The 144,179-nt window shown below is 36.4% G+C and overlaps 1 pseudogene; it reads right to left on the bottom strand.

The window, feature by feature from the left end:
- Nucleotides 1-996: 996 nt before the first annotated feature.
- LOC100973451 (CREB-regulated transcription coactivator 1-like) lies at nucleotides 997-76,933 on the bottom strand (annotated as a pseudogene).
- Nucleotides 76,934-144,179: the final 67,246 nt, after the last annotated feature.

The following is a 144,179-nucleotide window of genomic DNA, read 5'->3' on the forward strand; positions in this document are numbered from 1 at the left end:
TAAGAGAAATGGATATTAGAACCACAGCGAGATACCATCTTAACCAGAATGACTATTACTAAAAAGTGAAGAAACAACAGATGCTGGCAAGGATGTGGAGAAAAGGGAAAGCTTATACACTGTTGATGGGAATGTAACTGAGTACCACCTGTTTGGAAAACAGTATGGAGATTTCTCAAAGAAGTAAAAATGGAACTAATCTTTGATCCAGCAACCCCACTATTGGAATCTACCCAAAGGGAAATAAATCATCATGTAAAAAAGACACTTGCACTCATTAGTTCATAGCAGCACTATGTACAATAGAAAAATTATAGAATCAACTTGTGTCCATTCATGAATAATTGAAAAAAATTTCGTAAAGTCTTTGCAAATATATGCCTCTGTGAAAGAATTCAGCTACAAATATAGGCCCTGCACAAAGCCTCAGCCCTGTGAAAACACCCAGAAAAGGAAGCAACTGATTGTACTCAAATTGCAATACAGTTAAAAGAACATTAGTTCACACAGATGAGAAAGAACCAGTGCAAGAACTCTGGAAACTCAAAAAGCCAGAGTGTCTTTTATCCTCCAAATGACCACGCTAGTTATCCAGTAAGGATCTTAAGCAGGTTGAAATGACAGACATAGAATTCAGAATATTGATAAGGACAAAGATCATTGAGATTCAGGAGAAAGTCAAAATTTAATCCAAGGAATCTAGAATTACAGTAAAATAATACAGGACCTGAAAGACAAAATTGCCATTGTAAGCAAGAGGCAAACTGATCTGATAGAGCTGAAAAATACCCTATAATAATTTTATAATATAATCACAAGTATTAACAGTAGAATAGGCCAGGCGCAGTGGGTCACGCCTGTAATCCCAGCACTTTGGGAGGCCGAGGCGGGTGGATCACGAGGTCAACGGATCGAGACCATCCTGGCGAACATAGTGAAACCTAGTCTCTACTAAAAGTACAAAAATTAGCTGGGCATGGTGGTGCGTGCCTGTAATCCCAGCTACTCGGGAGGCTGAGGCAGGAGAATTGCTTGAACCCAGGAGGCGCAGGTTGCAGTGAGCTGAGATTGCGCCACTGCACTCCAGCTTGGCAACAGAGTGAGACTCCATCTCAGAAACAAAGCAAAACAAAAACATAGTAGAATATATCAAGTTGAGGAAAGAATCTCAGAGCTCAAAGACTAGTTCTCTAGGCTAACTCAGCAGATGAAAATAAAGGAAGAAAAAGAATGAACAAAAATTTTGAGAAATATAGACTTGTGTAAAGAGACCAAATCTACAACTCTACAACATTAGCATCCTTGAAAGAGAGGGAGAAAAAAGAAGCAACTTGGAAAATATATTTGAGGATATTATCTATGAAAATTTCCCTCAACCTCACTAGCAAGGCCAACTTTAAATTAAAAAATGCAGAGAACTCCTGCGAAATACTATACAAGATGACCATTCCCAAGGCACACGATGATTAGATTTCCAAGATAGACATGAAAGAAAAAAAAATTGAAGCCAGTTAGAGAGAAGGGGCAGGTCACCTACAAAGGGAAACTCATCAAGCTAATAGTGGAACTTTCAGCACAAGCCCTACAAGCCAGAAGATATAGGGGGTGTATATTCAGCATATATATATGTATAATTTTGCCTTCAAAATTGTGTTTATTTCACTTTGCGTCTGCTCCGCGCTCTGCCGCCTCCTCCCTGGGGCGGCTTGGGACTCAATCTCTACCTGACCACGGGCTGGGGGTGGCAGATAGGTTGGGGGACCGGGAACCGAGGAAGGCAGTAAGAGCTGGACAAACAGTCGGAAAATGCTTTGTGGCGGACCATGCGCGCCCCTTCCCTGAGCCTGCTCGCCAGGCTTGGAGCTGATACTTCCCGCATCTTAAAGCGGACGGCTTAGGGCCCGGCGGGGCTGCTAGCTAGGGAGTCGGTGCAGGGAGGGTCTGCGGGGGCGGGGGCCTCAAAGCCTCCGATCCCAGCTCAGCCCGGGCCGGCGGGTGGGTGGACGCCCGGCTCGCGGCCTAGCGACTGGGCTTCGCGGGAGGTGGACAACCGGGAGCGGGCTGGGGGCTCTTGGCGGCATCGCAAGCTCAGAATCACAAGCCCGGCTATTGGCGAGGGACGGAGCGTGGCTGTCCCCGGGCTGGGGAGGCGCCGTCGGGATGGCTGAGCGGCAGGGTGCCGGCATGCCCGCTCACAGGCGGTCCATTCGGAAGGTGTTCTTGGTGGCTGGGTCCGCCAGAACCACATCGGGGTCATTGAGCATGTGCCGTCCGTCCAGGGTCAGTCCGTCCAGGGTCAGGGGGTCGATCTTGAGTTCATCCAGGGGAAACTGGCTGTCGGAGTCGAAGCCAGAGAGCTGGTCAGTTCTTTAAAGAGGCTGGGGGGCCGGGGGAGACTGTCCTGTCACTATGAGGATGATGTTGGGGATGCCACTGTGGCTGGTGTAGCCCAGCTGCTGCGAGTTCAGCAGGCTCCCGTGGCTGTGGGTGAGGCCTATCATGACCGCCTGCGAGTAGTTGAGCGTGGAGCCCCTGTTGTATAGGGAGCTGATGGCGTTCTCCATCATGTTGAACTGCTCCAGCTGGTGGGACGGAGCATTGGCCTGCCTGAACGCCATCTGCTGCTCATAGTACGCGTCCCCAAACACGCTGCCCAGAGTGGAAGTGTGTTGCGGGGAGCTCCCTGGGGAGAAGCCTTCATTGGAGACTGGCGAGGTGGGAGACTGGTTGGCCGAGGAGCCGGGGCTAGTGCCGCTACTGCTGCAGAGGCGGCGCCGAGGCGATGTCGATCCCCATCGACTGTTGGCCGGGATTCTCCGTGGGGATTGGAAGAGAGAGGACGGTACCGTGACCGCGAGCGGGGGCGGCTGTGGCCCACGATTCAGGTTGGTGCTGGGCAACAGGGGCTGCCGGGGGGCAGGCGGATGGGCGCCTGTAGGGGCGGTGGGGTTGGCGGCGGCTGAGACCCAGGCTAAGGGGGCGGCGGAGGCTGGGGCTGCGGCAGCGGCTGCTGGGAGTCCGTCTGGGTGAAGAAGGCGTAGGGTAGCTGCTGCTCCAGAGACAGGGCATTCAAGGCCACGGCCTGAGTGACGTATGACAGCGGGGACAGAGTGGGCGATGACTGCTGATGCCCCGTCTCTGTGCTCAGGTACAGGGGGCTGACGCCGGCTGGACGGTGCAGCGGAGGGGAGCCGAGTGTGCTCATCCCCCGGCCGGCGCCGCTGATGCCCAGGTGCATCAGGTTGGCCGAGACGTTGTCGGTGCTGCTGGAGCTACTGAGTGCGGGGAAGGTGGGCTCCTCGGAGTCGAGCGGGGAAGGGAAGTGGATGCTGCTCAGGCGCTGCAGGGAGCCCCCAGTATTGTGAGTGGCGGAGATCAGGGCTGTAGTGTTTTCCTGGTCGGCGGACGGGAAGATGTTGATTCGTTGATTCCGCGCAGGCCTTGGTCCTGGATCCAGTCTTCTTGGTTTCCCCACGCTTGATTGGAAAGGTTTTTGTCTGCCTCTGATATGGTCTCTTCCATTCCTGGGACTGTTAACAGTAAGACTTTTTTCTGGTGCACGTCCTGGAACCCACTAGTAAAGGATTCTGGCTGCATGGGTGTCATTGTGCTCTGGTGCAGGGCGAGTCAGAATTGGTCCTTCTCCAGCTGGTGTCCGTGGGTGGCAAGAGGTACACGGTGCCATATGGGCAGCTGTTGGCCTGCTGTCCGTGTTTGTCCTTTGACAGGTGCAGGCAGTGCTGGCAGCCTAGTCGGCCGCGTTCCCGGTACACCCTGTTCACCAGCCCATGGTGCCTGGTAGTCAGGCTGGTGTCCAGGCCCAAGGATTGGAAGGGGGTCTGGAAGGGCAGGTCCACGGTGCCACTCCCGATCTGGTTCACGTTGAGCAGGGACCCGGCATAGTACTGGCCCCGCTTGGGCCCAGTTGCAGGTACTGGTATTTCTGGAGGTGGAGCCGTGGGGCCGCATCAGGCTTAGACCTTTCATGGCCTCCTCGAAGGCCGCTGTCTCCTCCGCGTGTTTCTCATTGTGCAGTGTGACCTTCTCGCTGAATATAGATGATGAAAAGAAAAGAAAAATGCCAGCGTTGCTATTCTATTTTCAGAAAAAAATACACTTTAGCCCAAAGATTTTAAAAAGACAAAAAGGGCATTACATAATGGTAAAGGGATCCATTTAACAAGAAGACCTAACTATCTTAAATATGTATGCACCCAACACAGCAGCATCCAGATTTGTAGAGCAAGTTTTTAGAGATCTCCGAAGAGACTTAGATAACCATACAATAATAGTGGGAGATTTCAACACTCCACTGACAGTACTATACATATTATTGAGGCAGAAAACTGACAGATAAACAGGACTTGAACTTGACGCTTGACTAAAAGGGCCTGACAGATATCTACTGAACTCTCTACCACAAAACAGCAGAGTATACATTTGTCTCATCTGCACATAATATATACTCTAAAATTGACCAGACAATCAGACCTAAAACCATCCTCAGCAAATTGGAAAAAAACACGATTATACCAAACACACTGTCAGATCACAGCACAATAAAAATAGAAATCTATTCTAAGAAAACACTCAAAACTATACGATCACATGGAAATTAAACAACATGCTCCTGAATTTTTTTGGAATAAAAATCACTGTTTATTGAGTAAACAGTGAAATTAAGGCAGAAATTAAAATTTTTTTTAAATGAATGAAGATGAAGATACAACATAGAAGAATCTCTGGGACACAGTTAAAGCAGTGTTAAGAAAGTTTCTAGCATTAAATACCACATTAAAAATGAAAAAATATCTCAAATTAATCGTGTAAAATCACACTTAGAAGAACTAGAAAACAAAGAGAAAACGAACCCCAAAGATAGAGGAAGAAATAACCAAAATCAGAGCTGAACTGAAGAAAATTGAAATGCGAAAAACCATACAAAAGACCAAAGTATAGAGGAGTTGGTTATTTGAAAGAATAAGTAAGATTGGTAGACTGCTAGGTAGACTAATAAAGCAAAAAAGAGAGAAGATCCAAATGAACACAATCAGAAATGACTAAGGGACATGCAAAAACTCAGAGGCTACCACAAACACCACTATGCACTCAAACTAGAAAAACTACAAGAAGTAAATAAATTCCTGGAAACATAACAACCTTCAAGATTGAACCAGGAAGAAATTGAATCCCTGAACAGACAAATAATGAGTTCCAAGGTTAAATCAGTAATAAAATGCCTACCAAGCAGAAAAATCCAAGGAGCAGATGGATTCATGACCAAATCCTACCAGAGTTATAAAGAATATCTGCTGCCATTCCTACTGAAAGTATTTGACAACATTGAGGAGGAGGGACTCCTCCCTAACTCATTCTATGAGGCCAGCATTATCGTGATACCAAAAGCTGAAAGAGACACAATAAAAAAGGAAAACTTAAAGCCAATATCCATGCTGACCATTGATAGGAAAATCCTCAACAAAATACTAGCAAACCAAATCCAGCAGCATTTAAAAAAGCTAAAACACCACAATCAAGTTGACTTTAATCCTGAGATGCAAGATTGGTTCAACATATGCTAATCAATAAGTGTGAATCACCACATAAACTGAACTAGAACCAAAAACCACATGTTCATCTTAGTAGATGCAGAAAAACCTTCTGACCAAATTCAACATTCTGTTATGTTAAAAACCCTCGACAAACTAGGCGTTGAGGTAACATAACTCAAAATAATGAGAGACATCTATGACAGACCCACAGCCAACATCATACTGAAAGGGTGAAAGCTGGAAGCACTCCTCTTGAGAATAAGAACAAGACAAGGATGCCCTTTTTCAACACTTCATTCAACATAGTTTTGGAAGTCCTCACCAGAGAAATCAGACAAGAGAAAGAGAGAAAAGGCATTCAAATAGAAAGAGAGGAAGTCAAGCTATTTCTCCTCAAGACAATATGATTCTTACCTGGAAAACCCTAGTCTCTCCCCAAAGGTTCCTAGGTATGATAAACATGTCGAAACATGTCGGGCACAGTTTCAGATTACAAAATCAATGTACAAAACCAGTAGCATTTCTATACACCAATAATGTCCAAGTTGAATGCTAACTCAAGAATATAATCCCAGTCACAATAGCCATAGAATAAGTGAAATAACTAGGAATACAGATAACCAAGGAGGTGAACTATCTCTACTATGAGAATTACAAAACACTGCTCAAAGAAATCAGAGAGAATACAGAAAAATGAAAAAACACTCCATGTTCATGGATAGGAATAATCAATATTATTAGAATGATCATACTATCCAAAGCCATTTGCAGATTTAATGCTATTCCTATCAAGCTACTAATGACATTCTTTACCACATTAGAAAAAAGTATTTTAAAATTCATAAGGAACCAAAAAAATAGCCAAGGCAATCTCAAGCAAAAAGAACAAAGCTGGAGGCATCACATTACCGTACTTCAAACTATACTACAAGTCTACAGTAACCAAAACAGCATGGTATTGGTACAAAAACAGTCACATAGACCAATGGAACAAAGTAGAGATCCCAGAAATAAAGCTGCACACCTACAGCCATCTAATTTTTGACAAAGTTGATGAAAACAAGCAGTAGAAAAAGGACTCCTTAGTCAATAAATGGTGCTGAGATGATTGGCTGGCCAAATGTAGAATAATGAAGCTGGACCCCTTCCTTACACCACACAAACCAACTCAAGATGAATTAAAAACTTAAACAAAAACTAAAAACTATAAAACCCTGGAAGACAACCTAGGTGATACCATTCTTGACATAGGAACAGGTGAAGATTTTATGATGAAGATGCCAAAAGCAATTGCAATGGAAGCAAAAATTGATGAATGGGATCTAATTAGACTAAAGAGTTTCTGCACAGCAGACTAGTAACAAAGTAAACAGGCATCCTACAAAATCAGAAAATGTTTGCACTATACAACTGTGAAAGGTCTAATATCTAGCATCTGTAAGGAACTTAAACAGATTTACAAGAAAAAAAAACCTAATTAAAAAGTGAGCAAAGGACATGAACAGACACTTTTCAAAAGAAGACAAATATGTGGCGTATAAAAAAAGCTCAATATCACTGATTATTAGAGAAATGTAAATTAAAACCACAATGAGATACCATCTTGCACCAGTCAGAATGGCTATTATTAAAAACTAAAAAAAAAAAAAACAGATGTTGGTAAGGTTGTGGAGAAAAGGGAAGATTTATATACTGTTGTTGGGATTATAAATCAGTTCAACCATTGTAGAAAGCAGTGCAGCAATTTCTCAAAGAACTAAAAGCAGAACTACCATTCAACCCAGGAATCTCATTATTGGGGATATACCCAAAGGAATATAAATCATTCTATCATAAAGACACATACACATGTATGTTCATTGCAGCACTATTCACAGTAGCAAGGACATGAAATCAACCTAAATGCCCATGAATGATAAGCTGAATAAACAAAACGTGGTACCTGTAAACCATGAAATACTATGCAGCCATAAAAAATAATAAGATCATGTTGTTTGCAGCAACATGGATGAAGCTGGAGGCCACTATCCTAAGTAACACAGGAACAGAAAACCAAATACTGTATGTTCTCACTTATAAGTGGAAGCTAAACATTGAGAACACATGGACACAAAAAAGGGAGCAACAGACACTGAGGCCTATTTGTGGATAGAGTGTGAAGGTTTGGAGGAGGGAAAGGATCATACACCTACCTATCAGGTACTGTGGTTATTACCCAGGTGATGAAATAATCTGTATGCCAAAGCCCCATGACACACAATATATCTATATAACAAACCTGCACATGTATGTACCCCTGAACCAAAAAGTTAAATAATATTTGGTATATATACATCATGGCATACTACTCAGACATGAAAAAGCCTGAATTCATGTCTTTTGCAGCAACATGGATGGAACTAGAGGCTATTATTCTTAGTGAAATGACTCAGGAACAGAAAGTTTAAAACTACATGTTCTCATTTTATAAATGGGAGCTAAACGATGGGTACACATAGACACGGAGTGAAATAAAAGACACTGGAGATTCCAACTCATAAGAAGAAGGGAGTGAGGAGAGGGATGAAATACTATCTTTTAGGTACAATGTACACAATTTATGTGATAGGTACACTAAAAGCCCAGATTACAACCACTATGCAATGTGTCTAAGTAACATCAGTGCACCGGTACCCCTAAATTCATAAAAATAAACAATTTTTTTTATAAAAAAACAGCTCTTCCTAATTTTAATGAAACTTTTTACATGCTCAGGACATAGTGGAATCGATCTTGGTTGTACGAATCACTTACTGGTACCTCATTTATTAGTAGATTCACTTGATTCACTAGATAAAACTTGGAAGAACACATTTATAATTTGATTTTTCTCTCCATATGTTAAAATCGATCTTTTTTGGCAAGCTATATCCAGGCATAATTGGTATGGATCAACTAAGCTTGATCCTTAATACAGTAGAAAGGAGGAAGTGTCACATTATTTTGTATGTCTGTCAAGGTACATTATTTACAGCAAATGTTGTAAATATTTGCTTTCATTGAAACACACACACAGTTACTCTAAGGACAATAACTGTCTCTTCATATTTATATATACTTTACTAATAAATATATATTTTCCCAATTTTATGGTCATGCAGACAAAGCTTCTGGCCAGACATTTTTTTATACTATGAAAATTTAGTTCTGCATGCTAAAAACGAGTATAATTTATCACTCAATGTAATAAAGTAGCTTCTCCTCTGTCCCCTCTCCCTGGCTTCTGAAAAACTTCAAAGTCTGCAGGCTAAGAGGCCATTTCAAGAATTAGGTAAAAATTTATAAGATATTCACTATTTCTCTGAATAACGTTTTGTCACTATTATGTCCATAAACTAAAGCATCTGATTTTATAATAGTGTTTGAAAATCTTATAAAATATCAAGAATAACAGGGATGGCTTTTTAAACTGCTGACACGTTGAGAACTGAGCATTTTGCTAATCGTTATACATAATGACCTTTGCAGTAGGTGCTACTGCGATAGGAGCTGAGTTAGAACTTTCATTTCTCAGTAAGAAATGAAATCAAAGTAGCAGTATGACTCCAGAGCTCAAACTCTGAATCTTTATGATACAATAATTTTAGCTAAGATTTATAGCGCTATTATTATTTGCTGGTTCTATTCTAAGTGGCTTACATGTATTTACACCTTCAATCCTTACAATGACTTTATGAAGGCTCTAGGTAGTATTATCATAACTATTTTATAGATGAGGAAACTAAAGTAAATGAAGTTTAAGCAAGTTGCTCAAAGTCATCATTTAGTAAATTGTGGTTTCAGAATTTAAATCCAGGCAATCTGTCTCTAGAGCCCCCTCAATTAACTAAGCTATATTGCCTAGACTCTTCTAAATTATCTGCAGCTTAATTTAACTAGTTTTATGTTCCAGCAAGAATGTATGTTGTTGATTGACTATCTTCCTGAATATTCTTAAAGACCAGCAGGGCTGGGTTTCATCAAACCCACCTACTGGAATGCAAAAGTATGAGAGAACAAAACTGAGGTAATTCAAGGAATCTTATGTCTTCAAAACTTCAGAGCAATGAGCAGTTCATGGGGGCCATTGACATTGGTCCCATGAAACTCCACCAGTGAAATGATTTCGTTGAACCTCAGTTAGCACTTGAAGGCCTCTTTCTCAGTTCTGGGCCAAGTTGATTATCAGGAGCAATTATTGCCTAACATTAGGTGAAAACTTTTTGACATGTTGGCTTAGCCGTGGGAATAACACTAGTATTGTCATATGTTGACATTTTTGTGATCATAAGCATGGCCTGCATAGATTCTCTTAACCAACAAATCTTCCAAATACATATTGAATCTCTCTTTCTGTGCTCTGACATACAACATTAAAAAAATACATATATCTCTCCCTTGGTGTACTCAACTCTTTCTTCAAGTGTCCCCTCTAGGGAGCTGTCTAACTCTTAGGGCTTGCCCTTTACTACTTCCTAATTGTTCAGCAGTTTTATTTGTGTGATTTCACTATGTTCTTTTTCTAAGGACTCATATGCACTCTCATATTCCTGAAGGCTAGTACAAATCTTAAAAGATAAAACATACATAAAACACAAGATAGTTGGGCTGGGTGCAGTGGCTCATGCCTATAATCCCAGCACTTTGGGTGGCTGAGGCGGGCGGATCATGAGGTCAGGAGATCGAGACCATCCTGGCTAACATGGTGAAACCCCGTCTTTACTAAAAATACAAAAAATTAGCCAAGCATGGTGGCGGGTGCCTGTAGTCCCAGCTACTTGGGAGGCTGAGGCAGGAGAATGGTGTGAACCTGGGAGGTGGAGCTTGCAGTGATCCAAGATTGCACCACTGCACTCCAGCCTGGGTGACAGAGACTCTGTCTCAAAAAAAAAAAAAAAAAAAAAAAAAAAAAAAAAAAAAAAAAAAAAAAGATAGTTGATCAAGAAACTTGCCTTTCCTGAATGTTTTTTAATCAGATCTTCTGTTTTCATTTTATTTTTCAAACAAATGATTTTATTTCCTACGTATCTTGGAGGGTAGCAATTCCCTTTACTATTAAAGGCATTTTTGAAGCATTTCTGCATAATTCATACTAAATGTAGTGCACAGAAGCTGGCATTATTGGGGTATGCATATTAATTATTTATATGCAAATTAAGGATCATGGGACCCAGCACCGTTGGAATATATAACTCTTGCTGCTGTTTCTAAAGTAGTACTTTATTGTATCCTGTGTTACTCTTTTGTTACATCACATTTTCCCATTCACCCAAACAAATGTCGGATAATATTAAGATCTTCACTTTTGCATTAGCTAGAAACAATTATGAATGTGAGAAGATGGAAGTTGTTAATATAAAACGATTACACTTTATGGCTCGTCTTTTTCAGTCCCCAGAAGTGGAAATACATGCCTTTTGGCTGCTTTTTCTTCCTGAGCCATATATTTTAAAGATTTCACCTTGAAGTCTATTTTTCTCATACTTGAGCATTTTCTGTTTATACCCATTGATTTTCCCCTGGAGCAGTATTTAAAGAAATGTAATTTCAAACTAAAGATGAAATAAGTTTCACTTGATTCTGAACTCCAGCGCAACAACCCTCATTGCCACAGTGTGACTCTTTCACTGATGAAGATAAAGGGAATTAAGATAAAGGCAGAGGGGTAATCATTAACTAAAAGCAGTGATCTCAAGATATATTATATTCTAACTATCAAAAGAATTATCTAAAATAGATTTAGAGGTGAAGCTCTGCTTGAACTTTGGAATTGACACAATGTCTCATTCTTAACGGGTCACCCATGACCACTAATCCCCGAGACAGTGGGGATGTTATCAGGAGGTACTTTAGCCCAGTAGCTCCTGGAATGCTTACATGACTATTATCAAATTGAAGTCAAGAGTGATAAGAAAGAAAAAAAATGATAAAAATAATAGTTGTGAATTTTCTGTTTCAAGATATGTCCTTATAAAAATGCTACCAATCATCCTAGGCTAATAGCTGGGTTTGTAATTTACCTCTGACTGAACCTATATGGAATTGCAAATTGAAGAAAGTTGATCTTTGGCAGAAATATTGCTGTCATTCTAGTTAATGTAGGGTTTTTCCCTCCTGTAGATGCATTTTCCAACTCCCAAGCCCCCAGCCACTTTTGTTTTCTTTCATCATCATTCTCCCATCAAAACTTGCACTCCAAAAAGACTTACCCTTAGACATTTCCAGTAAAAGTCAGATTGAAATGTACTTCATCTCCCAGACCATCTTCACTGAAACAAAAGGTAATACCTTAAAACTGGGAAAACATCTGAGTTTCTAGAATTTCAAGAAGCAGCAAGCATATGAGAGACATATGCTATAGTCAGCACCTACCTGGCTTCTTCCCATGGGCTAGATAATCACCCATTTATAAGGCAATGTATGTTAAGGAAAAAGAATTACTCTTCTTAATAAGATATGAAGATTGATTAAGACATGTATCTCTGGATTCCTAATAGCCTAAATTTGATAAAATTTTACATTAAATATATACCATTTAATTTGGAAATTAAAAATATTAGGTTAAAAAAGGGCAAAAAGAAAGTAAATTTTTTAAAAAATAGAATTTAAGCACAAGAGATTATCCCATCTTGTCTCTTAACTAGTACTTCATCTAACACTGGAAGTGTGTTCTCACCTGAGATGCCATCTCCTTTTTTCATTTAGAATTAGTACCTAGTACTTTATCACTTGAGAGTTATGTTCCTTTAACCTTCCTTAAACTTACCTTGTTGAGCACATCCTGTAGAAAGAACCTCATCACAACTTCAGGAAGCAACTTGAGCATATGGCCCCTTAACAAAGACAGCAGCAACAACAACAAAACGAGTTGAAAAAAGCAATTGAAAACCAGAGATAAACTGAACACTATCTAGAAGACTTTCCCTCTCATTCCTGCTCTTGATTGTCCCATCAATATTGTCTTTTTGGGATTAAGAATCTATAATCTGGAATTTCTGGGCTGATTCTGGTTTCCAGTTACCATCCCCCCATCATAGCCATTATTTAGGAGCTTTGATGTAAATTTTCTAATTTCAATGTCATACTTGCCTGATTAGAAGCTCCCTGTCTCCTTTTTTATGATGCCTCTGTTTTCAAGCTATTCATATTTATATTCTTAGCAGATTCATATTTCTCCACAACTCTCCAGAATTGGCCTACTGTTGCTTAAGTCAGACAAATCTCCCTATAAAGTCCCAGAGTTTTTCTAGGTTTTCAAATATTTTGTTTTCACTTACATTTTCCATTTTTTCTTCTATTTCCTTTAGATTCTTACCCATTCTGCAAAAAGGATTATACCCATATAATTTTCACTGTTTATCTGGGCCGTCACAGAACCCACAATCTAACTATTTTATTTTATTTTATTTTATTTATTTATTTTTGAGACAGAGTCTCGCTCTGTCGCCCAGGCTGGAGTGCAGTGGGGCAATCTCTGCTCACTGCAAGCTCCGCCTCCCGGATTCACGCCACTCTCCTGCCTCAGCCTCCCGAGTAGCTGGGACTACAGGCTCCAGCCACCATGCCCAGCTAATTTTTTGTATTTTTAGTAGAGACAGGGTTTCACCGTGTTAGCCAGGATGGTCTCGATCTCCTGACCTCGTGATCCACCCGCCTCGGCTTCCCAAAGTGCTGGGATTACAGGCCTGACACCACGCCTGGACCTCACTCTTTATTTTATACTGCCTTGAATTGTAAATTGTTTCATGTGTTTAAGTCTTATTTCCCGAATTACGCTGTCAGTTAAAGCCAGTTTTAAAACTACTCTAATTATGTGGTTTTCTCAACTCCAAAGAGTGCAATGCACAAGTTAGGTTACTTTTATTTATTAGTAAAAGCTTAATTACTTAGGAATATATTTAACCAAGGAGGTGAAAGATCTCTACAAGGAGAACTACACAACACTCCTGAAAGAAATCATAGATGAAACAAATAAATGGAAATACATTCCATGCTCATGGATTGGAAGAACCAATATTGTGAAAATGACCATACTGCCAAAAACAATCTATATATTCAGTGCAATTCCCATCAAAATACCAACATTGTTTTTTAACAGAATTAGAAAAAAAAAAAATCTTAAAATTCATATGGAACCAAAAAAGAGCATGAATAGCCCAAGGAATTCTAAGCAAAAAGAACAAATCTGGAGGTATCACATTACCTGACTTCAAATTATACTACAAGACTATAGTTACCAAAAGAGCATGGCACTGGTATAAAAGTAGTCACATAGACCAGTGCAACAGAATAAAGAACCCAGAAATAAAGCCACATATGTATAACCAACTGATCTTCAACAAAGCATACAAAACGCATATTGGAAATGGACACCGTATTTAATGGTGCTGGGAAAACTGGCAAGCCACATGTAGAAGGATGAAACAGAATCCCTACCTCTCACAGTATACTAAGACCCCCAAAGCAAATGCAACAAAAACAGAAATAAATAAATGGGACCTAATTAAGCTAAAATGCTCTGCACAGCAAAAGAAATAATCAGCAGAGTAAACAGACCATCCACAGAGTGGGAGAAAATATTTGCAAACTATGCATCTGACAAAGGACTAGTGTCCAGAATATACAAGGGATTCAAACAAATCAGCAAGAAAAAAATCCCTTTAAAAAGTGGAGAAAGGACATGAATAGACAGTTCTTAAAAGTTGATAAACAAATGGCAAACATGAAAAAATGCTCAATATCAGTAATCAACAGGGAAGTGCAAATTAAAACCACAATGAAATAATATCTTATTCCTACAAGAATGGTCATTATTAAGTCAAAAGATGATAGATGTTGGCATGGATGTGGGGAAAAGGTAATGGTTATACACTGCTTGTGGGAATGTAAATTAATGTAAATTAGTACAGCCTCTATGGTAAACAGTATGGCTATTCCTTAAAAAGCTAAAAGAAGATCTATCATTTGATCCATCAGTCCCACTACTGGGTATCTACCCAAAGAAAAATATGTCATTAAGTGAAAAAGACATTCACACACATATGTTTATAGTAGTACAAGTCACAGTGAGAAGATGTCGAACCAGCTTAAGTGCCCATTGACTAATGAGTGAATAATAATAATGTGATATATATATATATATATACACACACAGACACACATACACACACACACACACACACACACACACACACACACTGTGGAATACTACTCAGCCATTAAAAGGAATAAAATAATGTCTTTTGCAGCAATTTGGATGGAGCTGGAGGCCATTGTTCTAAGTGAAGTAACACAGGAATGGAAAACCTAAAACCACGTATTCTCACTTACAAGTGGGAGCTAAGCTATGAGTATGCAAAGGCATACAGGTGATATGATGGACCTTAGAGACTCAGAAGGGGGAGGGTAGGAGAAGGGCTATGAATAAAAAAACTACACGTTAGGTACGATGTATACTACCTGGGTAATTGGTGCACTAAAATCTAATAATTCACCACTATATAATTCATCCATACAACAAAAACCACTTGTACCCCAAAAACCATTGAAAAAATATTTAAATGCACACAGAGACAGAGAAAGAGAGAGAGAGTGTAATGGATATGTGATTCTCAGTTCTAATACTGGATAACAGTGTTTAAACTTTTAGCTCCTAGAAGTAAAAAGAAATAAAAATGAAGGAGCAGAAGAAATATAACATCTTCTCATAAAGTGTTAGAGTTCAATTTGTTTTAATTCAACAAATATGCATTTAAATAACTGTACTATAGATGTTATGCTATTCAGACTATGTGGAGGTGACTGAGATGAATAAGTCTTAACTTTTAAGTAGAATAAAATCTGTGGGAAAAGGGAGCTTAAGTTGAGGCAGAATGATATTGATTTTATAACAAGCAAAATTGGAGATGATACAAATACAGGAGAAAGAGAAAATAATTCAAGATGGGCAGATGAGTGACTTTCACCAAGTGTGAGATATGATTTTGCTTTGAAGTGTGAACAGAATAATAATGCATGTGAAGAAATACTCTTCCAAAGGGAAAAAGACCTTCAGATGAAGGTGAAAGAAATAAAATAAGTAAAAATTAAGAGATGGAAAGTGGTTTGGGTTTAGTAAGTTTGGCAAAGTGACTGAAGAATGACACCAATGGGTGGGAGACAAAAGCTAAGGAATAGAAGGGAATGTGGTAATTTCTACTTAACTTGGAAGGTTGAATATGTGTCTTTACCTATATTGTTTCTCAAAACCCACTACACTGAAACTAGATAAATTAAAAAAGTCTAAACTCACAAAAACAAAATAAATGGAGGAAGAGAGAGCAATTGAGAACTTTTGAAAAATGCAGAATAGATGGATAAATAAAATCAGAATTGGCAGAGTGCAAGTCTTTGGGAAAAAGAAACAAGCTAACTAATGCTATAGAGAGAATTGGAGGAACTAAGTACCTTGATGAGAGCAACTTAACACTAGAGTACTGGATTAAATTTTATAAGAAGCAGTAAGACGCCCCAGATACCCTCACAAAGCCCTCTCTTTCCTGAGGTGGAGGGGACCCTGGGGATTTTACCTCCTGGAGCTATCCAAGAAAGGATGCTCCACATTCACGAATGCCAGACAATAGAGGGAACAAGCGCACAGTTAAGAAGGGGATTGTCTAAAGAGCCCAATTAAACTGTGGCTAACCTAATTTGAACATTTGTCCTCTCTAAATCTCCTGTTTGAAAGCAGGGCTGCAAAACTGAAGGTGGGGCCTGATGAAAGGTATTTGGGTCTTGGGGCTAGATCCCTCATTCACGGCTTGATGCCATTTTGGTGGTAATGAGCCTTTTCACTCTATTAGTTTCTGTAAGATCTGATTGTTAAAAAGAGTCTGGCACTACCCTCTGCCCTCTCTTGTTTCTCTTTCACCATATTATCTGCACACACTGGCTCCCTTTCCGCCATGCATAGAAGCTTCTTGAAGCCCTCAAAAGAGGCAGATGCTGCCTCTATGCTTCCTGTACAGCTTGCAGAACCCTAAGCCAAATACACTCCTTTTATTTATAAATTACCAAGTCTCAGGTACTTCTTTATAGCAATGCAAATGGCCTAACACAGTGACCTTACCCAATTTAGCTCCCAGATTACTGGCATTCTGCCACTCAGCATCTGGAAGAGAAGTAAAAGATTCCTCTTTGAGTTAACTTACCATAAAAGAACAATGATATCTAGAGATTCTCCAATGAAATAGTAGTTTATTTGCCCAGTGATTCTCAGTGAAATTATCTGCAAGGAAAGCTTCCAGTAATTTCCTCAGTACCTTAATTTCTTAAGAATAAATTAAAAGGCAAAGAGAACTTGAGATTTTGAGGGAAGTCTCCAGCATAAAAGTCAGATACCAGTAAACAAATTGGTAAAACAAAGAAATAATTGCTTCAGAAGCAATATAGAAAGCAGAATAAAACATCAAAGTAAGTTATTCCTATACATACACATTTGTATATAGATTGTTATATTTAAAAGAATTAAGAAATAGGGTAATTATTTGGTCTCCTCTAGCCATAATTGTCTGAACTACAACAACAGCAATGCTCAAATAATATCTTTGTTAGCTTATCAAGTAAATGAGAGGTAAATTACTTCTCTTTCATTTTGGTTAAATTAGGCCTGCTATGTACTTTCTTGTGTAACTAGACATCAAGCAGTTGTTAAGGGTCTCATTTAATTCTGCTAAGAGCTTCCTTCTAAAGCAAAACTCTAGCATACTTGTAAACAATATCCTGAGTCCTTTGAAGCAGCTTCTCTTGTTTTCTTTTTCTTGTTAAGAAAAAGAAGTCCTCTGTGTTTTTGACAGTGCCGTCTTTACTCAGATCGCTTTATTTTATTTTATTTTTTATTATTATTTATTTTTGAGACGGAGTCTAGCTCTGTTGCCCAGGCTGGAGTGCAGTGGCACCATCTCAGCTTACTGCAAGGTCCACCTCCCGGGTTCACACCATTCTCCTGCTTCAGCCTCCCGAGTAGCTGGGACTACAGGCGCCTGCCACCACGCCTGGCTAATTTTTTGTATTTTTAGTAGAGACGGGTTTCACAGCGTTTGCCAGGATGGTCTGGATCTCCTGACCTCGTGATCTGCGAGCCTCAGCCTCCCAAAGTGCTGGGATTACAGGCTTGAGCCACTGTGCCCGGCCTACCTCAGACCTCTTTAACTTCGCTTTCTCAATTTTCTGTTTAATAATTCTTCACAACCTGATTTTTGATGGAATATTTTAGAACAAATAACAGTTTAAATACTGTTAAGTTGTATATGTGTTCACAATGTCACAAAGCTTGCCTGTTAGAAACTTCATGAGTGACATACATAGTACAGATCTCATTGTCTGATCCTTTCCCCAGGTTTCTGGATAAGTTAGAAACAAGCCTGAATTAACCAATGATTCTCAGTGATTCTGCCGATTTTAAATATATAAGCCTCAGCTATTATAATTTTATAACTAAATTTTATCACATCTAGCTCATTGATAGTGAATTCATCTTAATAGGCACTTGGTTGAATTATCTTTAATCAAACTGTATTTATTTTGGTGATTTCATTTAATCAAAGAGTAAAAGAATAATTTAATGTTTAGATTAAATTCTTCCATGATAAATGGTTAAGCTGTTCAAATACGAAGTTGCTGGCCAACTGTCATGGCTGCTGGGTGTTCATAGAAGTATATATCATCTGTCTGAAGAGTCTGGGCTTTGTGTTCTGCTATGTTTTATAGCACTCAATCACCATGGGGCTTAGTAATCAGAATTTGGTGTTTATGGCCAAAACTTGAACAGCTACCTCATCAGAAGGAATGAAAGTACTTCACCTTGAATCTAACATACAGTCATTAATTACAAAGCAGATGTATTTTTAAAAACAATGAAAGAAGTAAGGAAAATAATTTTTATTATATTTAAAGCCTGAAGTTATTGTCTAATTCTCATCACAGTATCAGTTTTTACACGATTTCTCTTCTGAAGTTTTGGATTTTATGGTCATTTAAAATTAACAGTTTAAAATTACATCCAAAATATCCAAAGCATGAGTTGCTCTACAATAATTTGTGTTGTCTGTAGTTTCCATTTTGCTATCTTGCCTTTCCCTTGACATTTTGTAGATTTTGCATTATTTTTAACTTTTTTTCCAGGAAGCAACACTAAAGAAAAACACTGCTGGTGTCAAAATTCCAGCTGAGTTTTATTCACTTTGATTTACCCCATAACTAGACTCAGTGTCTACAAGCAATGTGAACTAGCGAGTTGAACAGTTAGCTACTGAATATTGTTCCTGAAGCTACTTTTCTCCCAGTTGTTTCTTAGTGTTATGATTATCAGAACAATTACTTCTTCTTTTATAGCGTATATGTAGCAATATCTCAATCCCTGTGGCACAAATATTTAATACAATGATCTTGGGGTGGTAGAATTTTATTGCTGAAAAAGTATAGCTTCTGATCATGTTCCTAAAATAAAGGCATATGTTATCTATATAACATCTTGCGTGAAAGCTACAACAGAGGAAGCTTACATTTTATAACAGGACTTCTCAGGTTTTCTTTTGGAATATGTTTTTAGTAGATGAGAAAAAAAATTTTGAATTTGTGTTGTGATTACCATGTAGAAACAGGATAGACTCTCCGCATCCAAAGTTTGGGTCAGATTTCAATACTGGTCATGCCATACATGCACCAAGAAGATATGAAAAGGTTTAGTACTCAGAAAATGAACGTTTTTCAGAGAATAGAGTGGCTCTTAATGGACACAGAATGGCTTGAAAGAGCAGATAAAGGAGACTGGCTTGGGGTTTTTATGATGGTAAAGGTAGGTGGACTGGGGCAAGGTTTGTCTTAGCAGGATTTATGTGGTTTAAATTTCTTACCAGTGCCAACAGAAGGAGCACTGGGCTTTCTTATCAATTCGCCCAAGTTTAAGGCAATAAGGGAAGAGGGATGGTTATAGCTTAAAAGCTTCAGCCGTCAAATTGGAGGCAGACTATTTTAATTCGCTTATATCATTCTGTTCTTTATGAATATTTGGTCTTAACTTACTGATTATACTTGGCAAAGTTTCTAGAACTCTTATTAGCTGTTGACTAGAAGTGACTTGTTTGTAAGGTAGGGTGTTAACATGGCTTAGGGACTAGAAATAAATGCTGTGCAAGTTGTTATCTATAATGATGCTTATTTGCCTGTTTTAATTTATTTTCTTTTTATACTTTAGGGTGTTTCTTTATTACCTATGTTGATATAGAGCAGTGTTTTCCAGACTTTAGGCATGACTAAAAATCACCTGGAAACCTTGTTAAAACAGAGAATACTACATCCCATTCCCAGAATTTTTGATTTAGTAGGTCTGAGGTAGGTCCCCAGAATTTGCATTTTAAACAAGCTCCTTTGATGATGCTGATATTGCTGGTCCAGGGACTATATATTGGGAATGTCTAATTTACAGTTTTTGAATTTTAATAATTTTTCTCAGTATATTGTCTCTTTGAGGGTGCTCAGCTACTTGGATATTATTGAATAATGAGTTTTGGTGTTTATATTAAAAGACAAAAATATTTTAATGAGAGTTCCAGCTACAGAGTTATTTTATTATTTTCTAGTATAGATGTAGCCTACACGAGTATAGACTACTAATTATTGCTATTTTATTTTAATTTATTGCCACTAAAATAATTACAGCTTGATAAATTTGTGACATTGGGTAAATATTCATAAAAATGTATGTGACCTGTGACATTTTCTCTGGAGGGCATGGAGAAGACTGAGTAGGTAAGTTGAACTAGTAGCTCTTAACATATAGTGGCACTGGGTAAGTTCCATTTTAATTGTAATTATTGTCTTCCTTCTTACCACTTTTGAATTTGGTCTTTAATTTTAGTACTAAAATATTGGATACAGTGAGGCAATGTGATAGAATAGAAAGAGCATATCACTAAGTAAAGATAGATTTTAGACAAATTTTGCCACTAATTGAAGTGTGATTGTGGGCAAATTATACATGCTATCTGAATCAGTTGGCAAACATTCCTGAAGAGGCCAGAGAGTAAACAAATATTTTAGGCTTTGTGGATTATATGGTCTTTATTGAAACTACTTAACATTACCACTGTAGAACAAAAGTCCTAGAAAATGTGCAAATAAGTAGACAAGGCTGTGTTTAAAAAAGTGTTATTTGTAAAAACATAGGCGGCTAGATTCAGCCCATGGGCTATAGTTTTACAAACTCTGATTTAAGTATAGGTTTTTTCACTTGTGAAAGGAATAAATTGAACTAAATAGCGCTTAGTTCCTCTCTAGAAGCAAAAATCTTGTGATTCTGTGACTTGATGAAACTTGCTCATTGCTTATTTCATTTTATTTTAAAATTTTTAAAAATTTTATTAAATTTTGCAAGTATATATTAGGTGTATATATTATGGGCTAAATGAGATGTTTTGATACAGTCATGCAATGTGTAACCGTCACGTCATGGAAAATCAGATATCCATTCCCTCAAACAGTTATTGTTTTACAAATAATGGAATTGTACTCTTTTAGTTATTTTAAGACATACAATTAAATTGTGATTGACTGTAGTCACCCTGTTGTGCTATAAATTAGTAGGTCTTTTTATTCTATTTTTTTGGAATACATGAACAATCCCCACCTCTTCCCCACTCCCTCACTACCCTTCCTAGCCTCTGGGAACTATCCTACTCCCTATGTTTATGAGTGCAATTGTTTTGATTTCTAGATCCCACAAATAAGGGAGAACGTGTGATTTTTGTCTTTCTGTGTCTGGCTTATTTCACTTAACATAATGATCTCTAGTTCCATCCATGTTGTTGCAAATGACAGGATTTCATTCTTTTTCATGGCTGAATAGTATTCCATTGCATGTATGTACTACATTTTCTTTATTCATTCATCTGTTGATGGACACTTAGGTTGCTTCCAAATCTTAAATATTGTGAACAGTGCAGCAATAACATGAGAGTGCAGATATTGCTTCAATATAGTGATTTCCTTTCTTTTAACTATATATCCAGCAGTAGGATTGCTGGGTTATATGGTAGCTCAATTTTTAGTATTTTGAGGAACCTGCAGACTGTTCTCCATAGTGGTTGTACTAATTTACATTACCACCAACAGTGTACAAACATTTCCTTTTCTCCACATTTTCACCAGCATTTGTTATTGCCTGTCTTTTGGATATAAGCCATTTTAACTGGGGCGAGATGATATCTCATTGCAGTTTTGATTTACACTTGTCTGATTATCATTCATGTTGAGTACTTTTTCATATGCCTGTTGCCATTTGTATATCTTCTTTTGAGGAATGTCTCTTCAAATCTTTTACCCATTTCTTGATTGTATTATTAGATTATATTCCCATAGATTTGTTTGAGCTCTTTACATATTATGGTTATCAATCTCTTGTTAGAAGGATAGTTTGCAAATATGCCTTCCATTATGTGGGCTGTCTCTTCACTTTGCTAATTGTTTACTTCACTATGCAGAAGAATTTTAACAGTCATGATGTAATTTGTTCATTTTTGCTTTTGCTGCCTGTGCTTATGGGGTATTGCTCAATAAATTTTTGCACAGATGAATGCCTAGATATTTTCCCCAATTTTTTGTAGTAGTTTTATAGTTTGAGGTCTTAGGTTTAAGTCTTTCATCCATTCGAATTTGATTTTTTTTTTATATGGTGAGAGATAGGCGTCCAGTTTCATTCTTCTGCATATGGATATCCAGTTTTTCCAAAACCATTTATTGAGTCTTTTTATTACAGCTTCAGTCTTGACTTGTTGTCTTTTCAGATTTTGGATTTTTTTATGGTTTGGTTTTGGTAGGTTATATAGATGTATAGAAATTTGTCCATTTTTTTCTAAAACTTCCAATTTATTGGCTTATAGTTGCTCCCAGTAGCCATAATAATTCTTTGAATTCCTGCTGTATCAATTGTAATGTCTCCTTTTGAATTTCTGATTTTTTTGGGGGGGGTCTTCTCTCTTTTTTCCCTTAGTTTGTCTGGCTGAAGCTTTGTCAATTTTTGTTTAACTTTTCAAAAGAACATCATTTTTATTGATCTTTTGTATTGTTTTGTTCATTTCAATTAACATTTCTTTCTTCTCTGATATTTATTATTTCTTTTCTTCTAGTTTTGGGTTTGGTTTGCTCTTGCTTTTCTACTTCTTTAAGATGCACTGTTAGATTATTTGAAGTTTTTTCTCCTTTTTTATGTAGGCACTTACAGCTATAAACTTCCCTCTTAATACTGCTTTTGCTGTATCTCATAGGGTTTAATATATTTTGTTTCCATTATCATTTGTTTCACAAGATGTTTTAATTTCCTTGTTAATTTCTTTGTTGACTCAGTGGTCATTCAGGATTATGTAGTTTAATTCCAAGTATTTGTATAGTTTCCAAAATTCCTCTTATTATTAATTTCTAGTTCTATTTCATGTGGTCAGAGAAGATGCTTCATAATATTTCAGTACTTTTGAATGTTTAAGACTTGTTTTATAACCTAACATATGATTTAATCTTAAGAATAATCCATGTGCTGAAGAAAAGAATGTGTATTCTGCAACCATTAGAGGGTATGTTCTGTAAATATCTATTAGGTCCATTTGGACTATAGTTATTAAATCTGATGTTTCTTTGTTGATTTTCCATCTGGAAGATCTGTCCATTTATGAAAGCGGGCTGTTGAAGTCTCCAACTATTATTGTGTTGGAATCTATCTCTCTTTTTGGCTGTTCAGTGTTTGGTGCATATATACTTAAAATTGTTATATCTCCTTCCTGAATTGACTCTTTTATCACTATATAATGTCGTCCTTTGTCCTTTATTATAGTTTTTGTCTTGAAATCTATTTTTTCTGATACAAGTATAGTGACTCCTGCTCTTTTTTGGTTTCCATTGGCATGGAATATCTTTTTCTATCCCTTTATTTTCAGTCTATGTGTGTCTTTATAGGTTAAGTGTGTTTCTTATAGGCAACAGATAAATGGGTTTGAATTTTCATTCATTCAGCCAGTCTATGTCTTTTGATTAGAGAATATAGTCCTTTTACACTCAATGTTATTGATAAGTAAGGACTTCTGCCATTTTTTTATTTGTTTTCTGGTTATTTTCTGGTCTTCTCTTCATTCTTTTTTTCCTTCCTCTGTTCTTTTTTTGTGTAGGTAATTCTCTCTGGTGAAATGATTTAGTTTCTTGCTTTTTATTTTTTTTTTGTAGCAGTTGTATTTTTTTTTTTTGGTTTGTTACTGTGAGGCTTGCACATACTATCTCATAAGTCATTATTTTAAGCTGATAACAACTTAACACTGTTTGCATAAACAATCAAAAATAAAACAAAAACTACACCTTAATTCATTCTCCATCTTGTAAACTTTTTCTTGTTTCTATTTATATCATATGGTACTGTCTATGTCTTGATAAGTTGTGGCAGTTATTATTTTTGATTGGTTCATCATTTAGTATTTCTATGTAGTATAGAGTATACACACCACAGTAACAATGTCATAGTATTCTGTGCTTTTCTGTGTACTTACTATAACCAATGAGTTTTGTACTTTTGGGTGATTACTTATTGTTCATTAATGTCCTTTTCTTCAACTGAAATACTATATTTATTATTTTTTCTAAGACAGGTCTGGTGTTCATGAAACCCCTCAGCTTTTTCTTGTCCAGGAAAATCTTGATTTCTTTTCATGTTTGAAGGATATTTTCACCAGCTATACTATTCTAGGGTAAAAGTTGTTGTTGTTTTTTTCCTTCAGTACTTTAAATATGTCATACCACTTGCTCCTTTTCTGTAAGGTTTCTGCTGAAAAGTCTGCTGCCAGATGCACTGGAGCTCCATTGTTTGTTATTTGTTTCTTTTCTCTTGCTGTTTTTAGGATTCTTTTTTATCCTTGACCTTTGGGAGTATGATTATTAAATACCTTGAGTTAGTCTTCTTTGTGTTAAATCTGCTTGATGTTCTTTAACCTCCTTGTACTTGGATATTGATATCTTTCTGTAGGTTTGGGAAGTTCTCTGTTAATATCCCTTTAAATAAACTTTCTACCCCTATCTCTTTCTCTACCTCCTCTTTAAGGCTAATAACTCTTAGATTTTCCCTTTCAAGATTATTTTCTAGATCCTATAGGTATGGTTCACTTTTTTTAATTCTTTTTTTTCTTTTGCCTCCTCTGACTGTGCATTTTCAAATAGCTTGTCTTCAAACTCACTAGTTCTTTCTTCTTCTTGACCAATTCTGTTACAGAGTCTGATGCATTCCTCATTATGCCTAATGTATTTTTTCAGCTCCAGAATTCCTGCTTGATTCTTTTTCATTGTATCAATCTTTTTTGTGAAATTTATCTGATAGAATTCTGAATCCATTTTCTGTGTTATCTTGAATTTCTTTGAGTTTCCTCGAAATAGCTATTTTGAATTATCTGCCTGAAAGGTCACATATCTCCGTTTCTCCAGAATTGGTCCCTGGTGCCTTATTTAGTTCTTTGGTGAGGTAATGATTTCCTGGATTGTCTTGATACTTCTAGATGTTCATCTGTGTCTGCTCATTGAAGAGTTAAGTATTTATGGTAGTCTTTGTAGACTGGGCTTGTTTGCAGCCATACTTCCGGGAAAGGCTTTCCATATATTCAAAAAGACTTGGGTATTGTGATTTAAACTGTATCTGCTTTAGGGAGCACCCCAAGCCCAGTAAGACCGTGGTTCTTGCAGACTCAGAGTGGTACCATCTTGATGGTCTTGGACAAGATCTGGGAGAATTCTCTGGACTACCAGGCAGAGACTCTGATTCTCTTCTTTTACTTCTCCCAAACAAATATCTCTGTTCTGAGCCATTTGAAGCTGGGTGTGGAGTAACACAAGCACCACTGAGGCCACCACCAGTATAACGGCACTGAGTCAGATCTGAAACCAGCATAGCACTGAGTCTCACCCAGGACCTGCTGTAATCACTCCCTTGCTACTGCCTGTGTTTGCTCAAGGGCCTAGGGCTCTACAGTCAAGCAGGTAGCGAGGCCAGCCAGGCCTGTGTCTTTCTCTTTGGAGTGGTGACTTTCTCCAGAACCCAGGCAAGTCCGGAGGTGCCATCCAGGAGCTAGATTAAAAACCTTAGAAGTCTACATGGTATTCTATTGTACTGCAGCTGAGCTGGCACTCTAAGCACTAGATGCAGTTCTTCCTACTCTTTCCTTCCCTTTTCAAAGGCAGAAGAGTCTCACTCTATGGCCACCACCACCACAAGCCCATGGGGAGTACTGCCAGATTACTGCCCAGTGCCAAGTTTCTCTTAAAGCCCAGGTCTCTTCAGTCACTTTGTGGTAAATGCTGCCTGGCCTGCACTCACCCTTCAGAGCAGTGTGTTGTCCTCTGGCCCAGGGCAGGTCCAGAAATGCTTTCAAACAATCACCTTCACTAGAGGAAGACAAGAATGAAAGAAAGAGGGAATCGATGATTACAAAACAACCAGAAAACAAATAACATAATGTCAAGAGTAAGTCCTTAATTATCAGTAATAATATTGAGTGGACTAAACTCAAATTAAAAGTTATAGACTGGCTGAATGGATGAAAAAACAAGACCCATGGATCTGCTGCCTACAAGAAATACATTTCACCTATAAAGAATCACAGAGATTGAAAATAAATGGATGAGAAAAGATATTCCATGCCAATGGCAACCAAACAACAGAATTCCATATACTTATACAAGACAAAATACATTTCAAGATAAAAACTATAAGAATAGAGAAGGAAAGTCACTATATAATGCTAAAGGGATCAATTCAGCAAGAGAATGTAATCATTTAAAATATATACACACCCAACACTGGACCACTGAGATAAATAAAGGAAATATTATTAGAGCTAAAGACAGAAAGAGGCCCTGATACAATAATAGCCAGAGACTTCAACACCCAAAATTCAGAATTGGACACATTTTCCAGACAGAAAATCAACAGAGAAACATCAGACTTAATTTGCGCTATTGGCCAGGTGTGGTGGCTCACACCTGTAATCCCAGCACTTTGGGAGGTTGAGGTGGGTGGATCACATGAGGCCAGGAGTTCAAGAGCAACCTGGCCAACATGGTAAAAGCTCGTCTCTACTAAAAAAAAAAAAAAAAAAGTATCCAGGCGTGGTGGTGTGCGCCTGTAATCTCAGCTACTCAGGAGGCTGAGGCAGGAGAATCACTTGAACCCAAGGGGCAAAGGTTGCAGTGAGCTGAGATCATGTCACTGCACTCTAGCCTGGGTGACAGAGCAAGACTCCATCTCAAAACAAACAAACAAAAACCCCTGCACTATAGACCAAATGGACCCAATAGATACTTACAGAACATTTCATCTAAGACCTGCAGAATACACATTCTTTTTCTCAGCACATTTGTTCTCAAGGATAGAACATATGTTAGGTCACAAAACAAGTCTTAAAACATTCAAAACATTGAAATGACAACAGTCATTTTCCCTGACCACAATAGAATAAATCTAGAAATTAATGACAAGTAGAATTTTGGAAACTGTACAAATCAATATGATCCTGAGTAACCAGTGGGTCAATGAAGAAATTAAAAAGGAAACTGAAACATTTTGTGAAACAAATAAAAGTGGAAACACAACATACCAAACCCTATGTGATACAGCAAAAGCATCCCTCTTAGGATGCTTTTATTTATAAGGGGAAATTTATAAGTGTTTACCTCAATAAGGGGAATAAACTTCAAATAAACAATCTAATAATGCATCTTAAAGAACTAGAAAAGCAAGAGCAAATCAACCCCAAATTTAGTAGGAGAAAAGGAATAATAAAGATTGGAAAAGAAATAAAATTGAAATGAACATCGCACAAAATATAAATTAAACAAAAACATGGTTTTTGAAATAAACAAAAATTGACAAAGTTTTAGCCAGACAAACTAAGAAAAAAAGAAGATCCAAATAAATAAAATCAGAAATGCAAAAGGAGACATTACTATACTACTGCAGAAATTCAAAGGATCATTAGTGAGCAACTATATGCCAATTAGTTGGAAAATCCAAAAGAAATGAACAAATTTCTAGATACATACAATCTATCAAGATTGAACCAGGAAGGAAGCTAAATCCTGGACAGACCAATAATAAGTAGCGAGATCGAAGCCATAATAAAAAATCTCCCAGTAAAGAAAAACCTAGGACCTGATGGGTTCACCGCTGAATTCTGCCAAACATTTAAAGAAAAGTAATACCAATCCTATTCAAACTATTCAGAAAAATAGAGGAGGAGGAAATACTTCAAAACTCATTCCATGAGGCCATTATTACCCTGAAACCAAGACCAAAGACATATGAAATAAAAAACTACAAGCTAATATCTCTGATGAATATTGATACAAAAGTCCTCAACAGAATACTAGCATATTAAATTCAGCAGTACATTAGAAAGATCATTCATTGTGACCTAGTTGGATTTATCTTTGGGATGCAAGGATAGTTCAGCATATGAAAATCAATCAATGTGATACATCATATCAACAGAACGAAGGATAAGAACCATGTGATCATTTCAACTGATACTTGAAAAGCATTGGATTAAATTCAACATCTCTTCATAAGACAACCTCTGAAAAAACTGTGTATAGAAGGAATATACATGAACGTAATAAAAGCTGTGCGTGACAGACCCACAGCTAGTATCATAGTGACTAGGGAGCAACTTATAGCCTTTCCTCTAAGATCTGGAATGTGACACAGATGCGCACTGTCACCACTGATATTCATCATGGTACTGCAAGTCCTAGCTAGAGCAATTAGACAAGAGAAAGATATAAAGGGCATCCAGACTGAAAAGAAATAAGTTAAATTATTCTCGTTTGCAGATGATATTGAAGCAGGATATTTCCCTGATGTCTTTGCAGGACTTGTAAGAGAGGTGCCTTGTTTACTCAGCCTGCCACTCTCAACTCCTTCTCGGAGGGAGCACATGAGTGGGCAAGACTGGAATACACGTGCATCAGTGCTGGAATCAGCCTGCTGCCTTGGTGCCAGTGGGATCAAACTCCATTCACTTGGACCCACTGCGTTTCACCCCTCACAGGAGGGAGCATGCAGGTGAGCAGGTGCAGGAACCAGAGCAAGCACTTTTGGTTGCTATCAGGAGCAAACTCTATGCAGGCCTTCCGGCAGCATCCAGGCGGGGTGCTTGTGACTCCCAAAGCCCCAGGGGCCATGTTACCATGCTCCTTTAGCTTTGTCATCTGCAGACGGCTTAAGTGTTTACAGCTCAGTGGGTCCTCTGCCCTTTTGTTGAGGCAACTGGTCTCTGCCACTGAGCACAAAGGGCTAGTGTGACAGCCTTTTGTATCTGTGCTCTTGGCTCCTGAGCTCTTGTCCAGCATCCAGGGGAAATGAGGTTGCACAAACGAATTGAAGGATTGTAAATGTGGGGGATTTTATTGCCAATGAAAGTGGATCTCAGTGGGAAGGGGAGCTGAAAAGGGGACGGGGAGGGTGTAGGCAATCTTCCTCTGAAGACTGACCATCTCTGGCCAGATTTTTCCCTGAAGTTATGCCATCAGGCTGTCCCTCTGAAGTCCAGCTGCTTCTCTCTGACATCCAGCCATAGTCACTGATGTCCAGCTGCGTCTTCCTTCTGCTGGCTGAATCTGGGGTATTTATAGACACAGGATGGGGTGAGGCAGGGCCATGGGTGGTTTAGGAAAAGGCAACATTTGAGCTGGAAAACAGGGATAGAAATTCTCACTTTGGGCCATGGGTTTTAGGCTTTTTGGCTTGAAGGTCAGGCTTCACCAGGGACCCGCCCTTTTCTGCCTAGAATTTCTCTACCCCCTATCAATGTGATTTTATATTTGGAGAAACCTAAAGACTCCACAAGAAATGTATCAGAACCGATAAATTCAGTACAGTTACAGGATATAAACTGAACATACAAAAGTGAGTAGCATTTCTATAGACCAACAGTGAACAGTGTGAAAAAGAAATAAAAAGTAATCCCATTTACACTAGCCACACATAAAATTACCTAAAAATTAACAAAGAAGTGAGAGATCTCTATAATGAAAACTATAAAACACTGATAAAGAAAATTGAAGAGGACACCAAAAAAATAGAAAAATATTCCATGTTTATGGATTGGAAAAATTGGTATTTTTAAAATCTTCATACTCCCTAAAGCAATCTACAGACTCAATGCAACGTCTATGAAAATACCAATGGCATTCTTTACATAAATAGAAAAACAATCCTAAAACTTACATAGAATCACAAAAGACCCAGAATAGCCAAAGCTATCCTAAGCAAAAAAGAAGAAAACTGGAGTAATCACATTACCTGACTTCAAATTATACTACAGAGCCATAGTAACCAAAACAACATGGTACTGACATAAAAAAAGACACACAGACCAATGGGACAGAATAGAGAACCCAGAAACAAATCCACACACCTAGAGTGAACTCATTTTTGACAAAGCTGCTAAGAACATACACTGGGGAAAAGACAGTTTCTTCAATAAATGATGCTAGGAAAAGTTGATATCCATATGCAAAAGAATGAAACTAGAACCCTATCTTTCACAATATACAAAAATCAAATCAAAATGGATTAAAGGCTTAAATCTAAGACATCAGCCTATGAAACTACTACGACAAAAAATTGGGGAAAATTACCAGGACATTGGTCAGGGCAAAGACTTCTTAAGCAGTACACTACAAGCACAGGCAAACAAAGTAAACAGGGACAAGCAGGATCACATCAAGTTAAAAAGCTTCTGAACACCAAAGGATACAATCAACAAAGTGAAGAGAGAACCCTGACAATGGGAGACAATATTTGCAAACAACCCCTCTGACAAGGGATTAATAACCAGAATATATAAGGAGCTCAAACAACTCTATAGGGAAAAAAATCCAATAATCTGATCAAAAATGGGCAAAAGAGTTGAAGGGACATTTCTCAAAAGATAATGTACAAATGGCAGACATACGAAAAGGTGCTCAATATTATTGATAACCAGAGAAATGCAAATCAAAACTACAATGAGATATTGTCTCACCTCAGATAAAATGGCTTTTATTCAAAAGACAGGCAATACCAAATGCTGGTGAGGATGTGGAGAGGATGTGGAGAAAAAGAAATACTGTTGGTGGGAATGTAAATTAGTATAAACACTATGAAGAACAGTTTGCAGTTTCCTCAAAATACTAAAAATTGAGCTATCATATGATCTAGCAATCTCACTGCTGAGTATATATCCAGAAGAAATGAAATCAGTATATCAAAGAGAAATCTGCACTCCTATTTTTGATGCTGCACTTTTCACAGTCTGTAAGATTGGGAAGCAACCTAAGTGTCCATGAACAGATGAATGGATACAAAAATGTTGTACATATATTTAATAGAGTACTATTCAGTCATAAAAGAGAATGAGATGCAGTCATTTGCAACAATGAGGATGGAACTAGAAATCATTATGTTAAGTGAACTAAGCCAGGCACTGAAAGTCAAACATCACATATTCTCACTTATCTGTGGGATGTCAAAATCAAATTAGTTGAACTCATGGACATAGAGTGTATAAGAATGCTTACCCAAGGCTAGGAAGTGTAGTGGGAGATTTTGGGGAAGGTGAGAATGATTAACAGGTAGAAAAAATAGAAATAATTAGTAAGACCTACTATTTGATAGCACAATAGGGTAACTGTAGTGAATAATAACTTTATTGTATATTTTAAAATAAATACTGTAATTGGATTATTTGTAACTCAAGGGCTAAATGCTTGAGAGGATAGATACCCTCTTCTCCATGATGTGCTTATTTCACCCTGCATGGCTGTGTCAAAACATCTTATGTACCCTGTAAATATATATACACCTACTATGAACCCACAAAAAATTTTAAATAAAAAACTTTTAAAAAAGAAATGCCTTCCAAGATCCAAGTCCTGGAATCGGGGACCCCAAGAGCTCACTTGGTGCTCTATCCCCCAGTGGCCAAACTAGTACCTAAGATGCAAGAGAAAGTCCCTTTTATTTCTCCTCCTGCTTTTCTCAGGCAGGAGTCTTGCCCCATAGCCACCACAGCTGGGAATGTACTGAGTCTCACCTGACACCAGCAAGTCTCAGACTCTCACCAAAAGCTCTCAATGTAGTACCTGGATATCCCTGCTGGTTTTTCAGAGTTCAAGGGTTCTTCAGAAAGCAGGTGATGAATGCTGCCAGGACTGGGCCCATCCTTTCAAGGCAGTAGGTTCCATTCTGGCCCAGGGTATGTTTAGAAATGTTGTTCAGGAGCTAGAGTCTGGCACAGGGGCCTCAGGTCTCCGATTGATAACCTGTCCTGCCGCGGCTGAGCTGGTAGCCAATATGCAAGACAAAGTCCTCCCCACTTTTCCCTTTTGCCTCCTCAAGCAAAAGGAAGGGGTCTCTTTCAGAGCGGCAAACTGTGCAGCCTAGAGTTAGGGAAGTGGCGATGCCAGCGCTCTCTTAGCAGCTCCAGCTGGTGCCTCAGTAGGTCGTGTACCCCCCAGTCTACTCCTTCTGGGTCCAGTTTGGCACTAGGACTCACCTAAGTCTTGCAGTCCTTGTGGCCTAGACTGCCTTTCATGTTTATTTAGAGCCTTACAGCACCTTAGCCCACAGTGGCGAGGCTTGTGGGAACTCAAGTTCAGGCCAGCGGGATCCGCGATTCTCCTCCGACTAGGACTGGTTTAAATGCTTCTTCCATGGATGGGCATCAGCTGAGATTTTTCTGGATTTCTTTTCTGCTATGCTAGAACAGCGCTGATGTGATGCCTCACAATTACTATGCTGTCTCTCCCGCAGCACATGAAATGCTCTCTGAAGCCCGTTGCTGCTGTTGTGGGTGGGGGAAGGGTGGCCTTGGCTCTTCAAGACTGGTTTTTGACCTTTGCAGTGCCTCTTTCGGTGATACAAAGTTAAAACCAGGTACTGTGACTGCTCACCTGATTTTTGGTTCTTATGAAGATGCTTTTTTTGTGTAGACAGTTGTTAGACTAGTGTTCGTGGGGTGGGAGTGATGGGAGGAGATGATTGTTGGAGCCTCCAGTTCTGCCATCTTGCTCTCATTGCATATTGACTCTATTCTCACTCAAGAGAGACAAGCACTGACATAAAACTCCCTCTTTGCATAAATTGCATCACCCAATGGAAGGGTAGATTTAAACATTTTTCTGATAGAGGTAAAGCCTTATATTCTAACTACATCTAGCCTGTTAGACAGTAGTAAAGGCTAAAAGAATAATTACTAGAAATTATTCTAAGCAGACAGTATATATATCATCAGAAAATAATATTTTATTGCTTATACATTTTTAGCAGTAATATAGTTAATATTATTATATTGTTATAACAATATAGTATGAAATAGTGGGTTCAAATAGAAACAAAGATTAGAATTTGGAGTAGAGGGTCCTTTTTATGAATAAGATAAATTTTGGATAAACAGCAATGTTTAAAGCCTGGAAATGAAAAACACAATTGGCATTTGAGCAAGGAGAAGAAATTGGAGGAATTGAAACCCATGCTTCAGGGTTGATCCCAGTGTCTAGATTGTGGATTTATTAAGAGGTGGCACACACATGGAATTTTACCTAGAGAATAGACTGACAGACAAGGGACCAGAATTTAGAAAGAACTGAAACAACTTCTCAAGTAAATTATTATGGGGGAGTGGAGAGTGGAATGAAGGCCTGGGATACAACTGTTGGATCTTATATTATTATATATTATATTACAACTCTTATAAGAGTTGTTCCCTTTCTCCCTACATTGGTTTTGAGCATCATTTTTCATATGGCACATAAGGATTAAATAAATGCTTGAAAGAATAAGGAGATGACCAACACAGAGATCTTATGAGCTTTGAATAGTAGGCAGAGAGTTAGGTGCTCTGAGTGTTATCACAATTCTAATACCCCCATGTTTATTCCCTACCAGACTTCTCTACTCTTGGCAAAGTAGGCTTTGTATTGTCTATCCACCCTTTCCTCAACATCTGTCTCTGCTCTGAATTTTTAATATTTACAACTTAGATTCTTACAACTGTAAATGTAATGAGGGCAGAGATACTCCTTAAAAGCGGTTTTTTGCTTTGTTTTGTTTTTTGTGATGGAATCTCACTCTGTTGCCAGGCTGGAGTGCAGTGGTGCGATCTCGGTTCACTGCAACCTCCTACTCCCTGGTTCAAGTGATTCTCCTGCCTCAGCCTCCCGAGTTGCTGGGATTACAGGCATGCACTACCATGCCCAGCTAATTTTTGTATTTTTAGTACAGACAGAGTTTCACCATGTTGGCAAGGATGGTCTCGATCTCCTGACCTCATGATTTGCCCACTCTGGCATCCCAAAGTGCTGGGATTACAGGTATGAGCCGCCACGCCCAGCCAAAAGGTTTCTTTTTTAATTTTAATTTTTTATATATGTCCCCTGTATTTAGCATAAAAATTAGTACTTAATAAATGATTAATGCTTTGGAAAAAAATTTTAAATTATCTCAAAAATGAGTAAGTAAAAGATGCAATTTGCCCTCTCTGTCTAACATTTCCTGGATTTTCACCTTGGCTTTGACCTGAACCTCAGGTTATTATCTACAATGAAAAACATAAGACCATCAGTCCAACTTGTTATTCTTTAGGGAATCTTCCTCTACACACAAAATGTAAATACCTGTTTTAGTAATTTTAGTTAAAACATACAGTGTAAAGGAAGGCTTTTAATCTGATGTTCCAGTCAGCTTTAAAATAGGAATATGTTGTGGAGTAAAAAGTTCCAGTTTTTTCTCAAAGTGGGACAAACTATGATCAGATTTATGTTAGATGACAAAACTCTTGGGTTTGCTATGTAAATTTATTTCAACTAAAGTGTGAGATAATTACACATATAATTTATTTTTCAAGATATAAGAATCTCAAATTGTAATTCCACAACTTGGCATAATCTACAATAAGAGCATAAGAATTGTTCTGGTCCCATCAAAGCAGGTTTATAGCTATGAATGTTTGGTATTTCTGTAAAGGTAATCTGTGTAAATAACAATATCAAATCAATCAAAGTGTCGGTTTACTGTATATTTTTTAAGATCGTGGGTTAAAAGAAGAATTTGTTCCCTTTTTGCTTCTTGCCTTACTTCTCCAGGCTCAACAATGTTTTGCCAGAAAATTCTTTCACACGTAAAAACATAATCCTTTTTTTTCTGACCAACATTTTTCTGTGTTTACACATTGCCAAAAACGTATTACATCCAACTAATTTTTATATTATACAATGCTCTTCACAGTATAGATTCTACATCTGTGTTTATTCTGTCTCCTGGTACTTCATAACTGAAGAATGTTAAACTGCTTCTCTTCAACAAATAACACTCTCTTTCAAAATTCCTTTCCAATGCGCATACTATTTCTTCCTGTTGAAATGCTTTCCATATCAACAAGCTCAGGCATTTCTTAGACATTCTTTTCATTTTAGCCCATTTCATTTCAATATTAAAATTTTGACCTCTTTGCAATATTCTCTTGACGCCCACAAACAGATTAGGCATTCCTTTTCTTCTTTGCTTCCACAGTCTTAGTGCAAATAAATATCCCAAGTAAACATCCTGTACTGTGATTATTTTAATATAATATACTAAAACTGAAGATCTTTCTTTTAGTAGTTTATGTTGTGAGATAATTCATTATGGTTATATCATATTCCTGCATGGTCCAGGCCTTCTGAGCAAAGGGTGCTGTTAAGAATTTTGCATACCAGAAAGCCTTGGAATCTAGAAATTGTGTCCTCCTAAAGATAAAATCTCTTTCTATAGAGATGCCGTTTCTCTTTCCCCCATGAAATGTATTTAATGAGTAATCTCTGTCTTTGGAGAGGAAGATGGTCATGTGTCAGCAGTCTGTAACTAAGAGGCTCTAAATTTTAGGGTCCCTCCCCTGTGAGGCAAACTTACTACATCCACAGGTTAACATCTGCCTTCATCCCATTGCCCTACGGGGATAGCAGCACTGGGAACTGTGACTAAGACATTGTTCTTGCTGATGATTTTTACTGTAAAAAACTGTGTTTCGGCGGGGCGCAGTGGCCCACACCTGTAATCCCAGCACTTTGGAGGCCAAGGCGGGCAGATCATGAGGTCAGGAGATCGAGACCATCCTGGCTAACACGGTCAAACCCTGTCTCTACTGAAAATACAAAAAATTAGCTGGGCATGGTGGCGGGTGCCTGTAGTCCCAGCTACTCGGGAGGCTGAGGCAGGAGAATGGCGTGAACCCAGGAGGCGGAGCTTACAGTGAGCCGAAATCGCGCCACTGCACTCCAGCCTGGGCGACAGAGCGAGACTCCGCCTCAAAAAACAAAAACAAAAACAAACAAATAAACAAAAACTGTGTTTCTGACTGACGGTTTATTCTGCAGCATATGTATATAAAACTGTGGAAGGCTAACTAGTTACCTTGCCAGCAGGATAAAACTCAGAACCTTCACAGTATTTAACTTTATAAGCTTAGAGCTTGGGATAATGCATGACATGTAGTAAAAGTTTAATAAATATATTTTTTTATAAAATGAATGAATAATTGGGCTAGTCAGTGAAAGGTAGAGGAAGATTTTCATTGATGTACCCAGTATTAGTATATATTGTGAATGATGTTGAAACTGAGCCTAAAGATTACTGATGTCCTATCTAACATACCCTTCTTGTTTATCTGCACTTTTCATTGTCTTAAAGATATTTTGTAATTCTGTGCTGAAAACCAATTGTAATGCAAATGATTTCTTATCAATATAAAAACAAATAAAATTTGTCCTGTGGATATTGATCAGTTCAACATCTATTTGTAAATTCATGTCAACATTGTCGATTGCCTAAATTGACTACAGTATATATTGCCTACACATATACATTTTTTTGGATTTTCCTTTGAATTGGTTTTAGCATCTTATCGGTTTTGTCACTAATTAATATGTTAGATAAAATCTTAGACATGTATTCATTTACGTAATAGTTGTATTAAGGTCATAATTTTATCTTGTTTTATAAACATGATCCATTAATACCAGTAATGTATTCTTAACATCATGAAGTGTGCAATGTGTGTACGTGTGTGTGTGTGTGTCTGTGTGTATGAAAGAGCTTTTCTATTTTGTTGTTTAGGACTTTTCCTCATTTTCCTTTCTTTGGAATTTTCCAAAGCCATAAATCACTGAATGTCTATAATCATTGCAATATTTTGATTACTCTGTACTATATTTTAGTATATTTAGTAATTTACAGATTTTGCAGCATTTACATGATGCTAGAGAAATAGTATATAGTGAAGGAAACCAGAACATGCCACCCCAAAATATGCTGATTTAGCATACTGATCATTTTGAACTGAAGGCACTGGAAAAATAGCAGTTGCAGAAGGAACTATCTTACCTGCCCTTTCCTACATGTAGCAAGCCATAAAAATTCTTGTGGGAAGGATGGCTCCCTTGTACTAAGGTGAGAAAATAACTCTTATCAGCTCAGAGATGGTACTAGAGGAATCTACAAACATTACTCCATTAATTTCTTCCCATATGTTTATCTTCCCACAGTTTCTCACCTCTGTGAGCCTAAAAACTGCTTTCCTTTGTCTTGCCACTTCTCTAAAATTACTGTTCTTTGTTGAAGATGCTATATAAGCCGAAGTTCTAAAACCACTGGTTTGAGTTATTTTTCATTGCAGTTTCTCCCATGAGATGTGCACTGCAAACATTAATAAACTTGCTTGTCTTTCTCTTGTTAATCTGTTTCGTGCTGCAGAGGTCTGTTCCAACTTAAGAGGGCTGAACAGAAATTATACATCCTCCCAGCAATCATAAGGCAGACAAAAGAACCTCCAACACTGGCCAACCTTTTGCATTGTAATATAGAATAATACAGGTTTTGTAAAATAAATAAATGAATATTTACTTTATAAAGGGGAATCTGAGTATAGCCAGTATGAGGAGTGTCTTGGTAGAATGAGTCATACCCATGCTGTGACATGACTGAGCACGCAGAAGGCGTGAACACTTGAAGAGCTGCTGAGAGTGTTCACACGGCTGGCTGCAAATCTTTTTTTTTTTTTAATTATTATTATACTTTAAGTTTTAGGGTATATGTGCACAATGTGCAGGTTAGTTACATATGTATACATGTGCCATGCTGCTGTGCTGCACCCATCAACTCGTCATTTAGCATTAGGTATATCTCCTAATGCTATCCCTCCCCCCTTCCCCCACCCCACAACAGTCCCCAGAGTGTGATGTTCCCCTTCCTGTGTCCATGTGTTCTCATTGTTCAGTTCCCACCTATGAGTGAGAATATGCAGTGTTTGGTTTTTTGTTCTTGTGATAGTTTACTGAGAATGATGATTTCCAATTTCATCCATGTCCCTACAAAGGACATGAACTCATCATTTTTTATGGCTGCATAGTATTCTGTGGTGTATATGTGCCACATTATCTTAATCCAGTCTATCATTGTTGGACATTTGGGTTGGTTCCAAGTCTTTGCTATTGTGAATAGTGCCACAATAAAAATACGTGTGCATGTGTCTTTATAGCAGCATGATTTATAGTCCTTTGGGTATATACCCAGTAATGGGATGGCTGGGTCAAATGGTATTTCTAGTTCTAGATCCCTGAGGAATCGCCACACTGACTTCCACAAGGGTTGAACTAGTTTACAGTCCCACCAACAGTGTAAAAGTGTTCCTATTTCTCCACATCCTCTCCAGCACCTGTTGTTTCCTGACTTTTTAATGATCGCCATTCTAAGTGGTGTGAGATGGTATCTCATTGTGGTTTTGATTTGCATTTCTCTCATGGCCAGTGATGGTGAGCATTTTTTCATGTGTTTTTTGGCTGCATAAATGTCTTCTTTTGAGAAGTGTCTGTTCATATGCTTTGCCCACTTTTTGATGGGGTTGTTTGTTTTTTTCTTGTAAATTTGTTTGAGTTCATTGTAGATTCTGGATATTAGCCCTTTGTCAGATGAGTAGGTTGTGAAAATTTTCTCCCATGTTGTAGGTTGCCTATTCACTCTGATGGTAGTTTGTTTTGCTGTGTAGAAGCTCTTTAGTTTAATTAGATCCCATTTATCAATTTTGGCTTTTGTTGCCATTGCTTTTGGTGTTTTAGACATGAAGTCCTTGCCCATGCCTATGTCCTGAATGGTAATGCCTAGGTTTTCTTCTAGGGTTTTTATGGTTTTAGGTCTAACGTTTAAGTCTGTAATCCATTTTAAATTAATTTCTGTATAAGGTATAAGGAAGGGATCCAGTTTCAGCTTTCTACATATGGCTAGCCAGTTTTCCCAGCACCATTTATTAACTAGGGAATCCTTTCCCCATTGCTTGTTTTTCTCAGGTTTGTCAAAGATCAGATGGTTGTAGACATGCAGCATTATTTCTGAGGGCTGTGTTCTGTTCTGTTGATCTATATCTCTGTTTTGGTACCAGTACCATGCTGTTTTGGTTACTGTAGCCTTGTAGTATAGTTTGAAGTCAGGTAGCGTGATGCCTCCAGCTTTGTTCTTTTGGCTTAGGATTGACTTGATGATGTGGGCTCTTTTTTGGTTCCATATGAACTTTAAAGTAGTTTTTTCCAATTCTGTGAAGAAAGTCATTGGTAGCTTGATGGGGATGGCTAGCAGAAGGCAAGAAATAACTAAAATCAGAGCAGAACTGAAGGAAATAGAGACACAAAAAACTTTTCAAAAAATTAATGAATCCAGGAGCTGGTTTTTTGAAAGGATCAACAAAATTGGTAGACCACTAGCAAGACTAATAAAGAAGAAAAGAGAGAAGAATCAAATAGACACCATAAAAAAATGATAAAGGGGATATCACCACCGATCCCACAGAAATACAAACTACCATCAGAGAATACTACAAACACCTCTATGCAAATAAACTAGAAAACCTAGAAGAAATGGATAAATTCCTCAACACATACACCCTCCCAAGACTAAACCAGGAAGAAGTTGACTCTCTGAATAGACCAATATCAGGCTCTGAAATTGTGGCAATAATCAATAGCTTACCAACCAAAAAGAGTCCAGGACCAGATGGATTCACAGCCGAATTCTACCAGAGGTACAAGGAGGAACTGGTACCATTCCTTCTGAAACTATTCCAATCAATAGAAAAAGAGGGAATCCTCCCTAACTCATTTTATGAGGCCAGCATCATCGTGATACCAAAGCCGGGCAGAGAAGACACAACCAAAAAAGAGAATTTTAGACCAATATCCTTGATGCACATTGATGCAAAAATTCTCAATAAAATACTGGCAAACTGAATCCAGCAGCACATCAAAAAGCTTATCCACCATGATCAAGTGGGCTTCATCCCTGGGATGCAAGGCTGGTTCAATATACACAAATCAATAAATGTAATCCAGCATATAAACAGAACCAAAGACAAAAACCACATGATTATCTCAATAGATGCAGAAAAGGCCTTCGACAAAATTCAACAACCCTTCATGCAAATCTTGCCAAAAGCAAACTTACCTGCAGACATTACGAAGTTATTTACCTCTAGTTCCCTTCAATAAAAGACTGGAAAAAATATTTTTCACAAATAATTTTGCTCAGGACACGAAATTAGTGAGAAAGTCCTTAATTACTATTATTATACAGATTTATTTTCCCATTCATGAGAAATCCAATCCACTAAAAAATCAAAATTGACATATACAGAATAATTATTATAGTACAAAAAACAGCATAACAATAATCACCTTAAAAAAATAACCAAAAAATGAAGTTATAGACTTAGATTTTATCAGCTTTTTTTTTTTTAACTGATATTCCTTACCTATTTCAGGATCCAATTTAGGATCTCACATTGCATCTAGGTGTGGTGGCTCCTTAGTCTCCTCCAGTCTATGACAGTTCCTCAGTCTTTCCTTGTCTTTCCTAATCTTGATACTTTTGAAGAGTACTGGTCTAGTATTGTAGAATGTCCCTCAGTTTGGGATTGGTTAATATTTTCTCATGATTAACTCTACACCTATGCACAGTATCTCCTTATTGGGAAGAAAAGCACAGAAGTGATATGACTTCAGTTCATTATATGAGACAGCGCATGATGATTTTCTTACTGGTGATATTAACCTTGATCGTTTGTCTACAGTGGTATTTGCCAGGTTTCTTCACTGTATGGTAAATATTGCTGTCTACAATTAGAAAGATAAATATTTTAAGAGAGCTACTTTGAGTCTATGCAAATATCCCGTTTCTCATTCAGTTTTAACCCACTATTTTTGGCACTCATTGGTAGATCTTGCCTGCAGCCATCATCATTGAGGATTTCTAATGCTGATTTTCTGTTTCTGTAATTTGTTCTACATGTTTTCATTATAATTCTCCTCTAAGGGTTGCCCTTTCTCGCATATTTATTCATTCACTTATTTATGAATATTTAGTTAAAATCAGAGCTATCAACATTTATTTTATTATTCAAGTGGTTCCACCTTTGGCCATTGGGAACTTTTTCAGGTTGGCTCCTGTGTCTTTCAACATATTCCATTTTTTAATTTTTGGCCTTTCTTTACTTTCTAGCACTGCAGTATACTCCAGGATTTTCCCTGTCCCAGCCCTGGAATGAGCCACTTCTCTAGAGAGCCTTGGTCCTTTTATTTTGGGGTATGACAGCTATACTTTTTTAAAAACTTGCAAATATGATAAATTATTCTCTTCAATATTTCATGCAGGAATTTTCTAGTATTTCATAAGTGAATGATTTTCTTGAGAAATTTTTGTATGGTCCCATGAAATTAGAAAAAAACTATAAATAGAATACTATAAATGAGAAGGTAATTGATTTCATGTGTTAGTCTTCTGTGAGGCAATGTAATTCTCAGGAACAAAGGCAATAAGAAAAGAGAGAGAAATTCTGAGTCTCCAGAAAGTCAGTGTTTATTGAATTCTAACTTATAAGGAGTACTATGAGAAGTGCTGCAATAAGTAAAATATGTGGCCCCTGCCCTAAAGAAGCTGTGGTGTCACAGTGAGACAAGGATGAACATTTAACAAAGGACCGAGTTCTAAAGTATGAGGGATCATATGGGTCACACATTACATTTTATTCCAGTGTTTCAACATTGTATTTCTCATTCAGTTACTCTTATTAGATCTTGTGTTCTGCACAGGAAAGCTCACTCTTTTTAAGCACCAACTAAAATTCAATTCCTCCATTATTTTTTCTTTTGTGTTTTTTTTAATTCTTTAGCTATGTATTGAACACCTACTGTGTGCAAAGAAAAGTGAAAGCAAGTTAATGTCACAAGACAACATTACAGCAAATTTAGTTATAAAGCTAAGTGGCTTTTATTCAAAATTCATGATTGAAGCAGCATCCATTCTACAAAATAAGAAGAAAGTGTTCCCTGGTCAATAGTAGAAGAGTGCATTTTATAAGTTAGACACTAAGAAATGAAACAATAGAAAAAAATGGATTGGATAACATCAGGTTACTTTTTTGTCAAAGCTAAAGCAGAAGTGACAAACTGATCTGTTTTGGGATCTATGCTTCCTTAAATTTTCTGTTTGATTATGTGGTATTTAGCATGAGTGACTCCTTTTTGATTTGGTCTGGTCTGTTGGGGCTTAGTACAGGACCTCAGCCTAAAACAATGACTTCCCATAATTTTTGTTTAATAGTAGTAAGGTAACTAAAGTGTCTTTATTGATTTTTAGGAATTTTCAGCTCATAGAGATCAATCTTCTCTGTCCTCCCAAGTCCACAGTTTTGTTTCATTTTTGTTTCATTTTCTAAATTCTGTAAACACCTATGCACAGTAATAAATCTCTGAGAACGGGTGTAGAATTTTCTGTCTGCATTGTTTTCTAGTTAGTCCATGTAGGTTTACTTCATTACATTCTGTTAGAGTTTTGATTTGCTTTAGTGAAAAGTCTGTTTCGTCGACTCTTTTATCCTCACAGCATTGGCCAGTGGTATTTAGATAATAGATGGATATAAAATGTGTATTATCATTGTCAACATCAAATGCATTTAGTAGGTAGAATACAAGTCTCCTGGATTCAAAGAACTGCCCTACTTTTCTAACTGCTTAAATGTTGATAATACTTCATAGGCTTGCTGTGAGGATGAAATGAGCTCCTACATGCAGCATTTAGAAAGAAACTTGGAACATAGTAAACACTTAATGTTATTAATTTTTAACATGTGTTTATGAGTAACAATATTATATGTGATAAAGAGCATGGCTTTATTTACTATGCAACGGTTAGCAATGAAAAAGGAGAGTAATATATTCAGATTTGGATAATTGAGTTTTAATTAAGGACCAAATGCCATTGTCAATCTTCTTGACAGTCTTCCTGTTTCTGTTCAACATTCCTACACAAATTTATTTTTTCCTAAGCAACATTTAGAGAAATAATTGTTTAAATATAATTGTTTTAAACTGTTAGCCATCTCTGAGCTCTATCCAGTTAGTGAGACTTCAGTGCTGTTAGAGTCAACAAGTGGCCAAAAAATGCCTTCATCCCACATGCTTCCTCCTTCCACAAGAGTTTGGTGAGTCCTTTGTGCAATGCAAGTGTTCATAGATGCGCAAAGTTGGATTCAAGCTGAAATGTTTTTAAATTGTTATGTAATGCTAAGAATATACAAAGAAATACTTATAAAACATACACAAAGTATGAAGAACACCTATTTATGACCTAATTTAAATAAATAATAAATTACCATTACTTTGAAGTCATTTGTGTATCCCTTCTCCATCAGCAATAACCACTTCCCTGAATAAATTCTACTTCTTAGTCCTGAAAAAGAACAAAGTTGAAACACTATAATACCTAATGTCAAGGTTTATGAAAGTTGCTGCAATTAGCACATCATGGTATTGGTGAAGTAATGGAAACATAGACCAATGGAACAAAATAGACAGCTCAAAAATAGAACCACTCTAAATAATAAACTGATACTTGGTAGGCAATTCAATAGAGAAATAATAGTCTTTAAACAATTTTTGCTAGAGGAACTGGAGATGAACACGCACAAAGGAGGGTCCTAGACACAAATCTTCACCTGATCTTAGCCAAAAGGTCGAGAAGCGATAGTCACAAATCTTATACCTTTCACACACACACACAAAAATGGTTCAAAGCACAAAAGTATAAAACTTAAAACAAAAACTAGAACATCTAGGTAACATGGGTTTGATGATGAATTTTTAGATACAACATCAAAAGCATGATAGATGAAAAAATTGCTAAGTTGAATGTTATTAAACTTAAAAACCTCTCCACAAAAGTTACTGTTAAGAAAATGAAGACAAGCCACAGACTTTTGTCTGTTGCAATTTGTCACTGGGAAAATGAAAATTAAGAAGACAATGGGGCCGTGAGCGGTGGCTCACGCTTCTAATCCCAGCACTTTGGGAGGCTGAAGAGGGCGAATAATTTGAGGTCAGGAGTTTGAGACCAGCCTGGCCAACATAGTGAGACACATCTCTACTAAAAATATAAAAATTAGCTGGGCGTAGTGGCGTATGCCTGTAATCCCAGCTACTCAGGAGGCTGAGGCCGGAGAATTGCTTAATCCGGAAGACAGAGGCTGCAGTGAGCCGAGATCATACCACTGCACTCCAGCCTGGGCAACAGAGTAAGACTCCGTCTCAAAAAAAAAAAAAAAAAAAAGAAAAGAAAAAACAAAAAAGAAAACAATGAACTGCTGGGCACAGTGGCTCATACCTATAATCTCAGCACTTTGGGAGGCCAAGGTGGCAGATTGCTTGAGTTGGAGACCAGCCTAGGCAACATAGCAAAACCCCATCTCCACAAATAATAAATAAATGCATGCATACATACATACATACATACATACATAAGAAAGAAAAAAGAAAAAAAAAAAACTAGCCAGTCATGGCAAAGTGTGCCACTAGTCCCAGCTACTCAGGAGGCGGAGGTGGGAGTGTCACCTGAGCTAGGGAGGTCGAGGCTGCAGTGGGCCCTGATTGTGCCACTGCACTCCAACCTGGGCAACAGAATGAGACCCTGTCTGAAAAAAAAAAAAAAAAAAAAAAAAAAGGAAAAAATGGTAAAATAATACGTACTCATTAGGAAAGCAAAAATTTTTAAAAAGTGATAATATGAACTGCTGATGAAGAAGTGGAGCAATAGAAACCCTTGTTTATGCTGGTGGAATGCAAAATGGTACAGCCACTTTGTAAGACAGTTTAGCACTTTCTTTTTTTTATTTCCAGCTTTTGTTTTAAGCTCTGGGGTACATGTGGAGTATGCGAAGGTTTGCCCCATAGGTAAATGTGTGCCATGATTATTTGCTGCACAAATCCCATTCCCTAGGCATTAAGCCCAGCATCCACTAACTATTCTTCCTGGTGTTCTCCCTCCTCCCAACCCTCACCCTCCAAAAGGCCTCTGTGTGTATTGTTACCCTCCATGTGTTCTCATCATTCAGCTCCCACTTTATAAAGAGAGAACATGAGGGGCTTGGTTTTCTGTTCCTGCTTTAGTTTGATGAGGACGATGGCTTCCAGCTCCATCCATGTCCCTGAAAAGGACATGATCTTGTTTCTTTTTATGGCTGCATTGTATTCCATGGTATATATATATCACATTTTCTTTATCTAGTCTATCATTGATGGACATTTAGGTCGATTCCATGCCTTTGCTATTGTGAATAGTGCTGCATTGAACAAACGTGGGCATATATCTTTATAATAGAATGATTTATATTCCTCTGGATATAGACCCAGTAATGGGATTGCTGGGTCAAGTCATATTTCTGTCTATAGGTCTTTGAGGAATCACCACACTGTCTTCCACAATGGTTGAACTGATTTACACTCCCACCAACAATGTAAAAGTGTTCCTTTTTCTTTACAACCTCACCAGCGTCCGTGGCTTTTTGACTTTTTAATAATAGCCATTCTGACTGGTGTGAGATGGTATCTCATTGTGGTTTTGATTTGTATTTCTCTAATGATCAGTGACGTTGAGCTTTTTTTCATATGTATAATGTTCATATATATAGACATGATGAATTGAAAGATTTAACATTAGTTGACTTATGGCCCTTGGTGCTTCCCTTCTGGATCCACGCTCTTGTTTCAAGAAGTCACACTTCTCCAGGGCTTCTCCCAGCCAAAGAGAGAATATGGCTGGGGTGCTCCTGCCAGCCTGTTTTTGTTAGACACAGATATAGCTAATGGCAGACTTGAATCAGGGACTCCTCTTTGGCCTGGCAAAACCTTTTTTTTTTTTTTAAATAACTGCACTTAAATCTAAGACTTTTCATATGCAATTTTCTTTCTTTTCCTTCTTCCTTCAATTGTATGAGCAGTCATCATGGCTCATTTCACCTTTTCTTGCTCTCTCTTCTTTATCTTTCACAGACATTTTCTCCCCAATCTATTTGCACCTGTAATCCCATTTTGGCATCTGTTTCTTAGAGGACTAATATGTTTTATTTTCTATCTTCTTATGTTTCTGTTTCTCTCCTTTTTGTTTCCCTCAACTTATTTTTCTTATTACATCCTTTACCCCCTCAACTTCACTGGAAGTTACACACTCTGTTTCCATATTTTTAGAAATGACACTTAAAAATTTACCATAAATAATTATAAAAGCTAAATCATTTTAAAACTCAGTAAGACATTGTTTGTGTTGTTCTTATTACTTTGTACATAAATATTTGTTCAGAGTTATCCACATATTCATTCAATTGGTAATTTATAGTTTCACTATATCTAACTGTGGATTTTTGTTATTTATTTATTTATATATTTGTTTTTATTTACATTTTGATTGGTTTCCTGAATCTGTGGTTGGTGGCATTCAGCAGTTCCAAAACATTCACATCAAATATTACTTCCAATCAATTTTCTTTCTTTCATCTTTCTGTAATTGTTTATATTTTATTTTCTCTATTTTCCATGTATCTTAACTTCTTCATATTTCCCATCTCTTTATCTTTTTGGGCTGCTTGATGATAGTTACTGTAGATTTATCTTCCAGATTATCAATTATTTAGCTTATTTTGTTCACTCAATGTTCTTTTAATCTTTAAATATAAATTACTGTAATTTTTATTTTTAGAAGTTCTATTTAGGTATATTTTTAGTCAGCTTGGTCATTTAAAAATGATTTCTTGCATTTTGTTTATATTTTCCATGCTGTCATATTGTGTTTAGCATATTCAACATAAATTTTATGGTATTTATCTAATAATTTCAACATGGATAATCTTTCATTATGGATAGTGTTTATAGGACTGAAAATGCTGTTTGTAGTTTCTCTCAGTCATGGTGCCTTATTTCATTGTGTATTGTGACTTTTATCATAATTTCATGTTTGTTTAATCTTGTGGAAATTACCTGAGGTCTTCATTTGTAGTGGGCATGTCACCTTCTGCCTTGATGACCACTAGATGAAGATCACCTCCAACTTAATTCTCTGCCTGAAGCCCCCTCAGGCCATCTAGATAATATTTCAATGGACTATAATATCTTTGAAGGTGAGATTATAGTTATAATTTTTCAAAGGAAATTCCTTTTTTGTAACTGTTGAGAACCAAGGCAAGGATTTCCTCATTTGAGGAAGGTCATTCGTTTCTTTTATGTTCATTCTTTAGATCTCATTTACTGAGAGACCTATTTTAGAATGTCCTGTGCTTTGGCTAGCTTTTTGTTTGTTTGTTTGTTTTTGTTTTCTGCTGCCCAAAAGGAAATGAAAACCACAGCTCCAGTTTTATACCATAAAGATCAGTTTTTGCTCTGGATTTCTCCTTGGACTTTTAGCCTCTGGATAGATCTTACTAACTCGCTGGCACACATCAGGGCATCTACGCATGCACGTGTGTGGGTGTAAAACATCCAAACCAACACTTTCAGTTATTTTCACTGGGCACGTCTTCCAGGCTGTTAGCACATGATAGTGTGTGATATGGAAGTTTCTAATTATTTTTTTGTGTAAAGTGGATCCGTTTTCAATTCAAAAAGACATCAGCTCAGCTGCCCCAAAGCACTGATCCATTTTCCACTCAGGGAAGAAAAACAATAACAACAACAACAACTGAAATGAGGCTGTTGTTACCAATTAGGCATCAATTAGGCATTGAGAACAACCAAGTTTCTAAAATATTAGGACCAAGATACTAGATTGCAAACTAACCAGGTTCTCTTGCTGCTGTCTACTCCCATATACTGTTTACATAGAATTGTAGGCAACACCATGTAATGTTGACTTTGAGAATCAGCTGTGTTATGAAATATGTGTTTTTCTTTGCTCTGGACATCTTTGTGCAGGAATGGCTTCATTCCACTTCATTCGTCTGCAATATTTTGGTTTAAAAAAAACAGATTTGAGAGGTAACCATTGTGGATAGGTCTTTTGTCTTTGTCTAAATCAAGGGAAACTTGCTGAAATGATCCCATGCAATAAATGAATATTAAATTTCCAAATACTTGCCGAATTTTCTTGAAATAACAGAAGAGAAAAGGTCAATATGGATGAATACTATTTATTAAAGACCCCAAGTTCTTTCTCCTAAATGTCTCATAGGCATAAGATAAATATGTATAATGACTTAACTTCAATGAGAAGCCAGGGGATACTCTGAGTTGTTATGGCAAAAATATGTGACTCTATCTATAATAAAATACGCATTTTAACAGGCGTTATTTCAAATGAGTATTAAAAAACACAATTTATTAAGTTTTTATTCGGTTATGATTTCTTTTTTAAGGGCTATGTTCAGTCTTTAAGATTGTCATCATGAAATTTTAGAATAGCAAAGGACTTTGTAGGCCAATGTTCTCCATATCTACCTGCCTAATTTTTAGAATTAACTGGAGAGACTTTAGAGTATTCAGATTCCTGCCCACCCCCCTAAATTATTGAAACAATGGAGAAGGGGCCTAGGAATCTGTAATTTTAAACAATTTCCCAGTAAATATTGGTGAAGGAATTAAATTTCAAATCTAGTAACCTAACTTTATTAATCCTATTATTTTTTACGACATGGATGAAACTAGAGGACATTATGTTAAATGAAATTAGCCAGGAATAGAGCATATTTGTCTTTGACACAAATATTGTATGATCTTACTTATATGTGGAATTTAAAAAGTCAAACTTATGAAAGAAGTGAGTACAATGGTAGTTGCCAGAGGTAGGTGGGGGTGGAGGTGAGGGTTGGGGGAAAGTGGACAAGGAAAGAGGATTGGTCAACAGTTAGTTAGATAAGAGGATTAAGTTTTGGTGTTCTACCGCACAGCAAGTTGACTATCATTAAGAATAATGTGTTGTATATTTCAAAATAGGTGAAAGAGAGGATTTCTTTTTATTGAGACAAGGTTTCACTCTGTCACTCAGGCTGGAGTACAGTGGCATTATCATGGCTCACTGCAGCCTCAACCTCTGAAATGATTGTCCTACCTCAGCCTCTTAAGTAACTGGGACCACAGGTGTGTGCCACCATGTCTGGCTCATTTTTTAATTTTTTTAGAGATTGGGTCCCCCTATGTCAGGAGAGGCTAAAGAGGATATTAAATGTTCTTACCACAAAGAAATGTTAAATATTTGAGGTGATAGCTATACTAATTACCCTGATTTGATCATTTCACAGTGTATACATGTATCAAAACATCAGATTGTACACCATAAATATGTAGGACTATTATTTGTCAATTAAAAAATAAAATTAATCTAAAAAGAAAAAAACTAAAGACTTGGGTTATCTGCAGAAGCCATGTACTGCTCTTTCTATTGCACTAAAATGATACTCATTCATTGCTACGTGGCTATAACGTTGTTTCTGGTACGTTATTGATGCAGTATATTTTCTTGACCCCTTTGTGGGAGTCATGACAAGAATGCCTCATTTACTCAGGCCACCTGCTTATCCCCTTGCGGAAGAGAGTTTGCGAGCAGATGAGTGCAGGAACAGGAGCAAGCAAGTGCAGGAACCAGCTGCTTTGGCACCAGCAGGAGCAAACTCCATGTGGGTCCTGCAGATGGGGGGTGCCTGTGACCCCAAGGCCACAGAGGGTGTGTTACAGTACTCTTTTAGCTCTGCCATCTGCAGACAGCGGTGTGTTATCAGTTGAGTGGGCCCTTTGTTTCATCATGTGGGCTGGCTGCCATCTGCCAGTGAGGGCAAAGGACTAGTGTAACAGCCTTTTTGGGTACTGCCACCTAATGCATCCCAAATTCTTGTCCAGTGGCCAAGAGGAATGAGGTCACATGGATAAACTGGAGGATGGTGAATGTGGAGAATTTTACTGAGTGATGAAGACAACTCTCAGCAGAGAGGGGAGCTGAAAAGGGGATGGGAAGGGAAGGTCGCTCTCCCCTGAAGTCAAACTGCCTCTCTTTGATGTCCAGTTGCCATCTCTGGAGTCAAGCTGCTTCTCTCCAACATCCAGCTGATTCTTCCTGACATCCAGCTGCTTCTATCCTCTGCTGGCTGGGATCTTTATAGGCATAGGATGGGGGCAGGGTGGGCTGCTAGTAGTTGTGGAAAATGCAACATTCGATTGGTTAAAAGGCAGTATTCAGAAAGAACAAATTGGGAGAGACCGGGCACATAGGGATGAAAGTTCTCACTTAGGGCCATGGGTTTCATGCTTTTTGGCTTGAAGGTAAGGTTTTGCCAGGGACCCTCCCCTGTCTGCCTAGAATTTTTCTGTCTCCTGTTGCTATCCTTACTAAAACAGGCATGTACAGTAAGTGATTTCAGAGAAATGGAATTAACTATATCAGTAACACTTGAATTTAAGCAGCTTTTATTATTACAATATTAAGTCTAATTTATCCCATATTAATTCTTCAGAATATTAAAAAGCAAAGGATGTTAATCAGAGTGTTCAGAGTTCCCCTTAACTACTGAACTCTGACTAGGAGATTTATTATTTTCAAAATATTGTAAGAACTGGTAATTATAAGAATTGTAAGAAGGTAAGACTCCCAGGAATTTAAATATCTTCTTATTATCATCTTAGGCTTTACTGTCCATAATATGTACGTAGAAAGAACTATTAAAATGCTTCAGTTTAAATTACATGGAATAAATTTAAGTTATAATTTAAATGGCCTTAAGCTTTGAGTTTAACTTATCAATATTTTAACTTATTAATATCAATATTTAAATTTAATTTATTAGCATTTTGTTCTATTCATGGATACAGTCGATTTTGTATAAAAATGGAAAAATACTTTTTATTTATTCTTTGATAAATGCTTAATTTCTCAAATTAAACAGATTAACATTTAAAAACAAGTATGATTTACTAGATTTAATACATTTGAATTTTGTAAAAGCATTTCAAATGGCTGACAGGCAGACATAATAACTTCACGTGCAAGTTCTCCCTAGGTCTTAAGCAACCCTTGTGAATCTAATAATTCAATCTGATAGATAGATCAGTTCCTCTTATTTTGTTAAGTACAGTTAACCCACATAATCAAATTCTTTTACACTTGCAAAATTAAACTTGAAAGTCTAAAATCATTTTAAGAACAATATTAATATTTCAAAATTAAGTAGATGAGTAAATGAGACTGATCGATTATCCAAAAATGTGAATGCTATTGTTTTTATTTACTTCATTGTCTCTATACTATTTACAACCGTTTTTGATTTGTAGTCACTGATTGACTTAAAAAGGAGTAATTTTACTAAATTGAGCAGGTTGAAGTTACAGGGTGACAAATTGGGACAGCTGCAGTGTTATCTCGAAGTCAAAAGGATTTCATTGAGGATCTCTTTCTGGATATTACATACTGGATTCTCCTTCAGCATATATGAATATAGTCAGTTCCTTTCGTAACAGAATTCTGACTACTATGCCAAGTAGGAATTCTAAACCAAGATTTTATATGGAATTAGTTTCACATCCACCCAGTTTCTCTTACCCATTTTTAATGGACTAAATTATTATCTTTGTAACCTGAGTGGATCTTGCATTTCTTTCCTGTTTTTTCTGTCAATCACTATTCTATACTCTTCAATTCCAACTTAGCAGTCGTTTAAAAATTGTGACTTGGTAGGGTTGTCAGGTAAAATACTGAACAGCCAGTTAAATTTAAATTCCAGATTAACAGCAAATAACTTTTTAGTACAACTATGCCTCGTGAAATATATAAAAAGATGATTCACTGTCTCTCTGAAATTCAAATTTAAGTCGGTGTTCTGTACTTTTATTTGCAAAATCTGGCAACCCTAATCCTTGACATAGATATTCCAGAAACTATTGCCTAAGTTTTACTTTTATTAATAAGTTTTATTCCCTCACCTTTTCTGTAGACCCTCTGAAGTTAAAGCCGTGTCATTTTTTTCCCATCTCCTTCAGGCAAGGCTCATAGACTGGATTAGATGCTCAACAAATATTTGTTTTATAGGCTTCCTCTGAGAATCTGAATGTATCATCCTCCAAATCAGTTTGGAAATATACAACTGTTGTGCTGTCTTATATGAAGCTCTAGAAAAAACCCAAAGAAAACATACAAGACAAGCATTCCCTGGAAGGTATAATGTGACTACAGATCTTCTCATTTAGCAACATCATGTTACATGGAGGATAAGTACCACCCTTTATTTCAGCAAATGTACCTAATTGGAGAAGGCTGATGTTTTTCTTTCAAATGATGAGCTTTGCATATTCACATGTTACATTTGGCTTATACAATATTGTTACTGAGAGAGAATTTAAGACCTGAGCAAGGAGTTAAAAGTCATGTTTTATTAGCAGGCTTGCCCTGCTAGGGCTCTCCCCTCTGCTTTGCCCTCCCCAGTGTAAATGCATGCAGACTATCTAGTGGCTTTGATTCCTGAGTGGAATTTATATGCTTGATTTAGAAGAGTAATGTCAAGGAGAGTGATCTTTAGAATGCATTACAGACAAAATGCAGGACAGTCAAGGAGACAGTCCCCAGAGTTCCCCAGTGCCTATTCTAAGAACAAGAGTAACCTTAGAATTAGAATTTCAGCTTTGGGGAGCTTACTGATTTTACCCTTGTGCGATTTGAAGACTCTTCAATGTTCCTAGAATTACTTCTCTTGAGACTTTAGATAAGAATTGGAGGAATGGCCTGGGAATAAATATTCTTTGTAAGAAATAACCCCAAATCATTATGACTATGATGAAGGTGTATGGAGTGATAACTCACAATGTGGATAAAGGGGGCTGGGATGTTACCAAGACATAAAAGATCCCCACCATTATGGAACTTATAGTATAGTTAGAAAGATCAAAAGTATATATTAGGAAGAGTACCTAATTGGAGAACACAATCATTGTAAAATAATATTAAACATTTAGGAAAAAATTTTAAATTAGTCAAACTTTATTCATGAAGATACAACCACAGTTAACAAGTTTGGTGCAATTATCTTGCAGTTATATATATATAGATAGATAGATAGATAGATAGATATAGATATATATATATGTAATCATCTAACACATACCATTATGTAGTTTACATTTGTACCTCAAATTCATTTGTACATAAGTAAATATAAATACATATTTTATATGAACTATTGCATACTATCCATTTTTTATCTTCCATAACTTATTTAACTGATCCTATGTTGTAGGACATTAGAATTGTTTCTTTTTTTCTTAATTTATAATTAACCTTGCAATTAATATCCTCTAAACATATTCCATGCATTTTCTTTATATAAATTCCTGGTATATACACTTACATTTTTTCAGATACATTTCAAATTGCCTTGCTGAAAGTTTGCTGCCCTGGGTAATGCTGGCACCACCAGAGTATAAAAGACCCTTTCTCCACAAAGAAAGATCATATGTCAGAGAAGGGAGAAAATCCTGTGTCTGTGAGTGGAATGGAAAGTTTTTAAAGAATATGGAAGTTAATTTGAGATTGAAAATAAGCATTTCACAGGAAAAGAGAAAACACTGTTGGTAGTATTTCAATATTCTTTTAAATCACGTATAAGTTGAAAGAACTCTAATGTATAAATAAGAAAGATGCCTCATGCTTGCGTTTACTACTGCAGGATCACACTTTCCTCAATCATTCTCCTGGGACATCCATCTATCCCGCATTTTCAAACTCCTGCACACAGTTTCTGAGAAGGAAAAATGTCCTTTCCTCTCGTATTTCTATTTCATCTATGTCTTCTATTAACCAAATCAATTTAAATGACAAAAAGTGTCTTCTTATATTAAGAGGAATAAAATAATGTTATCAACTCAAATGTGGCTTCCCTCCACACTCTCTTAGAGTAGAATTTTATATCCACATTGTGCACCTTGCCCCTGCAGTTTCTCCTCCCTTGCCTGTGAGCTGTGCAGACTTCCCTGATTTCTCACACAGAGAAAAGGCCATAAGGAAAAGGAAAAGGGTCACAGTGGTGAATAAGTTTTCCTCCTCTCATTTACAAGGTTCTGTTCCCACTACAGGTTTTCTCCTATTGAGGGCCAAATATTTGTGCCAGGTGGTATTTGATTGGAAGGAAGAACATTAATAATTTTTAAGCCTAAATAAATTTGCCTTTGCAGAGTCCCCTTTTGTACCAAAAATGTGATTACTGGTGAACTGGTAAAGAGCCTATGCTTTCTACTTGTAGTATATTCAGAGTAAGCAGAGAAACAGACAGCCTTTGCTGCTCTTTTGCTATTTTAACAAATTGCCTTTTGTATGCATCTAGGCAAATGCAAAACTCCTCCTTTTGCCATGATCAAAACCTAACAACAAAGGCCTTTTGATTGACTAAGTTTTTCAATTTCTAATTAGCAAATTTTGTTCTTACCTTTGTAGACACCATAAACAAACCCTTTCACTTGGAAGCTAAAAAGCAAAGATCCTTTGAATCTCCAAGTTATGACACATACTAAACAAAGCCAGGCTAGGTTTTGATGTTTTCTGTGGTTTAAACTTATGCTGTAAACAAGAAAAAAATAACACCTCAGCCATCAATTCCTGAATCTTACAAAAGAAAATTAACCCCTTTGAAGAAGGACTGCCATTTTCTTCCTAGGACAGGCTTTTCATTGTAGATAAATACTATGTTATTAAAAACAAAGAAGGAAAGAAAGAAAGAAAGAAAGAAAGAAAGAAAAGAAAGAAATCGCAACAAGAGCTTCTGTTTATTGAGGATAACTGTTCAAAACATATGGCATAGGCTATCAATATAGATGATAGAGATAGAAAGATTGGCAGAAAGATAGATGATAGATATTTTTTCTAGAGAACTCATAACAACTCAATAGGTTGACATTTATTAAACCCCACTTCACAATGAATAAACTGAATATAAAAAGTTTTAAAAACTTGCTCATGAGCAAACAGTAATCAACATAGTAAACATTTGAATCCAGTTGTATTTCACTTTAACACCCTTGTCCTTCCTACTATCCACACTGTAATATTATAGAATAAAGTATAAGACAGAGACTTCAACTTTCAAATAACTAAAAGAGTTTGTTTTCCTTTGGGTAATTTTCAAGTACAGTAAGTAAATGTTAGTGGAAGAAGTTAAGACACTGTTTAACTTTTATTTGTTAAAAAGGAAAGCGTTCTGGAGTTTGGAGTTTGCCTACGTATTAGACCATTCTCATGCTACTAATACAGACATACCCAAGACTGGATAATTTATAAAGGAAAGAGGATTAGTTGACTCACAGTTCACCATGGCTGGGGAGGCCTCAGGAAACTTAAAATTCATAGAGGAAGAGGAAGCAAACACGTCCTTCTTCTCATTGTGGCAGCAAGGAGAAGTGCCCAGCAAAAGGGGGGAAAGCCCCTTATAAAATCATCAGATCTTGTGAGATCTCACTCACTATCATGAGAATAGCAGCACTGGGGTAACTGCCCCATGATTCAGTTACCTCCCACTGGGTCCCTCCCATGACATCCCTCCCACGACATGTGGGGATTATGGGAACTATAATTCAGGATGAGATCTGGGTGGGGACACAGCCAAACCATATGACCTTATCAGTGACATAGAACAATTATATACTTTTGACAAAAAGATTTTGGTAAAATTTATATTTTAAAGTGTTGACTCATCCTATAAAAAATTTGTCCCAAAAAGTAGTGAGGATGTTCTAGATGAAGTCTTGGTAACAAGAAGCAACTGGAGAATCTAAGAGATACTTCTCAGGAAAATATGAGATTTGATGACAGATCACTTGTGGGAAGTAAACAGGATGATATAACTAAATATGAGTTTTCTATCTTGAAAATCTAAAAGAACATGAGAGCCACTATTATGACTCAAGAATTGACAATTCAGAGAATGTACATCTCCACTGAAGGGAGTCTTTGATAGGGAAAAACTTGGTGCTTAATTCCTTAGGGCAGTAGGGAAATATTATTTGGCATCTAATTACTTAAAATTTGAAAAGAGGCTGAGATTACTGTCAAGTCTATTCATTCTAGAATAAAAAGTGAAAATTGCAGTGTTCTTATTCATAAATATTCTGGCTTTAAGGATTAAATCTGTAAGAACTGGAAACATGAAATTTGCTTAGATGAAAGAGAGTTACTTTCTAATTGAAAATCCGAGTTTACACACTCTATTGTACTTTCATGAGGTGAGAACTTTTAATCCAATCAATGAGAGAAACCAACCTGTATTAGTCAGTGTCTTAGACTTTACTTCTCAATTAGAAATTGTAGCTTGCCCTCATTTATTTAGATAAATCTCCAAGTCAAACACTTAACATAGGTTTGGTTCAGGAAGGCACAAATCCACCTACGGTTTGTTTGCCTCTTTAATCCACATTTTTGAGAAGACGACTCTAATGCAGTGGTGTCAATCATCTTTGAATTACATTAGGTGAAATAAAAAGAAAAAAATGTGATGGTCAGATCACATCTCATATTCATTAAATCAGAAGCTTGGCTGATGATGTTAGGACATTGGAAATTTTTAAATGTTCCCCAGAGGTTACTGATACAGTTATCACCTGTCTAAAGACTTTTTGGTCAATACAGATTGCATATATGTTGGTGGTCCCATAAGATTATAATGGAGCTGAAAAAGTTCTATTGCCTGGTGACATTGTAGTATACATCGTAAAGTTGTAGAATTATGCATTATTTACATGTTTATGGTAATGCTGGTGTAAACAAACCTACTGTGCTGCCAGTCATATAACAGTATATCCTATGCAATTATATATAGTACATATTTGATAATGATAATCAACAACTATGTTACTAGTTTATGCATTTACTATACCATATGTTTTATTATTTTAGAGTGTACTCCTTCTACTTATGTATTTTTAGAAGTTACCTGTAAAACAGCCTCAGGTAGGTCCTTCAGGAGGTATTCCAGAAGGCATTCTCATCATAGGAGATGACAGCTCCATGCTTGTTATTGCCCTTCAAGACATTGCAGTGGGATAAGATACGGAGGTGGACAATGGTGATACTGACGATTCTGACCTGTGCAGGCCTAGGCTAATGTGTGTGTTCGTGCCTTAGTTTTTAACACAAGTGTTTAAAAAGTAAAAGAAAAAAATTGAAAATAGCAACAAACTTACAGAATAAGGGTATAAAAAATATTTTTGTACAGCTGTACAATGTGCATTTTTAGCTGTGTTATTTTAACAATCAAAAAATTTTAAAATATAAAAATGCTTTAAAGTAAGTTTACGGTAAGCTAAAGTTAATGTATTATTGAAAAAGATTTAAATAAATTTAGGAAAGGCTAAGTTTGCAGTGTTTATAAAGTCTACAGTAGTATAGAATAATGTTCTAGGGCTTCACGTTCACTCATCACTCACTTACTCACCCAAAGCAACTTTCAGTCCTTCATGCTCCATTAATGGTAGTTATCCTACCAAATGGTGTGCCATTTTTTATCTTTTATACTGGTTTTTATTGTACCTCATCTATGTTTAGATATATTTATTTACACAAATACTTATCATTGTGCTACAGTTGCCTACAGTATTCAGTGTAGTCACACACTGAACAGGTTTGTAGCCTAGAAGCAATAAGTTATACCACATAGCCCTAGGTGTGTAGTAAGCTATACCATCTAGATTTGTGTGAGTATACTCTGTGATGTTTGTGCAATGAAGAAATTGCCTAATGATGCATTTCTCAGAATATATCCTCGTTAAGCAACAAATGATTGAATAAGCAAAGTTGAAAACCACAGCTTTAAGGAACTGCCATTTTGAAAAAATATATACTCCCTTCCTGCTTTTATTATTTTAAGGGGAATTTATTTATTTGACCACTTTATTGAAGTATAATCGACACATAAAAATCTGTACATATTTAATATATACATCATGAGCTTGGGTAGCAGCATACACCTGTGAAACCACCACCACTATAGAGGACATAAACATATTCATCACCTCCGAAAGCTTCCTCCCACCCCCTTTATTATAAACAATCTGTGGTTTGGGGGAACTTTTTGGTAAGAACACTTAACATAAAATCTATCATGTTAGCAAATTTTAAGTACAAAATCTAGCAGTACAGTATTGTTAGTTATAGGCACTATGCTGTACAGTAGGTCTCTAAAACTTGCTTATCTTGTATAACAGAAACTTCATACCCTTTAAAAATCACCTCCTCATTTTCTCCTCACTCAAGCCCTTGGCAACCACCATGCTGCTTGGCTTCCCTAAGTCTGACTATTTTAGATTATACATTTCTATGGTCTAAACATTTGTGCCTGCTCCTTGAATTCATATGTTGAATCCTGACCCCACAGGTGATGGTTTTAGGAGGTGGGGCCTTTGAGAGGTAATTAGATTATAAGAGCAAGGCCCTCAGTATTGGGATTTGTGCTCTTTTAAGAGATCCTAGAAGCTAGCTAGTCCCTTCTACCACGTGAGGACACAATGACAATGTGCCATCTATAAATAGAAAGTAGACCCTCACAAGACATGGAAATGGCCTATGTCTTGATCTTCGACTTTCCAGCCTCCAAAACTCTGAGAAACATAAATTTATATTGTTTATAAGATACCTAGTCTATGATATTTTATTATAGCAGCCTGAACAGACTAAAACTCTCGTGTAAGTAAGAGACAAATACTCTCTGTGCCTGGCTTACGTCACTTAACATAATATCCTCTAGGCATTATGTTGTTGCAAATGATAGAATTTCCTTTTTTAAAAGGCTGAATAATATTCAATTGTAAGAATATATGACACTTTCTTAATCTATTCATCTATCGATGAACATTTAAGGTTGAATTATCTTGGATATGGTAAATAATTTTGCAATGAACATGGGAATGCAGATATTTCAAGATTCTTTCAATTCCTTTGAACATATACACAACATTGGGATTGCTGGGTCATACAGTTTTTCTAGCTTTAACTCTTTCATTAAACCCTGTATGTTTCCTCAGCATATTCCATTACGTTTTCCATAATGTCTTTACCAGTTTACATTCCCACCAACAATGTGTAAGGACTCTCTTTTGCCCACATTCTCACCAAATTTGTTGTCTCTCTCTCTCTCTTTTTTTTTTTTGTAAAATAATAGCCCATGTTAACAGTTGTGAGATGATAAATCATTGCAGTTTGATTTGGATTTTCCTGATCATTAGCAATGTTGAGCACTTCTTAATATATCTGTTACATATTTGTATGTCGTTTTTAGACAAATTACTCAGGTCTTTGCCGATTTTTGTTAAGGTTATTTGGTTTTTGTTTGGGTCTGTTTTGCTATTCAGTTGTATGAGTTTCTTATGTATTTTGTATAGTAACCCTTATCAGATAGATACGTGTTTTGCAAATCTTTACTTCCATAAGTTGCCTTTTCATTTTGTTGAATGTTTTGTTTCCTGGGCAGAAGCTTTTTATTTTGATATGATCCTACTTGTTTATTTTGGTTATATTGCCTGTGTTTCTGGTGTCATATAAAAAAAAATTGCCAAAACCAATGTCAAGGAGCTTTTCTTTTACATTGTGTTCTGCTAGTTTTCTGGTTGCAGGCTTTATGTCTACATATTTATTCTACTTTTAGTTGATTTCTGTTTATGATGTAAGATAAGGGTCCAATTTTAATGTTTTTGCACGTAGATATTCAGTTTTCTCAGCACACTTACCAAAGAACTATCATTTCTCCATTGTGTATTCTTGGTATCTTTGTCCAAAATTAGTTGAGTATATAAATGTAAGTTTATTTCTGGGTTTTTTATCGTTACATTGGTCTGTATGTCTGTTTTTGTGTCAGACTATACTGTTTGTTTATTATGGCTTTGTAATATAATTTGAAATCAGGAAGTGTGATGCCTCCACCTTGGTTCTTCTTGCTCAATATCGCTTTGACTATTTGGGACTTTTGTAATACCATATGAATTTTAGAATTACTTTTACTTCTTCAATAAAAAATGTAATTGGAATTTTTATAGGGATCACATTTGTTTTGGAGAAGACATTTCTTTCCTCATCCATTACTAGGTTCATGACTGAGATCCTTGTAGCAAAAGGTAGATTAACAAGAGAAAAGCATAACAAATATATTTAATAAAGGTTTTATGTGACACAGGAGGCTTTGGAAAGGAACACCCAAGGTAACAGGGAGAACTATGTATTTTTGCAAACAGTCATGCAGAAGTATGATTAGAGAGCAAAATAATATGATCTAATGGTAACAAACTGAAGGGAACTCAGAAAGGCCTTTCTCTTAAGATTCTTCTTGGTGTTTCTATGCCTTCATTCCTTTTCTCCAGGTATAGGGAGGACCCCTCTAAAAAGACAGTCTTATGACCTACTTTAGAAAAGGGTTAAAGAATTCTTATGTGGCCAACTTCAGGGGGAAACAATGCAACAAGGTCAGAGAGACTTTTCTTCTTCTTCTGTTTTTTCAGATGCCAAGGTGCCATGTTTTGGGGTAGCATGTCCTGAACCGTATTGCATTAGATCTCTAGGTTGCTTTGGGCAGTATGGACATTTCAACAATATTAATTCTCCCAACCCATGGACATAAGATATGTTTCCATTTATTTGTGTGTACTTTAATTTTTTCATCAGTGTTTTACAGCTTTCCATGCACAAGTCTTTTATCAACTTATTTAAATTTATGCCTAAGTATTTTATTCTTTTTGATGCTATTATAAATGGGATTATTTTCTTAATTTTTTTCAGATAGTTCATTGTTAGGGTATAAAACATAACTAATTTTTGTATATTGATATTGTATTCTGAAACTTTATGGGATTTATCTATTCTAACAGTTTTTTGGTAGAGTCTTTTGGATTTTCTATTTATATGACTATGCCATCAGAAAACATATTTTCACTTCTTCATTTTTAATCTGGATGCCTTTCATTTATTTTTCTTGCCTAATTTCTATGACTGAGCTTCCAATACATGATAAATAAAAGTGGTAAGAGTAAGCATCCTTTCTCTTATTCCTGATCTTAGAGAAAAACCTTTCAGCTTTTCACCATTAATTATAATGTTAGCTGTGGGCTTGTCACTTAGGCACTTTATTATGTTGAGGTACAACCCTTCTATACCTAATTTGTTGAGTTTTTATCATAAAAGAATGATTAATTTTGTCATATGTTTTTTTCTGCATCTGTTGAAATAATCATATGGTTTTGTCCTTCATTCCATTAATGTGATGTAGCACACTTATTGATTTGCATATGTCAAACCATCCTTGTATTCCCAGAATAAGTTGTGCTTGATCATGGTGTATAATCCTTCAAAGGTGATTTTGAATTTTGTTTGCTGTATTTTATCAAAACATTTTGCATCTATGTTCATCAGGACTATTGGCCTGTAATTTCCTTTTCTTGTAGTGTTCTTTGCTAGCCTCAGAATGAATTTGGAAGTGTTTCCTCCTCGTTTTTTGGGAAAAGTTTGAGAAAGATTGACATTAATTCTTCTTTAAATGTTTGGTAGAATTCCCCAATGAAACCATCTGTCATGAGCTTTACTTTGGGGAAAATTTTTGATTGCTGATGCAATCTTCTTACTTAATATTGTACTGTTTAGATTTTCTGTTTCTTCATTGTTTAGTTTTTGTACGTTGTATATTTCTAGAAATTTTTCCACTTCTAGGTTATACAATGTGTTGGCACATAATTGTTCATAATAGTCTTACGATCTTTTTTTTTTCCTGTGGTATCAGTTGTAATGTCTCCGCTTTAATTTATAATTATGTTCATTTGAGTCCTCTATCTTTTTTTCTTAATCAAGCTTTCTTAATCTAGCTTAGTCAGCTTAATCTTTTCTTAGTAGTCTGGCCTTTTGGAGGAGCCTATGAGCTGGTTAGCAGGAATGACAGCAGGTTATTGAGAGCAAGGGACTGGCTGCTGTGCACTCCTTCGCTGTCACCTTGCTCCTAGATGTTCCTCATGATTCAGCAGTGCAAATCCCCTCAGTGTTCTGGGTGGGGAGAGACAAAAGTAGGTCTCCTAGGCAATATCCTGCAAGTCTGGGGAAGCAGAGTTATTGCATTTCTCTCACTTTCTCCTGTAGAAGTAACGGTGAGCCAAGTGGGCCTCTCTTGACACAGAGTTGTGCTGCCTTGAGGGAGGAATGATGCAGATAAAGTGAAGCTGATTCCTACCTTCTTAATGCGTCCACTCTCGGATTTCTTTTACTCCACTTATGTGCTGGAACCTCAGGCAGACTCAAGCACTCTCACAAAGGTATTCTTGCCCATAAGTGGTTATAAAAATCAGTGTTTTTGCATGGGACTGGGAGCTAGGATCTCCCATTTCACCATCTTGCTGATGTCACTCTCTGTCTCTGTTTTCTCCTAGTCAGCTACCAGTGTTCTAAATATATTAAAGGTTATAAAATAACGCACTATAATAATGCACTGTATATTCCTGAGCCTAGTGGGTAATGCACATTTTCTCTATATGCTCTCCTTTTCTTCAAATAAAATTTTCACCCTTCTTTTTAAACACTCATGGCTGTATAGTTAATTCATTTTTATTTACATTTCAACATTCAGGTACCATGTTTTGTTTTAGAAAATATTTATTATGGAGTTTTATGTTTTGCATAATTGAATCAGCACTGTGGATTCATCAGCAGGTAGCCCCCACCTCCTGGGATTTGATTGGCAGAAACATGTTTTCCTATGGAGTTCTTTCAATAGCATTTGTGTACAACAAGGAAGGCCAGGTCTCAGGAAGGGTCTGGGTTGGATGACATGACAGACACTTTGGCAGAGCTTTCATTATTTAGCACATTGTTGTGAATTATTAATAAAACTCCATTGTCAGGGTCTAGAAAAGTTAAAATGGTACTGGTGTGTCTTGCAAATGCTCAGGTTTAATATATTATTAATTAGATTGTAAAAGAATATAATATGCAAAGTGGGAAATGGTCAGCCAAGGCCAACTGTGGCAAACTTTACTTGATAATTTGCATGTTGTAATATCAGATGTGGAAAGTAATAGATTGGGAGTGGTTGGCCTTGCTACATAACAGAGAATTTCAGAAACACAAACTCTAAGAAAGCAACAGGTGTTAGTCTGACCTTCAGAATGATTTCATAAGGGGCTCTTTTTAAAAGATGTTATAGCAGACTGATATGCCAATGTGGACTTCTTATTTACTAACCATATTTTCTGATTTCTCTAATTTCTTCCTTTTAAGAGAAGACACAGAGTACCATTATATAAATTATATCTATATATACACACACACACACACACACATATATATACACACACACGCACATACACACACACACACACACACACACATATATATGACCTATCGTCATCCCAGGTCCACATCCATCCTTAAAATTATTATGCTCAATTTAAACTCATACCATTTCCCCTAAAATCATTTCATAGTCTCCTATCTTAATAATTGGATCCCTATGCATTCACTTTTGTGAATCTATGCTTTTAATTCTATGAAAATTTACTTCTATGAATTAGTTATCTCTGCCATCTCTGTTTCCTTTAAACTCTATATTTAATTCATTGCAAGTTTCTTTATAACTTTTTGAATCTCTAAATTTTATCTACTTCTCTTTATTTTCACTGCCTGAACCTTTGTCCAAGGTATTGTCCTCTCTCATCTGGACTGCTAAAATACTTTCCATAATTTTCTCCCATATCTACTCTGCCATCCTGTTACTGAGTCTCCATACTGCAGCAAAACCTATCTTATCAAAATGTGTCTCTGTTGATTTCATTTTCCTATGGGTTTAAGCCATTTTCATGGTTTCACATTGTGCTAAAGATAAAGTTTCAACAGGATCTAAGAGGCATGTATAATCTGATCCACTTCTGTGTCCTTGGTGTCAACTGGTACCACCTATGTCTTCCTTTACTGCCATGACGCCAGCTTTCATTCTGATCATGTCTTTCTTCAGTAAGAACATTGTTCCACAAGCTTCAGTACTGATTTAAAGAATTATTTTCTCAGGAAAGTCTTTCCTTTAACTCAGTTTCCTTTCAATATTCCATAAAATTCATTGTTTTCACTGTTTTGTAACTATAAATTCACCAGTGGTTATTTGATTAATGTTAGTCATTCCTAGTGGATCTAACTTGTTCACTGTTGTCCACTCAGGGCCCAGCAGAGCATGACTCATGTTAGAGAATCAGAAGTATTTGTTGAGCAAATAAATGTATAAATGATTAAATAAATAAATAACTGTTTGGAAGATAATTCAAAGTCCCAAAACATAAGAGACTATTTAAATAAGGTTATATACATTTTATGCCAAGATTTTAAAATAGCATATTACATTAAGAAATTAGTGCCATCTTACAAATCTTAACAATAAAGGATGGTAAATATTTGTTTTTTTTCCTGTCACGCTTGTATGCTAAGTTAAAAAATATGTAACACATTAGATAAGTAGAATATCAATGCCATTTTATAAATTTCAAATTAATAAAGGGGAATAAATACTAGTTTCATTTGCCATGTCTTATACAAGAACATTTTTAGTTTCTCTGTTCTTAGCATTTTAAAGAAATGTTATTTACTTATGTATTTTTGCTTTTTTGGTACCTAAAAACCTAGCTTTTTAACCTACAACTACATGTTGCATGCTTTACTCTTTTTCATTCACTTGATATTTTTGCACTTTTATCAGGCCATCCAAGATACCAGTTCAAACAATCCTTCCACTTTTGTCTATAGTGTGAAATTTGGCTTTTTAAATACCAAGTAAATTACTGATGGCTTAGTTATTTTTACCATGAATAGCTTATAACAGAAACTTTTGGAATCATTATACTTCTTGTTTCCTTTGCAATCGTTTTTGACCCATGTGCTTGCAAGGGCCTATACATTAAGATACTGACACATGCAATTCAACACTTATTTATAATATGTCACTTAGTGGAATGCAATATTAGGCAAGAAACTTGCTAGATGGTAATATGTTGATAGGAAAGAATGGCCAATTGTCTAAACAGAAAGATTTTTCAGGTTGGCTGTTACTTTTTTGTATTTACCATGTTCTAGATCTAGAACCATCCAGTAGAACTTTCTGCAATGATACAATTATTCTAGTCTTTGTTATCTAAAAACAAGCATGAGTCAAACACTTGGAATGGGTTTGATATGACTAGGGAGCTACATTTAAAAATTGTTTGATTTAAATTAATTTAAACTTAACCACATATAATAGCCAGAGTGCATATCTAGTCATTAATCTTGCAGCATCAAAAAACGAGTTTTTGTAGATTTACCAACATTGTTTATGAAGCTAGCCTGACTGCTATCTGGTAATTTGGCAGTATTCAAGCATCAATAGTTAGCAAGTGCTGGAAAAGAGAAATAACCAGGAAGTTTAGTCACTTTGTGGCCATACAATCAAGGCTGAAGGTCTGTGGAGGCTGGGAAAGCCTACATGACTCTAGCCCTTAATCAGTTAAATAAGAAAGCTTACCCCAAATCAGCATAAGTAAAGGAGTGTGTTGAAGAACCAAGCATATCATGGTGTAACATGCGAAGTGAGCCTACATGCAAAGTGACCCTTGGCAAGACAATGTAGCATATGATTGTGTCGTTAGAAAATATAGGGAAAAATTCAGCTACGCTGAGTCCACTACAAACAAAAGAACTTTGTGAGACAAAGCCAGGATATCATTGAGAAAGGGAATGGGCTGGGACCAAGATTGTTAAGTAGGTATAATAATTTGCTAATTTGCAAATGATGAACAAGGTCTAATATCAGCATAACTACATAACTTCATTTATTTTCTAAGGAACTAAAAATATACTAAGTCAAATTATTAATAACCAATACTACCTTTTGGTTATTCTTTTCAGAGTTCAAGCCATAATAACACTAAGCATCTTTTAAACTTTTGCTGTAGCCAAAACTCTTATAAGTTCCTTAAATTTTATCTTAATTAATTTCAAAATAATATTAGATATAGTTATTGTTTAAAGTTTACAGAGAAAACAATAGAAACAAAAAGGCAGTGACTTCCTAAGCCAAACCTTAAGGAAGAGTTACAGGCAACATTTCAGTCTAGGCTGTTTGCTTCCAGGGCTGCTGTTCTTAACTACTATTAGATTCCTCCTACATTATGACATAATTTTTATTTAATGTTTGCACTTCTAGGACAGTGTCTGTTACAGAGTAAGTATACAATAAATGGTTCTTAAACCTGTCAAAGTCTTAAAAGAATATGTTAAATCACAAAATGACATTTTAAAGATAGAATCCTACCAATTATACAAAATGGAAGTATTAAAGAGGTTCTCCCGCCATGCTTTTTCTGAAGAGCTAGGGTCTCACTCTGTTGCCCAGGCTGGAGTACAGTGGCAAGATCACATAGCTCACTGCAACCTTGAACTCCTGGCCTCAAGTGATCCTTCTGCCTCAGCCTCCCTAGTCACTGGGATTTCAAGTGTGAGTCACTCCACTTTGCTCTCGTCTCCATTTTTTAAGAACAAAACATTTGACTTGAAAAACATGAGCATTGGCTATACAAAATGATAACAATATCAGCCAGTATATTCTACTGAGTAAAACCTATGTACCAGACCTAAAGTCCCTCATACATTTTTTAAGCCAACAGCTGGTTCTATAAGGTGTTATTATTCCCAATTTTCCTGTTGAAGAAATTGAATCAGATGAAAATTAAAGTGGTTTGCCCAAATCAAAAAGCTAGTTAGTGAAAAGAGTCTTGATTCAGCTGCTATGAATTGGAGTCCAGAGCTTGTTCTTGGACTGACCTGCCATATTTTCACAATTATGCATATAAATGTGAAAACATTTGGACATATCTATTCTAAATACTCATTTTTGGCTGAATGTCTAATTATTTAGGATTTCTTTGCATGTAGTCCTTTTTTATCATCTTCAAAATCCCTCTTTCCTACTACTCCATGCTTTCTAAAATACCTCTCCATGGAAGCCCTTCATAGTTAACCTATGCTCTCTTCGCTTTAAATTCTCCCTTCTCTCACCTGCCACAAACATCATGAATTTCTAACATCTTTGATCCTCTGTGATCTCAAATACCACATATTGGAAATCACATCTGATAAGAAAATGAAGGCCATTGTTCATTGTTTTGCCCGAGATCACACAGCTATTTAAGAATAAAAGTTAGACTAAAATATATTCCTATAATTCCCATACTTGGATTGTTTCTCACATGATATTTTACCTAAATATATCTTGTTCTTTTTTTTTGGTCAGCACATATTTTTTAATTAACAAATAAATTATAATTATCATTAGATTATCTTTTCTATTTCCTTCATATTTCTAGTCTTCGCTTTTAAATTCTCCCCTCAAAAATATACACTCAGTGCATAAAACTCAGGGTTCGGTATAGTGTTGTAAGGTCATATAGACTGCTTAGCATATAAAAAGACAGGAATTTTGACATAATTTTTAGTGTAGAACTTCACCATGGAGATCAAAGACTTGTACTTATGACATTTTTGCAACTGAGATTTTTAAGAATAAATTATAAGATATTTCACTGTTTTTTAAATCAAAAATAGTTTTCTTCCAGATAGAAAATTCTTTAAGTTTTTTTTTTTTCTGAGTTCTCTCCCAGCTCCCGTTTAAAATCTATGGGAACATTTCTATCATGTTATACTAGTGGACTAAATCTGAATATATACCCAAAATAATTTCAGGGAATAAATTGTATCCCTAAGGCAGCAGTATGCAACACAGGCCTGTCAACTATTTTTTCACTGATTTTATCTCCCACTGATTGTTGAAATTTCAAAGGAAACAACTGAAGGTCAGTCGATCTGGTATATAGTGGCCAGTGCTAGCTACAATTTCTATGAGATTTGAATCTGCCACATGGTAGTTACCTACATCACACTAATGTACTTCCTTCATAGAAACAATACTTTCCTGGGTTAATAAATGATGTCTGTGGATCAAATAAACTCAATTCGAATAATTTAATCAGACTGTTAGTGACTACAAAGGAGAATCCTCATAGGTTTTTCTCTTTAAAATTTTAATAGGTTTTAGAGCCGTTCTAGATTCATAGATAAATTTTATAAACTTTTCTAGAGGAATGCAGTTCTTACCATAAATAAGAGGAAAAGCTGATTGCTTTTCCCCATCTCACTGTTTATTCCTTAACTGTCATAAGCCAAAATTCCAAATCAGAGATTATCAAAAGTATATATTTCAACACATGCCAATAGCTAATTATTGAAATGATCTCATGATCTTATATATGGTGGAAATTATATTCTTCTAGTATAAATTTTAACTAAATGAAAAGAAAAATTAGAAAAAGCAGAAAATTAGACTTTATTTTCTTAAATTCCCCCCACCCAAAACAGACAATGCCATATTGTCAAACACAACTAAATGCTCCGGATTTAGACTCAGATTCATTTCTATTACAAGAAAGTATCTTATTTCGTCACAAAATTCACAAAAAACCCTTTCAAACAAGTTAAAATATATTCATTGGATTTTCAATAGTTCTCTAAAAGTCGGACTTCTTTCCATCTTTATCTCTGCTTCTTTCTGTATGTTGACCTCGTTATTTCTGATTGGTATCTTAAAGTACCTGGAAGTATGGCTACTAACAGTTCAATTCTTAAAAGCTTCATCACCAGAAAGAAAACAATTCTCTATCAACAGCTCAAATAATACAATATTGAGAAGAAACACCAACTGCCAATAATGGTTTGTGTGCTTCACAGAGGTGGACTAAACAATGGCCAGAAGAAGAGTTCTGTGACTGACTGGCTGTAGTCATTAATAGATAGAATTTATTCATTGAGTCATGAATAGATAGAATCTGTTCATTGAGTCCAAGGTGACAGCCAGGGAGGTAGGCTCATGTAAAAAGATGGCCATTCCCATTTGAATATTTGATAGGGGAAAGGAAAGCAAATTGTAGTAAAACACAGCCATCTCAGGGACAATCAGAGAAACAGAACACTAATTGAACTTATATCCATAGTATTTTGTAAGAATGTAAAGTAATTGTCTTCTCCTTTCTGGCAATTTGTTTTATTATACCTATGAATATGCCAACATGGAGAGGATGTATTGCTTTTACTGAAGTTTGCTTATACTTCACACTACACAGCAAACTGATGTGGGTTTTAACTAAATCTATATATTAAATTAGGTTGCCCAGTTGTGCACGTTTGAACATCCAGCATATTGGTTTTCCCCATCTCACTGCTTAGTCTTTAAAACTCCCCACCTCCAGCCTGTTTCATGTGCATTTTTAGGAATGCCCCATGGATATTCTTAACCAACTGCCATAGTATTCTACATACAGGGAGCATAATTTAGCTTTCTTTCCTCCAGTGATCTGTTAATGGATTATTTTTACTGAAATCCATATAAAGTACCATTTTTCTTCTGCACAGTGGAATAAAAGAGTAAACAGAAAATCAAAATAAATTCATGATTTTGACTGTATTCTTTACACCATTCCCATAGAGATCTAAGTAGCCCCAGGGAGGATATATTGAGCAAGGAAATGAATAAAACGTTAAGTGTTCAAAAAGAACTCTTAGATTTAGAGAGCCTCTAGTCTTCATTTTTTCTGGACAAAAGCATGTCAATCAAAACTTCTTTGGTGTTAAATGAAGCAACTTTTCTCTTCTCTGGTCCTGTATCTACCATGGTCTCCAGTGTTCTACCTTTCCATGTGGATTATGAATGGACAAAAGTTAATCAAATGGTGTTCACTTAATTTCACAGATAGGTTATTGGAATCTGCAATTTTTTCTTCTCATCAACGTCGTAACTAGATGACATTAAACAAAAGGATGTTATTCTATCCTTTCACTTAATGTCTCAGTTTTCATGAGCCTATCAACAATGTAAAGTGAGAACTTTTTGTACTTTTAAAGCTGGAAGAATGAATTTAAAAATCTCACTACATTTGAAGAAAAATTCCATTTTCCACTTAGGTAATCCCTAGTGAAGTTCTCTAGTTAGTCTCCAGCTGGCTTGTTTTGACAAGGAAGGGCTACCCATTAGGCTGTAGGTGATGTTAGATCCCTCAATTGAGTTAAATTCTTTCATCTTGCTTTGGAACTGCTTCAGATGAAAGGCTGCATATGGAATGCAAAGAAAAAATGCAACTCCACTGATATATTTTGATAACTTAGGAGGAAATTAAAAGTCCCTGAAATGAAGACAAATGTGGTCATTTTGACCAAATCTACACAGGCTGAGTGACATAAAGAATTGTGACAATTCTTTGCATCATTTAAGTAAAAATGTTTTTCTTTTGTAGCTTTTAAATTCTATTTTCAAAGGCCATTTAATGACATGGGAAATATTGTATTTTTTGAAATGAAAAGAATAATGTTAAAACTCTATTAGTTTGATTCCAATTTTCAGAGATATACAGAAGCACAAATAAAGATGAGAAGAAAAATCCACCAACATGTCACTGGTTATTGTTAGGGGACAAATTTAAGAATGATTTTCATTTTATTTTTGTAATTGCCTGTATCTTCCTAAATATCCTGTAGTATAATGGCTAAAAGCTTGGGCATAAAGTCTCAATTATCCAAGATGTAAGATTGATAAGTTCTAGATATCTGCTATACAACATTATCCCTATAGTTAATAAAACTATATTGTATATATAAAATTTTGTTAAGAGGGTAGTTCTTAGGTTTAGTGTGCTTACCACAATAAAATAAAATTTATTAAAAAATAACCTAGGCTATAGAGTTAGAAGGACTGTGTTTGAATTCTAATTCAGCCTCTTACTAGTTAGACGATATTGAAGTTGCATTTTCCTCATTTTTAGAATGGCAGTATTACTAGAAACATTCAGAGCTGTGAGAAAATGAAATAGTGTAAATAAAGCACTTAATGTTACATAGTAAGCTCGGTAAATGTTAGCTATTTGGCTATTTGGGTTGTAATTGTTGATTAAAAAACAGTTATTTTTCAAATTTTTTTTGTTTACTAATAAACATATATATTGTCAAATCTAAAATCATGATGACTTTAATCTCTGGGAAATTATGGTATTTAATATTTATTAAGCTCCAAGAATGCTGCTAAAAGCTCCACTGAATACAAGACTTCCATTCCTGTATGAAAGAAACGTGTAGCTGGGACTTTAGATTGAGATGGTGATAGTAAGATTTTTTAAAATCAATCACTATAAAAAGAATATTCGATAGAAAGCCGTTTTACAAGGAGCAAAATGCCCTATGAAGATGGTGTACACTGTTCTCATTTGTTTCAGAAAGGAGAAAAACATGTCACTCACATTTCCAGAAGGACATGAGGTAGCTTGACAATCTTTTATATAATTAATTCCAGATTTGCAAGGCACAATGTCTTAAAGATGGAAATGGGAAAAGTTAGAGATAACCTGTGTTTTGGAGCTGTAAATGATTCATACTAACACACATCTAACCTGGCCAAGGCCTGGATGACTTACAACATTGTGAGTCTGAAAATGGCTGGGGAGAAAATATTAATCCTTTTTGGTAGTTCATATTCCAAAGTATCCCTTTTGCTATGTTTGGATTTCAGTTTCTAATACTTAAATAGGATTGTGGCAAACAGTTGTACTTATTAACATTTTTCAAATCTTAAATTTTTTTTCTGTGAAAAATAAACATGTTCCTCATACGCTGTATTCCTTGTGGAAATTTGGCAAGAGAATTGCTACTTTTAAATATCTTTGATTAAAGATTTTAAGTAGATGATATTGCTCTGTGATTTATCCCTCATACACTGCAATTATGTAATATTGACTAGAGACAAATATTTATCTGACATTGGGTCAAATATCATGAACAAGTGAAAATGACTTGGTAATTCACTGTCTTGGTTAATTCCCTGTTACATTGCTGGTTAAACAGTTGCTATCTTTTTTTACAATGCAATAAATACCAAATTGACCAGATGTGTTGTTTTACTTTACCCTCACATTGCTGGATTATTAGATAAATGTTGTGAGCTGTAAAACTGTGCCTGAAAAAAAGGCTGTGTCCAGCTATTTTGGTCAAAGTAATCTATTCATTACTTCTTGTCTTTTGATACTCATTGTAATTTTTGTGGAAAGCTGGGCATGATGTACTGGATAAAAGGAACTTCAGCAAACAGGCCTTTAGTGGTGTGGTGGTAAAAAGGAAAGTGTTCTCTAGACCTGAGATTAGGTCTCAGTCTGTGCCCCTGGGCTGTGAAACTCCACAAAGTGCTTCTGAGTTTTTCTCCTCCTTAGGTGGGACAGGATGGTTAGAGTGGGCCAGAGTTGGGTGTCCCCTGTCTCAGCTCACAGTGGGTTAGACTCTGATAATACTCCAATAGGCTATGCTCTGGTAAAATAGTTTCTTTTGAGGGCAGGACTTATTAAGAAGAGCAGAAGGTTCTGGAATATTTAAACACACATACATCTGCCCTTTTCCTGCCAGAAACAGGAGGAGATTTTTTTCCCGTCTTCAACTATAAGAACCTGGTAGAGCTCAGGAAGGTAAAGCTCACAAAAGTGTGGGTGTGCCCTGCCCACTAGGACTGGCCCTCCCTGTGGTTTTTAACTCTCAGACTTGTCAAGCCTGAGCTTCTAGCAATTTGTCAGTTACAGGTTAGGTTTTTCTTTCCCAGTGCTGGGTTCCCACAGAGGTTTCTGCTTAAGGCTTTCCACTCCAATCAGTTGTGATTCTTGTACTTGCCTTACTGTTTCTCCAGTTTGGGGCACAGCAGCTTGCCCTATGACCTCACTTCTCTCACGGATCTAAGAAGAGTTTTTTTCAGTTTGTTCAGTTCTTTCCTTGTTGCTTGGATAGAATGATGACCTGTAAGCTCCTTGCATGCTACACTGGAAACCAGAAGTCTATAGTCATTATTTTTAAAAATTGAAAAAGTACATATACATGTTAAAAGAGTCAAATGAGGCTGTAAAGCTTGTAGTAAAAACCAGCAGTTCTCTCTTCCATCTTCCTGCCTCTGAACTCTCTAGATTTTCAATTCCCTGAGAAAACAATTTTTTGCTCTTTAAAATGTTTCTTCTTGACTTTAACTCCATTCTTCTGAATTATTCACTTAGAATGATATTTTTAGTTTTAAAATTTAGATTATACCTGTTAAATTTTTAGTATTAAAGACACTATCTATTGGCTCTGGGAAATGTGCAGATTTAGCTCTCAGAGCTTCAACACCACCACATTTTTAACTCCTACTCCCCACTCCTTAGGAGTCAATATAGTATAATCTAATTTGATTCAATGAATTATGTTTAGCCTATTGTAACTTTGTATACATATACATCTGAGCAGGGTATGTAGGGAGCTATAATTGTATTTTATTATTTTGACAAAATTTTTCTCTTCCAGGGTTAAAAAGTTGCTTTATTTTTACTTCTTTAATTATTTACTAAGTTTCTATTCAAATGTTTGTTTTTCAAACTCTGTAACAGAATTGTGCATGTGATCTGAACGTGAACAAGCACGGCAATTTTATTATTTTATTATAAAAAGCATGTGTAGGCCCCTCTTTACTACTGCAGCAAGGCAAGCTGATTTACCCTGTTTACTGGCTAACACAACTGACATCATCATGGATATTCTCTTGATCCATGCCATCTTCTTTTATTTACAAGTGTTCTTGGGTCTATGTGTGCAGTTCTTGCTCATTACTCTGAACCATGGTGATCGTGGAATGTTCATTCACATTTAAAATGAAGCATACAGAGATGACTAGAAGTTCTATTAATACATGAGAGTTTGACTTGAATGTCAGACTTTATAGTAATTAGATAAGACTCAGCTGCTTTTTGGCTGACTACCAAATTTTAATCTCTGTGTTTGTTTTCCGCCCTTTGGCCCACTTTCTCTGACAGCCAGCATTCTGAGAGACAAGTGGTAGAAGATACCTGGAAGTCTCACTATTTTACATTTCTATGTTAATGTAAGCACTGTTTCCAGTAAAGTGAATTCATTGCCTTTTTCACGTTTGCCTTTCCCATGTCTGATGTCTTGGCGTTTCTTCTTCTAGTGAGTTGTTTACCTGACTTTATTTTTTCACCTCCCTTTGATTTGAAATTATCCAAATAACTTGATTTTTTTTCTTTATTTTTCCTTCTTTTCTTTCTCTTTATTTCTAAGTGTATTTCTTTCTTTTTTTGGTCATCAAATAGTTAAAAATCCAAGACAAATTGAAGTCATTAGTTGGCTTGAAAATATCTCAGAGTAAAAGTAATTTAGGCTGGTACGTTATTCAAAAGCAACAATATCAGTAAAATATCTAAGAATTCTCCTTTGAAAAATAATGTAACCTCTATTAATGTAGCAATTCAATTTTAGCTTCCTAATTAACTTTAATTCTAAAAGTGGTGAAGTGCCTAAAGCTTCAAGGATTAAAAATGCTGTAATTGTATATTTTTTAAAAATACAGTAATTAACTTTTAATTTATTAATGCATTTTTTATGACAGAGCCACTTTATTTAACATCCAGAATATATTTAGAATCTTTTCTTCTCAAACAAAAAACAATATTTTATTATAAATAAATGACTTGTTTTATTTTAAATTTTAGTTAATGCTCTCAGTTTATAACACTGAAATAAAATTCTCACTGAATGATTTAAGAGGTTAACTTTATATTTTAATTCACTTGGAATTTGAGATATTTGATTACTTTTTTTAAAGAACAACCACATTTTATTATCATTATTTTGGGGCTTATAAAAGCCTGAATTTCAATGAAGATGCTATTATTATTAAAGAAGCAAGCCGCTTCTTTAATACAATTTCAGTGGTTCTCAGACTCAGTCTTGTCATTGGAAACTAAGATAATATTCCCCAGTTAGGAGAAAGTGCCATTAAAGTAAAAGTTTCTGATTGCAATTTTCCTTAGTAAAATTTCAGGAAAGAAACATTTTTTTGGCACTCATAATCTCCTAGGATTGTGGGTTTCTGTCCACTCTTCCTTAGACCCAATTCCTTTATGTGCCCAGTAGGTCTTTAATTTCAAAATACGTGGTATCCACACCCTGGTAACTATCAGCTGTTGCCAATTCCTCCTTAGAAGCTTTCTTTGTATAATCCCTTCTTTTCCATTCCTCTCTCCTTGCCTTATTTTCATTGCTCATCATGAGACTGCTCACCTTACTTGCTGATTCTATTCTTGTCCTCTCCAAATCAATTCCACATTTGCTTGCTATGGAATCTTCTTAATAAAATCTTATTAAATTTACTCTCTTAAGAAGAAAACAATTTCTTATGTCATTCTTAATACATTCCATGTTAAGCATAAATTCCCTAGCACTACTTGAGATATCTTTCTTCCATTATAGCTATATTGATGTTCCCATGATTCTTCCAAACCTTACCCAAGTGTCAGCTCCCAGACAATTTATATTTCTTGCATAGGTTTTTGTTGTTGTTTACAGTTTAATCCGTAATCAATGTTCTCACTCTGAGCTATCAATAGAAAAAATTTCAGGTAATATCTGAAAAACATACACTTTATTTATTCCCTCCATCCTCCCCTCTCCCTCCCTCCCTCCCTTCCTTCCTTCTCCCTTCTTTATATTTCTAACTTTTGTCTCTCCATCCTTATCATTCCTACTGTACTCATGCCACACAATAGTAGATTGGCAATATTATTATATCCTATTTTCTGTTGATACTAATTTTCTCTCTTTGTCTTTTAGCGATTAAACTTCCTGAGTTTGGGCTGAACACATGGTGTATTAATTTATTCTTGCATTGCTATAAAGGACTACCAGAGACTGGGTAATTTATAAAGAAAAGAGGTTTAATTGGCTCACAGCTCTGAAGGCTGTACTGGAAGCATGCCTGGGAAGGTCTCAGGAAACTCACAATCAAGACAGAAGGTAAAGGGGAAGCAGGCACATCTTACATGGCTAGAACAGGAGGAAGTGAGAGCACAGGGAGGTGCAACACACTTTAAAACAACCAGATCTTGTGAGAACTCATTATCATTAGAACAGCAAGGGGGAAGTCCACCCTCATGGTCCATTCACCTCGCACCAGGCCTTTTCTCCAACATTGGTGATTATAATTTGTCATGAAATTTGGGCAAGGACAGATATCCAAACCATATTGTTCTACCCTTGGCCCCTCCCAAAACTCATGCCCTACTCATATTGTAGGATACAATAATCCTTTCTCAACAGTCCCCCAAGCATTGACTCATTTCATCATTAACTCAAAAGTCCACAGTCCAAAGTCTCATCTGTGACAAGGCAAATGCCTTCTACCTGTGAGACTGTAAAATAAAAAACAAGTTAGTTACTTCCAAGATGCAATGGAGGTACAGCCGTTGGCGAAATACTCCTGTTCCAAAAAGGAGAAGTCGGCCAAAACAAAGGGGGTTCAGTCCCAATGCAAGTTCAAAACCCAGCAGGGCAGTCATTAAATCTTAAAGCTCCAAAATAATCTCCTTTGGCTCCTTGTCTCACATCCAGGTAACACTGATGCAAGAGGTGGGCTCCGAGGGCATTGGGAAGCTCTGCCCCTGTGCATATCCCATTGGTATAACCCCTGCAATTCCTTTCACAGGCTGGCATTGAGTGCCTGTGGCTTTTCTAAGACCATGGCACAAGCCATTGGTGGATCTACCATTCGGGGGTCGGGAGGATGGTGGCCTTCTCCACATAGCTCCAGGCAGTTCCCTGGTAGGGACTTTGTGTGGGGGCTCCATCCCCACATTTTCCCTCTGCACTGCCCTAGTAGTGGTTCTCTGTGGGGGCTTTACCTCTGCAGTAGACTTCTGCCTGGACACCAGTCATTTCCACACATCCTATGAAATCTAGGTGGAGCCTTCCAAGCCTCAGCTCTTGCCTTCTGTGCACCTGCAGGATTAACACAATGTGGAAACTGCCAAGGCTTTCCATTTGTACCCTCTGGACCAGGATCTTGGGATGCATCTGTGTCCTTTTTAGCCATGGCTAGAGCTGGAGTGGCTGGGACACAGGAAGCAGTGTCCCAAAGTTGTCTAGGGCAGAGGGGTCCTGGGCCTAGCCCACAAATTTATTCTTCTTTCCTAGGCCTCCAGGCCTGTGATGGGAAGGGCTGCTGTGAAGGTCTCTGAAAGGCCTTCAGAGATTTTTCCCATTGTCTTGGCTGTTAATGTTCAGCTCCTTTTTATTAATATTTATGCAAATTTCTGCAGCAGGCTTGAATAACTCCCCTGAAAATGGTTTTTTTCTTTACTACCACATGGCCAGGCTGCAAATTTTCTAACTGTTATGCTCTGCTTCCCTTTTAAATATAAGTTCCAGTCTCAGGTTATTTCTTTGCTCACTAATACGAGCATAGGATGCTAGAAGCAGCCAGGCCACATCATGAACACTTTCCTGCTTAGAAATTTTTTCCATGAGATACTCTAACTCATCACTCTCAAGTTAAAAGTTCTGCAGATCCCTAGGTCAGGGGCACAATGCCTCCAACCTCTTTGCTAACATATAACAAAAGTGACCTTCGCTCCAATTCCCAATAAGTTCCTCATCTCCATCTGAGACCTCTTTAGCCTGGACTTTATTGTCCATATCACCATCAGCATTTTGGTCACAACAATTTAACAAGTCTCTAGGAAATTCCAAACTTTTCCTCATCTTTCTGTCTTCTTCAGAGCTCACCACACTCTTCCAACCTCTTCCTGTTACCCATTTCTGACATTGCTTCCACATTTTCAGGTATCTGTATAGCAATGCCCCACTCCCGGTACCAATTTTCTGTATTAGTTTGTTCTTGCATTGCTATAAAGAACTTTCTGTGACTGTGTGATTTATAAATGAAAGAGATATAATTTCCTCATGGTTCTGCAGACAGCACAGGAAGCATGGCTGGGGAGGCCTCTGGAAACACAAACACAGCCAAAGGGGAAGGGGAAGCAGGCATGTCTTACATGGCTGGAACAGGAGGAAGAGAGAGGAGGGGGAGGTGATACACACTTCTAAACAACCAGGTCTCATGAGAACTCATTCACTCTCATGAGACTAGAAAGGGAGAAGTCCACTGTCATGATCCAATCACCTTTCACCATTCTCCTTCTTCAACACTGGGAGTTACAATTCAACATGAGAATTGGGCAGGCACAAAAATCCAAACCATATCACATAGCCACCTTCATTTGGGCATGTGACTGAGTTCCAACCATTTTGATATGTGAAAAAGTAATATTTAAAATTTTTGGTTCACATCTTTGCCCTCCACTTTTTTTTCTTCCCTCCTGTGGGCCAAAGTATATAGAATTGATGCCTGTGATCCCAAAGATACCCATTACAAAGAGAAGAAAATCATAGAGGTGGTACAATTCAAATTGTAGCTTGAAGGCATAATTTTTAAAAATTTTTCTTGAGTATAATTTTCCCTCTATATATTCTTATATACACAGAGCACATCCACTTTAATATTTATAACAGTGTGTATTATTTTTCCAAATTCTTGTTCACATAAAAATTCATAATGTAATAACTTACATTGTTAGTTATGTTTATGGTAGAAATTGTCAGGAATTAAAGCTTTAATTCAAAGTACCTTGTCATGATGGATTTTCAAGAAATATTGGTCAGTAGTAAAGATTTATCAGGATAAATAGAATCATTCTAATAAGCACTTGGTACATACTTGCCACAGTTAAAATATCTTGTATTAAATTCTGAAAGCTACCTGTGATATTGTTACTATGTTTCTTCAATTTTATATAAGAGGATAGTGGCCCAGAAATAATAGGTAATTTTTCTAAGCTTATACAGTAAGAGGAAGCAATGAGATTTGAACTTGTTAACACTAGATTCAAAACCCAAACTCTTAACTACTTTAACTACTTTGCCTCCTCTGACACATAGAATACATAGAATACTTGTTTTTGTACTCTTTGAACTCTCTTCAGCTCTTGTTTATTCACGAGTTTTTCAAAGTTTCATTATAGGCACTCTTTACTTCTTACTATATTCTCTCTTTGTTTAAAATTACAATTATGCAAGTGTGTTACAATCTATATAATAATCAATTAATTTTGAGCCAAGGTTCATTCTTTGAGCCAGTATCTAACTGTCTGAGGAAAATCTCTATTAGGATGTTTTAAATGAATGTTATAATTAATATATTAAGAACACATTGTTCCCTCCATTTCAGACAGATTCTGTTCCTTGTGTTCTCTGTCTCAGTTTATGTTATTGATATTCATCAGCTATGCAAACCCCACCTGTTCTAGGGGGTGGCCCTGCCCCTTTGACCTAGCATGGTACCACTTACTACATGGCTGTCAGAGAGGGTGACCCCACCCTGATGAACTGGGCAGAGTCACCCGGGCCACCAAAAGTACAGAGGCACACATGCCCTTTGAGACCAATTCTGCCCCTGTGCCTCCAATGGGAGTGGCAGTTTTGATGATCTTTAAATTACCTGCAGTGTCATCATCTCCTTTTCTTAAAGAATAGCATGTGTTCGCAGCCAAATAACTTTGTCATCCTGTCCTGTAGAATCTAAGAAGTCTGACAGCATCCCTTGATTTTTGTTTTATCTCCACCTTCTTTAGTTCAAATTGGCAATGTTTCTTCAGGGTTGGCTTATTATATCCATGCATAATACCCAGATTTATCTCCTTATCAAATGGTTGTTTAGTTTCTGAGTTCTCTGCAATATAGATAGACTGAGAATTTTTCAAATCCTTAAGTTCTGTTTCTTTTTTCTTAACAATTCCTCCTTCAATTCATTGTTCTCTTATTGCATTTTACTACAAACAGTAGCGACCAAACTGTTCCTTCAACGCTTTGCTTAGTAATTTCCTTAGCTAAATATCCACTTCCATCACTTGCAAGTTTTACCTACCATAAAACACTAGAACATGGATACAGAACAGCCAAGTTCTTTGTCACATTATAAGGATAACCTTCCCTCCAGGTTCCAGTGCCATGTTCCTTATATCTGTCTGAGACCTCACCAGATTCACTTTTAATGTCTATATTTCTAGAATGCCTTTTAAAACACTTGAGGTTCTGCCCATTACTCAGTTCCAAAGCTGCTCCTATGCATTCAGATAGCTTTCACAGCAGCCCACAAAATGATTATTAATCAGAGTTCTCCAGAGAAACAGAGTGTATTATAAGGGATTAGCTTATATTATTATAGAGAATCTGACATCCCATAGAATGCAGACGGTAAGCTAGAGACCTAGGGGAATTGGTGGTATAGTTACGGTCAGAGTCATAAGGCCTGCAGATCATGAAAGCTGATGGTGTAAGTTCTAGATCAAGTCCAAAGGCCTGAGAACTAGGAAGGCTGATGGTGTAACATTCAGTCCATGGGCAGGAGATGACTGATGTCTAGCTCAAGCAGTCAGTGAGGCAGAGAGAGAACGAATTCTTCTTTTCTCTGCCTTTTTGTTCCATTCAGACCTTCAGTGGATTGGATGAATTTCATCCAGGCTAGGCAGAGCAATCTGCTTTGCTCAAACAATTCAAATGCTTTTCTAATCCAGAAACACTCTCACAGATGCATTCAATTAGAAACAATGTTTAACAAATATGTAGCCCCCTGTCACCCAGTAAGTTTACACATAAAATTAACTGTCAGGGCGTGGTAGATTCTTTTGTGTGTTCTTGTATGTGTGTCTGCAAGAGCATCTACAGAAACATTTAGGACAGCAAATATTTACTGCAACAAAAAAACAGAAAAAAACAAAAAATGAGGAAAAAGCCAAAATCTTGCTTTGAAAAACATAATTGTTTTAAATAGGGACACTTTGCTTAGTTTACACAATTATGAATGGAATTTAAAGCTTTCTTTAAGTCATTAAAATAATTGAAATGCTCACTATCTGCTCTGAGGGCCAGGTTCTGGCAATGGGTTATTAACTTGGCACAGGTAATAAATAGGTTGATAACAAGATAATGACCCAAGGTGATGGAGGTGGAAAAAAAAAAAGCATTTTCCTGAAGTTTATGATGTCAGGACATTATTAAATTAATTTCTATTCCAGGAAAGTTTTGATGTTTTATTGGATTAAAGATTGCTTAAATGAAGCAACCCATAAATTGTTGCCTTAATGAAGTCATAATAGAAACACAGCCCATTTCTAAATGAATCTAGTACCATGTGATAAGTATGAAGTATTTCTAAGTCAGTATCTGTTAGTAAATTGAAGATATGTAAAATAACAAAATTCTATTTCTTAATGCCTTTCTTGAACAAATGTGTCCCTACTTCTGTAAATAAACCATCAAGACTGAGGTTATGTGAAATAGGTTCTTGCTACAAAAGGTGGATAAAAAGGTAATAACATTTGCATGTGGAAACCAATTCCTTTAGGCCCTTTTGGATCCCAGGAATAGAGAGGCTTCTACTCATGAAAATAGATATTTAAAACTGACCTAACATAGGGCCAGTTGGCTTATGATGCAGCTTAGAAATTTTAACTTACAGAGTAGACATCTTCCTTTAATACTTTCAAAAAAGTAGAGATTGTGTCCTGGGAGGAATATATCTATATGGCTATTCAATTTTTTTGTAGTCTCCAAGTATGTTGAAAATATATCCCCTATCCTTTTTTAAAATAATCATTTCTATCTTCTCAAACATTTTGTGGTGAATTCCAATGAAGTTAGTGGCCTAAGAATGATATATCTTGAATATCAAAGAATGTCAGACAGTTTCTTTGAGCTGGAGAATCCCACATTTTTGAATAAATATATCCTACTTTGTATCTTTTCATTAAGGGTCACTTGAGAATATTTATAAAACTATATTTGTAAATAATGTCCATTATTTCCAAATGTAATGTGATTTTTATTCTAAGCCACTTGGTTATAATGCTCTGAACATTCCCTTGGAATAGATTACAGTCCCACAAGATTGGAATACAGGGAATGGTCAATTCTGTCTCAATTTTCTAAGAAATTTTACTGAGGAAGCTATTTTCTTCTTTTTAACCAAGAGTGTTGTTGAGGTGAGAGAGTTAGGAGAAGCAGGAAAAGAGTCAAGCTAAAAATACTTAAATAATGAGACAAAGTCCAGAAGGAGACAAAATAATTGTAGATTTTTATTCATCCAGTAATAGTATCTTTAAAGGTTGTCATAAAGGAAGTTAATTAAAAAGAATAATCTATCAATGCAGAAAGAGCACAAAAGGAATTTAGAAATGTTATTTTAGAAGAATAGTAGTGCAATGTGAACTGGCAGGTGAAAATGTTATTTGTGTTGCCTAGTGGTGATTGCTGACCATACCTGGGGAACAACAATCATTTTTACTTCATGGCCCATCTGTATTAAGCATCCATGTTGGGAAAAAGGCCAGGTTTTAATTTATTGATTATCACCAGGGAGATGAGACAAGTTAAAACAAAGTAGGACTGAATCAAATAAAAAAAAATCACTATAGCACTTTACAAGACTTTGACCCCTGGATTCTAGTTCCAACTTTGCTACTTTACATAGAATGTGTCCTTAAGTAAGTAACTTCAGCTCTCTCTGTACTAATGCTTAACTTTAAAATAAATTACTGGTTTCAATGAAATCCTGAATAATTTCCAGCTTCAGTTGTTTAACATTGAATGTGTCTTGGCACAGGTTTTTCTATAATGTATCACCAGCAACTATGGTGATGACAGCTTTTGGAACATCCTTTCATTATTTCAAAAGGTAACCACTTTAGCTTCGTCTCATTACATCATAATTCCTTAGTGCTGGTTTAGCATTTATATTTAGTCGGGATTTGTATGTACTCTGACTCAGATTATAGGTTAAATAATGTTAGGAATTAAAACAATCCCATCAATAAAAATATTCCTTCATATCAATAGAAGAGAGAGCAAAAACACAACATATTAGTGTGTGAACATTAACATTTACATTATAAGGGAGTATTATGAATTTAGGACAAAATCCCACACATTTTATATAGCAAAGAAGAAGAAAGAGAAAATAATTCTCATATTCCCTTGATAAACCAAAAGCTGCACCTCCTGTTCCCTGTATCTCATGGGGAACTCCAAAGCTGCTTTAAAAGATAAATTGTTTTTTCTTTTCTCTCTTTCTCTCTCTCTCTTTTTTTTTTTTTTTTTTTACGGGGTCTAACTCTTTCGCCAGGCTGGAGTGCAATGGCCTGATCTCAGCTCACTGCACCCTCTAACTCCTGGGTTCAAGTGATTCTCCTGCCTCAGTGTTCCCAGTAGCTGGGATTACAGGCATGCACCACCGCACCTAGCTAATTTTTGTATTTTTAGTAGCGACCAGGTTTCACCATGTTGGCCAGAATGGTCTTGATCTCCTGATCTCATGATCCGCCTACCTTTGCCTCCCAAAGTGCTGGGATTACAGGCGTGAGCCACCATGCCCGGCCGAGGTAAATTCTTATATATATCTACACAGTATTTTGCCCACCACTTTAGGGGTATCCCAACACTATAAAAACCAAAGATTAGGCTTAATCCTTGAAGAATTTACCTCAAATATACTGTTTCCAAGGAAATCCTCTGGAAAAAGAATGAGATAAATTGCTCTATTTGCCCTTTATAACGGACAAACTTATTTTTATTTTTACAGTAAATAATCTAATATGGTTTAATTACTTGAGCCTCAACAACAACAAAGAAGAAGAACATAGGTTCCTGGCTTTTTTTGTTTGTTTTTTGAGACTGAAACTTTTGGGGAAATTCTATGTATAGTCACATAGAATACAGTGCAAATAAAGTAATAACTTGACCCCAAACAGAAACTTCAATATAGGAATCAGTTATCGTTATTGCATAATGGTGCCACTGGTTATGATTGTCTTTGTTTTGCCCTCTTAAGTTTATGTTAATTACATTTGCTCAAGACCTCCCAGATATTGAAATTATACACAAATTGAAGGAAATTGCATTTTCTCCATTGTTGTAATTCAGGCTGTCTAATGGAAATAAAATGTAAGCTACATTTTGAATTTTTAATTTTCTAGCAGCTACAATATAGAAGAAAAAAAGAAACAGGTAAAATTAATTTTAATAATAGATTTTATTTAATCTGACATATCTAAAATATTGCCATTTCAGCATGTAATCAATATAAAAATTATTGAGCTGTTTTACTTTTTATTAACCAGGTTTTTATAATCTGATGTGTGTTACACTGTCAGCACATCTCACTTCGTAGCATTCATGTTTGAAATACTCAATAGCCACTTGTGGCTAGAGGTTAGTATATTGAACAATGCAGTTCTATCCAAATAAATAAATAAAAACATGTGATGCCTGTTCTTTGCAAGGGTGGTACACATATGATTTTATCCTGTGATTTTTAAGTTATATGCCTATGGGATTACTTTTTTTCAATTTCTATTGTGGTTTGTGGGTAATAATTACAAACACCCCTTCTTAGCCCCCTGTGTTCCAAATCAATTGAGAACATGACACAAATTGTATATAATGTAGGTTAAAATACCAGCTTCAACTAAAAAAGAAAAAAAGCTGCATTGAGTGATGTGGTTTAAATCTGTGTCTAAACTATATTTCTTAATGTAGTTCCTTAGCTTTAATTTTGGGACTGCTGCCTGCATTGGGATGTGTAGAGAATAGTGAATGCCTACCCAAGCATGTTTCCATTAGAGGGGCTGGGTAAACTGAGGGCTGCAGGGAAGGAGAACCAGAAAGAGCCTTTTTGCATCCTCAACAATCAAATAACTTTTTCTCTCCTTTTGGAGGAAGAGATTTTGGAAAATAATTTTCCAATATTATTTCACCTTGGATAACAAAATGGACAAGGAAGTAGTAAAGTAGTCCAAAATTTTCAAAGGGAATTAGATTTTAATTATACTAAAGAATATTAAGTAACATGTAGTAGGAGGAGGTACACTAAAAAGCTTTCAACTAGAATTATGGGTGATTTTATTTGCAGTACTAAGCAGAACATGCAGATTTATGTTAGAAAGAGGTATGGTAAAAAGCATTTAACTAAAATTATGGGTGAGTTTATTTGATGTTTTGCCATACCATGCCAATTAAAAGAAGCAAACAAACAAACAAGCATGCACATAGCCTATCTTTCTTACCTGAGTTTCTGTGTTACCCATAGCACTCAGGAAATCCATCAGAATTTGACTAATGAGACTCTGAATATAAGTGCCATGGCTAGATATATGCAGCTGGTGTGACTTAAATATTGTTGACCACAACTCAGTGAAAAATGACTGACATTTAATGCCCAAGAGCAGGAAAGTGGCCAAATCTAAGCTTATTTATTTTTTGTTTGTTTATGCTGAACAATCATTGACAAGTTGGGATGACTTAACAAATATTCTCCCATTTTGCCTCGTTATATGGTTTTCTATGTTTTAAAAGCAGCCTTCCAAATATGTCTGACTTTCCTCCTACATCATAGTAAATAATTTTCAAATCCATTCACTAATAAATCTGAAGTGGAAGGAAATAACATTGATTTGTTTACTATTTACTCTTTTCTCTTAGTTTCTAAGCTTTTCTGTTTTTAAAATAATTAAAAATTTTTAGTATGCCAAAAAAACAAAAAATAGGACCTGATGTCCCTGAAGTCCAAAGTTATCTGTTTTGAAAGATCATGAACAATTTAAGTATTGGAAAACTATAGTTTCCAATATTTCAATATCTTTGGAACACACTATTAGAGCCCTGCAAACCTGAAGCAGTGAGTTCTGAGAGAGGAAGGTGGTCCCAGAGACCATGGAAATATGCTTTCTGGTGACAGAATTCTTGTAAGGGTTGACTTTGTCAGAATCATGTATTTGATTATGCAGTACCCTTAATTTATATTTTTTTACTATCTCTACTGATTATTTCACACTTATTCAAAATCATTTGTTAGCATTTTCCCTGAAATCTAAATAAAAATATAGGTTGAGATATCTGGCTAAGTCTGAAATAAAGGCATAGACCTCTCTAAAACTGAAAAAAATACAGTGACGGTTGGCCAAGATGACTGGTTAGAAGCAACTGCAGTCCGCAGGCTGCTGTCTTTGCTATTTCACAGGCTTCACTGGTGATACCTCCAGGTACAGGAGGGACCAAGGCAACTAGAGTCTGGAGCAGACCCCCGGCAAACGGGAGCAGTCCTATGGAAGAGTGGCCTGACTGTTAAAAACAAACAAAAAGCAACAACAACATTGACAAAAAGGACCCCACAAAAACCCCATTCAAAGGTCAGCTACCACAGAGATCAAAGCTAGATAAGCCCACAAAAATGAGAAAAAGTCAATGCAAAATCACTAAAAACTGAAAAAGCCAGAGTGTCTCTTCTCCTCCAAATGGCCACAACACCTCTCCAGCAAGGGTACAGAACTGTGCTGAGGCTGAGATGGCTGAACTGACAAAAGTAGGCTTCAGAAAGTGGGTAGTAATAAACTTTCCTGAGCTAAAGGAGCATGTTCTAACCCAATTCAAAGATGTTAACAATCATAATAAAACAATACAGGAACTGATAACCAGAATAGCCAGTTTAGAGAAGAGCATAACTGACTGCATGGAGCTGAAAAACACAACACAAGAACTTCACAATGCAATCACAAATATCAATAGCAGATTAGACCAAGCAGAGGAGAAAATCTCAGAGCTTGAAGACTATCTTTCTGAAACAAAACAGGCAGACAAGAATAAAAAGGAAGAAATAAAATCTCTGAGAAATATGGGATAATGTAAAAAGACAACACCTACAACTGACTAGGGTACATGAAAGAGATGGGGAGAACAAAACCAATCTGGAAAACATACCTCAGGATATCATCCAGGAGAACTTCCCCAACCTAGAAAGACAGGCCAACATTCAAATTCAGGAAATCCAGAGAACCCCAGTAAGATAGTCCATGAGAAGATCAGCCCCAAGACACATACCCCTCAGATTCTCCAAGGTTGAAATGAAGAAAAAATGTTAGGGGCAGCCAAGAGAGAAAGGCCAGGTCACTGACAAATGGAAGCCTTTTGGGCTAACAGCAGACTTTTCAGCAGAAACCCTACAAGCCAGAAGAGAGTGGGGGCCAATGTTCAACATTCTTCAAGAAAAGAATTTCTAACCCAGAATTTCATATCCAGCCCAACTAAGCTTCATAAGTGTAGGAGAAATAAGATCCTTTTCAGACAAGCAAATGCTGAAGAAATGTGTCACCACCAGGCCTGGCTTGCAAGAGTTACTGAAGGAAGCACTAAATATGGAAAGTAAAAACTGTTACGAGCCACTACAAAAACACATGTAAGCACACAGACCAGTGACACTATGAAGCAACCACATAAACAAGTCTGCAAAATAACCAGCTAGCATCATGATGACAGAACCAAATTTACACATAACAATATTAACCTTAAATGTCAATGGGCTAAATGTCCCAATTAAAAAACGCAGACTGGCAAGCTGGATAAAGAGTCAAGACCCTTTGGTATGCTGTCTTCAAGAGATCCATCTCACATTCAAAGACACATATAGGCTCAAAATAAAGGGATGGAGGAAAATTTACCAAACAAGTGGAAAACAGAAAAAAGCAGGAGTTGCAATCTTAGTTTCTGACAAAACAGACTTTAAACCAACAAAGATAAAAAAAGACAAAGAAGGGCATTACCTAATGGTAAAGGGTTGAATTCAACAAGAAGAGCTAACTATTTTAAATATATATTCAAACAACACAGAAGCACCCAGATTCATAAAGCAAGATCTTGGAGACCTACAAAGATATTTAGACTCCCACACAATAATAGTGGGAGACTTTAACACCCCACTGACAATATTAGACAGATCATTGAGACAGAAAATTAACAAAGATATTCAGGACTTAAACTCAGCTCTGGATCAAGTGGACCTGATAGACACTTACAGAAATCTCTACCCAAAACAACAGAATATACATTCTTCTCAGTGCCACATGTGACTTATGCCAAAATTGATTACATAATCTGAAGTAAAACACCAGTCAGCAAATGCAAAAGAACTGAAATTATAATAGTCTCTCAGACAGTAGCACAATCAAATTAGAACTCAAGATTAAGAAATTCGCTCAGAACCACACAACTGCATGAAAATTGAACATCCAACCTGCTTCTGAATGACTCCTGAGTAAATAATGAAATTAAGGCCAAAATCAAGATGTTCTTTGAAACTAATAAGAATAAAGAGAAAACATACCAGAATCTCTGGGATGCAGCTAAAGCAGTGTTAAGAGGGAAATTTATAGCACTAAAATGCCTTCATCAAAAAGCTAGAAAGATCTGAAATCAGTAACCTAACATCACAACTAAAGGAACTAGAGAGCCAAGAGCAAACAAACCCCAGAGCTAGCAGGAGACAAGAAATAACCAAGATCATAGTGGAACTGAAGGGTATAGAAACACAAAAACCCCTTGTTTTTAATAAATGAATCCTGGAGCTGGCTTTTTGAAAAAAAATAAAATAAAAAAGATAGACTGCTAGCTAGACTAATAAAGAAGAAAAGAGAGAAGAATCAAATGGACATAACAAGAAATGATAAGGGGAATATTACCACTGACCCCACAGAAATACAAACAACCATCAGAGAATACTATAAACACATCTATGCACATAAACTAGAACATCTAAAAGAAATGGATAAATTTCTGGAAGCATACGCTCTCCCAAGACTGAACCTACGAAGAAATTGAATCCCTGAATAGACCAATAATGAGTTCTGAAATTCAGGCAGTAATAAATAGCCTACCAACGAAAATAAAGCCCAGGAACAGATGGATTCACAGCTAAATTCTACCAGAGGTATAAAGAAGAGGTGGTACCTTGTCTACTTAAGCAATTCCAAACAATCAAAAAGGAGAGACTCCTCCCTAACTCATTTTAGGAAGCCAGCATCATCCTGATATCAAAACTTGGCAGAAATACAACAAAAAAGAAAACTTCAGGCCAATATCCCTGATGAACATCGATGAAAAATCCTTAATAAAATACTGGCAAACTGAATCCAGCAACACATCAAAAACTTACCTACCATAATCAATTTGGCTTCATCCCCAGGATGCAAAGTTGGTTTAATATATACAAATCAGGAAACATAATCCATCACATAAAAAGAACTAAAGACAAAATGAATATGACTATCTCAGTTGATACAGAAAAGGCCTTCAATAAAATTCAACATCCCTTCATGCTAAAAACTCTCAGTAAACTAGGTACTGAAACAAACCTCAAAATAATAAGAGCCATATATGACAAACCCACAGCCAATATCATACTGAATGGGCAAAGCTGGAAGCATTCCCCTTGAAAACTGGCACTAGAAGAGGATACCCTCTCTAACCACTCCTGTTCAACATAGCAATGGAAGTTCTGGCCAGGGAAATTAGGCAACAGAAAGAAATAAAGCGTATGCAAATAGGAAAAGAGGGAGTCAAATTATCTTAATTTGTAGATGACATGATGCTGTATCTAGAAAACCCCATCATCTCACCCTTAAGCTGATAAGCAACTACAGCAAAGAGTCAGGATACAAAATCATTGTGCAAAAATTGTTAGCATTCCTATATACCAACAACAGGCAAGTAGAGAGGCAAATCGTAAATGCATTACCATTCACAACTGCTACAAATAGAATAGAATACCTAGGAATACAGCTAACCAGGGATGTGAAGGAACTCTTTAAAGATAACTACAAACCAATACTCAAGGAAATCAGAGAGGAACCAAACAAATGGAAAAATATTTCACGCTCATGGATAGAATAAATATTGTGAAAATGCCCATACTGCCCAAAATGATTTATAGATTCGATGCTATTCCTATTAAACTGCCATTGACATTCTTGACAGAATGAGAAAAAACTATTTCAAAATTCATATGAAAACAGAAAAAAACCAAATAGCCAAGAAAATCCTAAGCCAAAAAAAAAAAAAAAATGCTGGAGGCATCACACTACCTGACTTCAAACTATACTATAAGGCTACAGTGGCCAAAATAGCGTGGTACTGGTACAAAAACAAACACATATACCAATGGAACAGAACAGAGAACTTGTAAGCAAGACTGCACACCTACAACCATCTGAACTTCAACAAGCCTGACAAAAGCAAGCAACGAGGAAAAGACTCCCTACTTAATAAGGACTCCTTATTAATAAATAGGCTAGCGATATGCAGAAAATTAAAACTGGACCCCTTCCTTACACTTTATAGAAAAAATAAGATAGAAGAAAGACTTAAATATAAAACTCAAAACTATAAAAGCCGTAGAAGAAAATCTAGGCAATACCATTCAGGACATAGGCATGGGCGAAGATTTCATGGCAAAAATGCTAAAAGGAATGGCAACACAAACAAAAATTGACAAATGCAATCTAATTAAACTGAAGACCTGCACAGCAAAAAATACAAAACCACACAATTACATGAAAATTGAACTATCATAAGAGTGAACAGACAACCTACAGAATGGGAGAAAATTTTTGCAATCTATCCATCTGAAAAAAGTTTAATATCCAGCATCTACAAGAAACTTAAACAAAATATACAAGGAAAAAACAAATCCCATTAAGAAGTGGGCAAAGGACATGAACAGACACTTCTTAAAAGAAGACATTCTTGTGGCCAACAAACATAAGCTCAACATCACTTATCATTAGATAAATCCAAATCAAAACCACAAATGAGATACCATCTCACACCAGTCAGAATGGCAGTTATTAAAATGTCAAGAAACAACGGATGCTGGTGATGTTGCAGAGGAAAAGGTAGGCTTTTAACCTGTTGGTGGGAGTGTAAATTAATTTAACTATCACAGAAGACAGTGTGGTGATGCCTCAAATATCTAGAAATACCATTTGGCCCAGCGATCCTGTTACAGGGTATATACACAAAGGAATGTAAGTTACTATATAATGCAGATATATGTCTGTGTATGTTCAATGCAGCACTATTCACAATAGCAAAGACATGGAATCAATCCACATGATCATCAATGATAGACTGAATAAATAAAATGTGGTACACATATGCCATGGAATACTACACAGCCATGAAAGTGAATGTGATCATGTCCTTTGCGGGGACATGGATGGAGGTGGAAGCCATTATTGTCAGCAAACTAATGCAGGAACAGATGATGAGAACACAGAGATACGTGGCGAGGAAGAACATACACTGGGGCCTGTCAGGAAGCAAAGGGAGAACATCAAGAATAACTAATAGTTAATAGGCATAATACCGACGTGATGAGATGATCTGTGCAGCAAACCCTGGCACACATTTACTGATGCAACAAACCTGCACACCCTGCCCATGTACCCCTGAACTTAAAATAAAAGCTGGACAAAAAAGGCAAAAACAACAACAACAACAACCAACCAAACAAACAAAAAACAACAAAAACATAGTGGTTTTCCAAGAGAGAGGATCAATTTGGGTCCCAAATTGCTGAGAGGAAACCAGTCTTCTCTCACCACTCAATACTGATTGGCTTGTGTGAGCACTGCATTGATTTTGTCTTTCCAGTAATGGACATCACTATGAAACTTATAAAATATTTGGATAGAGTTCATAAAAATACCAATTTATTTTAACAGCCATTTTTTGCATTTCTACTATGTGACATGCACTTCCAGAGTCGCTGGTGATATCAATATAAAATATTTTATTCTGACTCCAACGGTCTTAAATTATGTCCAATAGACTACAATAAATATATGAGCAAAATATTATGTCAATACAATGAGGGAGGATATTCCTCTAACAAAATATCTCCAGAAACAGTCTTTGGAAACTTGCAATATGAAAAAAATTTTGCATTTTTAGTGGGGCACAGATAGACTGCTGTTGAGAGCTAATCTCTGGAAAGAAAAATACCCATAGGAGTTTTCAGACAATCCCTCATGTAATTTGCCCAAATATCTAATTAATTTAGTCAAAAACATCTATTCCCTTATATTCTTTGAAATGATATAGACAAAGCTCAAATACCTCATAAACTCAGTGTCCTAGAAAATTACCTAATGCGTGGCAAATCAATAAAAATCCTATTTCAATATTTGGCATTATGTACAAAAAGTACCTCTGATTTTTAGACTGGTTGATTGAGATAGGGGAAGGGTACTTGGGAGGGGAGTAGAGAGTTGAGGGCAGAGTGAAACAGAATCCTTCTGTTTAATGGTGTCATCTGACTGTGGGCCAGGCTGCTAATATAGCACTCTCAAGTAGAGGAATAAGGATGACGGAATTATTAAGGATGATGGAATTAACACATATTGAAAGGATATAATAAGACAGAATTTACATTACACCTGTTCAGAATTATGGTACAGGTAATAAGGGGCAAAATAGTTCTTTGCTGTTTCTATTGTGATACAGTTACTGAAGAAAAATTTACAGTAGAAAATCATTTACAAAGAACTAACTATTAAAATGTGAAAGATAAACTAAATGTGCTGAGTAATTTTTTTTTAGACAGTTTTATCTCAGCTCACTGCGACCTCTGTCTCCCGGGTTCAAGCATTTCTCCTGCGTCAGCCTCCCAAGTAGCTGAGATTATAGGCACCCATCACCACACCTAGATAATTTTTGTATTTGTTAGTAGAGAGGGAGTTTCACCATGTTGGCCAGGCTAGTCTCGAACTCCTGACCTCAGGTGATTCACCCACCTCAGCCTCCCAAAGTGCTGGGATTACAGGTGTGAGATACCATACCCTGCCCTGAGTAATTTTTTATACTTTTCCTCTACTTTTAATTATTTTCATGGTATCCCTGCCTGTATCACAGTAGAATGAAACTCTTCAAGCAGAACTTAATATAGGTATACTGGATTACACATTCAAAAATGTGTTTTTAGCCAAAACTGGTTGCAGATACTGAATGTTAGGTCTTCATGTTCATTTGAGAACAAATTACTTACAAAAGCATTAACTCGTTTTTGCAAGAATTACTGTACTTTAATTCTTACCTATATATGACTCCAGAAATATCTTTAGTGTCACAGTCTATTTAATTTTTGCTTCCTTGCTCTTTCGTTACACACAAGTACACCTACATATAAAATGAGACCCTCATAGCAGTAGACAGCTCACATTAAATGTGCATTATTATGAACAGTGCTTATTGCTCACCTCATATGGGAAAAATTATCTTAACTGCTGGATTGTGGGTAGTTTTTAAACATTTGCAACTTACTTAAACAAGATTATTTTCATTGCTCCCTTAATTTTTCTGAGTGGAAGGGAATCAAACCATACATAAGCTAATTTATTTTACATGTAGTTTAAGACTTTGTAACCTTAGGTTAAAGGGTATCTGAACTTCCTCTCCGGAAAAGTTCGGAGCCTTGGTGGCATGGCTGGGGAGGTCTTAGGGGCTTGAAAAACTATAGAAACCAAGATAAATTATTGAAAATTTCATAATACCATTAGTTTGCCCAAAACCTTTGAAGTCCTAAATCCTAGTGTAATTTCCCTCAAACCCTCTATCCAGTCTCTGTTGACATCTCCACAAGTCCCATTATTATTGCCTGATTTGATAATGAATTTTCCTGACCTCCCACAGTCTCTCTTTTCTCACAGCATGCTCATCTTCTAATATAATATAATTGACTTATTTTTTAATCAGCCATTGTTTCCCCTTTGCTGCTAACAGGTAAGCTTTATCAAGACAGGAACATTTTTGTTTTGTTTTCTGTTTTATTTGAAGTTCCTAGAACCATGCTCAATTCATAGTGGTGCTCCATAAGTATTTATTGATAGACAAAATGAGGCTGACAGTTGACCAAAGACATAAATGTGTTAAGGGAATAAATCATGAGGATATCTACTGAGAACGTGTTCCAGAAGGAGGGAGCGGAAAGTGCAGAAAGGGAAGACAGGAGTCATAAACAGCAAAGACACCAATGTAGCTAGAAGGAATGAGTAAGTCAAAAATAATAGAAAAGCAAATCAATGATGGAGCCTAAATTTGAAGCCAAACAGTGTGGCTTAGAGTGTGTGCTCTTAACTCTTAAATTTCGATCGATATGCAACTCTCTCATTTATTTGCTATATTAATTGGAGCAAGGTTCTTGAATACACTCAAGCTCAGTACTGTTAGTAGGATAGAGGTAACTACCTCATAAAAATATCATAAGAGGTGAAGTGTTGTAGTGTAAAGCACCTTGCCAGTGTATTAATAAATATTGAACTCCTTTTCACCATGCCCATCTCATTATTTGTTGGGTGCACAGCAGTGGTTTGGATCAGAGAAGAACTCTAAAAAATACTTCAAAAATATATCTGCTACTAGTCCCCAAATCTAAACCTGAGAACCATTAGCATATGTAACCTACCAAGCTATGTCAAATAATACTCTGAAAGATTATGAGGAAAGAATAAATTATCAAATAAACTCATGTCAAAAACAGCTGGCACTCAACCAATTGTCTAATCAGGGAATTACCCAGGGATGGACAACAAATTTTGAGTAATGACTTGAGTAGTCCTCCAGATAGTTGAGTTTCCTATTTAAGAAGAGTCTGTGGTGAGAGATAAGGACCCAGGGCAAAGATAATCCTAATTACAATCCTAGACAGGGGACCTCCACTTTATACTGGAAGGTCAATGCCAGTTGTATTCCTTGTGCCTCTCTTCAACTCATGTGGAAGAAGTCAGTAAACATTTGCTTACAATGTTGGAGATTAACCTTTCTAGGTAGAGTACAGAGGCTCAACATCAAGTAAAATTTAAAGGATTAGAGGCCTTTGATATGAAATTTCTTACTTCCAATAACCCAGCATATTTTCAAATTATAATAATAGTCCATATTGTGGTCAGCATGAAAGATATTTAGAGAATCACATTTCTATATTTTTTACAAATTTAGTGATTCACCACTATCTTGAATATATGTCTGTGCGTAAGTCTCGATCTCCAATTAGAAAGCAGACTCATTAAACACAGTGAATTTCCTGCCAAAGACACTCATCTTTCCCACCCCTAACACACTGGCATCACCAATCGCCCTTGTAGATATGTTAACGAAACTTACTATTTGATTGGGTCTCTGCAAGGAAAAATAATTTCCTGGTTTAGATGAATATCCTAAAGAAGAGGAGTGCATTCAGGGAATAACAATCAGGGCTGACATCTGTCAGGCTTAGGAGGTGCTATTTTGCGAGCCCACAATATACTTAGGAGTCTTTGAAAGTGTTTCAATTTCTTTTTAGTTTTTTCAGAAAAACTGAAGGTTTATATTGAAGAAAATGCTTTAAAATATGGTATTCATATATTCTATATATTAATGTGTTTATAAATACAGGAAGGAGTACATGAAGGCAGATATGCCACTGTATGTCACAGTGTGACTCTGAACTCAATATATGTTCTATGTTTAGAATAGAAACATTGCCAAGGGTTCTAGTATAGCTTTGCCATGGCCATCTTTTTAAAATATAACTTACTTCTATTAAAGCTCATCAAAAAGGCAGGCAGCCATACGCGGAGGAGGCAGAGTTAGATTGGCACAGAAACCATCAGCACAGGAAACCAGAGACCCTTTTATCGCAGTTGGGGCCCTGCCTTCTTTAGGCCTATGAGTCTGAACCACAGCTCTGCCTCATCTCTTCTGCTTTTATACTGGACTTGGCAGCCTGGCTCTCATAATGCTGAGTTTTTAACTTCAATTTGCTGCCTTTACTTCACTCCAATTTGTATTTTCAAGTTATAAATCTGATCTTTAGGCTGGAAATCAAAACCTAAATTCTCAGAAATTCCTTTTTAGAGCCGTTCTGTAGTATTTAACATATGTCCCTAGATTAACCACCAAGGCATATCGGCTTTTCAGGAATGGGTCATGCTTCAAGTCCTGGTACTGAATATGAAAGAAAGTATTGTCCGTCACAACTGGTGCAATTCTAACTATAAAACAAACTACTTCTTTGCTAAGCTCTCCAAAGTTCACAATATTTCTATTCAGCCTTAATCAGGGGAAAGCTTAGGATTGGTGTTATTTCAATTTACTAATTTTTAATTATTATTCCATAATCCCAGCCTTTGCTCTACAGTAGGTCAATAAAGCTTGAATATATAGTATTAGCTTAAAATATATTTTTAATTTTTAATTTTTGTGGGTACATTGTAGGTGTATATATTTATGGGGTATGTGAGATGTTTTGATACAGGCATGCAATGCGTAATAATTACATCGTGGAAGATGGGGTATCAATGCCCCCCAAGCATTTATCCTTTGTATTACAAGCATGCCAATTATACTCTTTTAGTTATTTTAAAATGTACAGTTAAATTATGACGGACTGTAGTCACCCTGTTTTGCTATCAAATAACTAGGACTTATTTATTCATTCTATTTTTTTTGTGCACATTAACCATCCCTACCTCCTCCTCAACCTCTCAATATCCTTCTCAGTCTCTGGTAACCATCCTTCTACCCTCTGCCTCTGTGGGTTAATTTTTTTTTTTTTTTGTAATGGGCATAAGAAATCAGGCCTGAAAAGGTTAATTCTAGGAGGTGGACTTATTTTATTTTATTCCTTCATTGTTGATTCATTAATTTAGTCAGGTATTTAGTCAACAAATAATACTTTATATATTCCATGCCAAGTATGACTTCTTTAGTTTTATTTATTTTGTACTACTTTTGTCTTATAACTAAAGTATTGCTTTGCTGTGAATGACTAATATTTTATATCAAACTTTATATTAAACATACTTGATAAGCAAAAAAGAAACTTAAGTTTACATCACTCTGAGGAGGGGGCTTCTGTGGATTTGATGGATGTTGTTAATCAGACCCATTGGTTTTAATACATAAGTCTTTCCCTGTTTCCCTGGCTTTGAGATAGGAAATCTGTAATGATCTATACTGCTGGATCAACATTAGGCCAGTGGGTCAGTGCCTACAAGTGGGAATTCAGAGAAGAAAATTCAAGGTATTAAAGATAAGTCAGACAAATAGAAGGTAAAAATTAGATAAGTTGGGCATTTTTCATTTATTTTAAGATGTATATATATTTAAGGCATGCAAAGAGAGGATAACAATTAATAAATATACTTTTTTAAATCATAAGATATGATATGAAACCTTTGTGTTTGCCATGGAAGAGGAAGAAAGGGCTGGAAGATTTTCTAGGGGCTTTTCACAACCTCAGTCTGCAGTTGACATACTACTTCTGTTGACATTTTTCTAGCCAATATTTGTCACCTGACCTATTGTTTTCTGGGGCTGGAGAGTGTATCATTCTTATATCTAGGGTAAGATTGTCAGATTTAGCAAAAAATATGCAGATCATCAAGCTAAATTTGAATTTCATATAAACAACAATAAGTCACCTATACTGAAAATTGTCCATTGTTTATCTGAAATTTAAATTTAACTGGGCATCTTGTTTCTTACCTAACAACCCTCCCATGAAAGAAAGGGGCCTTAATGAGCCTTAGTAATGATTATTTCAATTCTGTAATCAAATGCTTTCAGACATTTTCTTTTGTCTGGGGAAAATATTTTTTCCCCCCCCAGGGGATTTCTTCTGGCAACCCTCAAATTTACCACCTTGGCCCTGTCTTGGGTCATTGAAAAAGCTGTTTACTAACTTTATTTCCTAAATTCTGTTCTTTTCTAATAGCACTTTTATATAAAAAAGCATGGCTTGCAAACTGGAATTACAGCTACCTATAAGGTGGTAGAAAAAAATTTAGCTGCTAAAGTGTATCCTGAGGAGTTTGTAGGTACTTGTTGACTTTTGTTGAAGGGCAGAGTTTGACTCAGGGAAATAGTACAACTTGCCCCTGAGGCTATATTCCATGAACAGAGCAAAGTTTAGAATGCATGAGCAACTTTAAAGACACACCAGAACAGAAGCAGTAGTTCAGGGAATTGAACTTTTAGAAACTAGCTTAAAAAGTTGGTCCAAAGAGATATGCGTGAATGTGAATTTTAGGAGAAATGATTTAAGGATGGAGGAAGAAATGTCTGGGGAGAAGGAGGTGAGAGGACAGGTCAGGCATTCAAGAAAGTGCATACTAAGACCATTTTTGTGGTTTGGGGGAGGATTAGTTCCTAAACTTCTATAATTAGATGAGAGACAAAATGAATATAAAAGCAAAGGTATAAGTGCTTAATAGTTATTAGCCCTTAATTACTTGTATTGATTCCAAGATAGATTTTTTTCCCCACACTCAAACCTTTCCTAAATTCAGATGCATCTTAAAATCTATGAACTCTTAAAATTGTCTGCTGCCAGGTGGTAGTAGTGACTTAGTGGTCTATAAACTTTCCTTTGACACCTTTTGTAATATCAAGTAATTGCACCAACATGTCTATTATAAGAAAAACAATTGCATTGATAAACCAAACATTACTAAATAGCTTGCAAGAAATATGGTAGTGCAGAGGGAGCAAGTAAAAAATAAAATTCTTACATGTTAGTCCTAGCAATGACCATAAGCATATTTACATAATGATTTCCTCTTACCCCCATCTCAAAATTCCCACTCATTTGGGGAGAGTGCAAGTGAGAAGTGCAATGGGTTTGGAGCCACGAATACCTGAAATATCAGATCTTGAATAACTGAGCACAATAGACTGAATGTTTATGTCCCCTAAATATTCATATGTTCAAACCTAATCCCCAGTGTGATGATATTTGAAGGTGTGGCCTTTGGAAGGTCATTAGGTCATGAGGGTTACTGAAAGGATTAGTGCCTTTACAAAAGATACCACAGAGAGCGCCTCATTTCTTCTGCCAAGAGTGGACACAAGAAGACTGCTATATTAGTCTGTTCTCACACTGCTATGAAGAAATATCCAAGACTGAGTAATTTATAAAGAAAAGATGTTTAATTGACTCATAGTTCTGCAAAGCTCAGAAACCTCAGGGAACTTACAATCATGGTGGAAGGTGAAGGGGAAGAAAGGTACCTTCTTCACAGGGCAGCAGAAAGGAGAAGTGCTGAGCAAAGGGTGAAAAGTCCCTGATAAAACCATCAGATCTCATGAGAACTCATTCACTAACATGAGAACAGCATCGGGGTAATGTCCTCATGATTCAGTTACCTCCCACTGGGTCCCTTTCATGACACTTGGGGATTATGGGAACTAAAATTCAAGATGAGATTTGGGTGGGGACACAGCTATACCATATCAACTGCCATCTGTGAACCCTCACCAAAACCTTACTGTACTGGCTCCCTGATCTCAGACTTCCAGCCTCCAGAACTGTGAAAAATAAATGTCTGTCATTTATAAGCTTCCTAGTGGATGGTATTTTGTTATAGCAGCCCGAATGAACTAAGACTGAGAGTTGAATCTGTTTTGTTTTGTGCTTCAGTCACTATTTGCCTATTTCAATTAAACAAAAGTACATAGTTTACTTATTGTAATAGCAATAGTTTTGGCAGTAAACATTTTTGAGGAAATTAGGAAAAGGGTTATCATGCCATATTAATGGGGTAATACAAAGAAAGTGCCAAGAATGTGGTCTGTCACAACATTAATGTTATTATTACTTGATTTATTTATTGCATTACCATCATTTTAATATAATGGCTTTTCTAATTAAGCTCATAGAATCAACATGAATAGTTACTTTATTTCTTTTTCTCCCAACTCTACCAATCTGCTCAAGCCCCTAGACAAATTCTTCTAGTCACTACTATTGATTATTCTTCTTGCACATCTTCCTCTTTTTCCTTTTGTCAAGCATATTTTGATACTCCTTACTTAACTAGGTTCTAATTACAATTTGAGTGGAATCCAAATTTCACAATTTCTGGGTATCCATTTTGAGGGTTCCCCAGAGATCTCTGCCTCCTCAAACTCATTTGACACATTGTCTAGACAGCTTTAAATTCTAGCTCCATGTATTCCTAACTGAAGAACTTCATTTCCTTCATCCATGCAATGGCAATAATAATTATACTTATTTCAAAAAGTTGTGAAGATTAAATGATAAGAGTGTTTGATACTTAAATAGTACTAAATAAATACTAATTATTGCCATAATTCTCAGTGCCAGATATTGTCAACTCTTGGCAAATTTATGTGCCTTCTACCCAATTGTATTTTTAATTCCTTAAATACAGCAAATATAGTCTATATGGGTCCCAGCACCATGCTTGTTATTTAATGTATTAAGCTAACACTTAGATATGCTAATCTAGGGATTTAAAATGCATGGCATGGGAATACTATGCAGCCTTAAAAAAGGGTGAGTTCATGTCCTTTGCAGGGACATGGATGAAGCTGGAAACCATCATTCTGAGTAAACTATCAGAAGGACAGAAAACCAAACACCACATGTTCTCACTCATAGGTGGGAATTGAACAATGAGAACACTTGGACACAGGGTGGAGAACATCACACACCTGGGCCTGTTGTGGGGTGGGGGACTGGGGGAGGGATAGCATTAGGATCAATACCTAATGTTAATGACGAGTTGATGGGTGCAGCAAACCAACAGGGCACACGTATACCTATGTAACAAACCTGCATGTTGTGCACATGTACCCTAGGACTTAAAGTATAATAATAATAATAATAATAATAATAATAAAATAAAAAATAAAATGCATGACATGATCTGGGAACCTGGTGGTAATGGAACTCTTCCGTATCTTAAAAGCATCAATGTCAATATCCTGGTTATGATATTGTACTATAATTTTATAAAATGTTATCATTGAGTAAACTGGTAAGAGATAAACAAGATTTCTCCAGATGATTTCTCCAGATGATTTCTTGCAACTGTATTTAAATCCACAATTATCTCCAAATAAATTTTAATTTAAAAATATATTGCATGTTAACCATAGTTGTTTGTTCTGTGATGGTGTCTTTTGTTTTTATTTTATACAAATTGAGGGGTTATAAGTAAAATTACCTTTAGTAAAATAAACTAAAAATAATAAAGGAAAATTATTTAAGTACTGATCCATGTAAGTACATTTGCCTCTTTTTGTAAACTCCTAAACCATTTAACTCATTTAAAATTGTTGGGCACTTGGGAGTTGTATATACTCAGTGGTTCCTGTTAGAGTTTGTGAGTTTAAATTTTCACTTCCTTTGCCAATTTAATGCCTTATTTGCTATTGCTGGCTCCTCTCCTCAGGAATGATTTCACCTTCCCAAGCATTTTGTCACCTCGCACACAACCCATCTGTGTTGTTCTAGGCCAATTGTAGCAGAAGAGAGCTATGCCAAGCCCTCTGTGGATTCAGGCACCTTCCCTTGCCCTTGAGCACCTGGGCCTTCTGGAAATGTCTTTATGTTTTGTTTTTTCTAAATGAAATACAAAATAGCTTTAATCTTGCAGTGCCAATGTGAACAAAAGAAGCCAAAGTGATTAGAAGCTGCATTTTACCAGGATCTCAACTGTCACTTCAGATAGCCTGTGTGGAAGATACTAACTGAAGCTTGAACATGAGCGATGCATCTCTGGGGCTGCTGTGTCCATGAGATGAAGGCAGGTGTTACAATCTTAACTCAGATCTTATGTCATTTCTGGTATCCTCCTATTTTATTACTTGAAGTGTGCGTCTACAACTCCAGGATAAATTTGATCACTCATTAGCAAATGCTCTATGTATTTGGACATATATGCAGGCACTGGGGGTTTTATAATGTAACTTTGAGTTCAAGTATTTTACTAAAAGTTGTTGTGCTCACAATAAATTTGGACAGGATTGCTAGCTGTCATCTGTGGAGAATAGTATTTCTATTTATAATAATAATAATAATACCAAGTATCAAGAGGGACAGAAAACACTGCCATCTACCATCTATTTTGGAAGCATTTTTGTCCATAGAATGTTTCAAATTGATGTAGTAGCCTGGCTTTCTGAAGTTGTTCCCTACTAGAGTTTTAAAAAAATAGAGAAAAGAAACTGAAAAAAAAAAAAAGGAAGAGGAAGGATGTGAACCTCTCTCATTTCTACCTCAATCACTCACACCATTGGAAAGATAAAGTGTAACACTCTTTCCACACTCTTCACATTGCAAACTACAGGGTACGTCTCTGTCGCTTATTTTCTTTCTCATTGAACTGTGTGTTATGTTTCACTTAAATAAACTTAGATAAAATAAGATATGTGACTGGCTGCAAAATTTGAATTGCCCAAGGCTGTTCATTCTTTAGGTGACCTGGATAATGGCAAGAATATTGGCGTGGACATGTATGTGCATATATAATGCACAGAAAGAGGTCTGAGAGGATGCACTTGGCAAGATAACATACATTGGAAGTGAGGAAGTCAAGCTGGTTAGGAAGGTTAAAAAGTATTTTAGTTTCCTTTGTAAGAAAAAAGTAATGATGTAATATAGGAAAAATAAAGTGAAAAATGTTTCAAAGGCAGTCTTGCTCTGATGTATTATGCTTGTTCCCAGTCTGTGGGTGGACAATACCAGAATGTGCTTCTATAGAAACGTGCACTTGGAAAATACTAATGATACAGCTAATGGATCACCTTCCCTACTTCCCCGTCAAATCACAGACCCTATCAATGACTTCAGGTCTGCTTGCAGATATTTAGACAAATTAGTTGATAAAGGTAATTGATAAGAGCCATTTAATTTTCTCTTTGGAGAAAATTAAAGTGTTTTATGGTGACCTCTGTCTTTCTGTTTGGTTAATTCTGCTGTGGTTTCAAAACTGAATAGATTGCATCTATAAATACATCAGTAAACACCACTGTAACTTAACTACCTCTATGGTAGTCAGCACTTCTACTATTACATCATAGCAAAATGACTAGAAAGTTGTCCAAGAGTCAAGAACAGCTGTGGTTGTTATTACATAATTGCCTGTAAACATGTTATTTTATTTTAACAGTTTCTGAATCCTTCCCGAAATAACATTAAGTGACTGGGAATAGAGAGAGAAAGCAGAAATTCAGAAATTTAAACTCATCAATTTAGCTTTTTAAAATGTGGAAAATAGCAGAAATATATATATATGCATTTCATAATTTTCTGACTCATATTTTCTTATATTTTGCAAATGTTGTAGCCATTTTAATTTGCCTGTGATGCAAGACCATCCAAAATACTCTGATGAAAGTATTAAATAAGATAACTTTAAAAGTTACCTTGATTGTTCAGGTGTTTGGGCCATTTATTTAAATATAACTATGATAATTAGAATGGAGGCATGTCAAGAAAAATATTATGCTTTTTAAAACTGTTTATATTTTATTGCTGTTATTTCCTTTTCAAATACCTGAAATGAGTCTCAAAGAAAGGCCAGGTGGTTAAAGCTCATATACCGTATTCAGAGGGAAGAGGGAGGTGGGGGAAATATAGATAAATTTGAGATGTTGTAAATAATTTTTAGGAGAATTGAATGGGCCCAAAGAGCAGGCAGTAGTTTGTAAATTACTGTCTTTGGAAGCTGAATGACACCAACAAGTTATAGAAAGGTGAGGGGTGAAATTGCACTGTGAACAAAGGTTGGCTTCTTGTGCAGATAAAGTCTCTTCAGAAATGATTTGGTGCTGTCCTCAGAAGAATAGATAAAAAATATCTCTGGGTGTGGTGATAACTTTTAGTTTCTTCTCTTCTCAGGGGTTTATCTTTCCTGATTATTATTATTTTTAAAATTTTATCTTTCCATAACTTATTGGGGTACAGATGGTATTTGGTTACCTGAATAAGTTCTTTAGTGGAGTTTTGTAAGAGCCTGGTGCACCCATCACTGAAGCAGTATACACTGTACCATATTTGTTTTCTTTTATCCCTCACCCTCATCCAACTCTTCCCCCCAAGTTCCCAAAGTCTATTGTATTATTCTTATGGCTTTGCATCCTCATAGCTTAGCTCCCACATATCAGTGAGATGAGATTCCTAGAGAGGAGATTGTTTAAGACAATTGCATTTCTTTTGTAAGTTGCCATCAGAGAAGGGAATTTCCAGAGCAAACCTCTCCCTGCCCTTGTAGAGGATGAAGAGGGAGAAACATGAGAAGATTAGAAAGTCCTTGGTTCTAGAGTCCACTAACCCTGAGTTGGTGGCGTGGTGGTCACTGGGCTGGTGTCACTGGCCACTGCACAGTGCTCTCTGTTCACTCCTCACATCCCTACTCTTGACTCCCATGCAGGCTGTGAGGGTGTCCCAGGCCAGGATGAGGAGAGCTTTCTATACTTCACCTACAGCAGCAACCTCAGTGGCATTCTTCTGCATGGCCTACCTGCAGGATTTTAAGCTTGACTTTGGCAATTCCCAAGGCCACACTAGTCAAACTTGGCACGCAGGCAAGGAAAAGTTAATAGTGAAACAGCTTTTGTAATAGAAGATAAAGTTTTAACTCAACAAGGAAGAGAAATAACCTGTCAAAATTACCTGAGGAGAAAGTACGAGAGTGCACCTCCATCACTACAGTATAAAAAGGTTGTTTGCCTGGGTACAAAAGAAGAGTTTGCCACTGGAGTATCAAAAGTAGTTAAAAGCAATAGAATGAAATGACCATATTGATATAATAGAACCATATTGATATAAAAGAAAGGTCTCAGAACAAATTAAAGATGTTATCAAAAAGGGGGAATACAAACTCATTAGAACATAACAGAATATATCTAAGGATGTTCTATTTGCTAATATAAAATATTTTCAACGCTTGAGAACAAGGATCTGGGTTTTCTCCACGTTTGATCCATTTTCAACAATACTCTGAAGGAATATCTCACTTGGGTGATTCCTCGTTTACAGAGTATAAAAAGAAACTGGGTTAGGAGTTAGACCATTTAAAAGGAGGTTATGAAGCTCTGGAATGTGTGACAAATGGCTGTGAGTACCCCTTGTGTAAACACTTAAAGCTGTTTTGTTGAATAGATCTTAAGTGTCTTCTTGCTGTAGCAAAGGATATTTTTATAGCTTGCTGGATGATGGTGCTGGTGAATTGGTCTGCTCAGACTGAGATTTCTAAAAATCAGCTTAGGAAGAGTAAGCAATCTCCAAAGACAATTGATAATAATATTTTAAAATCGAAGAGATGGCATACTCTTTCTAGAGGAATAAATGTATTTGTGGTTTACAAAAACAAAGTTTTTGTTTCTAAAGGCTACTTCTAAGGTTTTTAAACTTCTTTTAATACAAAAGTACTCAACATGCCACAGCACTGCACTTTGGAGTGTTGTTCTCTACATCCTAACACACCTATGGTATTAAATTAGAATTGGAGGTATCAATAGCAACTTGTGGTTTTAGTATACAAAGATAGATATAGAGGATACAGATACATGCATATATCCATATTCACACACAGATACTACTTCCTAGCCCTGCTATTAAGAGTGCCTAGACAAAAGAAAACTCCAGTAATAATTACCAAAAGTCCTGATCTTAGTCCCAAAATATTTATCGTAAAAGAAATCTGATTGCCTTGGAAAAATTGCTGATTCTAGAACTGTGATTGAAAAGTATAAGATAAGGCAGAAACATCTTTCTTATTGAGAATGAAAAGAAATGTTCAAATAATGTGAGAACATGTTAAAAAGTAACAGAAGCCAGCCTGAAGAGACTCACATTGACCAAATTTCAGACAATCTGGGCATCAAAATTAATGCTGAGTGTAATTAATAATTCATTTAATAAAATAATAATATATATGCCCATGTTCATATAAATATATAAATAAAACAAGGATTAACCACATGGAGAAGAATGAAAAGCTCTTCCAGTAAAGGTAGAAGAAATGACATAGATTACAAAAGAACAGTTTTGCAGTTATCAGAATAATGATTTATCTCAGCAAGAATTGTAAATGGGTGCTAATACTAATAGGAAAAAGTTGGATGAGGAACAAGAAAGTTTCAAACTATTTGCCCACAAATTACTTGCTAAATATAGGAGAGTGAAGGATCCTGGCAGACAGCAACTTGCCTTAGTGATCAAAGTTACCATAATCAATAATGAAATCTACTCACATCAGGTACCTCTTGATATTATGCACTAAAAAAGGAATAGCATCACTTCTCTGGTGTTCTCTGCAAAACTGCATAACATTAATTTAATTATAGGAAAACTGCAGAAAACAAATTGTATGACATTCTACAAAATAACTAGTCATTGCTCTTTAAAAATGTCAATGTCATTATAAACAAAAAATGAAGAGAGGCTGAGGTATTGAAGAAAAAAAGATTTAAAATACTATAATGGGCATTATTGGGATATTGGATAAAATCTGAATACAGATTGTGAGTTGATAATAGCATTGTGTAATTGGTAAAGAATCTGATTTTAATAATTATACTGTGGTTATAAAAAATCAGATGCCTAGGATACACACATTACAGCTTTTTGAGATAATGTATCACAACATATGCAACTTACTCTCAAAATGTTTGTAAGTAATATATTACATAAGTATTTTCTAAACTATCATTATATAACTATGCAAATGTATAAATATATATTCTATATAATTACTTCCTTATATATTAATGTGTGTATATATATATAGAGAGAGAGAGATATATACACACACACAAACAGAAAGAATCATAATTATTGGGGAAAAACATATAATTGACAAATTTTGGTAAAACATATGATGGTGCTTTGTGCTGTTCTTGCAAATTACCACTGTCTTAGGCTATTCCCATGCTGCTATGAAGCAATACCCGAGACTGGGCAATTTATAAAGACATGAGATTTAATTGACTCACAGTTTTGCATGGCTAGAGAGGCCTCAGCAAACTTGCAATCATGGCAGAAGGCATGTCATCACAGGGCAGCAGGAGAGACAACGAGTACAAGCAAGGAAAATGCCAGATGCTTATAAAACCATCAGGTCTTATGAGACTCACTCACTATCAAGAGAACAGCCTGGGAAAAACTGCCCCCATATGATCCAATTACTCTACCTGGTGGCCACCCTTGACACATGGGAATTATTACAATTCAAGGTGAGACTTGGGTGGGGACACAGAGCCAAACCATATAATTTCCACCTCTGGACCCTCCCAAATCTTATGTCCTCACATTTCATGCCCTTCCAGCAGTCTCATAGCCTTAACTCATTCCAGTATTAACCTAAAATTCCAAGTTCAGAGTCTCATCTGAGATAAGGCAAGTCCCTTCTGCCTATTAACCTATAAAATCAAAAGCAAGTTACTTACTTCCTAGATACAATGAAGGTACAGGCATTGAGTAAATACACCTGTTTCAAATGGAAGAAATTGGCCAAAACTAAGGTGTTACAGGCCCCATGCAAGTCTGAAACTAAATAGGGCAGTCACTAAACATTAAAGTTCTATTGACTTCATGTCTCACATCCAGATGGTGTTAATGCAACGGGTGGGCTCCCACAGTCTTGACAAGCTCCACTCTTGTAGCTTTGCAGGGTATAGCTCCCCTCCTGGCTGCTTTCATGGCAGGCATTGTGTCTGTGGCTTTTCCAGGTGCACAGTACAAGCTGTCAGTGGAACTACCATTCTGGAGTCTGGAGGATGGTGGCCCTCTTCTCACAGCTCCACTAGGCAGTGTTCTTGTGAGGACTGTGTGTGGGGGCTCCATCCCCACATTTCCCTTCTGCACTGCCATAGCAAAGGTTCTCCATGAGGGCCCCACACCTGCAGGAAACTTCTCCCTGGACATCCAGGTGTTTCTATACATTTTCTGAAATCTAGGCAGAGGTTACCCAATTACACTTCTTGACGTCTGTTCACTCTCAGACTCAACATCATGTGGAAGTTGCCAAGGCTTGGGGCTTGCACCCTCTGAAGTCACAGCCTGAGCTGTACCTTGACCCCTTTTAGCCATGGCTGGAGTGGCTGGGATGCAGAGCACCAAGTCCTTAGGCTGCACACAGCAGGGTGGGCCTGGGCGCAGCCCACAAAGTCATTTTTTTTTCCCTCCTAGGCCTCTGGGCCTGTGATAAGAGTAGCTACTGCAAAGGTCTCTGACCTGGCCTGGAGACATTTTCCCCATTGTCTTGGTGATTAACTCTTGGCTCCCTGTTACTTATGCAAATTTCTGCAGCAGGCTTGAATTTCTCCCCAGAAAATGGATTTTTCTTTTCTATTGCATCTTCAGGCTGCAATTTTTTCCAAATTTTATTTTTTCAAACTTCCTCTTGCATGCTTTGCCACTTAGAAATTTCTTCTGCCAGATACCTTAAATTATCTCTCTCAAATTCACAGTTCCACAGATCTCTAGGGCAGGGGCAAAATGCTGCCAGTCTCTTTGCTAAAGCATAACAAGAGTGACCTTTACTCCAGTTCCCAAGAAATTCCTCATCTCCATCTGAGACCACCTCAGCTTGGACATCATTGTCCATATCACTATCAGCATTTTGGTCAAAGCCATTCAACAAGTCTCTAGCAAATTCCAAGCTTTCCTACATTTTCCAGTCTTATTCTGAGCCCTCCAAACTGTTCCAGCCTCCTCCTGTTACTGAGTCCCAGAGTCACTTCAACATTTTTGGATATCCTTATAGCAGCATCCCACTCTCTGTAGTACCAATTTATTGTATTAGTCTGCTCTCACACTGTTATGAAGAAATATCTGAGACAGGGTAATTTATATAGAAAAGAGGTCTAATTGACTCACAGTTTTGTATGGCTGAGGAGGCCTCTGGAAACATAATCATGATGGAAGGCACCTCTTCACAGCATGTCAGGAGAGAGAATGAGTGCAAATGGGGGACATGCCAGACACTTATAAAACCTTTAGATTTCATGAGACTCATTTATTGTCACAAGAACAGCATGAGGGAAACTGCCCCCATGATCTAATTACTTCTATCTAGTCTGGCCCTTGGCACAGGGGATTATTACAATTCAAGGTGAGATTTGGGTGGGGACACAGAACCCAAGCATAACCTCTGAGTTTGAAATTATATCAAAATAAATTCCAACAAATATGTTTTCATAAATGGAATGTGTTTAATATTCCCTAGCCTGTTTTCTAGCTCTTAATTTCTTTTTAGCAGCAAATGAGGTGACACTGTGGCAGTTGCCTCTCCCTGAGAGCCATTCAGAATAGCAAAATAATAACTAACATTCGATGAGGGCTTACCACATAGCTTTCACAATGCTCTCTTTATTTGCATTATGTAATTCCCACAACTTTTTGATACAGGTGTTATTATTTTCATTTTATGAGAAGAGGTCCAAAAGAGGTGAAATAATTTTCCATAGGTCACTGAACTAGAATGATGGAAAGAAGAATTGAATTCTAAAGTTCCAGCTCATAACTGCAATGCTTCACCCTTTGTTTTCTCTTAGAATCAGTTCATTTTTTTCCACTATGATAGAATCCTTTTTTAAGACAGCAAAAATAATTTATACATCCGATAGACAAAAGGGGTTGAGATTAGGTAAAATACATTATTTAGTAGGTTTATCTCAAAATTCTGCTGAGGAAATTTGGAAAACCAAAGGACATAGAAGCATGGATGGTAGCAAACTGATGGTTATATTCTGAATGTTGCATTTTATTTTTTGTCAAAGAAGAAAAGCAATAATATGTACACCTGAGATATCCAAATTGCTAAGTTTTAGGTAGTATACATGCAAATGGTGCCATCAATGCCTCAAGATACATAGAAAACTACCTTTAAATGGCACACTATTTGAGGTGTTAAAGTCTGTTCTTTCTATTTTTCTTGCTGAATCTCCTAGCATCTGCGTAGGGATAAGGGAGTGATTAATTCCACAACTGGACATCAATTCCTTATTTATATCTGAAGAGAAAAAATGTTGTAATAGCTAAAAACATAACTATCATATAAAACTAAAGGTGCATATTGATAGAAATATCCATTTAATCAAAAATAAGAGAAGATTAGAGGAAAAAAGACAACCATTTATGAAAGTTATAGAAATTACTAGAAAGATAAAACAAGACCAAGAATTGAAGGTTGTTGTCAGGGAGGGAATACAAACATCCACACATGTTGTTAACAATTATAATTGCTTTGTACTATATTTTAGATTTTTTTTTTGGATTACAATGTGAAGGAATCATTCTGTAATTAAAATGAATTACTTCATTCCTTCATTATTAACACATTTATTTAATATTTGTTTAGTGCTTCCCATGTGCCTGTTAGGGTTTGGAAAACAATATCCCAAATTATGGGGCTTTGACATGCTGAGTTCTTTGAACTAAAGAAGCAACCTCAGAGCCAAGGTCTCTCTGACATTCCCCTGCACGCTTGTCATTAAAGTTTCTTCTTCTTGCAAAGGAGAGGGGCTTTCTCTGAGATTTCCCTTATCTGACTAAAGAAACTTCTCCAGAAGGAATGTGATTGCCATGAACACTCTCCCTGGAATCTGCATTAACCAGAGAACATTAACTTGCATTGCAGGAGAGGAAACTAAGGGCCTCCATGCCCAGAACACCATGACCAAACAGACTTTTTACCTATTATTCTAACAGACTTTATCTGCATTTAATAAGACAACTCGGGTTTGCAGTGTGGTTCCTTGCCTCACCCTCCCATACCTTGTCACCACTACCCTGCAGGACCCTTCAAACCTCTATTTCTTTCTGTAACTCAAAGTGCTATTTAAGCTTCAACCATCTGGTCCTTCTTTGAGTCTTACATTTTGTGGGACTCCCGTGCATATGCACAAAATAAATTTGTATGCCTTTTCTCCTGTTAATCTGACTACTGTCAAGTTTATTTCCAAGACTATTAAAACTTCAGAGAGTATAAGAATAATTCATTTGGCTCCTACACCTCTTTCTCTCCTTTGCATTTTACTCTATTGAATTCTGTCAAACATACTTAACAAAAGCAAACTTTCAGAATCGTTCTACCTGCATCTTTGTATTTTTCCAAGCCTGTCAAATGTTCTGCCTGCTTTTTTTCCCCTTCTATATTAAACTCAGGCTCAATTAAAATGGTCTGATAGTGCTAAATGACCAAACACAAAAACCAGGAGCCCAGAGGACCTCACAGTCTAGTTGAGAGTATTCATGTGTAAATATATATTACAACATTGTGTAAATGGGCTTGCTTTGATTCAGAAGTGCAGTGTAGAGGAGAGGAGAGGTAATAACTCTGCCTTTGGCTGGTATGTTGGAGCCTGGCTTAATGCTGAGTAGACACTGAAGAGATGGAGTAGGATGATGGCAGCAGAAGGGACTCTTAACCTGAGGGAATGCAGTGGGTCTCTAAACAGGGGATTCCAACTCAGAAAGCAGGAAAGGAGCTTAGCGGGTCGGGGTCTCAACAACAGTCATATTCAGATACAAAATGGGAAGTTAACTGGGACAGCAAGCTGGATGCCATCTAGAAAAATAAAAAAGAATATCTACCTCACAAGACAGAGATGACAAAGTAGAAGTTTCCACTTGCTAGAGGCCAAAGAAGATAGAGAAATCCTAGTACTGATTATGACGTCTAAGTCTCCGAAAGGCCTTTGAGTGAAAAAGGCTTTGCTGCTTCCCAGGCATTTCAGCCAAGTTTGAAACTGCACCAGTTTGTTTTCAAGTTCCACTTGTTAATAACTGAGGGTCAGTTAAATGACAGATTTAGTTTTAGATTTTACAGTGTGCCCAACACTGTGCTAAGATGTCAGCACGGATTAAAAAGAAAGGCCAAAAATTCATTCTATACCCTTTGTGTTCAAGTGTGTACACTAGCTGCAAATTTTGGCCAATTTGCAAAAATGCCTCTGAAAATATGAAGGAAGGATAACTACATAAAATGTAAGTCTTGGAGATCAGCAGTGTGTTTGCTACACTACAGTAAGTTTGCTGTACAAAAGATACCACATTTAAAAAAACATAATGAAACAATTTACAATCACTTTTTTATTCATGTATTTTTCAGAAACTTAAGAATCTTGAAGCAACAAATCTTTCACAAATGTAAAATTTTTGAACAGGGAAAATTGAAAGCAAACTTTCTGCAGCCCAGTATGGCATACTGTGATTTTCATTATGGAGATGAATGTTTTTAATCCAATCATTTTAAATTAGTTATGCTTCATTTTCATCTATAACTCTTGAAATATCTTTCAGTCAGGGTGCTGGAGAATCCAGTATAAAATGGCTCAAATGACAAATGATCCAAAGCAAAATATTTTACTGATATGAGAGACCATTAAGACAGCAAAATTAACTTTTTAAATATATCTTTTTTGTTTTGAGCCTTCAATTCCTAAAATGTTTCTATATATCATGTTGCAATAATGATATAATTATGATAACTCTGCTAGTACTTATAGTGACAAATTTATTCCTACTTAGTTCATTTGTTTTTTTGTAGGAACTTGCGTAAGATTGCAGTTTAATTCAGTATTAACCAGGCTATTATTTGAAAGTGTTTCCAACTTGGCAATAAATGGTGGTGATTTAGTTATAATTAAATAGAAATAAGTATATGAAAGCCTAATGAAGTTCAGAGAAGTATTCATTATATTTCAACATTTATATTATCTACTCTACCAATAAATTGTTATACCTCTATTGGTAATTAACTGGGAATTAACTCATTTAATTTTTTAAATACAATTTCTGGTCTCAGACTTCTTACTTTGTTATATACCCATTGAAAACCTAATTGAGAGTGTAGAAAACATATTTTTAAATGAATCAAAACAAAAAAAAATTAGTGTAGCATCACAAGTGAATTCAATTGACTGAAGCTCTTTACTGAATCAAGATGGATCTGGTAGCATCCAACATTTTTCTGCATTTTGTATCTCTGATACTTGTCGCAAACCCCCTCGCTGAAATCTTTCCATATTTTAGAGTTCAATGCTTTATCAAATACTGTACATCGTATTTTTTTCCTGTCTCTCATTATCTGACATGAAGGCATATCACATTAGCTCTTGTCATGAGTCATTTTTAACTTCTAAAGCATGAAGTCTTTTACTTGTTTTCATTGCTGTGTTTTAATGCATTTGCTTAGCCGGGCAGGATATATTTTTGTTTTCCTATCCCACACCTGTCTTGCCAAATATTTGGAAAATGTTAGGAATTAATCGAGTGGCTATAGGTTTTTCTTTTGTTTTTAACAACCTTATTGAGATATAATTCATACACACTACAATTCATTTAGAGTACACAGTTCAGTGGTTTTTACTATATTCACAGATATGTGCTACCATCACCACAGTCAAGTTTGGCTAGTTTTCATCACCTCAAAAAACAAAACAAAATTCCAGGCATACCCAGTGGCTCATGTCTGTAATCTCAGCTCTTTGGGAGGCAGAAACAGAAGGAGTTTGAGACCAGCCTGGGTAACATAGGGAGACCCCTGTGTCTACCAAGACAAACAAACAAAAAAACACTAAAAAAGTAGCCAGGAATAATGGATAATTTTTTTAGTAGTCCTAGCTACTTTGCAGGCTTAGACAAGAGGACCGCTTGATCCCAGGAGGTCAAGGCTGCAGTGAGCCATAATTGTGCCACTGCATTCCAGCCTGGGCAAGACCCTGTCTCAAATAAATAAATAAACAAAGTCCATATCCTTTAGCTCTCACTCTCCTATTTCCGCATCCCATCCCTTACCCCCATCCCTAAGCAAACATTAATCTACTTTCTGCCTCTATAGATTATTCTAGACATTTCACATGACTAGACTCATAAAATACGTGGTCTTTTGTGACTGGCTTCTTTTACTTGGCATAATATTTTTAAGGTTTATCTACATTGTAGCATGTATTACTATTTTGTTTCTCTTAATGGTGAAATAATATTCCATTGTATGGATATGCTATATTTTCTTTATTCATTTGGCAGTTGATTGACATTTGGGTAGTTTCTACCTTTTGACAATTATGAATAATATTTTTACATACATTTTTATACACTTTTGGTGGAATTATGTTTAATTTCTCATGGGTATATATCTAGAAGTAGAACTGTTGGGTCATATGCTAACTCTATATTTGACGTTTTGAAGAAATGCCACACTAGTTTCCAAAGTGGCTCCCCCATTTTACATTCCCACTAGCACCGTATGTGTGTTCTGATTTATGCATATCCTCATTAATAGTCATTACTATGTAATTTTTTACTATAGCTTTTGTAGTGAGCATAAAGTGGTATCTCATTGTGGTTCTGATTTGCGTTTCTCTGGTTAATGAAGTTGAGCATTCTTTCCATATGCTTATTGGCCATTTAGATGTCTTTCTTGGAAAACTGCCTATTTGGTTTCTTTGTCCATATTTTAAATTGGATTATTTGCCTTTTACTATTGAGCTGTTAGAGTTTTTATATATTTCAAATACAAGCTCCTCTTCAGATATATGGTTTGCAAAAAAAATATGACTGGCTGCAGATTTTTCTTATGTATTAACAATTATCACATAGTGCCAAGATTAGTTGTGATTAGTGTCACTAGTGACACATCAGTGAATATTCTGAACCCAGTTACTGGTTGAGTTCAGTCTCCTTTTGGTATTTATTTCTTGTGTTTGAAATGAACAGTAGTAAGTGAATGTTAGAATAAAGTTGGGAACAACAGCTGTCCTTTCCTTGCAGTATAATTACTCCTCCATATAAGACCCATAAAAAGCCCTAACTCTAACATTAAGTCCCTGACACTTTGCATAACCACAAAATCTCTTATGGAGACTAGAGCACTGGAGAATTACAGTCCCCAGAAATGAATTTTCCTCTTCTTCTGTCTCTTGAAGGGCCTGTCACTAAACTTCATCAAGGTGTGAAAATTGTCAGAATCAAAATGGTGTTACTAATGTTAAGGAAAACAACAACAACAACAAAAATTGACAATTCGAGCTGGAGAAGGCCATGAAAACAGGGTTCTCATGCTTGTGTGCCTGATAACAAAAACTATCACAAAAGGCTGAAAAAACCACAACCTTACACACAGGTCATTGCAACCTTAAACAAAAAATATTTCTACAAGGACATCTGCCCAGCAACTGCCTGTCCAACCTTGAACTCGTAGCACCCTTGTTATTGATTTTTGTAGCTAAGGACAATTATTTCAAAACAATTATGTAATCTTCCTCATTTATTTTCCTTTAGAAACATTTGTCTTCCTGTACCTCTCTGCATACACACGTAGTTTACTATAGCATGCATATTCCCATTACAATGCTCTATACCCAAATACGTATCTTCTCCTTTAGAGAGCCTCTCTATGTTATTTAGGCTGATAAAGGCAAAGACTATAAAGATTGCAAGGGAAATAAATATTTTATATCTCATTGCAATAAAAAAGGCCTTTATTTCTCACATCTAATAATTTATATCTATGTATTCTTCTTCTGTATATTCATCATAAATACACATCCTGTTTAAAAATCTCTCCTTTTTAAGAAAGGCTCACATTTGGTCCAGGCTAATGAGTTTATATCAACCCATTCACATATATCTGCTTTTTTGTTTCTCCTTTTTATATAATTTAGTAGCTAGTAATGGAACCCTTGACCATAGGGTATAGCAGTACAGACTGAATGTCGCTGGTCTTTCTCCCCTTGCCCCTCTGGCATCAACAGATCTAACTAGTTAAGTTCTTGCTTATTGTTTAGTTGTGTTTTGTTTTCTTACTGATCAACTCGTTCCTTCTTGTTGCTCATCCTGTGCTAATGGTTATTCTGAAGGCGTCACTCAGTCGTTATAGTTGGGAAAATTTGAGTTCATTTGTCTCATTCTTTACTAGGCTTTATTTTCCCAGCATTACTTAGATTGCATAATGCTTTCCCTGATATTTTTCTATGGGTAGCTATCCATTTTACCTGTGGTCTTCACATGAGGCCTCCTATTAATCAGAAAATAATACTACTCAGTTCAAATGGAATTCCCACTGACTAGTCCCTACATTCGTATTCTGTCCCTTATTGGATAGTCCCAGTGTTTCACCCATCTACATTCATGGATGTCTATGTTTATGTAAAATAATTTTTTACTGTAGTTTCTCTAGTGAAAGAAAACCTCTCTTCACTATTGCCCTTTTATCTCTAGCTTTGCATTTTTAATTATATCATCTCAAATTCAGGTTTAAATTAAACAAAGAGGTGTAATATGCTAGTTACTGTGACACAACCATCCTCTCACAAAATGAAGCTCCACAGATGGAAACTTAGTATACTAATAGTCATATTAGGTGTATATGTTGTCACATAAAAGTAAATATTGTTAAAACTAAGAAAAAGAAAGGCCCAAGTCTTTCTCTCTGAGGATGCTGTAATGAGACAACACAGAAAACAAGCACTGACTTTTAAAATAATTACAAAAATTTTAGCGAACTTGTTTACTTTATAACTTGTCACTGCTGCTACGGCACCCTCTGAACAAAAAGAGGTTTCAAAGGTCCTCTGTTGGCTAAATAATCTTTTTTCTGCCATATTATTGATTTTGCAGTGCTGCATTTTAGCTTCCTTCAGGCCATTTCCTCCAGGCAACTCTTTACTTGCTAAGGCAATAACCATTTTTAATCTTGCCAACCAAGCAAGAGATGGCTTGCTGACGAGGAGCCAGCTGCCAAGCCCCTAGCCCTGCCTCAGTTCTCATCCTGCACTCAAAGGATAATGTGACACATCAGCAGCAAACTTCTTTTTTTATTTACAGATTGACCTGAGACTGTTATTTCAGGGCAAAAGAAATATGCTCATATTTGAAAAGATGGAAGATGGAAACTTTGAGTTAGATAATTTAGTTTGCTTCTGCACAGGAGTCAAGTATTCATAACTACTCATTTCTCCTCCACAACATATATGCCATTCAAACATTTTTCTCCTTCAGGTCTTACCACTGACACTTCATGTTACATGTAAACACAGTGGTTAAAAGATCCTTAGAATTATAATCACTTTGCTTTTAAAATGAGAAAATAAAGGTAACAACTTGAGATTTTTTAAAAGAGTAAAAATTCACAGAGATAACCATATTTATAGATATGAAAGCATGAGTTTAAAAATTAGAAGAAAATATTATTCCATTACATCAGAATACTTTGATTTTTACATCATTCCTCATTTAGCGTGGGGCAATATTTTTTGGAAGGATTAATTTAGAGACTGTAGGCATCTGACAGATAATAGGACCTAATAAAGATGTTCTATTAGGATTCAATGAAGACAATAAAGCAATTCAAAGTTGATTGAACCTTTATCGTGAAAAGGTGATTCTATGTAGCTTATAGTACAATTAGCTCTTTTTTAATTTTTAAATTTGAATGACTTCTAGATTCACTAGAAGTTTCAAAGAAATGTACAGGGTAGTCCCTTGCACCCTTTTCCCAGCTTCTCCCTATGTTAACACCTTGTGTAACTGTAGTATAATATCAAATCCCAATGATTGACACTGGCAATATTCACAGAGCTTGCTCAGATTTTACCATTTATAAATGCGTTCATTTGTGATAAAATTGTATAACATTTTATCACAATTTTATCACCAGTGGCCTGGAGGAAATGGTGTGAAGGAAGCTGTAACTACCACCATAAGCTCCTTGGTAGCCACACCCCCAGGCTCTCCCATTCTAAATGCTGACAACCATTAATCTTGCTTTCCATCTCTATAACTGTGTTATTTCAAGAGCACTATATAAGTCAGATCATATTCTTAGTGTTAAACTTTTGATGTTGGCTTTTTTCATTCAGTATAGTTTATTAGAGGTTTATGCAAGTTTTTGTGTGTATCCATGGTTCATTCCTTTTTATTACTGAGTACTATTTCATGGTACGGATGTGTATCACAGTTTCTTTAAACATTCCCACCTCAAGAGGTGATATGTGTGTAGTTTCTAATTTTTTGCTATGATTAGTAATATTGCTATAAACTTTCACGGACACATTTCTGTGTGAACATAGTTTTTGTTTTTCTCGGGAAAATACCCAAGGGCACAATTGCCAAGTTGTATGGTAAGCCTATTTTTAATTTTGAAAGAAACTCTTATAACTTGCAGATAAAAATATAGTGTAATGTCTTCAATAATATAATTTCTATAATTCCCACTAGTACGTCTTTTGCCCATTTTTCTGATTGAATTATCTTTTTTGTTAATGTCAACCTTTGTGAGTGCTTGTAAATTATAGACAATAGTCCTTTTATGTATAAGTGGTTAGCAAATATTTTCTCCCAGTCTGGGACCCTTGTTTTCATCCTCTTTACATGGGTTTTCACAATATGCAAGTTTTTAATTTTATTAAGGTCCAATTTATAATTTTCATTTGATAATTAGAACATTAAATTAAAAATTAAATGTTTTCCTCTAGTAAAGTCCAAATTTATAATTTTTTAAGTGAATTGTGCTTTTAGTATCAAATATAGAATCTCTTTGCCTGGTTCTGAGTCCCAAAGAGTTTTAGTTATTTTTTTCAAACACCTTGCATTTACATTTTACATTTAAGCCTGATATCCATTCCAGTTAAGTTTTCTATAAGGTGCAAGATTTAGGTCAAGTGTTTTTTGTTTGCTTGTTTTGTTTTTTTGACTAAGAATGTCTAATTGTTCCAGTACCATTTGTTAGAATGGTATCCCTCCTTCATCGAGTTTCTTTTGCACCTTTGTCAGTAATCTATTGTGTATATTTGTGTGAGTCTATTTCTGGGTTCTCTATTCTGTCCCAGTGATTTATGTGACTGTTTCTTTAGTAGTACTACACTGTCTGTTTACCTATAGTAAAATAGGTACGTGGCAAGTTTTAACATTAGTAGGAGTTATTCCTCTCACATTATTCTTTTTTTTTAAAATAATTTCAGCTGTTCTAAGGCCAATCCCTTTCCATATAAATTCTAGAATAAGCTTTTCTATATCCAAAAAATAATTGCTGTGTTTTTGATAGGAATACATTAAACCTCTACATCTTTGGGGAGAATTGAGATCTTTATTATGCTGTCTTTCAATACATAAACATGGTAAGTCTCTCCAGTTATTTCTGTCTTCTTTGAGTTCTTTAATCAGCATTTTATAACTTAAATCATATAGAGTTCTACGTGTATTTTTAGATTTATACCTAAGTATTTATCTTATATGAGGCAAATGTAAATGGTATTGCATTTTATTTTGTATTTCACTACCTTGCTGAACTCTTTTATTGGTTCAGTAATTTTTTGATAGATGTTTTGGGATTTTTGATATAGGCAAACATGTAATCTACCAATAGAGACAGTTTTATTTCTTCCTTTCCAATCAGTGTACTTTTTGTTTCATTTTCTTGCCTTATTGTAACGGCTGGAGCTTCCAGTTTTAAATTGAACAAGAGTAGTGATAGCAGAAATTCATGCCTTGTTCTCAGTAGAAGCTCATTAGGTATGATGTTTTGTTGTAGATGTTTTTGTGGATGATCTTTATCAAGTTGAGCAAGTTTTATTTTATCCCTAGTTTGCTGAGAATTTTTACAATAAATGGGTATTGGATTTTTTCAAATTTTTTTATGTTAATTAATGATTGTATGATTCTTCTTCCTCAGTCTGTTGTTATGTTGAATTGCTTTGATTGATTTTCAAATATGCGATCGCTCTCACATACTTGAAACCAATCTCATTTGGTCATGATAGTTATACTTCATAAATTCAATTTGTAATATTTTGTTGAGAGGTTTGACATCTAAGTTCATGAGAGATATTAGTCTGTAGTATTTTTTCCTACTGTTTTTTGTATGGTTTGGTTAACAGGTAATATTGGCCTCAAAATGAGTGAGAAGCACTCCTTTCTTTTCTGTGTACTGAAAGAGTGAGCGAATTTGTTAATTCTTTAAATTTGCTGGTGAAAACATCTAAGCCTAGAGATTTCTGGGGAGGAGGAGCATTAGAATTGCAAATTAGATTTGTTTAATGGTAATATGACTGCTCAGGTTGAACTGATTTTATCCTGTGTCATTGTTACTTTTGAGAACATCTAGTCGGGTTTTTATTTGGCTGTTATATTTTTCAGTTCTAACATTTTCATTCATTTATTTTTTATAATTCTATCTCTTTTCTAAGATTTTCAATTTTTCTTCATGTGTTTCAAGAGAATTTGTAACTGCTTCCTAAAGCAATTTAGTGATGACTGCTTTGAAATCCTGGTCATATCATTCAACATGTGAATAATCTCAGAGTTGATGTTTATTGATTTTTTTTTCTCTGTCAAGTTGTGCTTTTTCTTAGTTCTTGGTACTACAAGAGATTTTCAGTTGTTTCTTTTACATTTTGTACATTTTCATGGGATACTCATGATCCTATTTAAAACTTCTATTTTAGCAGGGGGTCACATTATTAGGCTTACATGTAAGTCCTGTATTAGTTTTGTAAGTTTTAGTTTCAATGACAGTTTAGTTCTCAGAACCTTGGCAATTATATTCTGCTGTGCTTTACCTCTCTGTGCTGCCTGCAGGTCAGTTAGGTTTCCCAGTGGGAACTAGCTGGGAATGGATCCTGCCAGACTCTTTTGATACTGCAAGCCCTGGGTGGTTGGCCCACTCACTGTTGCAGGTAGAGACCTTGCTCATGCTGACCGTGAGTATGCTGACACTGCAGCAGAATAGGACTGTAATTCTAGGCATGTAATCTGTGGAGTAGGAGATGAGTCCTGTCCTAGGATTTACTTTCTATCGTGAGCAGGATATCATAATATGCGGTGTGGGGAAGGGGGTGGCCTATCTGGTTCGCCTGTTGTGACCGCTGTAGACATATCAACTTTTATTTTTATTTTTACTTTTTTTTTTGAGACGGAATCTGGCTCTGTCGTCCAGGCTGGAGTGCAGTGGCACGATCTCAGCTCACTGCAACCTCTGCCTCCTGGTTCAAGCAATTCTCCTGCCTCAGCCTCCTGAGTAGCTGGGATTAACAGGCATGTGCCACCACGCCCAGCTAATTTTTGTATTTTTAGTAGAGACGGGGTTTCACCATGTTGGTAAGGCTGGTCTCAAACTCCTGACCTCGTGATCTGCCCGCCTCGGCCTCCCAAAGTGCTGGGATTACAGGCAGATCAACTTTTAATCAGCAGTTTGTAATTTAAATTATATAGATTTCTACATGTATTTTTAGATTTATACCTAAGTATTTATCTTATATGAGGTAATTATAAATGTTACTGCATTTTATTTTATATCTCATTATATTGCTGAACTCATTTATTGGTTTAATAATTTTTTTGATAGCTATTTTGGGATTTTCTCTATAGGCAAACATGTAATCTGCAAATCAAGATAGTCTTATTTCTTCTTTATGCACCCTCCAGGAGTGCCACCCTCCAAGTATTTCAATGTGCTTACCAATCTAGATGTTCATCCAATATTGTTGTTGGAGAGTTTTTATAGAACTTTATTTCCAGTCTCCCTAGCCCCACTTCCGCAAGGCTCCTGGGTAGGGCTGAAAGTTCCAACCCTTTAATCATTTGGAACCCTTTAATCCTGAGGTTATCTAAGTGTCCCATCCTAAGTAAATCTCATTAGCATAAATTCTGATGTGATCAAAAGGGGCTCCTTATGAATAACAAAAGACACTCCTACCACTCAGGGAAATTCTAAGGATTTTAGGAGCTCTGGGCTAGGAACCAAGGACAAAAACCAGATATATTTCTCATTATGTCATAACCCAGTGGGTTCTTCTTATCTGCTTTCCATGAAAAAACCAGTGCACTGAGAACAGCAGGTGTTGCAAGAAAGACAGAGTTTAATTATCACACGGCAAGCCAGGCAAGGAGAATAGGAGAAATTTCTCAAATCCACTTCCCTGAGAATTCAGAGGCTGGGGATTTTAAGGATACTTTGGCCTGCAGAGGGCTGGGGAACTGAAACTATTGACTAGAGATGAAATCACTGTGATGTCTGAATTGTCTGAGTCAGCTTGTGAGATGGGGGGTCTCAGGACTAGGCAGTGTGTCTTAATCTGAAAAATATCTCAAAGACCAGTTCTTTAGGTTACACAATAGTAATGTTATCTATAGGAGTAGTTGGGGAAGTAATAAATCTTGTGACCTCTGGTTACGTGACTCTGGAGCTGAAAGCAACTTGTAGAAAAGCAAGCTAAATAAGCAGTGAATAGTTACTGTTTAACCATGCCCATTCTTTAGGAAAGTTCAGCTCCTGCCATAATTCTAACCTTGTGACCTTTTGTTAACCTTTCAAATACAGTTTCAATTTTTCAACAAGGAAGGGAACAGGAAAGGACTATTATGGCTTTCACACAGGAATGAGCAAAAGCAATCTAGACTGGTAGAAGCAAGATGGAGTCAGTTAAGTTAGGTTTCCCTTACTACTATAATATTTGCAGTTTTAATTATACCACAGTACCTCTATCCAGTTTAGCATCAAATGTATCTCAGTTGGTTCTTGTTTAATTATTTATTTGACTTGTCAAGCTTATATTTGTTGTTAATAATTCAGGGAAAATGCTATCCCAAGCTGCTATATAAAATGACAGACATAAACTATTAATCAGCTTATTTTTCTCCTAAAAGTAGTAGAAAATTTATAATCACCCTGTTTCATAACACTGTTTTTCAAATCTCTTGATTATTCCAGGAATTAAAAGAAAAAAGACAGAAGTGGGACGCCTTGGGGAGTCAGTACTAATATACAGTTTTGTTTTAATTATTTAAAATCTATAAGAAGATGTATTTCAGGGGAAGGATGATATTGAATAACCTAAAAGGATGATATTGAAAAACCTAAAATTTTAGTTTATAAATGTCAAATCTGAAAAATACTGAATCTCTTTTTTTTTGAAAAACAGCTAAAAAGAAAAGATCAAAAGGAATGAAAAGGCAAAGCAGATCCTCTTTGTCAGTTGTGTTTAACTGTGCTATTGCCTTTTCTTGGGCAACTAATTACGTGATATTACTTTAGTATTTCCCCCCACTTTTTGCACCTGCTTTTGCAACTGCACTTGCCTGTGAAATGGCCTTATCAGACCCAGCTAAATTACCGCACACAGAGGGGGACTTCTCTGTTCACCCCAGGGCAGAGCAGTTACTTCCTATCCTCCTATGAATTATTTATTATCTGCTTCTCTTTTATTTGGCCCTTTGTTGAAGGCCTATGTTATTGTGACTATTTCTTGCTTATCTGTGTAAAATTGATAATATCTTAATTTCATTTTGTTATCTATTTTAAATGTGTATATGTATATATGTATATGTGCATGTGCGCATACATGTGAGTTGATGTATATTTCAGTGTGAGCTGGCATACACTAATTCCCTCCTCTACATCCCACCCTCCTTACTAGTTAGTTAGCATTGAGGTGTTGAGGTACTCTGGGTAAAATTGGAAATTAATGAAAATTTTATGGTCTTATATCAAGGATTGCAAGGGAATGTATGTAGATCATAACATAGGCACATACTGTGTATTAACAGAAATATGTGTTTGAATAATGAAAATTTTGAGTCCTAATTCTGGGGCATAATCTTGCAGGTCAGTTTTGGCATGTTTAGACTATTATCCAATAACTAGAGCTGTGGATAAGCACTGGTTGACCTTTGAAAATGTTGTCATACTCCTTTTTGCTGGCATGGTTGTAGTAAAATTACAATGTGGCTTAACATTTAAGAACATGGATTTAAACAAGAGACTGTCTTTAAAAAGATTGCCAAATTACCTTTGTAATTTTTTAACCTTCACAAGACTTTAGTTTTCTTATTTTAAAATAGGATGTTAATAATACAAACTCACTGGGATGTTATGAAAATTAAATGAAAGAAAGTGTGCAAAGTGTCTAGCATTGTTAGTGCTCATTATATACACCTGTTATTATTAACCTTTGGGTTGTTAATGTGATGGTTGGACATCCTCTGATTTATACTGAATTTTTGTTGGTTTAAAATAGATAAGGATAAAGGACATATTCATTATTGCTTTCACAAAGGAAACTTTCAGAGGGGTTAAAAAGATAATGAGATTTTCCTCACCTTTTGCTCTAAGATTCATTGATCACAGGTATTATCATCCAAGTGTGAACAAACTTTCTATGTGACTTGTAATATCCCTAACTGATTATAACTAATAAAAAATTAAGAGATTATAAAATTAAAATATTTATTTGTAGAACATAAAGAATTATTGTTTAAAACCAAACAAAAAGGATAATAGAAGAGTTGGAAATGGGAAAGAAGTAGCACTATTGCAGAAACGTATTATATATAATGTAATTTATTTATTTATTTCAGACAGAGTCTCACTCTGTTGCCCAGGCTGGAGTGCAGTGGCCTGATCTGGGCTCACTGCAACCTCTGCCTCCCGGTTCAAGTGATTCTCCTGGAGTACAGGCTCATGCCACCACGGCTGGCTAATTTTTGTATTTTTACAAAATAAAAAACATGGGTTTTCACCATGTTGCCCAGGCTGGTCCTGAACTCCTGAGCTCAAGTGATCCGCCCACCTTGGCTTCCCAAAGTGCTGAGATTACAGGTGTGAGCCACTGCATCTGGCCAATGTATGCAAGTTAAACCTGCCTTGAAAACCAGTTCCTGGGACTGATCTTCATGTAATGGTAACATGTTCCCTCAAATGGAAAGATAATTAATTACAGAATTTCAGCTCAGTGGTGAATTACAACTGGGAATGTCTGTTTCAGTCACTATGGCCATTGGATATGTCATGAACCCTTAAACAAAATTTCCTCTAAAATAATTTGATCAACTGATCCCCTGCAGTAGGTTTAGGAGAAACTAAGTTAGTCAGGAGAAAATTATTCTCACTTTTTAAACTCCCATTTCCAGCTTACTACTCATTTTAGATTTAGTTAGAAGAAGAATTTGAAAGGTGTGATACATGTAATTAATTCAACAAACATGTGTAGCATACCGAGGATTAAAAACTATTACAGACCCAATAAATACATAGGGTCCAAGAAAAACACAATCTCTGCTCTAGCAGAGCTTAGATTTCAGAAAAGGTAGAGGTAAAATTAATAATACTTTAAAAGTTTAAAAGACAATTTAGGTAGTGATAATTAAAAAAATGAAAAGAAAGATCTGATGTGATTGAGTGTAATTGGGGAAGTCAAGGAAGGCCTCATTGAGGAAGGCGAGGTCTGAATAATTAAAAAAGTAGCAAGGATCCTCCTAGTAGCTGAGCATCCTACAGAGGAAGTAGTGAATATAAAAGTCCTAATGTGGGCACAAACTTGGTGTGGATGCCCAATAAAAAGGTAATTGGTGGTAGACGAGGTTGGAGAGATAGGAGGCCCAGGTCAGGCATGGCATTTTAGGCTGCTGTAGTCTGGACTTTACACTGAGTATAATGGAACACAAACAGGTGTACTAATTCTTTAATTTGTTAAATGTTTGTAAGCATCTATTCTATGAGAGACTTGGCTTTGAAATTAAGACATAGATGTCATATGGAAATCCTATATGGGATACCATATATACAGTAACTCTTCACGTGAGAAAAAAAGAGAGCAGAACACCGTAAGAATGTAGAAGAGTGTATACCTAACTGAATACTTTTGATGCATGTTTATTAAAGAGATAATATTTGAGTTGAGGTTTTAAGTATTAGTAGGACTTTATTTCGTGGAACAAAGGCAACAGAAAGCAGAAAATGAAGAGTAGTCTTAGAGAGAGCTAGAGGATACTTTTATTGAAACGAGATACCTTTAGAAATGTGACAAGTCTGCAAAGGTAATAGAGTTAGATCATTATGACTCTTGAATGCCAAGTTTAAAAAATAAGATTATATTTCTCTGTTACGGAGCAGCGACATCAGTACTTTCAAGTATAAGAATAGTACGATCAACGTTGGGCTATAGGGAGGTTTTCCTTCAGTGGCTGGAGGAATGAGGAGAGCAGCAGTTTGAAAGAGGACTGGCAAGGCAGGTGAGGAAGAAAGGTGAGTGAGGGACTGTGAGGGGCGAAGGAGATGTCCAGGCGCATTGAGTCTGATTCTAAAATACCCTCTGTGTCATTCTTTCCATTTCCGCTGCCACTGCCGAGTGTCAGTGCTTCACAATGGTGACATTGGTTCCACTTGTCTCTTTACCTCCTTTCTCTCTCTACAATGCTGCCATAATGGCCTCCAAAAACAGAAGTAGTTTCGCCTCATGCAACAGGTGAAAAATAGCAAATAAACTTCCTGGGACCAACAGAATAAAGTCTAACTCTCATATGGTTTTCAAAATCTTCTAAAATCTCACTTCTTGCAATTTCATCTACTCTCCTCCCCCATTGTTGACTGGATTACATCCAGTTTCATAAACTTAGCATTGGCTTCAGTTCCTTTTGGACTTTGTTTCTAATGTTTCTATGACCTGTAATATGCTTTGCCATTTTCTTCACCTATTGCTAATCTGCTCACGTTTCAAAGACAAAACTTATTTCACATCTCCTCTGGTATTTTCTCAAACCAGTCAATCAAATTCATTTTCTTCTTGCTCTTGTTACCGTAACACTTTGCACATATAGCTAGTATACACCAGTCCATGTTGCCCTTCACTAAAAGTTATTTCCAGCTCAGACTCAGTATCCACAGAGTTTCTGATAGGGTGATGAAAAGGTTCTAGAATTAGACAGTGGTGATGCTTGCACAACATGGTGAATGTACTCAACGCCATTGAACTGTGTATTTACAAATGGTTAAAATAGTAAATATCATATATGTTTTTAACCACAATAAAATATATTAAAAACTTATATTGAACAAAATATAAAATTAATGGTGAAACATTACTAGCATTTTGACTAGAAACTAGAGAAAAATACTTCTGTCATCAGTATTTGTTGATACTGTACTAGTGGTCTAGCAAAAGAAGGAAACCTCGAAAAAATACACAAAGGGCATATGGGTTAAAAAAATCATTTTCAGAAAAAAATGATGTCTATATGTACATTTAAAAAATCCAAATACTTCACTGACAAATCAAAAATATTTTATGTTATAATTATTTTAAAAAATCTAAGTCCAAAGTTAAAGAGAGAAAATTGCCAAATATTAATGAACGCAAAATATCTATTTTGCATGGTCAGAAAATAAGTGTTACATTATTTCTCTTACTCTGTGTGTATGTGTATATATTTAACTTTTACAATAAAAAGGTGGAGGGTGAAGGATGAAGTGATTTCATGTGTAAATTGTTTCAAACATTTAAGAAGAAAATATAGACATGCACTCTTTAAACCATTACCTCACAAATGGAACGAAAAATATCAATAAAACATACTTAAAGAAAGTACTTAAATAAAATTTTTAAGAAGCTAAGTAAAATAAATTTCAGTAGTAGTGTAATAAAGTGGTATTATTCTAGGAATAAAAAGAGCAAAATTAAGACAATCTAATTTAATTCAACAGATTAATAAAGAACTATATATACGTATATATATATATCCACTTTGACAGTACCCACAAAAACCATTTCATGAAAACTAAAATTATTTATAACTAAAAATTAAGCTGGAAGCAAAATAGGAACATGAGAACACTTAATGAACGTAATACCTACGTTCTTGATTTGTGGTGAAATATAAAATTGTTCTAAAATAAATTAAGAAAAAGACAAGGGAATTTCTACCACTATGATTAACATTTCCTTCAGGAAGTTTTAGACAGTGTATGAAGACGTTAAATCAAAATAAAAGAATTAGGCATTCTCAAAGAGGGAAAATATGTATCTATGTGTGCTACTAACGTCATTGCACACCTAGAAAATCCAATCAAAACAACAGACAACCTATTGCAAATCATGAGAACATTCAATAAGATGACTGTTAACATAACTAAAATGTAGAATAAAAAACATTTTATATGACCATAGACCATAAGCAGTTATAAATGTAATGGTAGAAAGATTACATTTATAATATTCAAAGAAAAATAAAATATCAAAAACTAGACTTAACAAGAAAATTGCCAGACCTATTTTTTAAAGGTCTGTACTTCACTAAATAACATTTTAAAATATTTTGTATCACACTTTATGAAAATTCATTTTAAAAAGTTCAGACACATTGATCAATTGCTCAGAATATTATTTATTACAATATGTTTTTATAATTTTAGAGCAGGAAATCTGCAAATAATAATGTATTTCTGCAGTAAAATACTAATAAAAAGCATAACATCATAAAATGTTAAAATCTTAAAGATCTTTTCTTCAACTGAAAATCCACAGCATATAATGAAATTCATTATATTTTATGTTTCTCTGTAAGTATCTGCTGTTCATCAAATTTCAAAAGACAGCTTATTTGTGTAGCCTCTAGAAAGATGTTGACTTAAAAATAACAGCTGGTTAACATCTTTTTGTTATATCAATTCCACTCCCATTAGAGGCGAATTTATAATAATCTCATTGCTAAGATGGTAGGGGCAATAGCATTCCAAAAAGCTTAATTTTCCAACTGTTTTGTATATGTAACTGAAAAGAGGAGAAACGTGTGACCTTAGAAATGATAGGCTGCTAATGTCTTTACATGTGGGTTGTCTTTGTTCACATTTTTTTATAGTATAAGAACAAAATGCTTAAAAATTCAATTTTTAAAATTCTGATAAACTGAGTTTGCATTTTATTTTTAGAAATGGAATTACAATGAGGCTATGTATTTTTGAAATCCAAGTAAATCAAAATTTAGTATCTGGGACAAGGTAAATATTCATGGAGTCAAGCTATAATTAATACATCACTCTAATTCAAATGCAAGATGCAATCAACTAATTGGACCCAGAGGAAATCTTTTCTTATTGTGCATAGAATATTCTAAGTACTGTAATAAATAAAAATTATAACCCCTATTATTACTAGATATTTATTTAATGTAATTTATTTGTTTATGTTTGTCTTTTAAGATGCACTCTATGACAGTGAGGAAAGTACTGGCTGGGCATAGTGGCTCACGTCTGTCATCCTGGCACTTTGGGAGGCTAAGGCAGGCAGATCACTTGAGCCAGGAGTTCGATACCAGCCTGGTCATCATCGTGAAACCCTGTCTCTACTAAAAATACAAAAAGTGGCCAGGTGCGTTGGCTTACGCCTGTAATCCCAACACTTTGGGAGGCCGAGGTAGGTGGATCATGAGGTCAGGAGATCGAGACCATCCTGGCCAACATGGTGAAACCCTGTCTCTACTAAAAATAAAAAAAAAAATTAGCCAGGCATGGTGGTGGGTGCCTATAGTCCCAGCTACTCGGGAGGCTGAGGCAGGAGAATGGCGTGAACCCGGGAGGCAGAGCTTGCAGTGAGCTGAGATCATGCCACTGTACTCCAGCCTGGGGTCAGAGTAAGACTACGTCTTAAAAAAAAAATACAAAATACAAAATATTAGCTGGGAGTGGTGGCTCATGCCTGTAGTCCCAGCTACTGGAGAGGCTGAGGCACGAGAATTGCTTGAACCTGGGAGGTGGAGGTTGCAGTGAGCCTAGATTGTGCCACTGCACTTCAGCCTGGGTGATAGAGTGAGACTTTGTCTCAAAAAAAAAAAAAAAAAAAAGACAATGAGGAAAGTACTGAATAAAATATGACAACACAATAAATATCTTATTGTTAACTATGCATAATGAAATATATGTAAAATCTTGTATAAAATGGGTTTTTGAATGGTGACATTCTGAATCATGCATTATTATTATCATTATTATTATTATTATTACTACTACTACTACTACTATTTTGAGACAGAGTCTCTCTCTGTCGCCCAGGCTGGAGTGCAGTGGCGCGATCTTGGCTCACTGCAAGCTCCGCCTCCCGGGTTCACAGCATTCTCCTGCCTCAGCCTGCCGAGTAGCTGGGACTACAGGTGCCACCACCATGCCTGGCTAATTTTTTTGTATTTTTAGTAGAGACGGGGTTTCACCCTGTTGGCCAGGATGGTCTCGATCTCCTGACCTCATGATCCGCCTGCCTCGGCCTCCCAAAGTGCTGGGATTACAGCCGTGAGCCACCACTCCCGGCCCTCATGAATTATTTTGATTCAACTCTTAGGGATTTATATATACTTTGTTGGAAATTTTGGTTAGCAAACTGTTGGCCTAACAAGTAATTGTAATATAACAATAATCAACTGCTCAACAGGGTTAGGCAGAATGTAACTCATCTAACTTTAGAATGGCTAAAAAAAAGGTCATATGGAGTCACCACATGAAAAAGAGGTTAAAAGAGAAATGAGGAATAAAATATACATGAGATATATAGAAAACCAAAACTTCAATGGCAGACAAAATCAACTATATCAATAAGAACATTAATTGTGCATAATGTGGTTTGGCTATTTACCCCACTAAAATCTTATCTTGAATTGTAGCTACCATAATTCCCATGTGTCATGGGAGGGACCCGGTAGGAGGTAATTGAATCATGGGGATAGGTTTTCCCTTGCTGTTCTCATGATAGTGAATAAATCTCATGAGATGTGATGGTTTTATAAAGGGGAGTTTCCCTGCACATGCTCTCTTGCCAGCCACCATGTAAGATATGACTTTGCTTCTCTTTGCTTTCCACCATGATTGTCATGCCTCCCCAGCCATGTGGAACTGTGAGTCAGTTAAACCTCTTTCTATTATAAATTTTCCATTATCAGGTATGTCTTTTTTTTTTTTGATACTGAGTCTCGCTCTGTCACCCAGGCAGGAGTGCAGTGGCACGATCTCAGCTCATTGCAAGCTTGGCCTCCCGGGTTCAGGCCATTCTCCTGCCTGAGCCTCCCCAGTAGCTGGGATTACAGGCGCCTGCAACCATGACTGGCTAATTTTTTGTATTTTTAGTAGAGACGGGGTTTCACCGTGTTAGCCAGGACAGTCTCAATCTCCTGACCTGGTGATCTGCCCACCTCGGCCTCCCAAAATGCAGGGATTACAGGCGTGAGCCACCACGCCCGGCCTCAGGTATGTCTTTATAAGTACTACGAGAACAAACTAATACAGTGAACATATTAAACAATTTAATCAAAAGAGATTGGAAAACTGAATTTGAAAAAAAATTCCAAAAATATGGAGACACAATTTAGATTTAAAGATATAAATAGGCTAAAAGCAAAAGGATAGAAAACTACATATCATACAAAAAGCAAACCTAAGGAAGCAAGAACAGCTCTACAAACATCAGACAAAATGGAGTTTAAGGTAAAAATGTTCCTACAAAAAAGTAACACTTTATAATGATACACTTACCAGTAAATCTAGACATAAAGTAATTCCATATTCACCCAAAAAGAACTCCAAAATTCATGGAGTCTGCTCTGACATAATTAGAGGGAAAAATAGACAATTCAACAAAAATAGTTGGAGAGTTTAATAACACACTTTCAAACATACAAAGAGCCACTAAGTTTAAAATCAGCAAAGAAATAAACATTTGAACAACCGTCTAAACCAACTAGACTTGGAAGACTTCTGCAGAACATTCCACCAACAAGAGTGGTATACACTTTCTCATCAAGTGCATATGAAACATTATCCTGGATACACCGTAAGTTAGCCTGTAAAGCAAACCCCAGTAAATTTAAAGGAATCACAATCATACATAGTATGTTCTGCAATTACTTCCATTGTTCTAATTTCTATTGAATTATAAATCAACAACAGAAGTAAATTTGGGAACTTGGCAAATATGTAGAAATTTAACAACATAATCTGTATAATTAATGAGTGAACAACAAAATCCCAAGAAAAATTAGATTATGATTTGAGTAGTATGAAAACAAAATGAAACATGTCACTTTATGAGATGCACCTAAAACAGTGTTTAGAAGAAATTTGTAGCATTAATGCATATAATTTAAAAAAATCAAATCAGTAAGTTAACTGTCTACATCAATATACTGGAAAAAAGAACAAACCAATCCTGGAGCAAACAGAAAAAAAGAAAAGCATAAAAGAGAAGTTAATGATTTATGGTATAGAAAAGCAATGCAAGAGAAAACAAAATCAAATTTGCTTTCTTGAACAGATCAACAGGATTTACACACCTTTAGCTAGGTAGAATAAAAGAAGGACTCTCATTATTGTAGTCAGGAATGAAATCGGAGACATCACTATTAATAACACAGTCATGATCAGGATTATAAAGGAATATTCTGAACAATTATATACCAATGCCTTAGATAACTTAGATACATTTCCATATCCTGAGAAAGACACAAATGCCAAAACTGACTGAAAAAGACAACAAAAATCTAAAAATGGCTACAACATGTAAGAAATTGAATTAGTAATTTAAAAACCTTTCTACAAAGAGAATCTCATAACCAGGTAGCTTCAGTGATAAATTCTAACAAATATTCTAAAAATAATTAATAACAATTCTTAACAAACTCTTCTAAACAATGAGAAAAGGAAATATGTCATAATTCATTCTGTGAGGCCAATACTACTCTGATACCACAACCCAACAAAGACATTACAAGGAAAGAACAGTATAGACCTTATATTTACATATGCAAAAATACTCAACAAAGTATTAGCATACTGAGTCCAATAACATAGAAAAATCATAATATTATCACCAACTGGAATTTATCTCAGGAATATAAGGGTGGTTTAACATTCAAAAATTCATTAATATTAATATACCAGGTCTATAGAATAAAGAAGAAAAAAATCTCAATAGACACAGTAAGAACTTTTGAAAGAAACCCAACATTCTTTCATCAAAATATAAATAAGTAAAGCTAGAATAAGGAAACCTTCTCAACCTGATAAATGAAGTGTATAAAAAACCACAGCAAGCATAGCACTTAACACTGAAAGGTTGAAAGCTTTCCCCTCAGATGAGGGATAAGACAAGAATGTCTGCTCTAGCTATTTCTGTCCAAGATTGTACTGGAAGTTCTAGCTAGTACAATTCAGCAAGCAAAAGAAGTAAAATCGTCCATATTGAAAAGCAAGAAATAAAGCTATTTATGTTTGCAGAATTCTAAGGAATTAACTAAATACTGCTAGACCTAATATGAATTCAGCAATACTGCAGGGTACAAGATCAAAGTACAAAAATCCATCATATTTTTTCACACTGGGAATCAGCTATGCATAAATGGACTTGGGAAAACAATTCCACTTAAAGTAGCATAAAATTTAAAAAAGCCTAAAAATAAATTTAACAAAAAAAGTGCAAAACTTGCACTCTGAATCCTATTAAACATAGTTGAAAGAAATCCTAAATTGAAAGATACCTTATGTTTGTGGATGGTAGGACTTAATGTTGTTAATATGGCAGTATTCCTCAAAATAATCTACACATTCAATACATCACTCTAAAAGGCTCATCTGTGAGCTTGAAGAAATTGACAAGTTTATCTTAAAATTTATATAAAAATGTAAATGAAAAGTAGTAGTCTAAATCTTTTAGAAAAACAGAGTTAAATGATTATAACTTTCTGATTTCAAACTTCAAAGATAAAGTTATCAAGACAGTATGGCACTAGAATAGGGATAGAAATACAGATTCATGAAGTACAATTGGATGTGTAGAAGCAAACCCCCATATTTATGGGTTAATTGATTTTTGACTAGTGTGTTAAGACAATTCAATGGGGAAGAATATATTTTCAACCACTAGTACAGAATGGCTATTTACCTTCATGGGAAAGAATACAGTTGTGCCTGTTATCTCAAAAAAAAAAATATATATATGTATATATATATATATATATACTGGAAATGGATAATAGACCTAAATGTAAGAGCTAAACCTGCATGCCTGGTTCAAGAAAAATAGGAGTAAATCCTCATGATCTTTAGTTAGAAATTTTATTAGCCACGACACCAAAAGCAAAAGCAACAATATAAATAGATACCTTAAATACCATCAAATTAAAAACTTTTGTGCTTCAAAGGACATCATGCAGAAAATGAAAATGGAACAGAAATAGTGGGAGAAAATATTTACAAATCATATACTTGAAAGGAGACCAGTATCTAGAATGTATAAAACAGCTTGAATGTGTAAAAACTCAACAATAAAAAAGATACATAAACCATTTCCAAAATGGATACAGGATCTGAGGAGACATTTCTCCAGAGAAAATTAACAAATGGTCAGTAAGCACATGAAAAGATGCTCAAAATTATTAGTCATTAGGGAAATAAATTGAAAACCACAATGGGATACACTTCACACTTGCTAACATGGCTATCATCTAGAACATGCTTAATAACAAGTGTTGGTGAGGATGTGAAGAAATATTAATCCTCATACATAGCTACTGGAAATATAAAATGCTGGAGCTACTTTGGAAAACAGATTTTCATGTCCTCAATGGGTTAAACATAGAGTGGGAACACTGAGGCAGGAGGGTCGCTTAAGCCCAGGAAATGGAGGTTGCAGTGAGTTGAGATCACACGAATACACTCCAGCCCAGGCAACAGAGTGAGACTCTGCCTCAAAAAAAAAAAAAAAAAAGAAATCAGATTCAATGAAGTGCTGATACATGCTGCACCACTGGCAACTTGAAAATTTTTTGCTAAGTGAAAAAAGCTAGATGCAAAAGGCCATGTAGTGTATGATTCCATTAAAATAAAATATACAGCTATGCAAATGCATAGAGACAGAAGTAGATTTAGGTTGTGAGACCCAACAGGGGAATGAACTGGAGGTGAATGGGAAGTGACTACTAATGGGTATGAGGTTTCCTTTAGGAGTGAAGAAAATGTTCTACAACCAATTGTAGTGATGGCTACACAACTGTAAATATACTAAAAACCATTGATTTGTACATTTAAAATGAGTGAATTGTATATCATGAATTTTATCTCAATGCAGCCATTATACACAGAAAAACAGCATTACAATGGTCAAGCAAAATTCTTTGAATCTATCCCCATCTAAACTGTCAAGTCTCATTTCCCAAGACTCTTGGTCACATACAATTTACTCCGGCCAAACTTGTGTTCTCTTACGGTGATATTTTCTGCCTGGAATACCATTGCCTTAATTTCAACACTCAAATCCTACATAAGCTTACTCTCTTCTTGCAGCTTTCCTCAGATCTTCAAATCTAGGCTTCTCATTTCTGAATTCCAGTATCATTTTTTCCCTGCTGTCTCCTAATCTTCGTGTTTTCATTCTGTACAAATAGAATCTACTTGGAATTTCTGTAAATTCCTAAAATACAGAATTAAAGTGAGTTTCATTTGATTAATTTCTTCACTCTTAGCGTAGTGACTGGCATCTTGTAACATTTCAACAAATGCATGCTTAATAAATGAATTAATATTCATATTAAGTGACCCAGTCATTCTAAAGAATAATAGATGTGACACAGGGGTTGCTACAATAGACACAATACTAGGATGCTCTGCCAAACAAAGAACTTACGCTCTCAAAGAAGCATCTAATTTGTTCTGCTAGCCAAAAATGATATAGAGCTCCCCAAATGAGCAGACTTGCCTCATCTGGCCACTATATTAGCCATTGAATAGTCTACAGACAGTTGTCTTAGGTTGAGACACTAATTCCATTTAGCAGTTTTTAGTGAGGTAGGTTAGGGTTACGTATTATTCAGGAGGTCTGGGACTTTGTCCATTAGACTCATCTTTCTCATCTTTATATCCTTAGTGTCTGGTATTATGTTTCATGCATAGCAGAATCCTAGAAATTACTTGCTGAATGAAAAAACATCGTATGGAAAGCAAATTGTATACAAGGTAATGGCCTATGGCTGCCTTTATCTGAACAGGTGCTCAGAAAGAATTGTTTATTATAACAGCTCATGCACTATAGCAGGTCATCTTTTGTGAGCCCATCTTGGTAGCAATATGAGTATATGTGAGCTGCATATGTAGATAATTTAGATGTTCCATTTTATTTTGAGATTAGAGAAGGTTTCTGACTCATCTTGACAAAAATCAATGAAGAGGATGTTAGAATGAGGCAATAAATGAAATATCCAGCTTCTCTGGAGAAACATCAGTCAGAGTTTTGTTTGTTTTTAGCAGGTTTTTATTTTAATTTTCTTTTTTTTTTTAATGGAGCGAGAGTCTCACTATGTTTTCCAGGCTGGTCTTGAACTACCGGGCTCAAGCGATCTTCCTGCCTTGGCCTCCCAAAATGCTGGGATTACAAGGTGTCAGCCACTGCACCCAACATTTGTTTTGGTCTTTAAAATATAGTTCTGCTATTTTCTACTTAACATTACCTTAAGCGATTTCTCTCACTGATTTCATCACCTTTTTGGGAAAGAAGTTCAAGAAGATATGAGTCTTATATAAAAAAATAGAAAAAAAGAAGAGAGATTTGTAATGGTCAAGTTCTGTAGAAATATCCTGATTACTACTTTAATTTCTTGAGACAGCATATTCATTTTTATATAGTAAAGATAACAACTTAATCATGATTTTTCTTTTTATTTAAGGTACCTAAAAAGTGTTCATCTTCAGTTCTACTAAAATAAATATTTAATTAATAATTAATATTTTAATTCTTAATTAACCAGTGCAACATATAAAGACTAAAGTTTTTCATATTCTTGTTTTCTTTTGTTAAAAATGATCTAAGTTTTCTTATGGAAATGAGATGATGAAAACTTAATATAAATGTTTTCTCAGAGAGAGTTTACCCAGTCCTTGTGCTCATAGCTAAAGAACTTGCATGTGGCAACAAATACCCCTGCTTTGCTTCTATAGAAAGAATCAAGGTTCCCCTCACATATTCCACTCTCATTCTGTTGTACTATTTTTGAGAAGATGAGCAAAATATTATTTAAGATCCAGTAAATCATTATATTTGGCAATGACAAGAGACAAAGTGAAAATAAATTTTGGGTTAAACCATAAGTTCTGTTTGTATGTGTATATATCTGTTAGGTGTCAGAAACTGTGATGGTTACTAAATAACTATATTCTATGTGATGATGATAAGTACATCATAGACATATAATAGGAGAATAGATCAATGGATCAAGACATAGGTGACAATAGGCAGATTTTTCAAATGAAGTTTTCCCTTAATTTATCAGCACTAGAAGATTGAAACACAATGTTACTTGATTTCTGTAGTTCCTCTTTTTACTGAGAATAACACTAAACTGAAACTCTAAACTTAATATCTTCCATTTTTGAAAAGCTAAATAAACAGTCAAAAGTTAAATACCTTTTAACATTTGTGTATATAATTTGCAAAGATTATTTATTTATGCTTTGAGCAAGCAAAAGATAATGTGGGTACTGAGTATGTCTCTTCAACCCCAGTGGGTTCCCCAGCAACTTCAAAGTAATCTACATAGTCTCACAGAGTTTGCAATTTTCCTACAGACATGAGAAAGGTTTGCTCACCTCCCAGTCTGTTCCCTCTCACCTATAGGACCATTAATTAGACCAGCAGTAGCAAGACCCTAACTGTCGCTTCGTACTTATTGCATCCTATCTTGCTTATAGATTGGAACAGTAAAGCTTAAATGAGTCTTTTTATGCAGTCAGGCCATCATCACCTTCATTGTGGGTCTTTCAAAGACATAATCTGAATTCCCATCAATCAGAAAACCAACAGTGTGTTAAGCATTTTGGATGATGCATACTCACCAACCCTCTGCCTACAGCATCACCTGTTTTATTTTCTGTCTCGATTTCATACTTTTTTGGGCAAAACCACCAGGGAAATATATTTCAATGATAATATATGATAATACTGCTCTCTGCACTCCATTTCATCACCGAAGCCTTGTCTTTCTAAATTGGAAAATGGATTTACGTCTTAGTATTATTTCTGCCACACAGCATTTCAGTGAAACAGCATTTGGATGGCTACAAGTAAATTTAATTTTCTTTCGCTGCTTCGTGGAGTTGGTTACTGTTGATCAAATGATGTCATTTTCAAAGTTTGTTTTTTGGGGGATGTAAAGTAAAGGCCCCATGACCGTGTTAAAACTATGGAGCAGGTATCAACTTCTGAAATAACCAATGATCTTAAAAGTCATTTTGCTTTGTGTTTCCCCATTCGAGAAACTTAAAACCTTCAAGAAATGCTTTAATGTATTTTCTTTCCTTTAATTAGGGCTGTATGTAAATGAATCTAGGAAGGAGTTATTTCTATTGTCAAAGAAAATATGCACTAGATGGAGTCAAATAAGCATGGAACACTTTATTCAAGACTATTAAAATAGGTCAAGGTTATTGCAATAGGGAAAAGAATTTAAACTCAACTCTCCTGAAATAAATGGCTGGAGACTTATAAGCACTGGGATGAACTAGTGGACATGTGTTGGAGGACTTTAAGGAAGGAAAGTTGGTCAGTGCTATTGGACCATCTATGTTTGCTAATTGGTACTTAACAAAGTTAGAATTCTAGCCTTTCATAAAGACATGGACGTCTTATCTTTCTTGGGTGACTACATTTCAAAGGAATGACTCACTGATCTTTGAAGACATTCCTAGGTATTACAGCTGGCAAGTATTTGGGAGAAGATTTACATCTCAAAGGGGCAGAGAAAGGATCTACAATTGCAAGTTTTCTAAAGTAAATGCTCTAGGACAAGGGAGGTGAGGAGTTTATAGTGCTGTGGAAGGCTGTCTATAGTTTAGTCAAGCTGAAGAGAATGTTAAGTCCATCTTGATCACTATCTTTCATAAAGTACAATACAATTCTTTGCATAATAATTTAACTCATCACTTCTAGGATCAGATTTTTTTTTTCCTAATCTCTATATTGATTCTTCTCCACAAAAGTTTGGAGTAGGCCGGGCGCGGTGGCTCACGCCTGTAATCCCAGCACTTTGGGAGGCCGAGGTGGGCGGATCATGAGGTCAGGAGATTGAGACCATCCTGGCTAACGTGGTGAAACCCCATCTCTACTAAAAATACAAAAAAATTAGCCAGGCCTGATGGCGGGCGCCTGTAGTCCCAGCTACTCCGGAGGCTGAGGTAGCAGAATGGCATGAACCCGGGAGGTGGAGCTTGCAGTGAACGGAGATTACGCCACTGCACTCCAGCCTGGGCGACAGAGCAAGACTCCATCTCAAAAAAAAAAAAAAAAAAAAAAAAAAAGTTTGGAGTAGAATAAGTGTACCAAACAGTAATGTGAACAATTGAACAGATCTTAGCATTTTTGTTTAGACATTTTAAAATGCTATGTTCTAAAGAAATCTTGGTAGGAATTCTTTTTGAGAATAAAGTTTATAAAATAATATTTTTATGAAGCTACAGAAGTAAAAAACATGTCAGAAATCAATATTGCTGTGCAATATTTGTTTTTTCAACCCTTTGATAATAATCTTATGCTGAATGCAGTTTTTACATATTGACCAGGAATTTAAATCCTTTAATTAAAAAAAAATTAGATCATATAATATGACATAAAACTACTCAATCTAGCCTTTAGTGTTACATGTTCCCTCTGTCCTTTTTTCATTATTCTCTTGTGTTTTACGAAAAAAGATGAAAGGCTGCATATACGAATTTTTAAGACATTATATTATTTCAGGCTTTATCTCCACTGTTACAGCCCCATAAAATGTACTCAAGTATTTCATTTGTTACATACTGCATATCAGATTTATATTGAATATTTTGAGGACTAGAAATTTTCATTTAACTGATTCTTAGTAAGAAACCAGGTGGAGAATAAAATTTATTGATATACATGGTATTCTATATCAAATATTTTGGAGTTTCACTTATGTTATTTCAACTTTTTTAACAACCTGTAAGGTAGATCTTATTCATTTATATTTATATACTGGAAAAATTCTGTCTTCGTATATTTGATCAACTGATTTTTTTCTGTTCTACTCCAACAATCTGATCACAATATGAAAACTGATCTCAAACTGCTTGCCCAGTTGTGATTTTGAGAAATGATGACTTTTGGCAAGGTTGACACCCATGATATTTAAAGAATATATCTTGAGTATGTGTTCTAAATTATTGTTCCCAACTTCTTTGTTGTCAAAAGGCTTATACGTTTCCACCTTTCACCTTTTGATTTGCAGCATCTTCAGTGGCATAGTCGATATCTCCATGATGTTGTTGCACTTTTCCAGCTGGCTGGTTTTAGCCAATGAAGTATGAACGAGACGTGCCACATCTGAGCAGGAGATTTAAAAGATACTATGTTTTCTACCAATACACTTGCTTATCTTTCTATGCTATTTTGTTCCAAAATATTCCTATAGTGTAAAGATATTACAAGAGTCTGCCTTTAGATTCTGGAATAAAAAGACTTGGAGCAGCTGAATTACACCCACCAACATGTAATTAATATAAACAGAAATTGGATTTTGTAATCCCCTGAGATTGTGGAATTGCTCAGTATATTGGGTTGGTGCAAAAGTTATTGTGCTGGGCGCAGTGTCTCATGCCTGTAATCCCAGCACTTTGGGAGGCTGAGGCAGGCAGATCATGAGGCCAGGAGATTGAGACCATCCTGGCTAACATGGTGAAACCCCGTCTCTACTAAAAATACAAAAAATTATCCGGGCATGGTGGCGGGTGCCTGTAGTCCCAGCTACTCGGGAGGCTGAGGCAGGAGAATGACGTGAACCCAGGAGATGGAGCTGGCAGTGCGCTGAGATCGCACCACTGCACTCCAGCCGGGAGGACAGAGCGAGACTCCATCTCAAAAAAAAAGAAATAATAGCAAAAAGTGCAATTATGTTTGCACTAACCTAATAGTAGCAAAATTGATTAATACTGTTTATGTCTTTAATTAAGTAGAGTACTATTGATCCATCTATCCATGGATAGTAAAAGTTCAAATAATATAGTGGGAATTTTTAGTACTAGTGGAATTTTATTACACAGAATAGAATTTTTTAAATTAGTTAGAAAATCTTTTGTATATACAGTTATAAGTTTCAACCTAAGGGTCCCTGTTTCAGTAAAGATTGGCCCATTTTAGTCCTTCTTATTGTAGCAGGACAAGCCACAGACAAAACCCATCAGACACCAGGTTAAAGAAGGAAGAGGCTTTATTTGGCCGGGAGTGTCGGCAGACTTGCATCTCAAGAACCGAGCTCCCCAAAGAAAGAGTTGCTGGCCCTTTTAAGGGCTTACAACTCTAAGGGGTCCACGTGAAAGGGTTGTGATAGATTGAGAGCACATGTGGTTAGGGTAGGAGGGTTAATCTTTACCCTCAGGCCTGGTCAGTGGCACCAATTGTTCTGGCCACTTACTTCATTCCTGTTGATTTTCAGCTTTTACTTTCTCCCTCTCTTCAGATACAGGAAACAGCAAGAGAATGGCTTCTCTCTACATTCCCCACTTTGAGAACCTCACTCACTAGTGGGAGTTCTCACTCTCATCTTCACTACACAGTCCTAATTCATGACAAACATACTTACTTTCCTCTAGCCCCTTTCCCAATCTAGAGAGCCACATCTTATTCTATTTCCATACAGGTCACTGTTGATTGCCTCACAGGTGTCAAGTTTTAAGATAATTTGTTTGGGGACTCCTTTTTCTTCTGTTCTAGTTATTACGTTACTTGTATCAGCTTTTCCCCAGTTGCCAGTCCTCAATCTTATTTCAAAAACTGTAGTCATAGGGGGCTCAGATGGGTTATAGCACATCTGGTCACTTCTTCGGCTGCATCCCTTGTACTGGGTGGGACGAGCTTCACGTCCCTTTTAGAGTTCCAGTACATTCATAATAACTATACAACAGAAAGACTGTTTTAACTTTTTGCCCTACCTCAGTAACTTGATGTATGCATTGGGAACAGTCCTCAGTCTGAGGAAGGTCAGTTGAAGTCCTTACTGTACAAGTCCAGAATTTCAGAAAAATGAGTCCCACTATGAGTTTCCTCATGCTTCAGCTGTGCATGGACCAGTCAGCTTCCGGGTGTGACTGAAGCATGGCTTGTCATCTTCAAAGTCACTTTGCAGGGGTTGTCTACACTTGGCTTCACCTCCCAGGTCTCAGGTGCTGCAGGTTTTATGTGGCTGTGGTAGATCCAGGCTGGGATTCCCTCTATCTTTATGGCTGTGGGAGTGGTCAAGACGATGGTCTGGGGTCCTTTCCACCATGGCCGCAAGGGGACTACGTTCCAATCCTTGATCCACACCTGATCACCTGGGGAGAAAGGGTGAACTGGGGAGAATAAGCTGATGGGGCACCTCTCATTTACCCAGGCTGAAATTTTTTGTGTAATTTTCCCTAAAGCCTGTAGCTGTTGCTGTAACTCAGTTTCACCTAGCTCTCAAGGAGTGTCTGGGAGTCCCTGTAGTATGGGAGGGGGCATATATATATATATATATATATATATATATATATATATATATATATATGATATAATATTACATAAGGGGAATATCCTATTCTTTTAGAAGGGGTGCATCTAATCTTGAACAATACCATAGGGAGAGTTTATACCCACTTTAATCCTATTTCTTGACACACTTTCCCTAAGCTATTTTTGGTAGTCCGATACATCTGCTCCACTTTTCTGGAACTCTGTGGTCAGTAAGCAGTATATAGTTTCCATGTGATCCCCAATACCTTTGCTGTCTTCTGTACCAAGTCAGCCACAAATGCCGGCCTGTTGTCTGAGCCAATTCATAAGGGCAGTCCAAACCTAGGGATGAGATCTCGGAGAAGCACATCGGTTATTTCACGAGCTTTCTCAGTTCGTGTTAGATAGGCCTCCATCCACCCAGAGTATGTACTCACTAGAACTAGCAAATACTTGTTACCTCCACATTTGGGCATCTCGGTGAAGTCTACTTGGAGATCTTCAAAGGGGGCTGCCCCATAAGTTTGCATGCCAGGTGTTACAGTTGGACCTTGCCTAGCATTGTGCTGCTGGCAGGTGACACGCTGACGCACCACTGTTTTGGCAAGGGCTGACAGATGCGAGACGTAGAAGCACTGGCCTAACAACTCTTGGCCTAGGTCGGTGGTCTCATGCACAGCCAGTACGACTGCGACTCCTAGCAACTGTGGCACAACTATTCTTCTGTCCAATAACTGGAATCATCCCTCTTCTATCACCTGCCCTCCCTCTGCCTGGAGAAAGTCCTTCTCTTCTTTAGAATAGGTAGGTACAAGGTCACGTGCCTGAGGGAGCAGGGGGTGGGCTGTGACTGATGCCCAGTATTGGGTGAATGCTGCTTTTTGAGCCTCTGAATCAGCTCAGGAGGTCCCCAAGGCAATCGAGGTGGAAGCTCGCTGGTGTCCTCTGCAGTACATGACTGTCACCTTTTGGGGCTTCCACACTGCCTCTAATAATTGCAGGACCTCTCACTGATACTTTATGTCTTTTCCCCCAGAGTTCAACAGGCCTTTTTCTTTATATAACGCCCCTGCACTTGGAGGGTTAAGAAGGCATACCGAGAGTCAGTGTAAATGTTTACAGTCTTACCTTCACTTAGCTCTGAGGCCCGAATTAAAGCAATGAGTTTGGCCTTCTGGGCTTAAGTACCCTTGGGCAATGATTTGGCTTCAACGACAGCATCCAGGGTTACCACTGCATATCCCGCACACCTCTCTCCTTGTGGGTTGACAAAACTGCTGCGGTCCCTGTACAGCTCCCGGTCTACTGATGTCCAGGGATGGTCTCGGAGGTCGGGCCTGCTAGAATAAACTGAGTCCAACACCTCTACACAGTTATGTTCAACTGGGCTCTGATACCGGGAGTAAGGTGGCAGGGTTCAAAGTGTTGCACACTTCAATGGTTATGTAGGGATTTTCAAAGAGCAAGCTTTGGTAACTAGTTAGTCTAGCATTTGTTAGCCAATGATGTCCTTTGGTATTTGTTAAAGTCACCACAGCATGGGGGGCCTTTATATTCAGGTTTTGCCCAGGAGTTAGTTTATCCGCTTCTTGTGCTAGCAGGGCAGTTGCTGCCAAGGCCCTCAAACACGGGGGCCAACCTTTGGAAACCCCGTCTAGTTGTTTAGAGAGGTAGGCCACTGGCCTCAGCCAGGGCCCCACAGTCTGGGTCAAAACTCCAACCGCCATCTTTTCTTTCTCTGACACATACAGTGTAAATGGCTTTGTCAGGTCAGGCAACCCCAGGGCTAGGGCTGTCATGAGTTTGTCTTTTAACAAATGAAAAGCTTGTTGCTGTTGGGACCCCCATTCGAAAGATTCCTTGTCACCCCCCTTTGTGAGTCCGTACAGAGGCTTGGCCAGTACTGCAAAGTTTGGGATCCATAACCTGCAGAACCCCACAGCTCCTAAGAATTCTCTCACCTGCCTTCTGGTATTAGGCTCCGGTAGGTTGCAAATGACCTGCTTTCTTTCTGATCCCAGGCTGTGCTCCCTGTGTCAGATAGTAAATCCCAGGTAACGTACCTGCTGTCTGCAATTCTGAGCTCTCTTCTTGGACACCTTATACCCACAGTCCTCCAGGTGCTGGATCAGGGTATCCTTTCTCATAGCGCACCCGACTGCTGTGGGGTGTCCCAGCAGGAGGTTGTTGACGTACTGGAGCAACACACAGCCTAGGTCTCTGGTGGGAAACTTCTGGAGGTCTTGAGCCAGTGCTTCCCCGAAGATAGTCGGGGAGTTCTTGAACCCTTGGGGAAGCCAGGTCGAAGTATACTGAGTGGTGACACCTGA

The sequence above is a fragment of the Pan paniscus genome, chromosome 12 (assembly GCF_029289425.2).
Source record: "Pan paniscus chromosome 12, NHGRI_mPanPan1-v2.0_pri, whole genome shotgun sequence".
NCBI classification, from domain to species: domain Eukaryota; kingdom Metazoa; phylum Chordata; class Mammalia; order Primates; family Hominidae; genus Pan; species Pan paniscus.